Source organism: Myzus persicae, unplaced genomic scaffold, assembly GCF_001856785.1.
Source record: "Myzus persicae strain clone G006 unplaced genomic scaffold, MPER_G0061.0, whole genome shotgun sequence".
NCBI lineage: Eukaryota > Metazoa > Arthropoda > Insecta > Hemiptera > Aphididae > Myzus > Myzus persicae.
The window spans coordinates 581-144759 of record NW_019103873.1 but is presented as its reverse complement, the minus strand read 5'-3'; the positions used below and the strand labels follow the sequence as shown (position 1 = coordinate 144759).

The window sequence follows — 144179 nt, the reverse complement described above, 5'->3', positions numbered from 1 at the left end:
TGAAATTTAGTTTTGTACAATTTCACATAACGATTTTCAACGACTTCGGTGTTTTGAAAGAGGTAAATCACATAAATAAATGTGAAGGATTAACGTAGGTAATCTAATATAACTAATGACATGTTCTTAATTAGATATTTTTGTTTTTATGAATTTAAATAATATGAAAGAATAACCTTTTAAATTTAATTTCCCTGATCTACAAATGTTTAATTGCATAAAGACAACAACATTTTAACTTGTATTTATATTATTGCACATTCGTTTGATCGCAATCAATGTAGTTTTTAAATTAACTAAAATTATAAAACCTTTTAATCTAGGTGCATACAAAATGTATTATAAATAGGATTTTGCATAAAAAATTGTACCTCTCCATTCTCCAACGTGCAACATATTATTATGTACAAACAAATCTTACTTTATATTTTCAATAATATACAGTAGGGCTTTATTGAAAAATCAAAAATAATAAGTAATAAATTTAACAATTTTTCTGCATAAATACCACTGCTATGAAAATAATGAACATATATTTTTCTTAAATGTTTTTTGGCGAGACTGAGGATTAGGGAAACACTGTAGCACTATTTTAATATTAATAATAATTTAGAATACAAATACACAGTGTAAATATAAATTATTTTAAATTAAACATCTCAAGACAAAAATTTAAAGTAAAAATGATTTATAGTAAGTAGGTTTATGACTTTTTGGTATAGACGTAAGACTTATAAAACTAATTATAATTAAAAATGAATAGATATGTGTATCAATTATTCGATTTATTTATATAAAAATACATAATTTCTTATAGTCCATCTAACCAGGAACAATACATAATAAATAAATGACTTATATTCATGTATTTAACAAAACAAAGTTGTTAATAATATGCTAAGTATAGTGTCAATTAACAAAAGAAACATGAAATAGTGATATTAAAACATATTTTCATTTTGTTTAGTGATATAGTTAATAATTGTAAAATTGTTTCTACGGTGCAGTGATAGGAATTATATTAGAAAACGTGTTAATATTATAAATACTGCATGATACATTTTGAGTTCTTTTTCTTACCTCCAGAATAAAAATCGAAATCTTCAGCATTCATTAGCTGGTTCTGATGACCTGTTGGTACACCAAAATTTTAATTCTTTTAAACTTTTAGGTTTATCATTTTTTATTACATTTAACTATTTTATTTTTAAATATTTATGTAAACTTTGCATAGGAAAATACATTTTGGCTATTTTAAGTGTTCCTTATATCACAGACAAATGAAAATAAACACTTATTATTACTCACAAAATGAAGAAAGGATAAAAGTTGAAAATTTTTTAATACTTTTAATTTATAAAATTATTGTAAACGTTTGTCAACATAAAAAATATTTAAAAATTACGATGTACACTTACATGATACAAAAAATAAATATAAAATGGAAATGTGTTGTTGCTAAAAATAATATATATTGTAGTTTCTCTATGAACAAACTTAGACGATTTTTAAATGTTCAGTCTGAAAGTTTATTAAAATTTAATGCTCTAATCTATTTTGCCACAGTGGGACTCGTATGTTTTAATTATGGCTGTCGACAAAGTCCCTTAAGACTATGCAGTGTACGTTTATAATTTATTGTTATTATTTCTAGTTTTTTTTTGTTCATAACTTAATAACTATAGTAAGTAAAGAAATTAGAATATTATATTTAAAATATTGATAGTTAATTATAATGTAATAAATTAACTTAAAAAAACAAATCATAGATACACAATCTTAATTTGACATTATTATTTTGGCCAAAGAGAAATAGCCAAAAGGATTTTAGATTGTTTGAATATAATAAATGTAAAATAAGGACACATATACGAATAGATTTCTATGAAAAAAAGAGGGATGTGTATAATAGAAGAGTAAGATTGGAGGTCTTAGATGATTTGCCATTGACCTGTTGTTTATGTAGAATGGCGAGTTAAAGGAAATACAGTATATAGGGACGATCGGGACGTATGCTGTAATTTGGGAAGATATTTATAGTTTCTACCATATTTTTATCAGTTGGTCGAATAAATAGCTAATGTATACCAACATATATTTGATGGCCTATACGTTCATTAAATATATCATGACCTATGATTTTGCTGATAAAATGATTCTTATGTCATGTCAGCGATTTATAAGAGGATGATGTAATGAGACAATAATTGGTTTATCAGGTGTTCTCTACAAATTCACGATGAATTAAAAGGAGTTCAGAAGTTGAGAATTTAAAAGTTGAAATCGTATACAAAATTTGGCTGATTACGAAAGCGATCCGGAGTTTCATAATTACTATTGCGATCGTTTGCATGACGATATGACTGAGAACCCCTAACCACACATATTATTTTTAAAAAAGTAAATAAATAAATACACGGTGGTAACCGCTCGGGGTGAAATAAGTTTTTTGTGATTTTGCGAGTGCCATGCGTCATACACATTTTATTTAAGTAGACTGGAGGGTGGTACAGATGTTATATGTTAGGTTTGGTATTAGAAAATATGTTTATGGTTTAGAGAAGTCCGAATTAATGCTGATGCTAAACTTGTTCTAAATCTTACGAAATTTAAGTAAAAGTATTTGCATCTAAAGGTTAGATTAGGATAGGTCAGAGTTAAGTGCATCTGAGGTAAAAGTGGTTTGCAAATTATTCGAAATTAAATAATAGTTCAGACAGTCTCAGAATTATTGTTTAAAATTAATAATTGTTAAGTGGGTTGCCCAATATTTGCAAAGAAAAAAATACATTTTAATTGCTTTGTCTTAACGGAATATCATACTTTTATATACACTGAAATTACTTTGTCAACGTTAACATGCAAATATAGTAATTAGTAATCTAATATTAATATGTTCAAGTAAATTTGTATAGTTAAATTGTATAACTTAAAATATATTGTATTTATTACTCATATTTGAGATTAAATCGTTTTATAACAAACTAAGTATAATATCTATATACTATATATATTGAAGACCTCTTATTATTAACATTACCAACTTCGAATTCGATCAAATATTCTACCTATGAATAAAACATTATGTATAATATAATACATATGTATACCCCAATGCTATTTTGATAAATTTTCAAAATGATATACAAATATAATACCCAGTCCAATTAATTTATTAAAAAAATCTGTTCATATTATTATATCTTATAATATATTTGTTAGTGCTATTGTGACTAAACGACAATTATTCATTGGATTTTACTAGCGATGCTTAGTGGTTATGTATTAATTAACTATCACGAATGTTGAAAAGTTATTTAAACAACTTATACAAAATAGAAATAATGATAAAAATAATCAATCACTACACGATTGTAGTACAACAGTATTATTTATATAAACTACTTACCAACGTATTTTATTTAAATGAATATTTTTCAAAGATAATAACATATATATTATATATTATTAATATCATTGCCGTTTTTCTTTCAAAATGGACATTTTTTACTTCAGATACGACAGTTTATGTATTAAATAAATGAGCTTGTGTCTAAATTATTTTTGACTACGGCGGTTCATTCTTATAGCTCTCAAATGTATAATATAAATATTAATAGGTGTAACATATTATAAATATGTAACACTATCTTGTACTAAACACTGAAATGACTGAAGCTTTTCCGGTTTTTCATTCTTATTTTTATTTGTAGCATCTAATGGTTCTTTAGGTTTTTTTATTTGGCACCTGTCGTGGCCATCGGGAGGATACACTATGTATATTATATTTATTAATATTGGTATCATACAACAATCGATACTTAGTTAATAATTATTAATTTATATATACACGTATGATAAGATATAGGCACACGATTTAATGAATAGCTTAGAGACATAGCTTGTGTGCCTTGTTGAATAATAAATTGGTGGTAACGATGAATTTATTGATGACGGAGATAGAGAGTCAAGGACCAGGGTCCTGATTCTGTCAATATTATGATTCTATTAAATGAGTTAACAGTAGTATAACATCGATGTATCACAAAAGTTGATATTAGATGGTTTTATTTCATTATAAAAAATTAACTAATATACTAGTAGAGGGATGATATTTATTTGAGTTGTTAGTCTTAAATACTTGTTTATCCATTGTTTACACAATTATTGGATGCAAATAAAAACTTTTTAAAGCATTGATTAGACAGGCAACCTAGAGTCGAAGCTCGTCTGACTATAGAAGCTTTTGATTCTGGTTTACATAAATATTATGATAAATTACCTGTTCATTTAAATTCATAAAAATTAATTTAATAGATTTAATAATAGATCAATAATTAGTTTGCATTTCTAAAGAATACCTAAGTTGTATACCTACTTTGTTTTATATATAATACCAACGATAATCTATCTAATTATACTTTGGTTCAACCATTTTAATTGTGTACAACTACTGCACGTCAAAACTTTCAAACTCATTGTAAACTATACTATTTAGTATTTGGCCTTTTAAATTGCAACTGTTTTGGAATAGCCATACAGAATTTTGACGAACGTATTAACCCGGTATTCATGGAATGTTTTGGATTATATAGGGATTTGAACTTTGAAACAAAAAAATCTGTTATGTAACGCTTAAATGGTTAAAATATTCATTTTGAAAATAAAATAGTTTAAACTTGTAACTTTTACCATTTCACGAAACAAATTATTCACCACAATATATATTGTAAAAATGTCTGATTTTGGCTAATCCCAAATCCCCAAAGAGTAGTTATTGTTTGTAATTTTTATAATAATTAACATGTAGAAATAAAACATACTGTTAAAGTACCTTCATTTATTGTTTACTGATCTCATAAAAAATATATTATGTATTTAATCACGGTGTAATAATTAATTATTAATTATAACAAAATCAATTATTAAACACTAATCATCACTAATATCTGAGTATTTAACTTATACAAATAAGTGGCTATTGTTTTTTATTTAATTAAGTTATTATACAATTGTCAATGTAATAATAAGTCACAAACAGGAATTTTTTAACGTTCCCTGTAAAGATACTACTTTTTAGTTGTTGGGTATTTTTATTATTACACAATATTTCTGTGTTGAAAAAATAAGTATCGGTCGTCTTTTTAAGATTTTTAAGATTTAGTAATTGTAAAAATTATTATTTAGAAAATAAAAATAATTTTGTAATTTACAAAAACATTTATTTTTCATATACTATGATATTAAAAATATTTGGTATTACAATATTAGGTAAGTGTTGTACGCAGTATTTTATATTATATTTTCTGAAAAATTTAATCGATGTTTTTTATGATTAAATTTTTTAGAAGTTTCTGACATATTAATGGATTTTCGTTAATCAATCATACTATTACATTTTACAGTACATAAATCAAACAGGCAGGCGTTTAAATGTTTAAACTCATGTAATGGTTATAAGATACTTATTATTTGTCTACGATGGAAAATGTCTGGCAGTAATTTAATAAGATGGATATTTTGTTTCAGGTAGTTGTTGTTTTTTCAAATTGAACAAGTAGACACGAATTAAATTATGTACATTAATTGTTAAAAATAAAACTTAAACATAAGTAAATATTAGTTCAAACTTTACCCCGTATGTAATAATAATGTTTGGTATGAATATTTTTAATAATATTATAGTAGTTAGTAATGTTAGGTATACATATTGTGTACTTAAAAGTTAAACATATTGCCTGATTTAAGTCAGTATATAATACCATGTACTATTTTAATTATTTTATTTTTGTAAATATCGATTAAAATCGTGTTACGAATATTAAATAATTGTTTAGAAAAATGTATATAGTAGATGTCTAAATGTATTTATTTATGTATTAATTAGGTATTTTTTTACTATGAAAAACTTAGTTGCATGTAGGTATTCAACTTGTGAAATTTATTGAATGCATCATTTGAGTGATCAAAAAATTAATAAAAAATATGTTTTTATAGTCAGTTTACAAAAAAGTATCATATTAATTTTTAATATAGGTATTTCCTGAATCTCGGTTTTAACATAATATTTGGATTGCGTTACTCTAGATTTTCGATCTTAAGAATTAATATTTTTAAAAACAAAAAATAGTATACAATACTATCTATTAAAACAAGTTATTTAAATTTAAATTTAATTTTATAACTAAGGATTTTGATCCTCAGAAGTGTAATTGAATAAATGTAGATACATACATATTTAATAAAAATAATATTTAGTGTTTGGGGTATCGTGGTAGAATTATAAATTGTATTTAATATTTAATTAATTAACATTCTTGAACGTGTACAAACTAATTTATCGTAAAAACCGGTTATTTCATAATATTGCAACAAATACTTTAGCACGCCAAGTTACAAATGTTACAAATAAGTTACCTATGTCAATAGTTCAATTTAAGAAAATAAACTCTTATATTCTAAATAATAACTTTTATTGTTGCTTAATAATATAAATAATATATGTGAATTATTTCTGTATATTAATATAATATTAAATTTAATGATGATATTTTTGCTTCTAATTTTATGAAAAAAAATTAACTTCTTAAAAATTAGTTAATAAACACGTTTACCTCCTTGTTTGCAATCAGATTTTTCCACAGCCCAAATGATCAACACGAAAACATAAATTTGAACTAAAGACTTATGCATTTTATGTGCTTCGGTTTTGATGTATTTTCCTCACCTGTTGCTCATACGCGCTCTGGGAGGTAAGTTTACCTACGGCTGCCACACGTTAACTGAGGCAGTCAAAAGAGTTTACCCTGCATTTGTATCCCATTTTATACCAAAAAGGTGCATGGATGGTTAGGTGCCTATACATAAAAACATACTCCTACGCATTGATTGAGTAGGTATATTATGACGTCCGTGTTTGATATTTTTAGTAATTTTCAATCAAGATTTTATTCATAGTGATTTAGAATATAATTGTTTGTTTTCAGTATATGATAATTCTACTTTTTTTTTTACAAGTATGTTATTTAACATAATGTATAATCATTAGTTATATTGTTAAATATTAAAACGACCGACTGGAACATGAAATATTAAATCTTAAATACAAGTTAAAAAAAATATATTTCTATGAATTCAACATTTCAAAACGAACAATTTGAAATAAAACACAAAATATAAACTTATGCTTAAGTTTGTATTGTTTTATTATGCATTTAAACGTATATTATCAACATAATTTAAAATTGTAATAACTTACAATACTTAACAATTTAACACATTATTGTAAAATGTTAATGAAAAGTAAATAACACTTAAAAATTAGCTACTTAACTTTAATTTAAAAAATAGGATAACTCTATGTATATATTTTGTTGTGAATAATAAAACATATTATTTAGGAACCTACTTTATTCTAGCTAAGAACTTAAGATATATTTTAAGACAAAATAATATGTCTTAATCCTTTATACATATATATTTAGGGTATTCACCAAGTATACTTATATCTCTTTGGTAATGTTCGTATTCAAATTCTTCATAGGATTTTTAAATATACTTATAAAGACCATATTTTCAAATTTTTGAAATTTTTCACGCTATCTTAGGAGTGTTCTTTAGTGATACAAACTTCTGTTTTTCAAATTTGAACCACATTTTTTATTTTGAATTATTTAGAAGAACAAATTTTTGAAAACATTCATGTATATAATTCAAAGTTCGAACTCTTAGTTTATCAGTTATTAAAATGCTTATATTAAGAATAATAATCATAAGAAATGGTATTAAAAAATATAAAACACCCACAATAATATATTCTTTGGGAATTGGGAGGCCTTTTCACCTTTTTTATTTTCATGTCATTAATTATTATTTGTTTGTCAATAAGCTTACTGTTCCAATGTTCAGCTTTTTCTAAAATTGCCGAACAAAGAATTTCTTTGAAAAAAAAATACGTAGTATTTACTACATATATGTTCAAAAATTAATATTAATTTCTAAAATTTTCAAATCGCCATTTCATATCTCTCAAACCCATTATCATGGATTTATATGCATAATGTTAAATAATTTAAAACAATTTTCAGAAAAATTATCCGTTAAAATTATTTAGAGTGGAAAAGGAGGTTCTCATTTGAAGAACATACATTTGTATTTAAATAGGACACTCCTTCAGAGAACGCTACACTGGCATTAGTAATCTCCTTCTTACAAGTGCGTAACATAGAAAATGTAAGTTCAGCAAATTAAGTTTAGATTCATTTAATAATTAGTGTGATACTATATGAAAGTTGACGGCAAGAACATTATCTGTGTTTGTAGGTGGGTTTTTTACGATGATTCAATTTTTTAACAAGTTTAATATCGTAAATTAACAATGCTCATAACTCACTTGGAAACTGAATATCGTAGAAAAATCCACATGAAAACTCAGATAATGTTCTTACGATCAAGTTTTACAATAGGTCGATTCACTCTAATTTTTAAACTAAAGAAGTCGAATGTGATAATATGCTGAGCTTGAATTTGGTATATTACGCACTTGTAGACGGAGACAACTAATGTCCATGTAGTGCCCCCTTATGTATGCAGCATAAAAATCTCTAGAATTAAAAATATGGGCTGTACTCGCTTTACGTTTATTTGAAAACTTTAAAAATCAGTTTTTTTATAACAACATAATTGAAGAAAAAAATCGGTGAACATACTTGATCAATTATTACATTATATTTGATTATGTTCTTGTACATAAAAATTTCACATAAAAACAGAAATTATTACCAATAGTGACTTAAACGTTCTTTTTTTCATTAACAATTTAAATGATCGTTTCGTAGTTATAACACATTTAAAATGATCATCCGTCATATTATTTTATGTATTTTTTTTTGTGGTGACATAATAATTTGTAAGACCTTTTAATAATTAGAAAACATTTATACTATTAAACATTAATTATTTAAAATATTTAAAACAGAAACACTTTTATTTCTACCTGCATTCTTATTAAGAATAATTGATAAATTATTTATAAATGCAATATAAACCATTTGTAAGAATAATAAATTTATGGTTGAGATCAAAATATCTTTGTTTTTTATTAAATAATAGTTTACTAAGTTATTTAATTGAAATAATTTCGATTTATTCATATTTACGCTTAGTATTCTATACTACACATCACGAACTTTTAATATTTTATAGGTAGTTTACTTTCCGTAAACATTTATAAAATAATTTAATCTACAGAGTTAACATATCGAAAAAAGATTTCAAATTTACATTTTACATATAATGAAGCAATAAGCTATAGTCATAATGTTTACACAATGTGTATATACTTAAGTTTCATACACCTATAGGCTATACGTATAACTGTAGTGGGATGTATGTAAATGTAGTGTATTGAATTTTACACGTATCTACGCTCTCCATAAGCATATATTAATTAAATTATACAATATACTTATATAAGAATACATTTGAAACACAATTCAACAAAATGTCTTTATTAGATTTAATAAAATATAATTAACTGATTGGGTAGATTGTGTGTTCTGTAGAACACTGTTTGAGGTTTGAAATAAATATTTTATTATAAACATGTTTCCACTATGGTCACCAAATCGAGTTAAATTTTTTTGTCTATTAAAAAACTACGCAGAATACGGAAATATAACATAAATAATTTAACCAGGATGAATTAAGAAGCATAAATGTTTTGACAAATGCAGATCGACTAAAAGGCCTGCATTTTTCTTTAGAAAATGACATACTGGTCTGATGGTAGTTATTTAAATTAAGACTTTAGATTAGGGAGAAGTGGAGGGGGAAAGTGGGGTTGACCAGGTTATTATTTTTTTTTTGTGTTGAGCCAAAGTTAGCTTCTGTCGAACGTCAAACTCTAGTATTTGATTGATAGGATGGAGGGGGTCGAGTCATTAGTTTAAAGAATTATACAAGTTTATAAAGAACAGCTCTTCGTACTTTACTCTGTAATATTAATGTTAAATCGTTGGGTATTAAATCTTAATATGTACATATAGTACATCAATAATTCTAAAAGTGTTTCGTTTATATATTTTATTTGTGTAACTATTATAAATAATTCTGTTCCAATTTAATATAATATATCAAGCGTTAAAAAAAGATAATGATACATTTTATATCTGGATTTTTTCTTGACCGAAAATTTTTGTAAACACGCAATACAATTTTAAATGGGAAAACAGACATTGAGAAATAAAACGTGTCAATACTGGGTACATTACACTTACACATGAACGCTTAGATAAACATTCATTGTAATAATCAAAATAATACAGTATGACAAACAATAAAGTTTTTTGGAACTCAATGTTATGTTGTTATGAAATAAAAACTAAACAAAAACAACAACTATAAAAAAGTAAGTGTAGACGGGATACTGAAATTGGATGTTCAATAGTTACCTACTCGTTTCGCTTTGCTCACCCACACGGTGGTAGCCAGTGCATTGAATTATGTTATAAAAACATATTTTGATGTCGATGGTAATGTTTACGTTTCGATCATCTTGTCCAAAAAAACCCAATTTAAAACCAAGTATCGTACAAATAAAAAGACTGAAGATTTTGTTAAAATGTATCATTCATTTTCATGTACCTAACTAGAACAATAAATATGTTTAGTAAATTTAAATAACTAATTCGTGGAATATTTTTGATCCCGATCACCATTGATTAAAAATTTAAATCAAACAATCATTTGTTTTTATTTAAAAAAAACAAACGATGTATAAAATTTAAGTTTTTGAAGTTTCAATACACTGCCTGCTTAAATAGTTGTAATAATAGTGTTCTTATTTCGCATATTATATCAATTATATAGTGACCATAAGTACTTAAAGAACTATAAGCATAAGTCGTATATATGATTATCAGTGCCATTAGTTATTTGATAGGTAGGTTAGTTTTTACTTTTTGAAACCCTATACCGTATAGGGCTTTAATAAGTTAAGAGTAATAACATAAAAAAAAGTATTAATACCCATCATTTATAACATAATGATATTTTTTTATTACCTCTCTATTATTTGCACACAATTTTATTGTTATTTTTATTATCATTAATATTTTTCATGGTTTCGTTTTATTTTAATAACTAATTTTTCTTACTTATCTACTGTCGTTTAATTTTTTTAAATAACTGTATTTAAAATAAATATTTATATGTATATTACTATTAAAGTGTATACCTAACATAATTTACATAATTTAAATAGATTTGCACCAAACATTTACCTGAAAGTTTCTAGTGACTATCTGCAATATTTTTTCTATACAACTATCCAATTATCTTCAACATAAAAAAATCATCATGTTCAAATGCTGTAAATATATAAGCCACCTGAGACTTTCATAAATATTTGAAAATATTGTCAATGTTGCTTTCTCGTATTGATGAGACGAACGTCAGAATCTAGGCATATATACAAATATTCTGTCATAGTGTCGACATAGGTGATTTATTATTTTTGTTTATTATTATTATTTTTAATAATCAAAATAGTATCAAAATTATTTGATTTTCTGATATCAAAAATCTCGACGATTTTTCATAAATTGGTAAATGTGATTTTGACATGAATATAAACACTAGTGATAAAGATTTTTTTCAATAAAAATATTATTAATATTACTTAGATACTTATATTATATTTAAACCTATATTCAATTTAGTTGTTTAAATAAATATTTTTAAAAAATTGTCTGTAAAACAACGGATATGACTATTTGAGGTACCTAAAAATAAATTGCTAAAAAATATTCAAATAAAATAATTGATTATAATTTAGATTTTACCTATGTATAATCATATTATATTATTAAATTAAATTTTTTCTGTCATATTATATTGTTTTAACTGAAAAAAACTTAATAAACTATTAATGTTAAAATAGTTGAAGAGCTTTTATTAATCGTTTTCGTCTACAAAATATGTTTTTCCTTTTAAAAATAGCTAATTATTTTCTCCTTATAAAGCAAATTTAATAATAATAAAAAACCAGTTAGATTGGAGAACGCTTATGTATTACGGTATATATCTCGTTTCTCTAAAAATCAAAAGCTGTTGTTGTTTGTAATATAAATTTAGTCTGTGCTTATCATGGTTTTCAATCTTTTTTTTTACATAGGTGCCTAGACAGAGTACATACTATAGTTCTATTAGAATTTGGTTTAGTGACGTTTATGTTTAATTAATTATTATTTATGCGTATGTTAGAATTTATATTGGTTTTATAATATTATATTAATAGGTAGAAGTACCTCCATTATAGATCGAGAGGTTAGGTTATGAATTCCCCTCAAAGTCCGGTTTACCTACATGATTTAGTTCACCTACATGGCGATAGTTACACGATGATATTATTAAATGACGTAAGTAACCTACCTATAAATAATATTTTGTCGTGAAGATATTAAATTATCGAAAAATCTATTGTCCATGGCGATGATCTAAAGTCATAAACAAAGTACGGTATTTAATTACACTTCAGAGTAAAATCTTTTAATATACATAGGTTATGAATTTTATAAAGTGTTATTATTTATTATTTTCTCATTTAGTTTTAGATTAATATATAAAACTGGCCTGAAAGAGGATTTATTTCTAAAACTTTTTTCTGATAATAAAATATAATAATCTTGAAATGCATTATTTTACATTTAATTATTAAATTAATTTTTTTTTTTTTGTAACCCACAATAATTTGTTGATTATGTTGTATTGTTTATATTTCACTGAATTGGAAAGAAAATATAACACTGGACTTCACTGCGATTATTTTTAGACGTGAAACAAACTATAATTTGATCAATCATACGTTATCAATTATTCATTAAATAGTTAGGTACCTACCTATATTACTACCTATACTGTGTGGCTGTGTAGCATGATGGCGCCATAAGAAACTAATAATTATCTCATATCAGTTTTAAATCTGTATTATTGTAGTGTAACATTTTCAAGGTCTTTATTGAACGAAGATTAATTAATCATATTCATTTGTGAATTTGTGATATTGCAAATATTCTATCAAAAGGTTAATAAAACCCAATTGAGTATGGTTATGTCGTTTTTAGCAAATTAGTGGTGTATCAAAAGGAAACTAAAATAATGTGAAAAAAAATGCGGTTAAGTATAAAAAGTAGCGTATCGCTATCAAATTAGGTATTCTCATTTAACAGTAAAAATAACAAAATAAATTTATACAAATATTATAAAATGTATAGGTTCAAATATGTTATATATATAAAAAAATAACATCAATTAAATACTTTTAAATGGTATTAATATAATATATTATATATTTATTTTTTATTTCAATTTCAATAAATATATCTATTTATTTTGACAATATGTTATTGGATACGCACAGAGAAGATAATTAACACTATTCATTAAAATAGATCTAAATAGATCTAGATAGAAAAATTGATTGAATTAATGAAGGAAAGCACTGATATGATGATGAGCTGTTTAGCAGTCTCGTATTTAAGTAAAAGTATTTAAATACTTTTTAAGTACCTTCTAAAATACGCATTTTAAATACTATCCATAGTTGAAAGTATCTGTATTTGAAATCAAATACTAATTTTCAGATACTTATTTTTTTTTGTGTATATATTTCCCATTTTAATTCTGATCACATTATATATAATAATTTATTTTTAGCTTGAATTATACTCAACCGAATATTAAAATACTACAACAAAGAAAACAGATGAGTATCTTAAAGTTCCACCAAATGATACCGTGTAAATTTCTCCATAATATTAAAGTAAAACATGAAAATCAGTAAGATTTATAAGGTAAAAAAAAACATTTTATTAAAAATTTGAAAGTACCTAAATATATTTTTTTTACACCAAGTATTCAAATACGTATTTTAATTACTTTTAAAAATAAGTATCTGTATCTGTATTTGGATATTTTTGAAAAGTAGGACTAATCAAATTATGGTTGAAATGGAAGTAAATTCAGTAACGGGCTTGATCGAAAACGGGACACCAAAGGAGGTATGTGAAATCACATGTACTTATAATTTTACATAGAGCAACTGTGCGGATGGGAATTAATTAATTTATTATACAAATTGTAAAGTTATTTGGGTCATTTCTTTATTCCTGACTAAACGTTTTTGTTACTTCTATACATACTCGTTAATCTATAATAACGTAGTAAAAAAGGAATGTTTCCAATTTTTCTGCTGAAATCAACCTTCCTTAGATAATTATAGATAGGTACCATAAGCTTTGTAATAAAATCATCGACTAATGAAAGCAGGATTGCAGTTCAGTATCTGTGGTTACTGATTACTGATCATAATATAGCGTTAGAATAATAATTTAGGCATAAATCAAATATTTAGTATTAATTTGAAATAAAAAGTATAATGTACATAATTAAAATCGATTATACATTTTTTTTAAAGTGATTGTGAATAATTATAAACCTAATAACAAGTAAGCTGATCACTTTATTTATTAGTACTTATTAAAATTTAAAGGTACCTAAACCTAATATAACGTAATATTTACTCACGTCCTTTAATAAACAATAATATTATTCCGAGAACTTTAAAGTAACCATTGGTATTGGATATGAAAATAGAGTAAATATTTATAGTTTAAAATATGTACAATGTAAACAAATATTTTGATATTAACATCTTTTCAACGAAGTTAAATTTTTCTCAAAATAATATTGAATTAAATCATTTAATTTCTGTCTATACACACAATTTTGTTTGCTAAAAAAAAGAAGTGTAAATATTAATAATATTATGACGTATAAGTATTACATTGTATCTACACCTACATAATGTATTAAACAATACTAAATATAATATTTTCAACTTGATATTTTTGGAACAAAGTTCTTTATTTTACATTAAACATTTCTAAAATTATTAAGAGTAAAAATCTATATTTTATTTTGTACTTAGTTAACATTTATTTACATACCTTTTATACATCATCATTATTATTATTATAGTTTGTACCCTACGCTCGTTGCAACGATTCTATTTGAAATTTAATTTAAAGAAAACTCGTTATAACAATATTTAATTTGTTTTTGATAATTTTCTTGAGTATTTTTGTTCATTTTTTTTGTGCTTTGTTGATGGTTATTGTTAAGTCAAGTCACTCCGGAAAGTACAAAGTTTGAATTCGAATGGCATATCATCATTAGGATGCTTGGCAACAGTAGATTTACTTTAAATTTTCTTTGAAATTGTAGCTCCAATGATATTGTTGTCCATCATATTTACCACACAAAGTTCAGCATCGCTGGAAAGTCATATTGGATCGGTGTTTCAAAAAAGAATGATAGACACGTCAATTTTCAAAGTTGAAACTTATTAATACGGTTAGTGGCATATATAGGATAATAATTTTTTTTTGTGGGGAGGGGGGAGTTTGAACACCCTAAACATCCTCTATATACGCAACTGATCATGGTATACTTGGAAATGCTAGCAACTTCAAGAATTTAGAATTCAATTGGACAATTGATAATTTCGTCTTGACTCATTGCAGTGTCGGTTGATTTGTACGTTGACACATTGACGCTTCGCCTGGTATTTTGTTTTTAATGCTGAAATTGGTGACATTGGTATGGTCGCAATATACAGTTTTGGGCTGCTAATGTGTCTAATAGATCTACTGATCTGTGAGATATTTTTTTGAAACTTTGTGAATTAATTTGTCTGTGGTTTTTGTGACTTAACATATTTTTGTTGGCAATGTGATACATGTCATACAATGTGTTTTTGGACTTATCGATTGTCATTTTCCCATCCCCAATATCCATCAACCATCAAGTGTTCAGTGGATGTGCATCGTGTTGTATTTGTAGTTTGTACACTCACATTGGTCGTCAAAGTTACAAAGTCATTTATGTACGTGTCACCATAAAACTGATGATCTGAAACATGCATTAAGTTCATCAGCAGCTGTTAAACGTGGTATAACTGGTAGCATGTCGAAAATCGCCAGATAATTAAATTTCAGTGCTGAATATGCACTGTTCAGCCATCGTGGAAAATAGTTCCCACAATTTCAGGAGATTTGATTGCCAATGCCATATAATTAGTTTGTATGGTGCCAAAAAATAAAAAAAATAAATGAGAAAAGTTTTTCCTGTGCCTCCGGGTACTCCTAAGAAATACACTCCATTCTACGTCGCTTCGACCTGTAAATTGTATGCATAAATTTGTCATATTCGATGTGCGTTGTTCTGAAACCAATTTCAGAAAATTGGTTTAATCAAATGTATCCAATTTTTCAACAACAATGTGTGTTTTTCGTTGGAAATCACGATCGAAAAGGTCATTTGCGGATCGATTCGGTGCAGCCGATCCCAATATTGTACCAGTGCTTTGTTAGCAATTGCAAAATATAGATATGTCTTCAATGGAAACTAATGTCTCATTTTACACGTTTGGTGTGAGTTGAATTCCTGGATTATGATGTACCTTTTATCATTAGTACACAAAGTAAAGTGTAGCTTAAAAAACTACTTGTTCGAATTTAGATTTTGACAGGTACGTTAACATTTACTAAATCATTTACTAAATAATTTTCTGAAGAAAAGGGAGTTCTGATTAAGTAAACAAACAATTGTTATTCTCTTTACAGGACACTCTTTATTAAATTTTAAAAATTTAAAAATTATAAATTCAAATTTGAATAATTGCATTATTGAAGATAAAATGTAGTGAGCATGTTTGATGAATCATTCTGTAAACCTATCTTTTAAAGTTGAAAATCAAATAATTATAATTGTATACTAAGTCTAATAATTTGTTGATTATATTAGTATATAACTAATTAGTAGATTAAAAAAAATGTATTTTAACTTTTAAGTTATTGTTATTATGAAATTATTATTTAATTCATTTATATAATACAATTTTTTAAGTATGAAATTACTATAAAATAATGTATACACCTATTGTTTCTTAAATAAACATTAAATTTAAAATCTAATAAATTTGTTTTGATATCTTTTATTCAAGCTACTTTGGTTAAACGACAGTGGCAGAGTCATCTACTGCTGTTTTTGTTATACTTATCTCCTTGTCTATCCACCGCAAGATTTTGTCACTAGATAGTGCTGACATTCACGTTTTTCGTTTTATTTAATTTTCATATTTCCGATTAAAGTAAGTTGTAAATCATTATGCGTTTCCCATTTACCATTAAATCATTTTGAAACTTCGTAATATGAGATACACGATGACCATATCTGTATTCAACTACTTCATATAGTATACAACTGAAGCATCAAAATATTAATTTTGGGTTTTATACATTATTTTGTATAGAATATCTAAATATTGTGTACTACAAAAACTGTATTTAGATCTATTTACGCTTATATAGTTGTATTGGTATATATAATATTACGTATTTTGGCGTGTTTTAGACTAGTTTTTTTATTTATCAAATGCAAATTACTAATTAATAATTATGTAAATTACCTTAATAGCTTTAAATGTATGATCACAGCCACTTACAAGCATATTTGGATAACCCATTTTACAATAATCAGTTTTTAGAATGTTCATATAACTGGTTATAACAAATAATTCATAGGGAGCAACTAAAAACACTAAAAACCATTTTTAAAGAAGACACAAGAATTACAGCCATTGATATCATTAATTGTTCGTATTATGTGGTATTTATTGTGATGCGTTTTTTAAAAGATGCTGCATCAACATTGAGTATATTTAATGTAAGAATATTGATCGTAAAAGTAGGATTAGGAATTTACTTTGTCCAACAATTACCGTAATGCGGAAGCAAGGTTTTAAGACTCTAGAAATATAGAGGTATTGTACATAATTATTAATTAGTCATAACATTAGATAAATACAAAAATGAGTCTGAAATATTTTAGAATACAATATAATATTAAAAAACAATAAAATGTTATGCTTCAAAAGTAACACTTTCAAATATGTCATGCCGAAGAAAAAGAAATTATTTGATATCATTGTTATTTAAGTAGATGTATAAATAATAAATGTAATTTTTTTTATATATTCTATATCTTTACAAGTATTCAGTCTTAAAAAAAATATTTTGTAAAAATCGTAAAAAATACCAAAAATTATTTGTGAATGTTTGGTGGTATTTTGAAGTTGATCGGACAAAGTTGAGGTGCTTACTTCATGTACATGGTCAAAATGCTGACTTTTATAAATTTGCTAGGTAAATTAAACAATATTCATGTTCTTTAACTTAAAACTAAAAAAGATTAAGAAAATATTAATTTCTTTTCAAAAGATTATTATACTACCATGTGTTACCTATGTTATTTATCTGAAGGCACTTCTTAAAAAATGGAAAGAGTATTTGAAAAGTGTTTCAATTTATCGTTTGGATATCAGACACAAAACCTTATTGTCACTGTATGATCCTCTTTAGAATTGCTCAGTTTAAACTGTTTTAAAGTTATGTTGCTCATATATAATATATAATGTAGACAGATTAAGTGTGGACAAAAAACCATTTTTACCTTCTTCTTATTAACATGAGTCATTACTGGCGGGACATCACTTCACTTTTAGTTAAGTGTATACAGTATACGTAATATCTCTGTATACTTTAAGCAACTAGCTGGACACTATAAATACATATATTGATATATTATATAATCTAACATCATTGTTAGTGATGCACTTTAATTTTTTAGAATTCCACAGTTCGCATGGTACTAGCCGGCGAACTTAAGGGAATTATATTTTGTGAGAAATGCAACATATTGGCGTATGGAATAAATGAATACGTTAGGGCAGCCATATAAACACCATTTCGCGAAATGAATACGAAATTATCGCAATCAGCGGTGCGCATTGCTCAGTATATATTACTGCTGCTGTTATGATTGAATTGTGTATAACACAGCTTTGTGCATATACTATTGTTTGACCATATCATTTTGAAAACGGATCTTGTGTTTGATTCTCCATGTTACTATCTCAGAAGCGATTCGCCGTTCTTTTGATGATAACCAGTGCAAAATTTGTAGATGAAGAAATAGGCTTTTGTTTTTCGTATCTACCAATGGCTGAACTGATTTATTGCCTTTTCAATTTCGCATCATTACATCGTTGCCAATACAACCTGACCTAACTTATGTCGATACAATGACACTTTGGTCGAACATTCTAGGTGATTGCCTGATTGGTAGGCAATTACACTGGTAGACATATTATTGTTGGATATACTAATGTAGGTATTATATAAATATATATTTATTTACAAAAGTTGTCGATTGTACAGAGAGTTTTAAATTTGATAAACGACTTTAACACTATCGTGAACTTGGCTCCAAATTAGTTTTTCAACGCGATGTGGTTTATCAAACCATAATTTAAGACACTGTTTCGTGCAAGACGTATTATCAACACTGCCAAGTCTCAGAATTTTGTTATAGCTTATTTGTATATTAGTATGAACAGTATGTAAATTATATACAGTTCATACTATTGTATTTGTGTATTAATTAAAGTAGATACCTACGGAGAAGTTTAAAAAAATATTGAAACAGTTCTTGGTTTGAAAAAACATTTGTTTTATGAACATTAATGTTAAGGAAATAAATTATTACAATATTATAGTATTAAAATTAAAACGACTGTATTCGATTTTTATTGTATAGTTATACGATCGTGTCATATTTTTGAATATAGAGGGACATATTTTAAATATAAATTTGATGTTTTTTTTGAATAACATTACTTATGTCATCTGTAATCTATTCTGTTTTAATTATTTTACGGCTTGTGGTTTGTGCATTAACAGTAAGTTGACATTATAACAATATCTGTAAAGAAGCAACCACATTGGTTAATAGTTGTGTATAAATGCATATAATATAAATCGAGTAGGTTTAATCAAATAATCAAATTATTTTGTTGATTACTTAGAAAACTTTTTTAAAGGAAAAATCTTAAATTATATTTATTATGATTTTTTTTATCAACCATACAATTAATTCTGGTGTTTTATTTTTTATGCAAATTATAATTTATTCATAAATATTCAATAGCCAATATGTACATAATAATATATCAATTCAAACACATTAATTGATTGAATTAATGCATGATATATTATAGTTATTACTATATTATGCTAATGGTATTCGCTAATAGTTCTTTGTATTACACTCGTACGACGTAAATCAATAATCTCCAAATATCAACCATTAGGACGGCAATATATATATAGGAGTGTATGTACGAATACTATTGTAGATAATGGACTGCTGGAAGGATCAATTACAGAACCCGGTAACTCAAAAATCGACAAGGGATAAAATGGTTATTTTTGTCATTTATCTGAAGGATAAACATATTTATATTGATTTCTTTTAGTACAATCACAAGCTCAACATTACATTTCTTCTAAATATTTTTTCATGCATAAATAATAATTTTTATTTTTTAATAAATTAAAGTAGCACAGATTAGGGATCTGGAATGTACAGCCTAGAGACTACTGTAGTGCCACAAGACACGTCACTTCACTATCAGTTCTTTCTTAATAAAATTATAACAGTTAAGCGTAGAAGGTGATTCTTTTTAAGAATAAAAATTTTTTTCTCTACAACTTTAAAGTTGATAAAAGGAGTGGTTATAAAACAAAATTTTTGAAAAAAAATATTTTTTTAATTTATTACTTTTTAAGTAGGTAGAGAAAATTTTTTATTTTACATATTCTCAATCAAAATATTTTTCTGAGAATTTCAATGCCTATATATCAAATTTTAAACTATTAGTGAATTAGTTAACTGTTATAAGACTCATATGAAAGATTATCTTTGAATGAACTATTCTGTATTGTTAAAAGCTTCATCACATGTATGTACCCATTTTGCCTGAACATTGCGCCGTGTTACATTTTATTTTATTTTTATCAATGATTATCCCCAACAACAACTTAAAAGTAATATACATTTATGAAAATAATTAACTAAATTGTTTTAGTTTTATATTTAAAATTATATAAATATCTAGAAACGAGCTAAGATAGTTACTAGGTATAATAATCTATAAAATATAACTGTTAAAAATGTTTTTACCTCACAATGCTATTAAAATACCGATGAAAAACGTTAAGGGAACTCAAATTCCACTTCTTTACATAAACACGATAATATTTAAATTAACTTTTCATTTAAAATATTACAGGTTTGTGTCGATTATATTGAACGTAAAATGTATTATGCTTTAAGTATATGATACATGATGGAGACGACGAATGAGTATCAAGTTTCATTTGCAGTTTAATGATTTTGTTTTTTAATTAACACAGAAGTACGTTCCATAAGGGTATTATACGAATCGTTGTAACTGGTAAATTTGGATGAAACCACCCTTCATGTAATCATTTATTTTCTAATACTGCTGTGTATAATCAATAATATTTGCGTCCGATGAGCTTGCACAATGCATACAGGGGTAAGAATAAAATACATTCAAATAATGAAATAGTATATTATGATTTAGTTTGTGAATTTAAAAATAGATAATTTTATATTTTATTAGTTTGATGATATTAACCGGCGATACAACATGGCACCTTTAATGGAGGAGTGAAGTGAAGTGGAAATCTGGGTTTTTTTGGTAATCGTCTAGATTAAGTTAACTTTGAAAATAGTATATTATACTGCAAATATGAAATTTAAAATATAGGTTGCCGTTTAAAAAAAATTACCTCTGATAAGGTACCTCTTTAAAATTCAAAGTAACATTTTGATGACATTTTAAGAAAAAGTTACTCGAAAATGTCTGAGCAGGTACTTTTTCTACTTCACATACCTTGCTATATAATGTTATATACATGACTAAAAAAAAATAGTTATTTAAATAAACGAATAATGTAATATTATACTTTGTTTGTTTCAGCGTATAGTGATCTAAATTATAACAATATTATTATAGTTAAGACATGTAAACACTTTATACTTTACACTATACAGAACATTAACTCTCAAACCTCACGCACAAATTAAATCATTGATAAAAAAATCTTATGTGTATTATATAATTAGTGTCCAAGAGAGACTCCTGCATGTGTAAATAAAATAGATTGTATTGTGTTCTAACTTGTTTTTACTTTCTTTCTTTATTTAAAAAATAATATAATGAATATTATTGTTTTTATTCAACGAAATTACATGATTTATGAGGTTATAATTCTATTATTTATTCACACCTATTTATAATGCTTCTTTTATCTTAGAATAATTTAAACAAAGAACAAAAGGATTTCAGATTTTTTTAATTGGGGCACAAGAATATTATATTTAAGCACGTTTTTCGGAAAATTATGGCTGACAAGGAGTGGTTATATAATAATATAATACTGACCATGCTAGCTTGGACATTAAACCTTTTAACGAATATTCTACTAGTGATTACTTACATTAAATATATACGCAGGATGATTTATTTAACAGTAATACTTATTATCTTGAAATTTATAAATGATTTTGGAAACATAATATATTTGTATATTTTTTGTATGATTTAAAGTCATAACAAAGAACATTTTTAAACAAGAATTATATTCTTATCATAATTTATCGTTATAACTTTTTCCGTTTTTGAAAGAGTACACACATTTTTGATTTTATATACCAAAGCAAAATATTTTCATAGAATTTTAAATGTTAATGTACTTATAAAAATTAATTTCTAACTTATAGTTAATTAGTTATAGGTTATAACTTATGTTTAGATTTTATTACTCCGCTCACTTTTAACTTGTTATAAGTAATCATTCAAATTTCGATTTTTTTTTGTATTTAATAATATTCTCTCTAGTCTCTTATCAGTCTTCAATGCAATTACGGCTAATATCAGTATTCCATAACCTTTATCGACAAAAATATTCTCATTAACAAATTCATGCACGATTATGTACAGTTATCATATATTAATATATCTATATCTAGTCTTTTTACCTCATAATATTATTTAAAACTATCTATACTTAACCAATTACGACTTATCACAACTAACACAACATTGTATATTTGTTTAAATGCATAATATCATGTGAAATGCTGACACATTTAAATATATTAAATAAAAAATAATAATATTTTGCTTCAAAATAAAAAAACTGAAGATAGGACAGAGATAGGTAAATGGTAAAAATAGAATTTTTATAAAAATTATGCTTTGTGATGATTTTGAAAAACGTTTATAGTTTTTGAAATATTGGTATCACCTTGTATTCAATTCATGCATGGTGTCTTGTAGTGTTTATGATGCATGTTTTACTAATTTATATTTTGGGATATATACTTTTTGAAAATCATTACCTAATAATCGTTATTTCACAAAAAATAAATCATATGTAACCATATCATCTCATAATGAAATAAGTGCTATTGAACTACCTGAACAATATCACATATTATTTTTAATAATTATAATAATATTCCTAATAATTTAAAAATTCAAAAATCGAGTTTCAGTTGGCATTTGTAATTTTTAAAAACAAATAAAAATGTATATGAGTTCTATTACCATAATTAATTATAGTAAATCTAATCAAAAAAACATATACCTAACCATTTAGATCAAATTTTAAATTTTAAAAGTCACTAAATCTATCATATTGTATTTTTTTTTCTTAGAAACGTTATTATATAGCTTAAAAATTAAAAAGAAAAACCCCATCATCATTATAGTACTGATATATTCTTTGCTGTACTCAATAAAAAAATTAAATATTAAAATGGTTTGATAATAAAAATGCAATAGTATAGCTTTTTATCCGTTTGAAAGTTAAAATGAATACAAAATATTTAAATTGTTAGTAAACTATCGAGAACAAATACAATTAATATCTAAAAAGTAAAAAGTGATTTAAAAATTACAAAAGTTAAAGTTTCTTTAAAGTTGTAGTACTATTTCAATAAAAGTATTCGGTAGTATCATGTTTAAAGTAGTTGTTAAAAAAAGAGACAAAATCAGGCTGACGGCGATTTTTAAGGAAGTACATTTTTAAGGAAGATGCGATACATTAAATTTTTAAATTACAACAATTCTTCAACTATTATCAGAAGATACTGAAAATATATTGATAAATAATTGTTAGATAAAGTCTCTTTAATATTTGTTATTATTGCTTCTTAAATAATCCAAAATTATAATTTTACTATAGAAGGTTGGATATATAATATATGTAGAACAACACTTCAAAAGAATATACTACAATCTAATTATATTTGAATATTTAGTATGAAAATGAACATATTTTAAACGATTTATATCATCTCGATAACAGTATAATAAGTAAATAAATTACCAGTTTGGCTAAGTAGCTCTAGGGTTAGTATTTTTTTCAGTTAAAATAAAATATAGAAAATCGATAAATTGTTTTTCTTTTTTTTTTAATTTGTTGGTAACATTTTATATTTATGTTATTGTTAAAGAAACTATTCTGTTAATAAAAAGAAATATTTTGAAATGTTCAAGTTTAGGATATAATTCTACAGGTAAACGTGAAATTTTTAGAACGGGTACTTTCTTACCTTCAAGTGTGGTTACAAAATAATATTATATAATATCATAAAAACGAGATATTTAAAAATAGTTTTAAGTGAACCAATTATTATTAATATTATTATTATTATTTATGATAATTGGTTTGTTTTTGTGACGATTATTTTTTAAAAATTAAATTTAAAGTCGGTTTTAAAATAGAAAATAATGTACCGAAAATGTGTGATGATTTAGTGTATAGTTGTTGTTATATTGCTGTGTTATAATTGATTATTTCACATTCTAATTTAAATCTACTAATGTTCGGTATGATAATATAGCAATTATAATAGCTGTATAGTATTAAAATATCGGTTTACAATAATTGAACAATACGGTATAACATTGGAAATAATTATTTTTATGTGTCAATAAAAATTTAAATATTCATTCTGAAAATACTCGAGCCTATATTGTATGGTGAAATGTGTTGCCAAGAGTAATTTGTACGGGAAACGTTGAGTTAAATGAAATACTAAGATAATCAATAGCCGTACAACAGTTCGGTATAACTTGTATATAACGTCGCGCGTCGTTACGCCGGACACGTTGCAGGTCAACCTAATAACAGTATTATAATATATTATTTACTAACTATACGCAAACAACAAATAGAATTTATCGTTTATATTATTATTTATTTTTATGCTCGATTTCTCATATTTAGACACAGTCATAATAATAACTATAATAATATGACATTTTAAGTGTACGTTAAGAAAAATAATATTAATCAATTAAAACTGAAATTACTAGAATTAAATTAGAATGAGTATACGAGTGGGTATACCTGTATTATGATAGGTATTAGATAAGTGTGCACTTAAATTATTTAACTTACACATTTTTAACAAATCGTTTAGTTTTCTGAATAGTCTAATAAATTCATTTTTTTGTAATTTTGATAAAATCGTATTTAAACAATAGTAATAAGTTATAACTAACAAGCAGTTTCAAAAGTGCAAATGATTTTGGTTAGGCATATAATATAGCAGCCACACAGGTGACATGTATTTTTTAGATTCAATAAGGCATATTTATTACAATCTGTAATCTTATTTTTGTACGATAAGCACATTTTTATATGCTTATAATGTATTTGGTACATATTTAATTGAATTGTTTATGAATATTTGAAAACGCCGATCAGCGTTTCCGATACTCATACAAATGATCACATGCAATTTATTACTTTATGAATCATTCAAAATACATAAATAATAATACAGTATTTTTAAAAGGAATTTTTATTTTCTTATTATTTTGCAATAATTTAACATATTAAGTGATACTTCAAATTATTAATAAAGTGTTCACAATTTAATTTCAATAGTAATAATCGAATCACTTTCAAATTAATAATTTGTAATATAAAAATTACGGCAATCAGTGCGTAGATACAATATAGCAGTAATAACAATACAATACAGGTACTAGTTTGTACTTATTTGAATCGAAAATGTTTTAATACAATTAATCATAAATTATTACGAATCAGAAATGTCTATTCCAATGGAAACCAACGTTTATTTTTAATGCATGGTGGATTTTTAACGAATTCGGTTTCCAAACGTAAATTAGAGATACGGAGAGAGTTTGGAACTTGTTATTTGACCTTTGGCATTCCGCGTGGATAATTTATAACGGATTTCACTGTGCCGATAATGTCAATATATTTGTATGCACTAATACTCCTCTATGATTCCGTTTAAGGTAATCTCATTTAAATGGTATAATAGTGTTCAATATTTCGTTAGCATAGAATTACATGGTTGATTCATTAAGCTTATCGGCTGTATGTCATTATACGCGAGATTTAACAAAATATTAGGATAAGCTGAAGATAGCGCACTGTTTGTTTTCAGCGTTAGGTCATATGCAAATTTTAAAAGCCAATGAGAGGATATCATTTTTCTTCAACAATAAGAATTCTATGACAAGATAAGAAATATGTACCTACCTACTTTAAATAGCATGGATGATAAGATAAAACAATGTATTTGCATATATTATCATTAAAGTATTAAATTAATTTTGTTTAACATTAAAAATCTTGGAAGACATCATGCTATTTTCATCTTCGTGGAAATATTTACATCTTTTTATTTTAATATGCGTAACATATTTCGACGTTGTTATAAATTTAATATTTGATTTGAGTAGGTCCTCTGGGTATAATAAATATTTAGCATGGTTAAAGTTAAATGCTATTAAATAGATATTATTTTGTTTTTGATATTCCTATATTATAATGTGGTGTATTTCCAATTAAAATAGTTTTCTTTTATAAATGTATTTTTATTTCAAAAATGTGTCAATTTATTGTATTGTTATATAATTTGATAGTCTTAGTACATATACATACAGGGTGACTTACAAACGCATGCTGTTCCTCCTTTTTTTCAATAACACAGTTATTAAAAATCTGATTTTTGGAATTTTCAAATTTGCTTACTTATATACCATATTTTCAAACTCTTGAGGTTTGTTGTACTACTCGAGGAGTGTCCTCCTTACTTATCTTTTGCATACACAAATTTCTTTTTTTCCAAATGAGGTCACCTTTTTCAACTGAAAATTATTTAGTGGACAATTTTTCTAAAAATTCTAATGAGTCGTTATTGAGTTGTTTCAATAAAACTAAGAATAATTATAGGCCCATGGTAATGAGCTTAGAAAATATTGGGGCTATGGTGATTTTTAAAAAACATTTTAATAACTGAGAAACTAATCGTTTGAATTTTGAACTAAGTACCTCAAAATTATCCAATTATTAATCGACATTAAAAAAAACGACGGCTCTCATTGATAAAGAGAAGATTCCATCTTCTCTGGACACTTTTTAAGTTGTATACAAATCTTAAGAATTTATAAATGGTCTTTAAGTATATTACTTAAAAATTCCATTAATCAGAATTTGAGTAGGTACCTAAACTCATTATGAAAAAAAAATAATTGTGAGCATGTGAATCATCCTGTATATACAATTAACGATTTTAGAAAATATATATTCTAGCCGGTGATAGTAAATATTGGATTAAATATAATATATAAGATAAAGACTGTGCACAAGACGTCTTACTCGTCGTCTTAAGATTTATCAGGGAAAATAAAAATAAAACGTAAGTAACGTAGGTAAGTATGGATGTGATAACTAACCTTGGCGTCTGATACGCATAATACACAGCGCATTTTATGTAGCTATGACAACAGAATATTATCTTTAATGTAAAGTTGTATGTGTCTTCGAAGATTGAAGTTGCTAATATTACACTGTACAAATGTTTTATTATGAAAATAATAAAACATTTTTCGAGTCCAAAAAAAAGAGCTTCCTTGTTGGCTATAGGCACGTAAATAGAATAATTTTGTTAAAATTAAACTACTTATACGATTTGGGTAAGTTGTTGGATCTGGGCCGATAACTTGCATGGGGTACATTTTTGATGGGTAGGTGATTTGACTATTTAATACCCTATTGCTTATTTCTTAAATGTGTAGTTAGTTTATTGAAATTATATATTATTATTAGAACTTATAACGTTCCGACAGTTCGGTCAATATAGCATTATAGCAATATATGGTGTATAGACTGTACAATCGATTTAAATAAATGAAGGTTGCTTTTAAAAGTTTAACCATATTTTAAATTATAACATGATGTAAAATAAGAATTAAGTTTTAGGTATTAATGGTGTCTTCCGCATTCTTCCGATAGGTATATTCAAAAGCGCATTGACATGAACTTATTTACCTACGTACATATAAAAATGATTTATTTTCGATAGTTGTGAAAGTATTTATTCCACAAATTTAAATCACTGTTAAACATAAATATTATTAGTAATATAAATGATATTTTTTAAATTCATAAGTTATTCACAATTAAACGAGTTAAAAGTCACTAATTAGAGACACTTTCAATGAAGGAAATTGTAAAAACTCAGTACAATAATATGATTATATGAAACAGACGAACAGAAAATCATTCAGTTACTTAACCTTAGAATAACTAGTTTACCTAACTTTTTATCATAATAAGTCAACCAATCATTATTATTTTTTCAATCGATGGTAGTTAATTATTTTAATGGAATGTGAAAAATAATTGTTATGAATAATAGAGCTTGTGTGGGTTGATCATTTAGAGTGGAATCTTTTATAGTTATTTTTCGGAAGCTCGTTGGCTGTCGGTAATTTTTAGATAGCAGCTGTAGACTGTGGAGGGCAACATTTGTCATGTAACAAAGGACGGCTGGCTGTAAGTTACGTTCCATTCGTCTCAATATATCTGGACACCTTGTTGACATATACGTTGTTTCACTAGTATTTTTATTATGTAAGTAAACTGTGACCAACAAATGTAATAAAAATGTTTGAGTTTTCAATGATGGATATAATGGTATTTTCATTGTTATTTTTTTCAAACATGGGTCTGTGAATATTTTAATGTTATAATATTGATTTTGGTATGGCTTACATATTCATTTTTTTTTTATTAAATCAACTTAAATTAATGTAATTATTATACTTATATATTATTATATGAGTAAAGTAACATTTTGTTGTATAGTAATTGTATACTGAAATGGATAAAAAAAGGTAAAACTTAGTTGCTAGTTGCTACACTGCAAATTCAAATTGAATTATTTTGTTGATTCCTAATTCTTCCATTTGAAGAATCCATTTTTTTTTCTATTGTTTTTTTGACCTCAAACTTTATAAAAGTTTCAAATTGTATTGTAAAATTTGATTAAATTTCTTTGATATAACAGTGCAATGCTTAAGTAATGTACTGAATACTAAATGAATCTAAAATAAAACCAATGTACAAAAATGGGCACTATTTAGTACACACTAATGCATTGAACTATTTTTGATTAAAGTTTTAAAATAAATTTATTAGATATTAGATGAAATTTTATTTATTTTTCGTTAAATTCATGTTATATTATAATTTAGGATCACAATTAACCTTAATTAAAAAGTCATGTATTTTTATATTATTACAATAAGTTAACAAGACGTCACGACTTTGGTTAGAGACATAATATTCTCTGTAATGCTGTTACGAATATAAATTAAGTAACTAGACAATAATATACTATTATAATTCACCAGAGTTATAAACAATTAATTATTATTAATTAGTTTGATTGATTTTAAGTGTAGTTATATATATTTTTAAATTCAATATGTAACTACATTTTACCTCGTATATGCGGGAGTAAAATTATAAAATATGTATTGAAATATTTCTAGTATAATAAATAGGTATTAATAGGTTTACATTTGTAAACATTCTTGAAAAAAACAGTCAGAAAAAAAGGAGGATATATTATTACTTTTATACAAATGTACATTTAAATATATTCTATAATCTTTAGAAATAATATTGTATACATTACGTTGTGTGAGTGCTGTGTAATACGTCATATATCGTACATTATGTGTAACAGCCAATGAAAAAATATTTATATAGTTAATTATATTAAAATATTATTTTTATTTTCATAATAATTTTTATTATATTAATATTGAAATTTAATTACATGAATGTTTGATTAATATATTCTACATTTATATTAAAAGTGTTAAATCTGTATACTACGAAAATTAGCCAAATCACGAATTATAGTATAAAACATATTACCTGAGAATATTTTGAATAAGTTAAATAATTATTGTTTTTTTAATCATGACGTTATTTAATTGAAAGAACAGACAAATTTAGTTAGTTTCAGCAAGTTTTTTTTTAAAGTATGTCCTGTTAATTGTTAGTATATGCAGTATGAAATTAATATATAATGTAGTGATCACATAGAGCTTTTAGAGTAGAGTACTACTCGAAAACGTGATGACGAACAAAGAAATTATACATTGAACTACCAATAAATTCTGTGCTCTTCTCATCATATAATCTATAATGTAAAATTTACTTTTAATTATATGCAGAGCTAATACAATGAAAACTCTGATTTATATTATTAAGAATTTCAGTGTTTAGTATTGGTTTAATGAAACTTAGAAAATACTATACTCCACTTTCGAAACACCTTAAAAACTAATGTTTAATTATTAATCAAAGGTGGAAAGGAAATCGATTAAACTTTTTAATTACGATTTTTATAAACTTGTTTTTCAAAGCTTAAGAGAGTAGGGCCGGTAGAACCCAATTAGTCGAATGCCCAGTCAGCAATCCCGGCCAACTCGCCGACATGGCGGTAGGTCGCCCTTGATAATATATTATATTTTTCACTCTAATCTATCATCGAACACAACTTAATTTATAATATTTAGACCAGTGGTTCTAAGCCAAGGTGACATGTCAGCCAAGAGTGATATGGACCCTGCAGTATAGAGGTGGCATAAAATATCCACAAGAGAATGAAAAAAATAAGAGATATTTTTTTTCGAATAAAACCGTATTATTGCTGCCTCCATCGTGTAGATAATCTCCGTCAACGTCGGGGGAATAATAAATATAATGATATAAACATAATACTCTATAGTAAATATTAAAATGTATTATTATTTTTCAATAGAATTTTTTTTAACATATGTATGTTTTTGGGCGGATACACGATAAAACGTTACTGACCGCTTTTTCGTAAGCTTTTGGTTTTCATTGCTACGTATCGACAAAAACATATTCATGATTTATAGATTTCCTTTGTAGAGGAAAAATATCGGTAGTCTATACTCTATACTATAGTCTTATTATCCAGGCGTATTTGTGTATTTATTTTAGTATTTGAGAATTTGGTACTTACGCATTTATGTTGTTATTTATACTGATGTGTACCTACTGTTGATCTAGATTTAAAAGAAAATAAATTGCACTTAAAGAATATACCTTAGGTTATAACTTATTGGACATAAATCACGATTAACGCATGACAATTATTATTTTTTACCATGGTTTTATGAAAAAATAACTTATTTTTATTCTTTTATTTTATTAGACATAATGAAAACATTTAGTCTCAACAATTATAAACGTTATGGTATCGTTAATATTTTAGGTAAGCACCTATAAAAAAAAAACAAAATGAGTCAGTTGATTGGATTTCATAGAACTCTATCATTTCGTATAAAATAAAAACCATATAAGAATATTATAAATAAAATAAATTTATAGAAAAATGTTTCTCTCAAGTAAACGGAATCACAAATCATATTAATATAAAATGTTCAATATAATATAATGCGTTGAATTAAGAGCTTGAATTATCGTAGACTTTCAAGTGGTAAGATTATTATTAAAAAGTTATTGGTAATCGTGAACAGTAATTTATTATGAAAATGTGTAAGTTAAATAACCAAAACTACCTTTTCGATATGTTTCCTCTACAAGAAAAATTTATGAAGCATAAATATGTTTTTGTTAATAAGTAACCATGACAGTAAAAACCTTACGAAAAATTGGTCAAAAAACAAAAGATCTTATACCCTGCCCAAAAACATAATTATATTAATATTTTAAATACCCAATATATATGTTATTTGTTATAAATTATACAATTAATACGATTAATAATACAATAAATATGTCAGTGGCAGCATAGATTGAGTGAAATAAAAATTAGATAATCTGTTTAAATGTATTATTACATTATACTAATACATTTAAAAGGATACCATATAAAATCATTTATTTCTTATGAAGTTAATTTTCAATTTTTTTTTAACAGGTTTGTAGTAGTTGGGACAAGTTCAATGAAATAAAGAAGTTGGTCACCGGGGACTTAGGATTACCTACAAACATACAACTCCTGCAAAATATAATTCTGAGACGATTGAAATAAAAACCCATTAGATAATGTGTATGAAATATTGGGAAGTAAATATAATAATATGGCGAATAAGTACTTACCCCTCACTTATATAGTATATTTTTTTAACTCCACACTTTTGTGTCAGTAATAAACTAATAATAATGTTATTGTTCAAAAAATAATGATTTATTGTATTATTTTAGTGTGGTTGAATTAAACAACGACGACGAAATTCGAAGTACAACGATAACTTTATACCAGTGTGCGTTTTTTGGGGGATTACACTTTCGCTTTAATCCGAACGGTGCGAGTAAATTATGTTAATAATATTTAGGCGAATAAGCGCCTACGTGATTCTGACATTGGCCTCATTCACGAGAGAACTATAAACGTAGAGGTGCCTCGATACACGTGCACTCAACCATTGCTATAACATAATTAATACTAACAAACGTGCCCTGTAAAAAAGATTCACCAGTCCGCCAGTGAGGAGGTCGAACAATTTTGGCACTGTGCATATAACCTGCTTATACCAGGTATATGCGGTAGGTACCTATTTAAATTTTTGTGTGTATCGTGCAGCCGGTATAATATACGGATCCTACATAAAACAACCATGCGGTAGTCCTGTGGTACTCACTATATTATAAGGCCTAAATTCTGCAGATTGTGTAATTCAATAAAGTTTTTATTTCTCAACGAATACTCAACAACTCCATCGAAATTCTACATAATTTACCCTAACTTAAAGGTTCCTATAATATTGAGACATCTGGAAAATCCGTTACTCTGTTGGGTTAAATAAAAAATCAGCAGAATCGAAGATTTCGTTGTTTTTAAAACATTCACCATTATTTTTTGCAGAGATGGTCAGCTAAATGGATATTAATATTTTTTATTGCCTGCAGATGTTTTCTATTTTGCTTATTCATAGAAACAATAATAAAAGTAATAATGATAATAATATATGTGTGGTAGAGTATTATCGCGTACACTGCAGTGCACGGGCGTATGACGTCGCTATGATAATATTCGGATTCGATCGTTTCGTCATTACGTGTTATTATTATTTTGATACAAAATCGAATCGGATCCAAATACGATTTCTAATAGTCGTCCGGGATATAATTATACCAACATCAAATAAACGAGCCAACGGCCGACCGGTAAATGTCCAAAGTCGAGTCACGCGGACGTAGCGAGACATCTCTCCTGTAATAATATAGTGCTGGGGTCACCAATTATTAATCTCGGAGGGTCACATTAGGAATTCGGAACGTTTTCACGGACCATTAAAACTCAATTTATACAAATACAATTTAGGCAAAATCAAAAAATACCTACGTTATTTAATAAACCAAAATAACCAAAAAAAAAAAATTCTTTATGTGTGAAACAATAATTAAAATAAATATCAAACATCAAAAACTATATAAAAAAATTAAAAAATGACAGGTCCTACTCTCAACCAGCTGTTTGAAGTTTGAAGTATGATTAGTGCACGATATTTTCATTATCATTTTCAGGTGTTTGTTGGTGAGTTTGAATTTGTTTTTATATAGGTACTTATTTCATTTTTTAAAAACCAGACACACAGGAGTATTTGGAGCCAAAAATCGTACACATTTTCACTACCAATAATTGCAATGCCCATTTTTTTTTTTCTGATAATTATTTTAACCAAAATATTCTTCATAGTTGGGAAAATTGGGGTTTTGAATACTTTTCAGTTTGACAATGCATTTATGTTTTTTATTTTGAGAGGAAGGGGGGGGGGGTTGGCTTTGGCAAATTGTTTTGAATTTATATCAAAGTTACTGGCTAGTGATATCCAACGGTGCAGTAATTTGCGAAATGACACTCACAGTGTACCAGTGGTGGCGCAAACTATCAAACCATTTGGCCACAGTATTTTTACTGATATCCACCTCATGACCATGATATAGAGATATTTGATTAGTAAATATACAAAACCACTGAGTTGTATTTGACAATACAGGGGTATCTAAATAAAGAGAATTCAAACATGAACTTTAATTTTGCATATTGCGAAGGTTTTTAAGAATACATTTTCAAAATAAATTTAACTTTTATGTGTATTATTTATGCAACACAATTGAACATGTGTATAGTTGGAAGGACAAAATATAATCATCGTATATTGCAGGTTTTATTTTTGTTTATACCGCGTGTTATGTACCTATTATATATATATATATATCATCGGTGCTGCAGCCGGGTACGCTGAGAGTCAGGGACGGGTGATTATAGAGCCGGGATGGCCCAGAGACCAAAAGTTCGAAAGTCCGTCATCGCGGGGTGTGCAGCTTAAAACGCCGTCAAAAGGACAATTGATGGTGGTGGTGGGGGAGAAAAATAATTAGCGTAAAATAAATATCATCGCGCGAGCCGGGTTTAGCCGCAGCGGTGTCACTCGGCTCCCCGGACGACCATGATGATAGTAATAATATAGTGCGCGTTAACAGGTTATCCGCAGTCCGGCCGAGTAGGCATAGGTGCAAACCTATGTAGAAAAAAAATAGTACGCGTCCAATGCGGTGGTGGCTGCGGAGTCGAGTTCTACTTTCTAGGGTCGGCACCAGATGTCGCCCCGTAAGCCGTCATACCGCGAAACGTTGCGGGTGGGGGGTGAGGTGGCTCTGGAGCAAGCCTTGGGTGAGGGGCAAGGGTGGCGGGGAGTCGGTCGGAGGTGTAGCAGGCATTTAGACGGCGGACGGGGGATGAGAGACAGTTGGGGTGCAGGTGCGTGCGGGTGAGGCGGGGTGCGTCCGCGAGACCCCCCGATACTTTTGCCCGGTGCTTGACGGTTGCTCGGGCGGCGACTTTGGCGCGCGCACACACACACACACACACACACACACACATACACGCGCGCGCACACATACCCGGACCCGTACACGTACCCGCACACCCACACGCACACGAATACACAGGCGCGCGCGCGACGTTACGACACCGGATCACCGCAGCGCACCAAGCAGCAGCGTCAACTGCGTTTCCGGACATCGGCGGCGACCGTACACTTTACAGCGACAGTAACGTACGACAACCGACGGCGGAAGAAGCACCAGCCAGAACAAGCTCAGCGCAACAGTTATCACTGCCACCGCCACCACCCTCGCCGGCCCCGCGCACAGGTAACGTCTATTTCCCGCCGCCACCGCCATCGTCACCTGTCTAACGCGCGCGCTCCGTTTTTTTCAAAAATAAATAACCAACAAATAATAATACGCGCTACACTGTGTTTATATTATTGTATTGACACTTGCTATATTATATTATATTTGTTATTAAATATATATTATATTTTTTTAGTAATATAACATGTACAGTAAAACCTCCCTATATAACATAACGGAATCGTTTGGTATTAAATTATTTTTTCGTTATAAAGAAAACAAATGTTACAAATTAACGTTAGGTTAAGGGACGGTTTCTGTTATTTTCCGCTGTGAGGAAATCTCCGTCTCACAGGGGGTTCTTTATAAAGAGGTTTTACTGTATATTATTATGATAGATTGAAATATGTCTCATGTTTATCATCAAATAATATTATATTTTATTCATTATGATACACTGACTGACGATTGATGTCGCGGTGGAAAATCGAACATTTAATAGTTTTACGAGCGTCTCGCGATATTAAAAAAGAGTTAGAACAATGTAAACCGTTGAAATTTGCTCAATTTTGCACCTCTACAATTATGTAGGTATGGGTTAAGTTATAAATTTATAATATTAAGTATTATAATTTATAATATATATTTTTATGTGTAACGTCACATTGTATTTTCTAACGGTTATTTTACCACCACCTCACGAATACGTTTGTGAAACGAGATTGGAACCAAACAAATTGACTGCGAAAATCTTTAGGTGGAGGGGTGAAGCAGCAACACCAGCATTGTATAATACATTAATAAATTGTTGTACAAATATGAATGAAAATCCATTTCTAGATGTCGATGGTTTATTTTTTATTTGTTTATTTTTTACGGTCTGCAACTGTCGCATGGCTTATATAATCTGATTCCACCAAACCAAAGGGCGGTGACTTGAATTTTACAAATTTCACTTTTTGATATGCGTAGTTGCACTATGATGACATTTTTCTCGTTATACAGAAAATAGTTGTAAAGAAAATATATATTATAATCATACAAATTAACTAGTACTATACTTCTAATATCGGTAATATACATAATATTATATTATATTATGGCCGAATGCAGTTTTCCTATTTATTTTCGTTTAATATTTGTATTGCTATAATAATACGAAAAATACGGTTATTATGTTCGTCATATGGAAATTTTTTTTTTAAAGTTTGAGAAAATCATAACAAAATAGTATTATATTATATTCAAACTATATTAATATATAGAACAAAGAATACTTTATTTGTTCAGGGTAATTCATATAATATGTACACAGTAGTTATATATTGTAACAACTTGTTATATTGTATTGTTAAAATGATTAAATTAATAAATCCGTATTCGATCAATATATTATCCATGAATAATATGCATTTTTATAACCTTATTTAGACATGCACATAGAACTAATTAACAAAAAATAATTAATCTATATATTATATAAAAAATATATCATATAATCTAAAAATTAATTTTGAATAATTTAAAAACGAAGGATTTTAATGGAAAATAAATATAAATAACTTACTGAGAAATTGAAAAATGTATTAAAATGAATTTATAAGGAGAAATTGATTAAGAAAGTGGTTGTTGTCTTTGTTAACTTAGTAATTAGCCGACAACCATTCTTGCTTGTTCCATCACAGTTTTGTCAACACTACTTTTTGATTGTTATTTCCTTATCCAATTTAATATGTAAAACAAGTATAATAAATTACTATGGTATAAACGTATCGCGTTTTCAGTAGTTAGACTCAAAAACTTAAATATTGTCATTTTTATGAATCACTTATTATTTTAAAATGTAATATTCAATTATTATCTATTATTGTTCATTTTACGTTTTATTTATTTTTCTGATTAAACAGCGTACTCAAAATTGTATAATTTGTTTTCTATCAAACAAATCATTTGTTAATATAATACAATGAATTTTAAAACTGACTTTTAGGAAAAAGGAATTACAATTTGAAAAAGGTTCTCTTGGTGCTATCAATCTAAATCTGGTATGTAGAGCACTATAAAATATATCAATGGTATTACATACATGTTTAGATGGTGTTTTAATATCAAGTGTATAGAACTTTATTGGCCGTCACTTGGAATTTTTTTTTAACGTCAAATATTTTCCTTGGAAAATCAAATACAAAACAGTTTTGTGAAACATCCTTTACATTTTCACAAGTGAGGCAGATGATTGACCAGAAGTTGTTTTTAATACGGGATGGTCACTTCACTGGTGTTGACCTTTTCACCTTTTGTGTTGTCAAGAATGTAGTTGTACCATAGATTTGTAAAATGTTCTTTTAAAACTTTGCGTTTGTTACAAATTAGATAAACCTGATTATGGGAAATGTTTCTAAAATATTGGCGTATTTTTTTTTCAAACATATTTGATTTGAAAATCAATATTTCTATTGAATATTAAAAAAATATTGTGATATGCTTCTTTGGTTTTTATTTTGGTAGGGTATGAAACGAAGTTCCCCAAAGTCGATTTAACAATAATACCACGTAATTTTATTTAGTTAGTTCTCAACTAAGCTGGAACTCTGAACTTTTCATTTTATACTTTCTCAGTTCATTTATATATTATTCTCTATTTATTGTTGTCGTTTATTTTGGAGACGTACTGCTGCAATAGTTATTACAATTAATTCACAAATAACTATACAGAAAATTGATATCGTAGCAATATTGTTCTTGAAAAAAATTACTAAGTAATACGGTACCTATTATAACAACAGTGTATTTCTGGATAAAATATTGACTTTTAAATAACAACAAACATTTTTGAGTCCCCCAGATGTACCTACTTGAAAGAAACGGTTCTAATTATTCTGTAAAGCATGGATAATCTGCATATTATAACATGTGTCTTGGATTGAATGTTTTATGCGCGAAACATAAAATTATATATACATTCGAGCGTGTGTATGTATTTAGCGAATTTATATTGAAAGAAAGAACGAGTGACGATAACGTTAGTCGTCAAGAGTCTATAGATTATGATTTATGAGTAATAGTGTGATAAAAGTAATGAATGAATTATTTTTATACTGACTGTCAGAAAAAAGGATTTTTTTACATTATTTAACACAATGCGTGTAATATTGTATTAAATAGTTCACAGTAATTAAAGTTCGTCTTTAAAGTAGGTAATTATAAATTGTCATACCACGGAAAAATATTTTTAAGTATAAAATTAAGTATTTGGTGCAACAATTTTTAACTGTCAAATATTTACATACATAGTATGATAATATAAGTACATGGTATGTACTTAAATAATCATGACAGTCAAATGGTAATATCACATATTTTTAAATAATATACTAATATTATTGAAACTCAATTTATTATTATTATTTTTTATACGAATACATTTAAAAATAATGTTTTACGTATATAATACTGCAATACGATTACATTATCCGATTTTAATTTACTGTTATGAATTTCCTTCAAAACCGAATCCGTATATCGGACAAAACTATTATTTCTACTACTATTTTGATCAACCGTCTAATTTACAATTTATTCAACTATAACTATTTTAATTTAATTACTATTTTATTATGATCCATTTAAGATCAGAATTCCTTTTTAGGTTAATTTAAATTTAAATTATTGCACATTACAAAAGTCACAGTAGCAGTTATCTAAAATATAATTTAAGAGAACCGTTAAATAAGTCGTGTCAGTTTCTCAAAAGGAGTATTTTGAATAAAACTCAAGTATCAGTATTTTCAATATGGAATTATTTCCAAGTTGGTTATAATACGTTACTAATGTTAAATCTTTTCAAACAGCCAAGTTAAATAAAATAATAGCTTAAATCTTATAAATTGCTCTCTCCGTTCAGAATCTATAATCGTTATACTCGTACATTATATCATAAACATTTTTAGTCTAAAAATTAAATTTTTTCCAGGTATAAGTTCTTAGTTACAATAACTATAATTTTTTTTCATAATGCATTTAAGATAAAAGATAAAAAAATATTAATTGTGATCGCTTAAAATGTTTACACTACATAAAAATGAATGTACATAATATTATTAATTAATCACGTTATTGGTCGTTTAAGCTAACGGGCAACAAGGGATGGAAAAAGTCATAGCATTGAAATTACGATTACAGAATAGCTTTGGAAAAGTGGTTAGATCAAGCATTACGTACTGTGGAGGTTTCATAAAAGGATCTCCCTCTTTAACTGTAAAAAAAATTCACTTAACACTAAATGCGTTTTCATTGAATTAAAATATAGAAGCTAAAGCTATATTTAATTGAAATATAATTACAGAGTATTTTTAAAGAATTTAAGGAAGTTTCACCAAAAGTTTCCTACACTTTCAACGAGGTATTAAAATGTATTTATTGATTCCATTTTATGTATCCCCTTAATTTATCAAAATCATTGTAAATCATGAAAATTGAATAAACCATCCAATATTGAACGCACATATTGTAGGTACACACATTGAATAAAACACCTATTATAGACGTGAATCGATTCAGCTGGGGAACAAAGACACTAAAAAAGTTCTTTTGAACTACCTACTTAACATAAACTTAAATTGTACATGCTTAGGAGTGCAGACGAATCACAATAATTTGATTACATTTAAACATATTTACTATGCAAATGTCGTTGGAGTGAAAACTGAGAATGGTGAGATGGTTTTTTACAGTGCGCTGTTTATTGAAACATCCTCGCCAGACATAATTTTTTTCTGAATAATATGGCGTGGATTGTATAACATATAATTATTAACTAAAATAAAAAAAGAACTGAAAAGATTTTTAAATACGGCAATAAATTATATATGTCTATGACAATTTTATAAACAATAAACAATATGCATGTATACTGATTTATTTAACAAGCCGTTGTTTATTTTAAACATGTCAAAATGAAACCAAATTAGCTTGTTATATATTACTTAGAACATACATTACAGTATTTTAAAACCGTTTAGCGATGTGCGTTGTTAGTCATACGCAAATACTATTTTGACTTTTAAGTATTTTTCTATAAAAAATATGAAATATTATAATACTGATGGAAGATCTACATGTAAAATACAATTTCTTATTTTATGATTGTTATTTTTAATTTAATTATTTTTCAGTAATATAATACAAAATGTTTTATTCGAAAGTATTATTGTAATTTCTGAAAACTTTAAGACACATTTATCAAACGGGCCACCAAAACACATAGCAAGAAAATATTATAACAAAACTATATTAGTTCAAGAATGATTTCATATTTAAAATTGTATTATTTCCTCATTACTACCGAACAATGAGTTGTCTTTTGAATTTACATGTAACAGCTGCTGATGTGTTCTGAATGATAGAATTTGGTTTCGAATTACAATTTATATTCACTCGTATTTACATCGATTATTATAACATTTAAGACATGCGTACAATTAATAATTGGCAATCAATAGAATAAATAAATTATGCATGCAATATCAATAATACATTTATATTGGAAATTGCTTTCCGTTTCTGTGGTGGAAAAGTAGGTATAAAGCTAAAACCGATAACTCGTAATAATATACTGAATACTAAATAATAATATTATACAAATTTAAACCGATTACCGTTAACACTTGTTGATGATTAGCCGTGCACTTGATATTGAATGACATGTATTGTCAAAATAACAATAGTTCAATATTTACCTTTATTATAACATTCATGAAAACCCCTCATGATCTATACGTACGTTTATGCCCGGTACAATAACAAGGGCTGTAACTATAAATAAAAACAAACACTAATTTAAAATCGCTAGAATGATGACTATTATTTTATAATAACGGGTGTATTAAAATTAATAACATATATATTATACAGTGTTATAATATATATATATAGAATATATACGTGTAGGTATAATTGAAATATGTGTTTACACAGTATATAGAAAACATATTGACGAATTGAAGTGACTGAAATATAGACTGAACATTTAAACAAATTAATTTTTTTTTTACAGTTTATCAATTTAAATATTACGATTTAAGTAGGTGTCTATATTGGATTATTCAGGTATCATTAAATATCGACAATTTTGTATTGTATAGTTGTTGTTTTATTTTAAGCAAAAATTAAAACCCTTTTCAATAATTTTAAACGTTAACACGACTAAACGTGGATCTATAATGAGGTAATTTTGTATAGGTATTTATTTAATATTCACTAATAATAATAAAAATTAATATGATCATTACTTTTACTATGTGTATTGTTTTAAGACACTATTTACGTTTTTTAAAGTAAGGCGATATTAAAATATAAAATTCATGATATAATACATAATCGTAAACTAAAATATATTTTTGAGCTATAATTATTTTATTCCGATAAACTTCCGTGGTAAAATATAAAGCGCGAATACTTTTGATCGTTTCGTTGCCCTCTGGATGTCGCATTATGTTTTTTTATTTAATCTTTGTATTGCATGTATGGGTTTTAGAAATAAAAATATTAAATTGAAATGTACAAAACAACATTAATTTGGAAAATATAAATGATATGCAAAACAAAGTTGCATATTAACAAAAATTAAATTGTATATAGACTGAATGTCTATGTTCAAAGAATATTATAATATATGGAACATGATACTTTTTTGTTGGTTGCAGAATATATTTTAGATATTTAAGGTATGGAGATTTAAAAAATGACAATAGTGCACGGCAGTGATAATTTGAAAGATGAGATGTGTTATTATGTCACAGATGGCTGGGTTGTTGAGGATACACGAGAACTGGGATGATATGTTATGGAGTGTACTGAATGGAAATTGTTCGACGAGAGCTTGAAAGTTAAAGGAATGATATGAATGTCATTATGTTATTTCTACTTATAGAATTCCTTAAAATACGTCTATAATATGAAACGTTATTCAATACGAATAGTTTAAAATACAAGATATTGCATCAAGGACACTTCAGTTAATTATATTTCGTTTGTAATAAATAATATGATTTATTTTAATCCGTTTATTATGAGCTAGGGTTCCAAAACTATAAATAATATCAAATGTTTAATATTTAATTTTTTTTCAATGATTCGAATTTGTTTTATGAAATTATAACGTTCATGTAAGCTAGATTAATGAGTACATTGATTAAAAATCTAATCATATAAGTTAACCTACCTTTAAAAACTTAATAAACGACAACTTAAATAAATTTGTTTGGATTCAATTGAAAATAACACATTATTCTGTCTTAACGAGATATCGTGGTTCAAAACAATCCAAAATCATGCAACATGATAATGAACAATTTTTTTATGACACTTTTTTAGAAGAATTAAAAGATACTATCTAAATCACGAAATGTCATAAATGTTTTTAATTTTTCTATATAATGTTTAATGTCTATATTCTTTCATCTTTGTAATAATTGTTAAACTTGTAGAACCAATATGCAGTTATACTTGCCAAATTTACATTTCTGGCTGTGTGTTATTTCTTGGATATCATTTTTTTATATTACATTTATGCCAGCATAACTATAGGCATGCGTTATTTTAATACCTCATTTATTCGCTGTTGTCATCATTATTAATATATAGACATTCGATCCAACAAAAAAATGTATCGGTTTTCTCGTTACGCCCCGGCAATCATTCGAATATTTAATGTGGTGTATATATGTTAATTTTATGGTCGTATACCATAATAGAGTTTGGTTCACAACACTATAATTATCTATAATGACCGTACACTAATATCGATTAGGGAGTAATACGATAAAAAAAAGAAGGTTGTATAGGTAGTCTCAGAAACGCGCATTGAATAACCTCGTCGAGCTCACAACAGGTCGCGGGTGTTTGACCCGCAGGATTTGATTAATTTAATTCCGTCGGGCCACGTATTTAACGGCGGCAAACCTAAAGCGGCCAAGAGCTTTCGCCCTCTCCCCTAGATCACCCTCATTCTCTTATCGTCGCTCTTTCCCGCTCACCCCTATCACTCTGTCACTCACACCCACTACGTCTACACCTACCTACCCGTTTGGCGGCAACAGGTAAAAGTTTTAATGTTTAGACCGCTGATGGCAACGGCTATATTATAAAAGCACAACAATGCAAATTTCACTAACAGAGCAGCCGCGCATTAAGCACCGCAGTATATTATAATTTATAATTTATAACATAATGTGGAGTTTTGTATTATCATCAACTGTCAAGTGACACGAATCGCCCTGTACAATCAATTATTAAAGTCACTGGATTCACTCCGATGATGTGCCGGTCGATATTGGGATACGAGAGACGGTTTGTGAATGTAATAAATTATAATATTATTACCGACTGACGTGTCCGCGCGACATCCACATCATATGTCATCAGTTGACTAGAAACTCCCCCTCTCCCCTCCCCCCCCAAAAAATCCCAGAGGCTAGATATCCCGTTCTCAACGACTTACCGAGAAAATTGTTCACTACCCAAATGTCCGCTTTGCAGTCTGTCGACCAAAACTGCTGCGAATAACAATAATAATAATGGTATATTGGTATTTGGTGGGTAGTGATAGTCATCTAAAGGGATGTGGAATGTGTCACCCTCGTAACCGTGATTTTTATCCGATTTCTTTGGCTCACATATATCCTTCACCTATACATTAATAATTATAATAGAAAAAATATCGGACTCGATTTTTCACAAAAAAATTGCCATTGCATACAGATATGATAAGGTATACTCACGACTTTCTGAAGAAAGATTTTACACATAATTATATATTATAGGTATTGTCTTCTTAATAGAATTGTGTATATGAAACATGTAACAACTATAGTACATTAATACTTACAATTAAAAATCTTTATTACAAATAAATATATTAAGAGCGAACTGAATAATATAGGTAATTACTTATTTTATTAGAATTAAATATTTTTATCATTGAATAATATTAAATCACAAAAGAAAAAGCGAACGGGCTTGTGTTCAAATATTTAAAATAAGTATATCTACTTATTTTTCTTGCTTTTCATGACATTGTGAAATCGTTTATCATTAATTTTCATAAAATGTTGACTATTGCAGCGCTCTAATATTTTTATCTGACCCACGAGATTTCATCGGAAATCCGTACTTTTTTTTAAAAATCATGTGAGTATACATATAAGTACATAATATACACGCTCGGGGTCTTTTTTCAAAAACAATCGTCGAGACCTTCCCGTAATTTGTATTGTATAAGCGGCACGCGTGACAAAATTGATGTCTCCACTTCCGCGCCTTTTTCGAATCCATTGCCAGAACTATATCCCGACTTCGAGCAGGTATAATATATATGTTCGAAATCAGCAATTTCCACGCCGACGTGGACATATTCTACGCGTATTATTTCGACAGTCATGACTTTTTACGTTTCGCGCCCGCTCTATTATTTATTCGGCCCGTCGCGTGCACGCTGCTCGCCGAGGCAATCAATTATGATGTTTAACATGCGCACATGACGCGGCCGAATGGGCTGACGTGCCAGTTCTCTATAATGTTGTCCGCCGTCTATATTACTGCTACTACTATACCACTTCCGACGGTGGCCGGAAGTGGTGGTGGATAGGGTGGTGGATAGGGTGGTGGGGGGGGGGCGGGGGTCAGGCCTAGCCAAATAGTTATTGTGTCAAGCGATTTATGAACTTCGGCTTTTAACGGCAACAGCTGGAGATTTATGTCGTCGCCGCCCGTCACTCTCGCCGTCACGTCAGCGGTATTACACTCGCACGCCGAAAGCGGTTTCACGGTGGTAGCGATAATAATAATTTAGATACCGCTCGTACATCGTATTTTTTTATTTTATCGAAAACGGCATTGACGTACCCACATGATAATAATATGATATGCAGCGTACATCTGCACTGTGTAAGACGTAGGTATATACAGTAATATCTGCCGCAGAGCTATTATTTTGTGATAATTAATATTGATCTAGAGAAGTATATACGAAGTCATCTCTTAGACCGAAATAAATAAATTAAGAATAATGATACCGTTAGATTGGTATTTATTTTAGTTTCGATTTTTAATTTTAATTGGATGTACGCGCGTACAACTTACTGACTAAACCCACTACAACTTACGCATAAAAACCCCGTAGTTCGATTTTAATTAATCATCAAAATTAATTTATTTTGAATCGACGCTGCATATACATAGGTAGTGTATTATAAATATATAATTTATATATATTTTTTATTATATTTATTGATTATTTAAATCCGCCAGCATCGTAATATTACATATTTTTTTATATTGGCTGTATCAGTGGATAATATTAAGTACATAATTGAATTAGTTTACACGAAAATACTTGTTTATTTTAAAGATATTATATTTGATAACTTTTATACGTTTAAAATATGAAGGGTTCATTATTGCTATGGATTATAGTTAAATATATCGTACTCATTATAATACAGCAATCGAAAGATGTCGATATATGTATACCTAGATCTCCTAAGTTCACTGTTTTAATTGTATTTTATATAAAAAAAAAAGAAAATGAAAAGACAATCTTGGTGGTCTATATAGGATAGAGAAATCGTAATTAAAAAAAAATGAAAAAGCTTCGTCAAAGACTTTTCAGAAAATGTATGTGTTATAAATCTTTGAACGTTTTACTTAATTCATTTTCATTTGACCAACTTGATTGCTCTTTTTTTCGAGACATTGAGTAATTTAACTAAACATTTAATACCAACTAGACTCAACATTTATCACCACCTGACACCATGGAGCCCATTCTGTAAAATGCTGTGGTTTACATATTATTATTCGATTTATTTCCATAGTTTATTACTGTCGCTAAACTTAAACTTATTTAAATAAACATCATCTTTTCAATTTTTTTAAGCTTTTAATTGGTACGTTAACGATTTTTAAACAATGTAAAAGCAGATTAAAATGTTTATATCTCGTGTTAAATTTGATATAAAATGAGTATTTCATATTTTAATTAAAAAAACTAGTCTCAATTTCATTAAGTTATGCAAAAACAGCTTTTTATGATTTCTGTATAGGTCAATTAAGTTGTAGTAAATAAAACAGTTTATCTGGTCACAAAAATCTTTTCATCACGAATTAAAAATTATTTAAGTGTTTATATTTTTATAACATTATGTATTAATGACTTGTTAAATCGTATAACACCATAATAAAACACCTGTTTCATTAAGTTAAACACTAAACTATTATTTTATTATACATACCATCATGAATAAAATATAGGTACGTATAACTTTATAATATAAAATATCAAGAACCGTTTTTTTAATATAATATAATATATTATCATACAATATGTAAAGGGCATGAGATCCATTGAATTTACCTCAAGTATTTTTTTTAAACTTTTAATTCATTTTTTTTTTCATAACATGCCTGGGTAGTTTTGCACAAGAGATCGGTACCCTATAAACAGCCGGACACTCGGTATTGTAAGTCATTTTTTTTTTGTACTCAGAAATTCAATTCAAAAACCATTCGGCTGCTTATCCTCCTCTTGCTATGTGCATTATATTCGTCGGCAGGGAATGCACATTTTCAAAGGTTTACAGAAAGGCTGAGAATTCCGGTACTGCAACGAGAAACATTTGGGTTAATTTAAAGGTTCGCGCGCCTTCGTGAAATAAGCAATCCGAGCACATGTAATAACGTAAACACTCAGAGCTAAAATTTCAAAGATCGGGTTTTATTTTTATGAGATATTAAGTAGGTACACAGCTATTAATACAACGCGTGGTGCATTTGCGTCTACTGACCTGTAAAACCTTACGCGAATGAGGCGTCTTTTTAAATTTGTATAGAAGACGGAAAGCTAGAATTTGTTGAATAAAAAAATAATGAATTACTTCTTGAATAGAATAAATACTGAAAGTCAACATTACTTCTTTAGATAAATAAAGGATTAAGAACGTAATATTGTTTATGTGTTAACTTATATAAAATAAACAAAAGTATTACATTATTTTTATTTAAAAACTTAACAGAAACAATACAATTTTTCTGACTTAACTTCATTACATTAAACATATTTTATTATAGTTAGTTAGTAATTGGAAAACTAAAAGATATTGTAAAATAATATTTAAAACTACCGTATATCTTATGTTAGTATCTTTCCTACTCGTATATAGTAAATATTTTAAGTTATAAGTATAATACTTAAGGTAATCAAAATTAAAATCAATATCTAGCAAGATAAAATTAAGTTTTAAGTTATTAGATAATTATCGAGTTATTTATGTTTATCGACCTCGCGTTCAAAAAATTTGGTTTCTGTGGATTTTTTAAATGACTCCACAACATATTATCATTCTTTGTTAAATCATTTTTTTTTAACTTTTACAAAATGAATATTATAAATTATAATATTTATAAAAACATTTGTGCTACAAGTATTTTATCTTATTTTTTTATCATGTTTATAGACTACCAAGAATTTTACTGAGCTCTTTTAATAATGAATTTATTCAAATTCTTATTCTTAGAAATGTTTTGAATGTCGATGTATCTAAATTGAAACTCGAATGAATAGTATTTGAGATATTTAATTTGTGTACTAAGAAGAATAAGTATATAATAATGAGTTTGGAAGATACGAGGGTTATGATGATTTTCAAAATAAGTACCTATGTCATGAATATTTATCTATTTAAAGTCTGTAAAAATGTCCGATTATAATAAATAATATATTCAATATTACATCTGATTTAACATAACGGTTTTTAAAGACTACTTTTCTTAAAAAATATATATTTATAAATATATACTCTATACAGTATACCTTGACTATTATTATTATTACTCTTAGTTTACATTGGGAAATTTTTATATACCAAACATGAACCAACTTCTATTTTTGATTACAATTTAATTTATTTTCTTCAAATTACATACATATAGGTAATGTGAATGAAAAATATTTATTCTTACAACAGGTGTATTATCTGTGGAGTGTGGACAGTAATACTCGAAAATTAATGCAACAATAAGTCGATAAATATTAGAGAATGAAAAAAGACCAAATAATCAAAAAACACAAAATAGTTAATTAATTGTAATACACTCTAATATTAAATCTAAAAATACATAGTTAGAAAAAGATGATTTGTTTTTTTCCTTAGAATATTAGTTTAAGTCAAATGTAATTGATTAGTTGATAAAAGAATAAATTAATAATTCACAGGATGGATATAGTTTTAGCCTTATGAACTCAGAATATTGTATAATGTTGTGATTTCACTAAAATCTAACGTTTTATTTTATTTAAACTTAGTATGCCTATGTGTATGAGATAAACAACGTATTCAACTTCAAATGAATAATAATGTAATTTTTTTTGAATTTTTTTTTTTGTAAATAGTAAATATTTTCTAATTAATTTTCTTCATTACTTCAGTTTTTAATTTTGAAATGTACTGTTGAAAAAGAAGTGCTTATTATAAACATTTTTATTTAATTACATTTTTCAAGAACAATGAGTGTTGAGAAGTTCAAACAAAATTACATATAATTTCAAGTGTCTTTATAAAAAAAATTTAGGTAATTACATTTATTATGAATTTATGAGCCATAAAGTAATTATAATTTTGATCTGGTATAGTCACATATAAAATATAGATATAATAAAAAATAACACAATAGTAGTCAGAAAAATCAGAATTTTAGAAATTATATTTTACTGAAGAGTATTTTTTACAAGGTTCAATAAATCCAGAACATTATTATTTAGTATTTACCCTAATCACGAGGGTCATAAGATATCAAGAGTAAAAGTTGTCTTAAAAATATGACAACGAAAAATTAATTGAAAATCATCAATATATTTCAGTACTCGTTTCGCATTCCTCTCTTGATGAAATATATTTTAAATTATGAAGCAAAAAATATAGGCTATTGGGTACATTTAAAAAACAATTTTTCTTGGCATTGATCATAAATTTGTTCGTAACAAGTAAAATACCTAAACAATAATTTAGTTTTGAAATTCAAAAAACCACTTGTTTCAGAGAAATCTGTGGTACTTATTTATTTTACATTTCATAACAATCTAACATTTAAGTTTCTTTGCAATTTCGAAAAAGTATTTCCATGAAGCATTTGTTTTTTCAACAATGAATAATGATGCATTATTGAATGGTATAAAACGGATTCATTCATTTTTAATTTAAAATTGTCTCCTACTTAAACGTTTTTACTATACTTTTATCCAACGGTCGTATATTTTATAACTTATATAATATTATTGTCACTAAAAATAAAATAATCATATTTATAGAAAAAATGAGATTTTTTCCTTTTTTTTCTACGAAACAAAATGATTACATTTTCAAAAATACCAATATTACCATTATAGGTAAAATATCCATACCATTTGCAATTTATAACATTTAAAAAGGCTATACACGTTAATTATGAACAACTACAGTTCATGCATGTCAGAGCTCGTAAAGTCTCTTCTAAAATAATATTGAGTCTAAATTCTATGTTTAAATTCATCGAATCTAGTTGGATAAGCGAACCAACGTTTCAATGTAACATTTAATATTAAAAAATAATATGTCTTATAGTCTTATACTACTAACACTATACTGTTGCTTACAATTTAAACTTTAAGTGTTTCTTAAAATTAAAATACTGATTTTTTTTTCAAATCCTCGAAGAGTTATATTATACGCTCATAAAAATAATGAAAATAATGAAAAAAAGATATCAGTTTTCCGCTTTCGGGATAGTTTGTTGCGTTGCAGTTGGAGGAAATATATAGTGATAAATCATACGGCCTCGGGATGGGGAAGGAAATTAAAAAAAGGATATATTTCTAATTGTTTTTTTCTGCTCGTCTTCCTCTTTCCAACCCTAACCACTGCTTGCGGCTTTACGAAATGAGACGCACTAATTACAGGGAATGCCAGTTTGCATGTCGCTATATATTTCAGCCAGTCTGTGGATAAGGTTCAATCGGAAGGAAAAACTGTTTTATTTGGCAAATGAACGCAGACGGTTGTTGTTTAAATAATTTGATCACGGACGGTACTACCCTATCCCTTTTAAATGAACGCTTGGTAAAATTTATTTTCGATTCGTTGGTGTTTTCTATAATTTTTTTAAATTAAATCTCTGCTCGTGTCCTTGTGACTAATGGCCCGTAAAATATGCGTCAGCCAGAAAATTATTAATCATTTTATTCGTTTGTATAGAATTTTCAAGTGGGGTACAAAAACCGTCAATTATTTAACTGGTAAGGAAGGATAGGGTAACCCTTTACCCCAACACCTCCACCCTAGGATTCGTTGTCCAATTTGTGTAGAGATTTACAGCCGATAAAATTAAACGTATAAATATCCTTAGTAACGCTTTCAATAATTTAAAAATTCATATTTTTGTATATATTAAAAAACAATATCACTAAAAGTTGTCATACGGCTTTAAAAGTTTGTAATTAACGTTTTACCTCCAAGTGTTTTATTATTTTGACTTGAAAAACAGCAGTGCAAACATGAGGCAATTGATTTTAGTTCATGAATTTACCAACCACCGCCTACAACGTAACGTTGTTTGAAAATGGAAAATATCTACCTAGTGAAAGTAAATATTATAAACATTTTTAAAGCCTCACATAGCTACGTAGAAAACAGTGTTGTCACCAGATAATTGCCAGATATTTTTTTATATTAACGATAAACATATTTTTTTAATATTTTATACTCCGTAATTGGACATTGGTATTTGGTGTTTATAATGACAACAAAATTAAATATTATGGAATAAAATTAACTAATTTTCAAGTCTAACTGCCGTTAGCTTTATATCTACTATCTACTATCTACTATCTACTATCTACATATACCTACGTTATAAAACGTATGTTTATAAATAATAAGCTTAACTGTTTTGTTAATGCACTGAATTTTGATCTTCGTATTAATTAAACATATTATACCATTGTTATAAATATATTTGCTTATATATAATCTGATATTTGGTACTAAATGAAAAAAATGTTTAAAAAAATGTTAAATTAATCAACATTATTTAGTACATTGAATCAAATAGTTAGTTTATTTATATGCATATTATATTTACTGTGTTATAAAAATAAAATATTTTGATGGTAACCTTTTACATTGTACGTATGCATCTTTTGATCCCGATTTTTTTTTAAAAAACCATTTTTGTGTTATTCAAAAGTTGATAAATGTACAATTTTGAATTAATGTCACCGAAGTAAAAAATTAAATGCATTAAGATTCTGTAATATTAATTTTAATGTTTTTGTGCGGTGCTCCAATAATGTAGATATTTAAGTGCAAATATTCGCACACAACGGCATCGGACTGATTGAAAACTAAACTGTCATAGTAATCAAAAAAAAAAATTATAGAAAAAAATAAAACTATTTTATGTAAATACGTCTACCTCTCTACCTTCATTTTAAGATACTCTAACTAAAAAAATCTATAGTACCTCATTAAAATAACAAGCAATCTTGCAAGACTGAGTATCATAAACTACACTCAGAATTAAATTTGTGCATAAAGTGCACTACATGTTAAAAATACTGATTTTCAAGTAACGTTTATTTTTTTTTAGTAAAAAACTCTTATATTTCAACTCAATTTAAATAAAATATTATTAGGTATTTGAACACAAAATATTACCAAGTACCTATATAGAAATTGTATTTTAATATTTCGCAAGTTTTGACACTTGGTATATTATCTAACTTTTTTTTTAATGTGTATTTTAACTCTGACACATTTTTTTATTGCAGTAAATTTAAGTCAACATTTTGTAATCTGAGATCAGACATGTTTATTCAAATGTTATACTTACAAAATGTACAGCATAATATATTATATTGTGTTATATTTTTTGAACACGTATGGTACAATTTAATATTATACATTTTATACTAACCCATCTTAGTTGAGTTTTATAATTAAACTTAAACATATTAGTCTGTAATTCAGATTTAATTCCGTTTTCAAAACTAGAATACCCTAATACCCTAATACCCTATGTATATAATAGCGTTTTTAATTATTAAAATAAAAATAATAAAATTAAGAAACTTTTTTAGTTTTTGTTTGGCCCATATTATTCTTTTTTATTTTCTAGTATAATAATCTATCTTTGCTATTTGTTTGATTACCAATATTGTTATACACGAGTTTTTGTACACATTTTATATCTAAAAAATATTAATCTTAAAAATGTACTCATTTTATATTATTGATTGATTGAACTGCAAAACTTTGGTTATGATTGTTTAGAAATTCTTTATAATTTATACTAATATTATGAATAGAGATAGTTTGTTGACGAACTAAATAACACACAACAATTTTCTAAAAACTTCAAAATATGTTCTTGTATAAGTGAAAAAAATTTAATTTAAAATATAATAATGGTTATTAAAGATGTGGGTGTTAATTAAAAATATGAATTGTGAGATTAATAGACGGTAGTTTAATAAATTACCTAACAAAAAAATTTGAAATATTAAAAATATATTTTAAAAAAATATATAAATAAAAAAAATATATATTGAAAATATTCGAATTGGTTTTCATTGTTTTCCGAATGGAAATCACTGAAAATAAACGATTAAACGATAAAAAAAATTTTAAATTTGACAAAAATACCATTGTACCAAAACTTCGAATCATAGATACAAATGCTTATAAAAATGCAAAAAAAAAATACTTAGTTAAATTAGTATATTCTGAATCAAGGGATCATGAAACGAGTTTTTAGTTTAGATATTATTTTATAGGATCAAAGGGGAAAAAATGCAAAAGTCATCAACATCCTATCTTTAACAATGAATAAATGAATAATATTTTTCGGTTGTTATTTAGTTTGAGTAAACACTATAAATTATCATTATATTTGCCTTAAAATATCATACGGTTCAATACACACATACCCGTACAGCATTAAACGTTGAATTTTCGTATACGGTAAAACAGACCGACATATTGGTACCTACCAACAATTGGCAAGTCAAATATCATACATATAACGTTATCGGATTGCACCCGTTTTACGTGACTTTTCGGTAGTTGTAGCCGCTGTGTGTGCTGCGTGATTTCGTCCGTAGACCACAATGATGGTACATATTATGTACACGTGGTGTAGGTACTCTCGTATTATGCTGAGCATGAACTATACCCGGTATTGTGATATTCATTTTTTTTCGTCGACGATTTTTTTTTTTAGCGACAACGTCGTGCGTACGACGCGACTACGCCGTATAGAATACAAATAACAATAATAGTAAAATAAATATGAAAAAAAAAAAAAAAAAGTAAAAATCCCCGAGCATTATAAAATATGCGTATTATTGGTAGGTGGTAGTTCATATTATCGTAATATCTAATATATTATTACGTAATATTATGTATATGGTCTGGTATATGGAAAACACGTGTATATATACATGCACATACACGATACACATGCGTTTACAATATACACGCGATGCCATGCATATTGCACACTTCTCGATTCCCGGACTGGCACATCGCAACACACAATTCGACGTGCTCATATACTTTAACCAGCTGCCAGTGTGTGCTTCCGTCTTGGATGGCATCGCGGCGGTAATAAAATCGCATTCCGTTCGGTCGTAGAACGCACGAGTGTAGTTGTAGCTGTCGTCGATTCTTGCATTCAAATATTTATTAAAAAGGCACATTTTTATGCGTCACGCGTGTCGTTTTACACGGATGATAAAGTACGCGGCGCGATAATGTTTTATTATTATTATTATTATTATTATTATTATTTTTTTTTTTCTTCTTAAGTTGCACTACGACGAATCCAACGGAATAATGTGTGGCGATAAATTCGCACGTACCTATAGGTGTACAGAGGTAGATAGGTAGGTAGGCGATTATATATGATATCTCGCTGTGGCGGTTTGTATTTCATCTTTTATTTATAGTTCTTTTTTATTGAAGAGCTAGTTTTTTATAGACGCCAGCCGGACATAATATATCGTGTCTCCTGCTCTCTTCGGGGCGAGAATAAAATGCCGATTCAGATTTAATGCGAACAACATTTGACATATACGGGATTTAGATTTCAAGCACGTTTTATGCACAATTTATACAGAGTGGTCGGTGGTTGTATACACGTCTTGTACCTACTTGTACAGGTCTGACATGCGTAACGTCGGCATGGTGTTATGGGATTTTCATTTCAGCTTTGGTACCTCTACCTAAGTGGCCTGGAGATAGTGTAGAACTTAATACCGTAGTGAATTTTATCGCAACTTTATTTGTTTCCTCTATGACGTGTATACGATACAATAATACAGTGTTATCTTGTTGGTATGGAACTCTGTGAAACATTTACACATTTTAAATCGTTTTTTTTTTTTTCATTTCATTTGAATACTTTTTTTATTCGAGTACTTATAAAGGTGCGTTGCAGTTTAATATGGTCGATTGAGAGTGGCTGAATAATTACACTTTTCAAGTTACGAGAAAAATAAATAATAATACTACTTAAAAAGAAGAATGATAGAACCTCGTGATGAAGTCACAATGACGGATCACATATTACATTATGTGAAATATAATTTTTTTTTTTAATAAATGCTGAAACAAAAGATAGGATATACCTACCTATAATGAGCGAATAAAAATTTTACAATCAAGATAATATTTTTAGATGCAATCTCGTATACCGTCCATAAAATGTATACGACTAGATTCCATACGATTGTCGTTGTTGAAGTTTACACATTCTGGAATTTAATTTGGGTCCGTTACTCAAGAATGCAATTTAATCTCGAGAAACCATAATGCTATTTTTCGTCTTAAAGTATTTCCTGACAACATTATATTGTTTAAAATAACTCCACGCGCATTAATAAAATATAATATTACACTGTAACTATTTCATAGATCAATGATCGCATATTTTTTATTTTTTTTTTATTCACTCGCTCTTAATGATATTTGTTGACGACGATATCGTCTTCATCGTATGACGTATGAAACACCTTTGTATTTTTTTTTCTAAAACTCTTCTTGTCAAATACAATATAATTCCGAGTGGTCGATAGTGCTTTTTACACTCCACGTATTATAAAGGAATTAAGTAAGTAGCGTACGTTTTTTTTTTATTCTGCATTATTATACCTTCATGGAGTTTTTTGTAACCAGCAGTACACGTGATATTTAGGTTATCCATGTGTGACAATTCTTAATCATGTTACGTAATCATGTTCGTTACGATAATCGTATTGTGTAATCATTTTTCATAATATTTTGTTGACACTAAACTTCATTATATAACTACATGATTTACTAACGGAAATCGCGTTGCTGAAAAAATAAAGCAATAATGATACAAAAATCCCACACAAATATAATTTGTATTATAGTTGATATCGGGTAGATTTAATGTGAGTAACTATTAATAAAAAAAAGGTACGGTGAATCTTCTATATAACTTAGAACTACAAAAATACATACGAATAAAAACACATTGGATGCGTTTAAGAGTCTAATGAATTGTTATTTGTGTTTTATAATCCTCACTAAAGTCTTAGTTACTGCAATGCAGTTGTTTTACACCAGAAAATTAGTTATACTACTATTTTTTATCCGAATATGTTCGCGATAAAAGTCAACTAAGCAATTTGGAGTTTTGTACTATTCGTCATAAATATTTTATGAAATTTTGTTTTAAATTTAATTTATAGTAAAATCATTATTAAATTACGTTTATTTATAACATAAAATATTTTTTTTTTAACAAGTCTAGGTGTATTTGAGTCCTATCCATATATATTTGTACGCATAAGGTCATATAATATTATACATTTTAGTATATAAGATTAATTAAAACAGATCATTGTTTATTTGAATAAGAATATTCATTAAATTAATCCGTCAGTAGAATTTTGTACCTTGACATTTTATATACATTTTAGATAATTTAATTATATATACAGTATGCTACTATATAAAAGCATGCTCACCCCCGTGATTTCCTTTAATGAATTTTGGATAAACTTTAAGACCGTATTTTGTAATTCTTGAGATTTGTTGTACTGTTTAAAGAGTGTCCTTTACATATTAATAACTGAGGAACTAATAGTTACAATTTTGAATTAAGTACCTACATAAAAGTGTTCAGATAAATTATTTATGATAAAAATCATTTGAAAAACGGAAGTTTATAACCATTTATAATGCCATTATATCACTACAGGACACTTCTTAAGTAGTACAACAAATCTAAGAATTTAAAAATATGGTCTTAATAGGTATATATTTTGAAAAATCAGAATTTGAATTAATCAATTATCAAAGAAAACATGAGGGTGAGCAATCTTGTGTAATGTACCTATATTATAATTAAATTATCTAAAAATTATAAATTACATTCTTGTTATAACTTTGGTAATGGTCAATTTTAATTTTATACTCAGTGTTTGAAATTCTACCATATAGATACAATATGACTATAGATTAAATTAGTTATGCAAATCGCGGAATGATTTAAAATACTAAATACAAAATTGGATTTTTCAAGTGTTTTTAAAACTTTTACTAAGAAATAGCGAATAATTAAAATCTGTATGAGTATAGTTGACACAATAAATAATGTATATAAAATAATGTTAGTACAGGACGGCTTGAGTTTAGGGTGACCATTGACACTAAATGCAATTTTTCATGTCATAGTTATTTGTATGTTTTAACATGTAGATTGTGGATAATGGGTATAGATTATTTTTCAATTTATATAAGTCACAAGAACTGAAATCAGGTTATAACTTACCCTTAGCAACATTAACCGTACAATTTATAACAAGTATAGATTGCGTACAATTAATTCAAGAAAACTTTTAATTGTAGATGTAAGATATTAATTACAACAATACATCATAACGAGATTCTTGTTGTAAGTATACTTGCATCGTAATAGGTACGATTTGTTAAAATATTAGTTGGTAAAATGATTATTACACAATATAATGGAAACAAATATAAGGAAAAATAATTTATACCAAAAGGAGAACCATATTATTATACAATACAACTAATACAACTTGTAGCTAAACAACGTATTTAGGCAAGTGGAAAATAAACAACTCTCGCTGTAGTTCATTTACAGTCTTTATGGACAATTTCACCAATAAATCTCTATTTTTTGGGTAAAAAAATGTAAAAGTGCTGTCGACCTATAAAAATGAAAATATAAATGTTGATTTATTAAAAAATATGGTATGTGATCACCAAGTGGAAATGTAGAACTTATTAAATTTACCACATAAAGTCATGCCATATAAATTATATAACCCAACCCATTAGTTTTTATTACTAAAATTATTTTAAGTAATAAAACAAAATATAGTGTAAATAATCAGCATGCATCTCTATTTAAAAAAAAGTTATTCTAGAAACGTACGATATTTGTTGTATATGACCTTAAGTTTGAATAGGATCGTGCTTAGAATTTCACTGAGGGGTGTTTTTGAATACAAAAAAATACAAATATTTATATTTGATGACATTAGTAATATCTATATAACTCTAAAATATCAAAAGCAATTTTAGGATATTTAATGTATTGTAGCTGAAAAATATTAATTCTAATCCTAATTTTTAAGTAATAATACTTTCTTCATCAGAGTAATAAAATAAATTCTACTGTTTGGATCGCCTAATGTCCAAATCGTTTGCTATATATTCTCGAGAATAACTATCTACTAAAATAATTTCTTTGAAATGAATTGCGTTTTAAAAGAATTGATGATCCTCTAAAGTTTGAACCTTTATCCCGAGGTTAAACGATATACTTTTAAATGTATTATGTTTATCCCACTATATTATAATAAACATTATTTATATTAAACATTTGTTATATGTATATAACTTAATAATGTGTTCATAATCGTATACGCTCTGAATAACGTAAAAACTATATAACTGTGTTTTGTATCGAATTTGGATTTCTTATTTTATCAAATGAACGAATATATGAATTTCGATGTTCAGAAACCATTTTAATAAAAGTTTATTCATTGAAAATTGTGATGAAAACTTTTAAATGCTTTTAGTAGCATGTAAATAATATACAGTTGTAATTTGAATACTTTTGTAGGTACATTATTTTATTTGATATCCTTTTTAGTTTGATCACCGAGCCGTTGAATAAAACTATTCATTAACTGAACTGTTGTCTTCCATCCGCTTCAGTATTTCAATCCAATTTACATTCTCTCTGGGTCACGGCTTTGGCCTTTATGTCAGCACGTCCTAAATAGTAAAACTATGTCAATGGAAAAAAAAAATACAAATTTAAAACGTTTCAATATTATAATATATGTGTCACGCACGGCAACACCATAATATATTATATTATAATATACAATCGATACTCTAAACGTGTTCAGTAATGTATATATATATATATGTGTGTGTGTGTTTAAGTTTTTTTTTCTTTCCAAAAAAGTGACCAACATAATAATAATAATAATATATAATTAGTTAGCAAAAATACTGCCTAGAACACTGAGAAAGCGACTCGTATATTGGAAAATAATTTGTTTTTGGCAAGCATATCCTCGGGGAAAACAATGTTTTCCCTGGCGAACACAAACTCTCCTACAGATGGGAGCGAGAAGAAGAGCTTGAAAAGTTTTTACTGCCATCGTATGTTTACACGGGATATATTCTTAAAACCCATGTTTATTAGTGCACCAGCGGTGAGCACGCAGAGGGAAATTCTATCTCGTAAAATACAAGCACCTATAATAATAATAACGTTCTCAGAAAGCTCTTCCAGACCGCACACGCACATGATACAAGTCGAGACAAATAAATAGCCACTTTTAGGATTGCAAAATGTATACGTCGCGTATTGTATATTAAAATAATATAGCCATATAGATATACCTAACCTAATATAAAATATGTAACGCTGCAAAAATGTTTTTTTTTTTTATTATTGTTATTATTATTTCATATTTTAACGCCTACTACTTTTTTACATCTCTAACACCGTGTGTGTGTCTGTGGGCGCGTTTTACGTCTCGATAAAAAAACATTATGGAAGAAAATCTCTATACCTATACATACACTCGTTCAGTCTTTGTGTATACCCAACACGCTATGTATAGTGAATATTATAGTCCTGTGTCGGTGCCGTAATGTAACACAAAACTCGGTCTACTTGGTTTTTTTACCTAACCGTTTCGCCGAAGCAAATTTTGAAAACACGATACCCACACACGCCGGAGGGTTCCGCTCCCCTTTGATGATTAGTGTACATATTATTAAATATAACCTACATTTCTATCCGTCTATATCACTATATTGTTGTAAATATAATATTGTGATGATGAAATTTTATTGACATTTTATCATTCGATTTATTGTGCAAATGTTATCACAAGTTTTCTAGTAGATAATTTATTTAGTTTTGATTTAATTATACACTTTCTTTTCTGTTCATCTGATAGTATATATAATACTATATTATTAATTATTATATTGTATTACCTATCGTACGTATTGTGTTCATAATTTTATACTATCAACATTTTTGCGCTCAAATTATTATTGCTCACGTTATTATTACATTATGATGGAACTATCACGAAGCTCAGTGCATTATTTGAAATATGGTTTTTGTAAAATATTAATATATTGTACCTATTAATTGTTGTCTGTAATACAATTTTAGTACTTCCGGTTTTCTATTAGCAATCTAAAAATCTGAAAAAAATATGAACACGGAAATGCAATAAAAATCAGGGTCGAATATTTTTTTTTTATTATTATTAATACATCTGAATTCCGAATACGTCAATTAATTTCATGCTCGAATACATCAAAATGACAGTCTTTAATTTTTATTTCAACCCTAGTTTTAAAATATATATATATTCTTTTCAAAACGATTTTCAAACCTTTTAGTCATGTATGTTTAATTATATGTCCAGCCTTAGATATGTGTGTATAGCAATTAAAAATATATTTTCAACAAATTCGTGTAATTAAAAAAAATCCGTTTATATTTTTATAGGCTAAACACTTCTTACGGAAAATTAGAAATAAACTATATTATACAATTGAATTAACATATATCATAGTATAATATAGTATTAGGGTTAAAGATGTTATTATATTATACCTATTATTAAAATATTAGAAGATTGAATATAGAACAATAATTTATTCTAAAAATGTTCAATAATATGCTGTTATATCATGTTTTTATGTGTATTCATGGTTGTAATTCACATAGTAATAAAAAAATGACTTTACCTATAATTTATTTGTTTAATTATTGCACTTTATTTATTATCATCAATAGAACGATGTTCATTTTATACATTACCATTTCGACACTAGCTATAATGTACGTATAAATACATCTTATTATATTAATTATAAACTATATTTATTCGTTACATAAATAGGGCATGCTATGATACATAGTTAATTGTTATTTTTTTATCGAAAATTAAAAAATATAATTTTGTAGTACAGTATTAGAACGGAAATCGAATGTTTGAAAATAATGATCGATGAACCGACGGTTGATGACTGAAAAAATAACAAGCTATTTGCTGTTGTATGTAACTTGTTACGCTTTCCAGTATTCGTCTCGTATAAAATTTGAATGACATTTAATTTTAATAAATTACTACTTTAAAGTCACATGATTAAAAATACAAGGTAGGCCACGTCATCGAAGTGTATCGTTTTCTAAAGTAAGCCATATGGAAAATAAAAAGGACTTCAATATATTTCTAACACGGCGTATTGAATAGGCAAAATAGGTCCATAACTGAGTAGGAGTGTGCCGAGTTTAGTCACAAACCTTGAGTACAATAAGAGTCAGGTAAAATCTAAGGTCTAAAACCATGGCTGAACCAAGAGGTGTTTGGGGAAATTAACGTAAAAATAGATGCAGGAATTTTGCTCATTTAACTAGTATAGGTTATGAAAAAATTATTAGTGAAAAAAAATCAGATTTAAATTAAATAATTCGAAAAGTATTACTCATATTTTTAAAATAAGCACTTAAAATGATAAAAACTTAATAACCTTTACAACTTCTACCATATAATAAGCTTACAACTTTCCACACAACTGTTTTTTTTTGTAAGATTTTAAACTTTTGTCTTGTATTTTAATATGAAAATAAAAGTTGTGAAAGTAGGTGGCTGCATAGTAATGAATTAATTATATTATGCACACAGTTTGTGTCTTCTTTTATATAATATAATATTTTAAAATGTTTAATGGGTAAAAATAAGTTCGTACAATAAGTTATAATCAGTAATCATAAATAAAATCATAATCATTTAAAAATATTTTGGTATTTCGTGCTTCAAAGTAATATATTGGTATTTTACTCAGAAAAATAAGAAAATTATAAATATATGCTGTCATTAAAAATATAAAAAATTCATTAATAATAAAAATGGTTGGAAATGTCGTTATGTGACAATGATATTCTTAAATATAATCAAGTGGTTATATTGTTAAAAGAAACACACCAGTACCTATAATTAAAATTTACCTTTAAAAGTTTTTCTTATTAAAGAAAATTAATGAAACAGTTTCGACTTAGTACTTGTAATTCTCATTTAACTTACGCTATCATAGATACTGCGATTTAAAGAGTTTGTATTTTATACTTTTGCATTTGCCACAGAGAATATATTGTGTTAACCAACGTTTGGTCATGGTCCGCAAAAACTTTAGATTTGCAAAAGTTTTACCACTTTATACTAACGGACTTAAAACAAAATGATAGAACAGGACAAGTTTAAAAAATATCCTACACATAAGGTTTATCAAAAGTACGAAATGCTTATTTAATTCTGATTGAATGTGTTTAAAAGTTCCGCTTAAAGCGCAAGACACTTATTTTAATATTATAATGGTCTGTATCAACCTATATTGTTACATTTAAAAATTGGAACATCGTAATTCATAGACTACTGTACAGACTATAATTTGTATTATTTTATTATTTTGTATTCTGATTGATAAAGACCTTTTTTTGAAATCTCATAATTTTTTTGAAAGCGAAACATTTTCTAATATTGTTTGTTTAAAATACTATTACATCATTTTTGACAAATAGCCAAAGTATACACAATATTTTTCTCACTCAGCTCAGAAACCATAACTTTGTTGGTCCCAATTATCCCCTCGAACGTTTTTATAAGATAAGTATATATTTACTGTGGCTTGTAAAAATATTGACGTTTTCCTCTGCCGAATTTATTATCAAATAATAATTGATTTAACACTTTATGTTTCTATTCTTTTATATCCTACACACATCTTCGATAATAAGGCGAGCAAACGAAAATTTCGACGTCACGTCTCCGGGGGATTTGCTAGTATATAGAGTATAGACGAAGCCGCACAGTGTCGCAGTTATTTACGAGTTCAAGAGCATGAGTCAAAGAATACCGCATTGGTTACCGATTGTAAGGCCACCCTGAATGTAGGGCAACCATTTTATCAACTCACCTTGCTGTTTTTATTATTGTAATCGTCATCAGAGCTCAGGAATCAATCCACTAAAAAAATGTATAAATGTATGTATACATGAAATGAAAAAATCTGAATTATATGTCGTTGATAAAAGTATTAGAGCTATGTTAAATATATTTATCAATAATTCTAGTTGAAAAAAACGTTAAAATATGTTTTTTTACTCAAACTTAATAAAATTAATGTTCTTTTAGTTGGAACTATTATATTTAAGTGTCTAAGAATTGATATTTTTACATAGTGCAAAAAAAAATTGTTATGTATTAATCTTATAAAAACTTTTTTTCATTTTTTTATAAATGCTATGCTTTGAAATACTTATTTTCACAGAAAAAAATATACATTACTAGAAAAAATTTAATTTTTATCGTGGACATCTTGAAACACTTTTGTATCTAATATTTGATCTCGCTATATTTACTTTCTAAACAAATATCACAAAGTCCCAAACCTTGATCATCATCATAATCATCATCATAATCATTTGGAGCCTCAGCTGTCTGATGTTTCCGACACTGCACCTGCCTCGCACACGGCACACCCATTTCCACCACATACCCACCGATACAATCATTCCAATGCGGCATTTACAACAGTCGCAATACGCTTACAAAGATGCCCCCTTCCTCACTTACCATAATGGTAGTAAATGTTCTGCGGTAGCTACTCAACTATTACTGCACCGCCAACACATTTGGTCCATTTTATGGCCATTGATCGGATAGCCTCCACCGTAAATCACGCACGAGATAAAAAAATAACTTAAAGTGCACACCTGAAGCACACGTTTTCTTTATGCATGCGCTTCTAAAATTATTACGATTTTTCGGAAAAACGACTTTTTGTGGCTTTTAAAACATCCATAAGTATAGCTGAAGTACAAGTGTGTATAACGAGTCGCGAATAACAAAATCAAACCAAATACTATAGAGGATTCGATGAACTCTCATTTTTCTTTCCTTTTTTGACGAGTAATATTATATTATATTCTATACTCAAAGGTACAATAATACTAAGAGATACTGGCGTTGGGCAACAAGGTACATTTACAGTTTACACCTATATATAAATACATAATAACATACAAAGTAGTGGACAAACTTTAGAACAGACACCGTCCGACACTAGCAGATAGATTACATTTTGTAATTTGTGATTATTTGGTATTATAATATTATGCAGCTAATCGGTGGTCTACCTAATTAACATCATCATGTCACCAAATAGAATAATATCCTTCATATCTTACAACAAAAAGTATGATAAACAGAGCGGAATATATTAGAATTTACCCCTGAATTTACATTTTTTTTTTGTGACGAAATGTATAGGGAAGAAACAAAAAAGGGTTAATACATTTTAAATTAAATGATAACTCATATTTGATGTATATATATTCAGGATTTTATTTCTGGTGATAAAATATAGAATGTTTTATGAAAAAAATACCATTTATTTTAATTACCTATTAAAAATGTGTGTTCTTAGTTCTATAAATTAATCTGAATGTTTATTACACATTCAAAATAAACCCTTACTGCGATCATATAATATATACATTTATATTATTTTTTGTGAACAAAAGTTAAATACATTTTGTTGTAAAAAAGTGTACTAATTTTAGTTATGACCATTTTTATTCCGTTATGGCATCATAATAAATCAAGAAAAATATTAAATTATTATACCTACTTCAGTAGGTACTATTTATTTGGGCTGGAAAATGCAAAGTGTGTAAAATAAAAATAAAAATAAATATATAATTTATTTAAAGAATATTCGAATTAAACACTAATGTACCTAGTATGACTTTTTTTTCTCAATTCATTCATTAACTTTATAAAATTTTAAGTGTCAAGAAGTTTAAACAATAATTACAATTGGTAAAACTTTATCTGGGATCTAAAAAAAGGAAAAGAAAAAAACCATTAAATTATTAAAATATTAATGCGTCTGAACTCCCTTGAGTAGTTATATGATTGAATGCCATTTCAATCGAATGATTTTAAATTTGTTAGTTCTTCTGTCATACGTTATATCATAAATTTAATCACATTTTCCTAATTAGGTATCTTATATAGTATATTACCTGGGTTACCTTAGGTAAATGTATGGTCTGCAAATTAATTTTAAATCATTCTAATCATATTACGCTCAACTTAAATTGTATCTTTCTCTTTTGATGAAGTTGTCTCTGTTATACTTTTATAAAATATTGCACTATAAGTGCAGCTAAAGCCATTTTTCTTTTTATCAATTTATTTCTCACCAGTTTTAGACTTTGAGAAAATCGTGTAATATACTTTAATTATTTATTACATTTTTCGGTGAACACGTTTTCGGGTATAAAATATTAAAAAGCTCAAAACAATTTATGTATCACATTTAAAGATAAGACATCTATTCTCTATATAACTTTAAAGAGGTAATTTATCGACTTTCTTAAAATAGTTTGTCTAAGTGCAAAGAGACTAACGACAACTGTTAAACATTTTTGAAGAAAGGTTAGTAATAGCGGTTTTTACCATCGTGAGTTCAAAATCGTTTTTTTGAATGTGACGATTTATTGTTCTTTTAAATTTAATATTAAGATACACCACTATATTATACTGTGCTGAAGTTTTCTTGTATAGATTTTTTATTTCTTTTTACACAATTATTGTACTTGCCTATGAAAAATATCTGTTAAAATATACTTTTACAATTTTTCAATTAGGTATAAATAAACCACAATGAGAAATAATATATAGCTATAATGGTATACAGCTGTAGTTTAACTGATTTGTGTCTTAAGTTTTTTTCTTGAAGTTCAATGTTTGACGATTTCCAATTGTATTATTATTTAACTTACTTCCACATGGTTTTCATTTTTTATCGATAAGCGTTATATTTATACTCACACCGAAAAATATATGAATAAAATACACTTTATAATTCGACATTCTGTGCCATAAATTTTCCGATACGTACCTCGCAAACATTGATTAATAATAATAACTAGTAAGTACCGATATAGGTTAACTATTCAGTCTCTTGCATATAATATTACGACATAATGATACCACGATCATGACTATTTTGATCTGGTATATTATTCACGTTATATTTTGCGGCCATTCGCCTCTCGTTATCCCTCTCCATTAACGACTTCCATCCACTCGTGTGGTATTCGCTTTAAACCCCAACACGTACAGTGTTCATTACCCGATCCGTCATATCCAGCCAGCTGGAAGATAAATATGGAAAACACTTGCTATACGGCGGCAAGACACGTTTTGACAGGTTGCGAAATTACATTAAATGAAAACCTCTATGCTAAGAGACAAGACAAAGTACCGCCAGTGTAGGTGTGCAAGTATAAACGTACAGGTATTACACAGTGTGCGATCAATTCATTTGCTCTATCATTTTATGCACAGGTAAGTCTGAATAAATGTGAGAGCGAGTGTGTGTGTGAGTGTGTTAGTGTGAATGTTTATAGTATGCGTATTGGTGTGTGTGTGTGTGTGTGTGTGTGTGTGTGTGTGTGTGTGTGTGTGTGTGCAAGTGCGTGTGTGAACACATTTAGATGTGCTTAAGAATTCATCAGAGACGAAAACGAGGACGTTTAAATTTTTTTAAATATAATATGGTTCAGTGAAATATATCTTGTGGTAATAAAATAAAATTTACAACACACCTTGTTCTGAATTTATGTAAAAATCGCATAAATATGTTACTCTGTAGGTTATAACTTATACGGTATGTATTAATAATATGCACGTTTAAAAGTTTATTAGCCAATAATATAAATTAAGCCCAAACTACCTACAAGGTCCTGATTTAATACTAGGTAACAAATTTATGATATTCAACTACATTTTTACACTTAGGTACACGAGAATAATAGTGTTATACACAAAGACCTTGTCAAATCTAATAAACATTTTTAATAATAAATATTTTTAAAAATGGATGTCAATAAAGAACATTATTATAGGTATAAGGAATATAAGAAATATTTCATTCTAATTTAGAAATTATTCTAAAATGTATGAATAATGTGTGAAAGAACTATATACACTATATTATTATTACATAATAGTATGAAGACTATTTGAGTAGGTACGTTTTATTGAGTAAATTGTATTTTAGTTACCTACACAATTGGTTATAAGTTAAAGTTATATTACTTGTATAAGGCATAGGGTAAAAACCGTAAAACGATCGTATTAATTATTATTATTTGAATTGAATATTTTTACATATGTTTGTCGATAGCCTTTTTTCTTTTAAATTGAAATCGTAACGTTTTTAATTTATTGACTCTTGGAAAGTGGGTAAATAAAAACGTTTCCAACTGTTTTAATTATAATATCTCACGAGCAGAAATCAACATATTCCTATCAGAATACTGTGTCAAAACACATGATTGGAAATGAAATATCGAAACTGACATTGACGAAGTAACGCAACACTGGTGTGAATATCGTGGGACACGGAGTTATGATGGATCGAGATGATAATATATGTACATACGACAACGCACGTTTCCAATTGCCCCGGATAAACCGGAGCTTTAATATATGTGTGAAACCATTTGTGTGTTGATGATGTCTTTGTGTTGACGATGTTCACATAAAGGTGACAGCATAACCGGATGGGGGTAATTTCGTCTGAAACACCATTTACATGTTGGTATACCTATACCTACTTTTATATTATAAATGGTATACCAGTGTATTGATAACATAATTTTTTGTTCGGCGTTTTAAATTGTGACTACGTAATATTTTCCATCACTAAATATGTGCTTCATAAATATTATTAATGCCGATAACAGATTGTCTGCCATTTTTTTTTGTTTAAATTAAATTTCTCAACATATTGCGCGTATACGTATTTATATTTTATAACTTGATTATTTTTGAATAAAGGAGTGGTAAAATCAAATTATGTCATGTATTTTGACATTCGAAAAAGTAAAAGGAAATATCTGATTAAACCGAGTTTACTTAAATTATTAAAACTATTAGAATTACTTATGTGATATAAAATATATGAGTAATCTAGTATAAGATTTTGTTTTTATATTTTTGATCAATCTTTTACTTACACTTAATAATAGGTAGATAATTTAATAAATGCAGCACTTATGTACCCTGAAGGATCAGTGATATGCATAGGGTATAATACTATAATATGATATGATTATATTTATAAAAAAAAAAAGAATTGTATTAATAAACTGCCTAAATAAATAGTATAATAATATGAATATGTTATTTTAAAAATATTTTTCGGAATTATCAAAATGAAGAAATTATAACTCGTCCAGTTCATCTTGGCCATCGGCGACAGTTCCGCTTTCACAAAATGATGGGTCCTAAAACTGTATTGTTAGGGTATAGACACTATATGTGTTAGAAAAATCTGGTGACTGTGGCCTTGCACACGGTCTCCTAGGTGTGTGGTGTACGTTGTTATGCAATATATCATATCAATATTTTAAATTATTTGAAAAATTTAAAATAACAGTATTATAACTATAATACTTATATAATTAGTATAATACTATAGTATTTAGTTCATGGCAATATGCATACAATACTGAAACTGACAATATACCTTTATAACTATAAAAAACTTTGAATAAGTAAAAAACGGCCGTCATCCATGGTCAATTGATTGTTTTCCGTTTTTAAAATTTAAAATAAATTTAAAGGGATACACCTTTCCAGCGTGCTGCTATCAAATAGCGGATACGATTTCAACTTTCAGAGTCCAATGCTTCTATAGGAATACAGTGGCCCGATCAAATGATCAAGTGTCGCATCTGTATTTTTCTGTGATTGTACCTATTGAAAAAACGATCTTAATCTGTAATGTAACACCAACTTAAATGTTATTTCCAAGTTGGAAAATATTTATTTATTATTTAATAATTATTAAGTATTTTTTTTTTCATTTATTTAATAGAAAATGTATAATCTGTATTTCAATTATTAGGCATAACATCTTATAAGGTCTATGGGTATTAACGACTAAAAATAGGTTATTTTCATATTATATTATTGCGATTGGATACACTGATTTTTAAATGTATTTTGGTAGGTAGTTAACCAGTCACCTATGACGCCAGCTATGAGGGGCCAAGATGAACTGGACGAGTTAATTTTTTTAACAACAATACACAATTACAAATCACAATATATTCGATTGTAAAAAAATATTGAATATAAGTAGTGCAATTAACTTTAAGAATTTAAATATGCGAAACGATTAATGTTACAGCTTTATAATTTATTTTTCATTGATTGTTTCTAAATTTTTTTCCTAAAGCGAAAAAGAAAATATTTTTAATCACATTACACAACTCGACGAAATTTTCGAAACTAAGGTTTCTTACTAATTATATAAACACGATTTAAAACTTTACTTCAATACAAATTACAAAATATCAATTCTGATTTTCGTTAGGAAACATAATATTATGTTATCATAGAACAATAATGTTATAAAATCATTTTGAATAATATTATAATATTGTGTTTATTATCAATTCATATTCTAATAATATAATACTTAACATCATATTTTCAAAATATATGCTGTAAAAATAGTCACCTGTAATATAACTGCAATGATATGGACTGTGTTAATTTATCATTAAATTTTTAAACTCAGTAGACGGTACTTACGAGCTTCATAAAGCTATCTAGATGAAAAATATATGACATCAAAATAAATGTTGAACTTTTAACACTCTAACACTAATACAGTTGTTATGAAAGTCCGAACATTTAGAGAGAGTGACGGATATAAATGTTAACATCCTATATTATAGTTATTTAAATTATATATAATTTTAGCACAATCTACAATAGTAACATTCCCCAAGTTCTATGATATAATAATAATTAATGCTCGTATACATAACTTTTGAAACTTAGCTCTTTGTAAATTGTACAACAACAACTCACTTGGAATGAAATGAACCACGAAATGTCCATGTTCTCGTTAGTAGACGAGCATTGTTGCGGTAATTTAGTCATTGGGAACATTTAAGGATACCTAAACGTTGGTAGTAACTAGTAAATTACAAAAGCTTTATAAAACTAAATAGGTAGAATTGTTAATGTAGAACAATACATCGAATACTTCTATTAAACACCCAATATTGTATTGCCCATACTATAGACTCTATAGATCATATGAAAGTGATTTAAACATGTTCAACACGTTCGCCGTACTAATGCATTTTAATATTTTCTTTTTAAATTAAAATTGTTCCTGTTTTTATTTATTAATATTAATTAAATGCTATTTTATTTATTATTTAAGTTACTTTCACAGGTTTATAATAAAACATTTTTTCTAGTTTATTTTAAGACTTTCAATAAAACTACATAGAAAACAATGAATGATAAGTGATAAGTTTTAAACAAACGCAATAGTGGTGGTTAATACAGAAAATATCCTCGTTTATGAATGTATTTTAAAGTTTAACACAAGATCTTCCTATCATCATTGTAGTAACTAATAATAGTATAGGCAAGTTTTATAAAATAATAATGATGCAGAGCTTTATAGGAATAGGTTATTAAAGTGAAAACACACTATATACATTATTGTAGGGAATATACCGGAAAAGCGTGTAGGAAATTGTGTTATAGGATCAAGTTAAACCGTGACCCAAAATATCCCTTTTCCCAAAATGCACTATTTTTCCTAGCCAATCGAATTACAGTTTCAGAGAACATACATATCATATTATATACATTATATAAGCACAATGCACAATTCTTTCACTATTCTTCAAAATATAATAATAAATTATGTGAATAAAACAAAATTGTAATATAATATTTAATGAAAAATATTATGATAGTTTGAAGGAAACATTTGAAAGAAGGCATACAAAATAACAATTGGATTGTCCAGGTTCTATTTCGTATTATTATGTAGAAACATAAGTTGGAGTATGTAATTTATGGACGATATTCTACTCAATTTCTATATATTGTATGACATTTACATTTTTTGGTTTGGACATGCATCAAAGTATTTTATTGATATTTTTCTATTGGTCATTTTTAATGAATATTATTTTCCAAAACTATTTTTTGATGAGACAACTTGATCAGATTATCGTTATTCATCGTAAACTATATCAACTATCTATTTTACATTCTAACATAAGATTCTAAGCTATTTATGGCATGAACCTACTTTTTTATGTTGAATATTTCTGTTATTATAGTTTTAATAGAATACTTAGAAGGTTAGAACAATTAAACAACAATCTGTATTTATTAGTTGCTTTTCTATTTTACATAAAACTTAAAATAATGATTGTCATATTTTGTACATCCTCTTTACAATAATGTTTATTCTACAACATGACGTTAATATTTTACATTATTTAATGGTTCTTTAGTTCTTTTGTTAGCTTACACGTGTATGAATAAATCATTATTAATTTATAGATGATAATGTAAGAAGTAATGTTACAGATGATTTTATAGATAGCTGTTATAGTTTACTATGAATAACAATGATTTGTTCAAGTTGTCTTATAAAAAAATGGTATTTGTAAAATAATATTCATTAAAAATTACCAATAGAAAAAAAACAATAAAATATTTTGAGAAATGTCTAAATCAAAAAATGTTAAAAAAATATATCATACAATAAATAGAAATTGAATATAATATTGTCCATAAATTACATAGCTACTCTAACTTTACATTACATTAGTTGGTACATACGATAAATTACACGTTGAGCACTTTTGAAAATATGAATTTATTGATAAATACATTATTTATCATTATTAAATTACTTATTAGTTATTGGGTTCTAAACAAATAATTTCTTAAAATATTGAACCTTAAACATAACCCTAACTTTCAACATTATTTTTAATAATGATAAATGATAATATTATTATTTAGTTAAAATATTTTAATGCAGCCTATAATCCAATTGTAAAATGATACCAAACTATCCTTTAAAGTTAAGTAGACGATACTAGTTGATATAATAATATACGTATACATAATTTATTCATGAATCAAAAAAAAATATTCAAGGCAAAGGAAAAAACAATAATATAATATTATGTTTTATTTTAAACTGAAACTGTGTCACGCTTCCAGTAATTTGAGTTAGTTGACAAATCATGTACCTATACATATTATGCATAATCCAACATGATTAATTTAGATTTACTCAGGGAAATTGTATTAATAAATAATTAAAAATATTGTTTCGATGGATAATCAATTGGTTATGATTCATAACTTATGATTATTTTTAGGTTATGTTGGTGTGTCAAACAATTTTTTACTCATAAACATTTTCCTAAATGTACAACAAAAATATTTTTGGAAAAATAAAAATGATTTTCAATGTATCCGATGAACCTAGACTAAATAACGTCTATTTTAAATTTACCTCAATCATTTATTCTTAAAAATATACTCGACTATGTTTGTATAGTTTTCCTGGATCAATTAAATACTTTCAATTGTTATTAATATAATCCAAAATTATGACGCTTAACGTTATTATACTGATTGGTTTATTTTATTTTATTTTTATCAACATAAGTATTAAATAATTACCCTTAAATACTTTGAAAACTATTATGTTTTTAGTAATTACGTATGTTTCAAACTTGTATAGAAAAATATTATTCTCTTTACGTATATTTTATGTGTTACGTATTTTTAAATTAATTTTATTTTAATGTACACCAAAAAATTATATTATTGATCAAATATTTTCATATTTTTAATGGAAAACATCGGTGAAACGATGACTCAATGTTTTTAAAAATTCTTAAACTTTATAAGTTCGTACATTTTGAAAATCGGTTAGAGTAATAAAAGTTTTATGGGTTTTTCATTAATGTTTTTGTAACAAGTTTTAAGCATTATATATTTGGTTACGTACACGGTGCTTGTAAAAACAAAAAGAACGTTTTCTTATTCTCCAACTTAAGTCGTATCTTTTAGGTTTTCGTTTCTGAATAAAACCTATGATGTGCACAAAGGAGAACTGCAGGCATTGTAAAGGTATAACAATACACAATAAAATAAATAAATCAAATCGATGATGGATTCTATATAAAATTATTTAATTGTATGTACCTATAGACTTTATTATGGCTGGAAACCTAACTTGTACCAACAAATATTGTAATTTTCAAATCATTATCATAATAAAATTATTTGTTTGGTGAGTCTATAATAATATCGAATTAAAACAAAATAATTTTGTACACATCGTGGGGCTCTAACGTATGTTTCGACATACATTTAGAGCTCGGAGTTATATGCACCTAAACTGTACAAAATATTCTCTTAAATTATCATTAAATTTATATGTGTAAAAATATGAAACATGTTGAAGTGAACTACTTCATATACCATTTACTAGTATAAAACTATTTCCATTTGTTTTTTTATCGATACAGTAAAGTACCGATTGATTATATTTGTTTTATTCAATGAGCTTCGTTAAATGTAGTGTTGGTGTTGTAGATACAAGATATTATTTTGAAGTTATCATTTATTTTATTTTTATTGAAACAGAAAAATGTACAATATGTGTATTTACAGGAGTATACAATAAAAAATCTACTGAATTTATACTATTTGTAAATACCTACCTCGGTAGTTTTTGCCAAGCCTGTATTTTATTAGCAAATAAAGAAATAAATATACAGTTAAAAAATATGATGAACGTATTAAGTGGAAGCGTAGTGGAGTAAAGGAAATTTAAGTGACATTAATTCTCTGGTTATAAGTTAGGTTATTACTTATTAGGCGGTAATTTATTTTTAAGACAATGAAAAATGTTAGTCTGTTTGCTATATCACAAAAGTTAATTGCCATTTATCATTAAAGGACGAATCAATTGTTCATAAATTAGAATGTTCCTTCCCAGGGAGATTCTCGGACAAAGAAGTTGCCTTCGATTGAGAAGTCTAAGATTTTAAGATTTTCTTTCATATTTAATGTGAGTCATCCAGGTTAATTTTTTATCAAAATGGTTATCTAGAAATTTTACAGATATGCTCACTTGAATTGTTTTATTAACTAAATTTACAGCATGATTTAATCATTTCTAAGGCTTTTAATATTCCGATGGTTTTTGGGGCATTTAAATCACTGCACTCTCGCAGTGTCTGCCACGGCGCCACGCATGGGTTCCTAATAATATGGTTCGACCTCCTACACAATTATACCAATTTTTCCTTTGAACTAAAATGTATGACAACAATTTATTGACATCCTGTTTTACACAGATATTGCGTATTTAATACATGCATACAATGTATATAGATTATTATTAGTACACAAATAAAGGGAACTCTGTATGCATAATAGACACGCTGTGTGCGCAATAATACGGACGACAATAGCCACAGTAAGGCCTACCTACCGTCGACGATAAAGGCTAATACGATGCAATATATTATTATAATGTAGGTACTATATACATATATTGTGCATTAATCCCGAGTAATCGATGAATATTTCGTCGGTGCCGCGAACGTGACGATATTCGGCCGTATCGGCACAATAAACGGGTCCCGGAGCACGTTTACCTACCTATACGTATATATATATTATGTACTAATATAATATTATGTTGTACACAGAAAACACGCCGTGTGGCGAGCATATCATATATAAATATATATCTATATGCCAATACCTGTATCTACACACACACATACACAAATACCTATAAATATATATCATATATTATATGTATGTATTATACGTCAGGGCAGTCAGCGAAATTGTTTAAAGACAAAAGACCACCGCCACCGCAATGGCCCGGGCACGTATATAACCGTGTATATATAATATAAACACGTCATTATTAGAGGGTGTGGGTGGGACACCTCGACTGCGGATTGGGCTGGTCAGAGGAGGAGGAGGAGGAGGAGGAGGGGGCGAGCCAGCGGCGGCGATCGCGTCGATAAATATTCCCCGAGCGACTTGTTCCGGCCGATGACACATAACAAGTGTGCGCCCGTTAAAAACGATCATCCTTCAATACGCGAACACAACACAATATATACATTATATTCGTGTATATAGGTGGCGGCTCGTTAATCACGGGCTCTCGTCTGTTTTTAATTTTCTCCAACTTGGCCCGGCTGTCACGGTTTGGCCGGCGGCGGCCTTTGCAATAACCGCGAGCGTATTGTACTATAGCTATATATATGTAGCTAGGTCCCGGTCGAGCCACACACCGAAAATTGTTTGTTAAAAACCGTCGGGGAATGAATCACTCAGGTCGTTGTAGTCCTACATTATATTACTACAAGGGTATAGTTGAAAGACAACTGCATTTTCACCGCCATGTAGGAAGAGAAGAACTACCTACACACGGCTACACCATTTTTAAATGATGTACAATAATATAGTTTTACATTTCTATGATTTTTTCTTTCTGATGTAACGAAAATATAATTAGGGACTTATTATACTGTTCTTTTGTTATATTATAAACATGTTCTGAAAACTATAGAATGGCTTTTTTCGTAAACGTAATACCGAAAAAATAAAAAAAAGATATCCTACAGTGAATGTTCCCTTCGTTACACGCGCGATCAACATTTTGTTTCTATAACTGTTGCTTTCTGTGTTTTCTGTGGCACGAAACCGTTATTATATTTTATTTTTATGTAGTTTTGTTATTACCCTATGTAACTACCTCCTAACAACGGTACTGTGTCGTAGGACCGTCTACAAAAGTTATTTTGAATGCGTATATTAGAATATTGATGGGTAACATTTAAATTTTAAATTTTCTTAAATTTTCACTAAAATTGCCTGTATCAAATCTCTTAAGTGTACGCATATAGATATTATGTTGTGTGGCATTACGTAGTACGCGTATTCGTCGTTGATGTAAATTATTAAAAACAATAAATAAAATCAAAACCTATCTACTACCCAACTGCACTGCTGCTTGATCATTTCACGGATTTTGTAGCGGAGAAAATATTGAGTTTTATTAAATTAATAATATATCCTATATCAGGGGTCACCAATTAATACTTCCAGTAGGCCACGTTAAAAATTCTGAAAATTCTCGTGGGCCATAAAAATGCAAAGTACATAATATTTATTATAATATGCCACGGCCGATTGGCCAAAACTAATGTACAAAGATATGAAATTATCGGCTTCTTTTCTCCTTGTCTGCGGGCCGGTAAAAAATTCATCCACTGGCCGGATGTGGCCCACGGGCCGTCATTTGGTGATCCCTGTCATATATTATTAGAATGTGTGATTTAAAAAGCATTTCAAAATTAATAGGATTATAATACTTATAAATCTGTTGAATGAACAGCTGTTGTTCTCGAACAGCGAACATCAAGCTGGTACTTAAACTAACTCGCACAATATTGTTTAAAATTATTATAGTTTAATGTATGCGATAGAACTCGAAATCATATGCCCGTTGTATAATTGTCGTTATGGACTTTTGATATTAAAATAGTTTGAATTTATTGATTTAGAAAAAAAAAGTACACTCAATCACATTTTATCGTCGGACTAATACGTCTTTTAAAATTAAAATAATTTATTAAGCTTATGATGATTGAACTCCAAAGCCAGTTTAAAATATATTATCTTTTACAGTACCAAGTCTAAAATACTTTAGATATGTATAAACTTGCGGTATAATTTTCTAATTAGAATGCTAAAATATTCTGTATACGCTCATTCCACTGATTCCACCTGAAGTTTAAATAATCTACATTTATATCCCGACGCATTTGTTTCTACACCCACATTTGATGTTGCAGACGTTTTTAATCCCTAATGCATAATGATATAATAAGAATTAAAATTTAAAATATATTTTATAATAAATAATGTTTTTTAATTGGTATATGCTTATCATATCTTATTTTATTATTGCATTGTATTAAATATTTTATGAAGCCCAATACTTACATCATATTATTATATAATAATGAAAATACTTTTTGAATTGTGTTCGCAAAACTTTTAGAATGCGGTATAAATATTTTAGAAACCTCAAAGTGTATATTCCAGTCTTTCGAAAATACATATATATACACGGCCATGTCTGATATTCGAAAGCGTCTTTTGTGCGTTACTTCATAATTCCTGAATAAAATATAATATTTCAACGTATTAACCAAAAAACTATTTTCACGGGTTTTTTTCTTTTTCTTGTTAGACTTTATGGTCAAGTATTATATTATATGATTTTGTATGGTCTGAAATAAATTGATGGATGTTCTTATTTGTACATCTTATATTATATTTGATTTTATTCAAAACTTCTTTCGATTTATCTTCAGAAAATCTGCTCGTTAGTGTTCGAGTAAAATCATATATTTTTTTATAAAAACCTAAATTCACTTTTGGTATTTGATTTGGATGACGACTGATGAAAATGCTTTACGATTTTATTTCAAAATGTGGGAATAATACTACATTTCTACATCAGTTTACAACACATTCTGTTTTCCTGAAATTTGATTATAAAATATATATTACAGCTGGGAAAAGACAGTATTATCATATTACCTATTTAAACCAATTATTTAAATTCAGCGAAAGTAAAAATGTCTGGATGACTGGTAGATTATTTCATATTTACCATTTAGAAATATTATATGAAGTTTAAAATAGTTATAAGATGGATGGTAACGTTTAAAATGTATTCAATTATTTTTATACCGATTTTAAGATTTAACTAGGTATGAAGTATTTTGTTTTAAAAGGCTGTGTATGCATTTACTTTAAAATTAAAATATTAAATCATTTGTTTTTTGGTATAGTTTTCCAAAAATGAATACCAAACTTAACGTTCGTAGGGAATAACTCGCGACGAGTGTATTATTTGGGTTCAATATTTCCATTCTATGAGTAGCTATAATATGAAACTTTTAGTACTCGAGTATAGCGTATTGTCTTTTATGATATTTATATCCTATAACTTACCGTGTCATTCAAATTATGGCATTATAGTTTTATTTTATTTTTACAATCAAATAATGTTAACATAATAGGTATGGTTTACATGTTTATATAATAATAGTCAATAGATACAACATACATTGAAGTTTTTGTATAATATTCATAAATAAATTGTAAACAAATATCTGAAATATACCATATACGTCATAGGTATTCTGGTATAAAATATGTAAGTAGGTGCCTTTTCTATATTGTGTGTAAGTAATTACACTTGGTAGTTAGTATCTTATTTTCATACAAAATTGCTTAAAATTTAACTTTAGTAAAATTTAACTATTATATAGCTAATAGTAGTACAATATTAATATGTACCTACCTCTGTCTACATGTTGTAAATTATAAACATCGTTTATAATCAATAGATAGATTACATAAAACGTTGTTCAAATGGTCATTATTTTCACATGTATGAATTCGCGTTTATGTGTACTGAAATGTGTGTGGGTGCGTGTGAGGTTGTGTGTGTGTGTTTTTTTTTTTTTTTGATACCGATACGATAATATATTTAATTTTGTAAATCAACATACAAAACGTGTTTCAAATATTTCCCTACTAAAATATATATTCCAAAAATGTTTTATACACCCAAACACACACGCGTATGTATTATATATAAAAGGTTAACGGGGTTATTGAATTTGTACAAAAACAAGGAATTACGTGACGAGCTCAATGATATTCGGTAGGGCAAAAAACCCTCGATTACTCATTATTTATTCAGACCTTACTCAAAAAATGTACAGGGTGTTACTGACGCAAAGAATGGACGAGATACAAGTGAGAGGGGGGGGGGGAGAATTGAATAGTGACACGGAAAATGAACGTTACCCGGACGTTTTGTACATCCGTTTTGGATGTACTTTATTTTAGAGTTTGGACAGTTATTGTGCCGAAGCCGCAATATAAGATAGGGTTACGGCGATAGGGTGGAAGATGATCAAAATTTCCTCAGGCGGTAAATTATATCCGAGATAGCAATATTCTTGACCGTGATGTATACAATCTTAGACATAAGACCCATAAATTTGAACTTTACAAATATATTATTATTAACCCGGCAAAGTAGAAATATATAGTCTATTATGTCGCTTATATACAATTATATTTTCATAATACATTATTTTAACATCATATAACTTACAAAAGAACTCGTTTCTTTCATTTTTATATTTCAATTAATTTAAAAATAATTTATTACTATGAATGATTTATGTTCAATAGAATCATAATTATAGAAATATTGTAATGGATATGAAATTTTTTTTCAAAATTATATTTTTACTCGATCCTGAAACTGATTTATATGTATAGGTACAATAGGTACATATTTAAATAAAACAAATAAAAAGTTTATAATTCGATTAATTAAAACTTTTAACAATTTATGCTCGGAATATAATATTTTACGGTGACTATGGTATTAAAAATTATTTTCAGTACCTAATTAATTTTCTTTGAAATAAAGTGATGTCAATAACATGCTCAGGAGTTTTTCACAAATTGTCCGAATAGTTTAAAGATCTTATCAAAGTAAAAGTACTTTTGTACGATAACTGTTTAAATAAGATAAATATAATATATAACATATTGTTATTATTTAAGTCAAGACAAAATCCGAAAAAATATTTTAAATAAAATCATTTAATTTAATCATGAATATATTTATGTATATACTATGTATAGGCAAATATAATATTATATTAAAATGTTGGTATTACTCAACAAATTCGTTCTAACACAGGTTATGTTTTATCTTAACCATTTTAATTTTTCGCACTGTTTGTGTTAATTATTTAAAGTCTCCCCTCCAATTTTATCAAAAAATGCATATTTTATTGTTTTTTTTTCAATATTCAGACCAATATATTTGATGACAAAAGCTTGTTATTAATAAAATGTACTATAAGCACTTTATACTGAACAGCGTTCCAAAAAAACTATTTCCAGAAAATCTGACGACAAGAATTAATTACTATTATTTCACTAACATTTACCATATTATGAATAAATTTAATGTTTTGTACTATTATAATTTATAAGTTAAAATTATTTTGAATATGATCTGGCTTATAAGTTGATTGTACAGTGTACACACGCCATATTATTGATGACCCATTCTATAGAACTTGTGAAATTGTGAAATTTATTTTTGTGTACACTTATTTTAACCTTGCCATTGAATACCAGAATACTATAGACATGAATATTATCTTTTTGTACCCCCTTGCGGACGACCCTGTTCTCTAAATTATATTATTTCGGTGTATTGTGTTTTCTGTTTACAATTCTAATCGATAAACAGGAATAAAATCAGCTGAAAATTTATCCATCATTTTATATCGATAACTTTTTATAACTCAAGTATTCTACTGACACCGTAAACTTATCAAATATTTTAATAATATTTCGTTTTTCTTTTCGTCGCCCGACAGCGTTATAAAAGTCACTAAATCTTTTATAAATGCTAATATTATCATGAAGCCTTTCGACATGCTATTTTTCAAAACCGTACTGCCAGAAGAGAATAAAAAACCACAATGAATCTATCAAACGGCGTGAAGGGTGCATTTTATAAATTTTTATTAATATATATTGCCTAGGTACCGAAATACACGATGACATTTTTGTTACACTGGAGGTCGAAAGATTGTTTTCCGACGAATTTTGCATACCGGATGTCCAAACACTCACCCGAGGGCTAAACGGAATTCGGAAGCTTCGCAGTCTGCATCCGGCTGTTGGGAAATTTAAAATTCAAAAACACTACCTCTTTTGAAAACTTTTTTTGTGTTTAGATGACAAAGTACTATTAATGAATTTTGCATTAGCCGCCAAAAGTTTTGACCGTGTGTGGTATGAAATACAAAATGAACTATTTGCACCATTGTCGCCAGAAATCTTCCCACTGTTGACATTTTTAAAATGGATTAGTAAATTATTATGTTTCCAGTGACATACAAGAATGATATATTAAACTTTTTATACACTATAGCTAATTCTGTTAATACACCGATGTTCAATGTGTTTATTGTTACACTATAATTACGTTTGCTTATGAGTGGTTACTTATGTCTATGTGCTTATGTTCAAAAATTATTTGATAATTCATTTTAAATAAAACAATTTAAACCTTATTTATAAAATTTTATAGCACGGAAATTCATGTATATAAAAAGTAAAAATTAAAATTACATTTTAAATCGGAAAGCTAATTTTGACGTATTAGAGGCATATATGTAAAGGTGTAATTGGAATGAAGTCGAATGAAATGATTTAGGAAAAAGTTTTAACCGAAGCGTAAACAGGATAAGTCTACTACCTACGAGGTTCGTGGATATTTTCAGTTCTCAGAAGTCATGTATGGGAAGTAATTGTGGGCGATACGCTTCTATACCCTAAGGTGAATTTTGGCAGTGATATAGCCCATTTGGCTTGGCAGGCGTTTCATATGATTTTGTGGAAAATTGGAACGAGGTCTGTAAAAGGTATACCAAGAACGAATAACTATATAAAATATTTTGAAAAAATGAACGATTGGATCGCATTGTGATCGTTTTTTCATTGGGAAAAAATCAAAGTGATTTAGAACCAAAACAAAATTCAAACTTTAATTTTTATAATAATATAACTGTATTTTCTTGTACAGTATGACAAACGTCAGTCTGTAAATAGTAATAATAGTCATCAGTTAACTTTAGAAGAAATACATACGAATAAACAATACAAACTAATGATGTGGTTGTCAATCACATTAATAATAAGTTCATAGAAATTAAAGACTCTTTAAATCATGTAAAGACGTATAGTACACATTTTCTAATGGAGTGTGTAGAACGATTTATAAAGTACTAAAAAAGTAGGATTTTACGATTCTGTGGGTATCTTATAACTGAAATAGTAATTCAACATTCAAAGAATAATATTTATTATATATTGATTTGGTACACTGAAAATGTTTATATTTTCTACAAGAAAAAAAAACTTCAACAGCTTCCTCCTTCCTTCCTATTACTCTCTACATGGTAGTACTACAGTGAACACTGGTTTTTATACTTGACAATTTTAATGGATGTACCAAATAATGTATCTTTTTAAATTTGTTGTAAAGATTCTGTTCTCTAATACTATGTTTTTTATTATTTTAGATAAAAACCCAAGAAAAACTCCAGAAAGCAAATAATAATGTCTTCAATTTCACAATTCAGAAAGAACAAGCTCATGTACGTCTTCAATGTCTTCTTCGGTAAATATATTTATTGTATTTTTTTAACTATTATAAACGTGATATGCTAACCATTGTTTTTTAATAATATACTACTTAAAATCGAGTAAAAAAGCTTATTTTCCAAAACATACATTATGTGCTTACTAAAAACATGAAATAAAAAATAATAATTTATTTTTCTAGTGAGCTATATGTAATACCTGTAAAACCTTGAATTGAAAATAATAAAACATTATTATTACATATATTTTTGCCTAATAATTTATTTTGAAAATAGCAGTCTTAAAAAAAACAAAATCCAATATTTTCATTAAACTAGTTATATTTAATCAAAAAACATTTTGATAAAATCTAACCATACAATCAACATATATAATCTTCATGCAAAATCTATGTTTGAAATGTTTAAATATATCCATATATGGTAAGCATCTAAATGTTTTTGACGAAAATAGATAAGCAAATTATTGCAAAAATATCTAATAAACCATATTGTTAGAAGGATATTATGATAATTTTACATTTATAAATCGTAATTTGTTAATGCATCGAACCATAAATCTACTATTTTCAATAGTATTTCGGAGAATAAACATTTTATTTGCAGTGGTAATCACTTATTACTTTGAGTTTGACAACATAGATTCTAGAACTACTCAACTACCTATATTAATGTTTAATTGGGAACTGTATCCGTCTTAATTAAATATTATTTAATGTTGATGAATATTCCAACTTAAGAATTCTAGTGTCTCTTTCAAAAACTTTTCTGAGAATTCATAATTGCATATTCTTGTGACATAACGAGTTAAAGTGGGGTACCTACCTACTCATAATATGAATTTTTAATATTATAAGCTAATTGTGAAATTATCATTATTTATAACTTTTTTTTAAGGTTATATAATTATATCTAAATTCTGTTGAATTCCAGCAAGACGAACATTTTCCTTTCTTTATAATACATATTATAAACAAATCTAAGTTTTTCTCAACACCCAAGCATGGGTAGTAAATAATAATATTTTTCTACTCATCAAACTAGGTATCCTACATTCATATTTTCAACCAATAATCTATAATATAAATAAGATGGTAATAACTAATAATTATGGTTAGTGTCTTACCTAGCCATTTCTAACTAAAGAGAATATGCTGTACAGGTCTGTACTATATATGAATAATATAGTTTATAATTTATGTGATATTGTGATGTGTATTAACTATTGTTTTACTCTATTTAATGGCTTACGATGTCCGAATCCTTCTGAAATTCTGAGCTCAACAGAATATAAAGCTTCTAAATTCACTGTTCAGTGTTTATTCTATTTTTATAACCAATGAATAAATATTTTCCCTATTCATATACAAGCCACTTTTAATCTGTCATAGTAAAAAATATCCAACACAAACCTTTTGACTAGTCTAGATTATAATTACTCGATTTCATGTTCAATTCGATTGGATGATGGATGCCTAGTATCCACAAATATTTTATTTTCTTAACATATTAAATTTGAGTTTTTTGGGCTGTTCATCTTCTAATATTTTATAATATGCAGGTTTTTATTAATACATTAAATTATTCTCCGATGAAAAATTGAAAATAATAAGTTATAGTCTAGTCAAAAAATATTGTTTAATCTTTAAAAGTCTCACTGGTTCAATAATTTGGTTTTTGATAGAACAAACGTTGCTTAGTGTCTAGAAAATATTTTCATATTTAAATAAATAATAAAGTTAACATCAATTATTAGGTTACATATTATCATATAAAAATAAACCTTCTTTCACCTTAATAATATGTCAAGGCAATAAGATGTATAGAGTATTGAATTTAATATTACTTTTGGGGAGAGTGAAAAAGTGTATATCTACTATAGTAATAACTAATAAAATTATATTTTGTGTAGATGCACTAAAGAAATTGAAACCTAATTTATGTTCTATCTGGTTTATTACAAAGAGAATTGATGAAAATGTACTTCAAAATTATTATAATGATTTATTTAATAAAAATATGCAGCGATTATTCAAAGTTGTAAAAACAAGTTTTTACTGTATAAAGTATCCAATTTACTTACCAAATAAAATATAAATAATATTTGCAGATATAAAACTGTTTTCTACTTTTATGTATTCACTTGAAGCAATATTGCATTTCATTTTTTGTATGTATGTGTGTTTATAATATAATTTCTTAACTAACTTCATGGAACTCAGTTTAGGTAAAAAGTAAGTAGATATATAAATACGTAAATATCGGTTCAATGAAGTACCTACCAATATATTTTCATAAAGAAATGTTCACTCGAAAAGCCGAAACAACTGTTATACAGAGACTTAGTGAACAGAAAACTATAAATATAATTTATTCAAAATATTGTAAGAGACAACACCTTCAATACAGAAATACTATACTACATATATCATAAAAATATAATACAAGACATATGTGCAACTAGTAACTATACGTGTCTGCTTTTAAAATTAAATTACATTAGATTCTTTTGAATTCTAGATTTAAAATTAAGAAATTAAAATATATATTGTATGGACGCGAAACAAGTTAATTACTAATTTAGGGTAGGTACAAGGCCTAGGAATAAAAATATATATATATACATTAATAGTTAAAAATAATGTCAGTCACATACAAGATTTTAATTTGTATGGAATTTGTATAATATGTATATTTTAATTTGTATAAGTGTAACTCTACTTGCATCTACCTAGGTGTAACCCAACTTTACCCGGGAAAAGCGGATAAACCTAAAATATAGCTCTATATCGGTGAATTTTGGTTTTAGTATACCTCGGTAGTCAATTCACGCGGCAAATCCGGATCGGTGTACTTTTGTAAACTAATTCGACTGAGATGGGCAATCCGCCCGAGTGTGGTGGATTTCATATAGCATTTTGTATATTTTCGAACGTGGTTAAAACTATACTATTTAAACTTTCCTGATATCTCTAAAACCGATTTATGAAATTTTTCTATTAAAGTTTGTTAAGAGTATAAAAGTTGTTTTTGAATCTACTATGAGCTACAAGCTATGGACGTGGCATTTTTTGAATACATTTGAATAACACACAATTATTAAATTATTATTATTTTCTTTTATTTCAAAAGTCCTTCAAAAGTCCTATAGCAACGCATGATTGGTATGAGCTAGGCTATAATAAATGTATATTTTCATTTTTTATTTCTGTAACTAACAATAACCCTGTAACCTATAATGTATATAAACATTATAAACAAAAAAATTATTTGATATTCGCGTGTGAGCCAAAACGAAATTCATGTAAGGCTTGAGCCTCTAACCATCCATATGAGTTGAGACTCGAAGCAAAGAACGCTTGCCGAGTCTCAGAGAATATTTGTGCAAATTCTGATTCCAATTGGTTCAGTAGTTTTCAAGTCCATAAGCCCCACACATACATCGTTCATTTTTACTACAAAGATTGCAATATAATATACAATCATTACAATCTATATCAAACTGAATGTATAAGCGTATAATATGCTACACATTATAATATATAATATTCTATAAGGTAGTAAAAAAGAAAATTAGTAAAAATTGAAAAAAGTTATGCTTACATATAAATTATATATTTTTTGAATAAAATAACATAAATTATAAAAATGATAGATAGAGGAATATTCTATAGAATGTACGGACAATTAAGAAATCAATATTCAAATAGTAGGTATTTATAATGACTGTTCGTTTTATTTAAGTTTTATTAATAAGTTTACCAAATAATTTTAGTATACCAAACCACAAGACACCTTACAAAATATTTATTCTCCATAAAACTCTAAAATAATTTTAAAATTTTAAAATTTAAGATTGCGTCACAATATATTAATTCTGAGCCAATATTCCTCCATGACAAATGCTCCAAAAGTTATTCTACTTGTTTATTTTGAAATTTATTAGAAGAATAAATAAAAAAAATAAAACATAAATAAAACATAAAAATAGTTTTCTGCTCCTAAATAATTATTGATTTATTTATCTAACATATCTAAAAATAATACGGAAAACGGTCTTATTGAATATACAACTTAGATATACATTTAAGTCTTAACTTATAAATATTATGTTTAAATTTAGCTTAAAACCAAGGGAAATTAATCCAAACATTGTTATAAACTTTACAAGACTATTCAAATACTAAATGCGGTGTAGGTTCAAAAGTGTTTACGAAACTTGAAAAATAAAGGCTGGTCTATATTTAATAATATGCTCCTATTATTATCTTATCCAACTAACATGCAGGCACTAACAGTTTCGAACTAACATATAATTATAATGGTGTAATAGTTTCAACTTTTAATAATACATACTTAATAAAGTGCAAACATCAACTCCGTCGTGCGTATATAAAGTACATATAATATAATAGTATAATTAGTACTCTATAAGTGAATGACTATTGCGAAAAATAAGCATTCAAATATTAACAGGTAACCTATAATTAGCTTAAAGATGTGAAAATTCCTGTAGAAACTTTTCAAATAGTATATTATCATTTAATAAACATATATTCGTTCCGTTCTATAGGTGCTCTCTTATACGGTGGTGTAATATATGATAATCTAATAGGTACCTAGTCATAACACCATTTATCCAAAGATTTATGTGACCGATTTTCTCCCAACAGTATAATAATATAAAATTGTACTGAATATCTGTATTTTGTTTGTGTGTTAAAATACATTATTTTTTAAATAATTTTGATATTATTCGTTTTTATATTTATCGATTTTTTTATTTCTCCTATGTAAGTACAATTTGCTTTGTTTAATTGTAAATTATTAAAATAACAATTAGGTGTTTATTTCTTAAATGCTCCTTTTTAAACCCAACAATGATGTCTATAAACCGATTTCCGAATCACTTAAATTATGATTGTTAAAACACTTATCATTTATCATGTAGGTATTGTGATATTATGTATATAAATATATGCCAAAATATTTCCATCGAAAAAAACTTTTACGGTAATGCTAAATATATTTAACGTTAAACAGAAAACAACAAAAAAAAACCCATAAAGTCAACTTGTGTAAACCAAATGCTATAATTTATGTATAAATACTAAAGCGTTAGCTTAAGATTTATAAAATTGAAACTTTCCCTAGAGATTTATTTATCTGCCTGTTTACTTGCAGTATTTGTTATTAGCAAAAGTTATACTGCCAATATAATCCACATTCCCAAGTGTAAGTACATAAAACTATGGAGTTTTCGCTGAATAATTTCGAAATGCTTCAAATGATTTTTTTTTCATTTTTTTTCAAAACTTATAAGATATTTAACATAATAATAACATAAAAACGTAATATTTGATAACAGCTATTTATAAGTAACCAATGTAGTGTGTATGAAAGCACAAACTTTTTAATTTATTGCTGGATAAGCATTCATCATTTAAATTTTTTTATAACTTTTTATACAATGATTTCATACATATATATAATATATATTATTTATGAACTTTATGAACACTATACAAACGAGAAAATCAAAGTTACGAAGTATTTAAAAAAAGGTATGAAGTCACCTAATCATCCAAAACTAAAATAATTCACGTATTATAGTCTCAGCGTGGCTTACGATGTTGATAAATTCAACTGAGATTAGTGCTCGCTCAGAGTTCTATACGATCACAGCACAGATTGTATAATGTGGTCAATGTCTGAAAGAATCCTTCCTAGTCCTTTAAAGTTTAAACGGTCATATCTGAAATTCTGAACTTACTGAGGAATACATAGGTGCACATTGAGTCTTAAACTCGGGAGTGCTAAAATATTTCACCCTAAAGTGACCCGAGGGGGCTTCGCCCCTAGCCTCCTATAAGGCTATTCAGTCATACACACCAGGCATAAATTAATTTCGTTTCAAATAAAATTATAAATTACTACTTTAAAACAAATCGAAATTGAAATGAACCTGATTTTCAATAGAGAATATTTTTTTGTTCGGTATATTACAACCGATAATTATTACAACGACTATTACATCCTTCAATGAACAAGGGATGCGATCAGGATCATGCACATTTTCACTACTTTCATCATTTTTGTTTTTACATTTGTTTCATTCAATTTAAATATACTAAACATATTTAAACAGGAAATTTATGTCCATGGCATCAGCGCATTACCAATACAAACTGGAATAAACTCATTCTTATAAACTCAAAACTACACTTTAGACAATATTTTTAACTCCAAATAATCGGGGGGTGCTAGTTAAGGACCTGTATACCTAACCTAAGAAAGCGTCAGGGCAGGACACCATATTTTGGAGTCACCGTGGTCCAGTCACGTACGATCTCTGTGACGTGATCCTTCACTGATCGAGAGTGCAATTTCCGGGCGACCAGTGATCAAGAACGCCTTATGAACACTCTGAGATTATTCGGTCAAGGATAGGCTGTTTCGACGTTGGACATTCAAAATTTACGGGAAATACATCGGGGACGAACGTCGGTTAGCTATAGCCCAATTTTCCGAAGTGTCTCTTGGGAGCTAGCATTGAAAAGTATAATTTTGAATACCGCTACCTGCAATATTTACATAATAATAATATGTAGGTACTCTTGTACTCGGTTACTTTTTTAAGCCCTTTTATTCCCATACGTGTTTAATATTTATTTTAAATACAAAATGTTGGTAGCAACGTTTAAGAATGTTAATGCATATTGAATCGGTAGTTTTTTTTTTTAGGAATTCAACAACATATATTTTAGTTTTATACAAACAACTTCGTTTAAAGATACAAAAATAAACAATGCATTAAAGATAATATCGAATCGTTATCCAAAGGGCTGTTATTTACCTATATCCATGATACAATAATTGTTTACATTCATGACACGAATATTTTCTTAGTCTAATCTAAATGGGCCGCACTATGATTGTGTGTAAGTCATTAATATTACTGGAAATTAAACAAATTTTAGAGCTTCAGAGAACATCTCGGGAGAAAACTAATTACACTAAAAATAAACTTAGTCCTATACCACAAACTCTTGCCTCTCCTAAATGAGACTATCTATGTTTAAACTTAATAAAGAAAACTCAAAACCATTGCTTATTTTAGCTGGAAAAACCATCGAGTATGAAGGTGACAACTTTTTTTTAATATGTGAAAGCATTTTAATATGTACCCTGTTCTAAAGAATTCTAGTTGCATTTTAAATACTTTTTTTAAAAATATTTATTGCCCACTTAATGAAACACTTTTTAAAAGTACTTTTTTTAAAAACAGATGGTCGTTGTACTAGCAGGCCACTTCTGCCTAGAATACAGTTTGGTTATATCATTACTTTTGTAGTTCTGTCGTCCGTTATTTGCAGTAGTCTGAACACTTTGTGGTTTTTATCGGTACCTATATACTCAACGTTGAGTAGAGATGCCGACTTCCGAATGTCGTCTCTCCGGTTCATTTCACAACCTAATATTATATTATAGTTACAACAAAAGGCTAAATTTTGGGATAGCGCTCAAGAGAGCTGGCCGACGAAAATCCAACAAAAGAGATTAATGGACCAAGTTAACAGATTTATCGTTATCAGTAGCTAAACAGCTTTTACTGAAGAAAAGGTCAATATTTACAAACATTTTTATAGCGTATGCTATTTGATATCTCCCGATTAAATTATGTTAATTTTAAAATAAATGTACCCTATTATCTTAACTAATTTATTATAGCATCTAAGAGAGAACACAGTAGCCCGATAACAATTTTGTACGAAAATTATGTCAAGGGAGGAATAAATAAAAATAAAGAAAGACCCGGCTAGCCTGCTTTTTTCGGATACATTAAAAATAATAATAATACATAGAAACTGTTTGGTATCAGAATATATAGTAAAAAATAATATATCAATTCAGCAAACACAGCACTTTCAATGTTTATTCGATCAATCATATTCAATAATGGAGTATAAATATTTAAAAAGTTTTATCATAATACTATCTTTTTTTTTTATGTATAAGTACCTAATATATATATATACATTCAAAAATCATAAACAAAACCGTTCATAAAAAAAAAACATTTTCCGTTAATGTATTACTACACTTCTTTTAAATTATCAGATAGATTAATGCTGATATTATTATATTATCATCTATAGAGTATTTTTTTATTAGGTAGGTACGAAAAGTAAATTAATTTCAACATTATTGTATGAATATATTTAGTATACGCTCATAATTAATGCAAATTGACAGAATAAAATAAAGTTAAAAACACCATAAAATACCATAATATAGAAGTTTGCTTCTCAAACTTTATTACTTTTTGTAGAATTGTTATAAGGATTGCAAACCATACAAAAAGTTATAATATTTAAACAACAAAGTTCAGCACTTAGTTTATTAACTAGTAGTGCATAGTGTACACTGTACATTATACACATTATTATTTTCTTAAAATCTATTAATGTATTATGCAAAGTAATTTATGCATGAAAGCAATAAAACTAATGCATTTATACATGAACGAACATGATTCAGTAAAGATATTCAATAGGCCGTGCAGTATTGTGTATTAAAATATACAAAAGTGATAATTTAACAATGATTTCAAAGACGAGGTTGGTTAGATTTATTTTTTTTACAGGACGGTCTTTACCTTTTCAATGCTACCTAGTAAAAACAAAAGGTTGGTGATTAATATTTTCGACTTTTACAGTGCCTATTATAAATGTATCATATACACATTACAATACTAAATACTCGATCACCATACATTCATATCTAATAATTTATTTAGATGTTTTACATATTTTCATTATGAATTATGTAGGTACCTATATTACCAATTGTGCGTTATTTAGTCTTTAAAATAAAAAAAAACTGTATATTTTATCATAAAAACAGAATTTAAAATGAAACTTGCATTGTTCAACTCATACTTACTAAAATAACTACAAAAATACATAATATTTAGTACACACTTTATAAAATACTCCATACATGTAAGTATATTATTATTTGGAGTATACGTTTGCAGCAACTTCTAACCTGTAGTAGGTACTAATTATTATAGTAATAATAATAATTAATAACTAATAAATAAACATGCCTCTCATTTCAAATTTTCTACATAAACTCTAAATTGGCAAAAAGTAATTATTTCATACATCACGTTATATCATGGTAATTTAATATAATTATTAGATATGGTTATTTACGTGTATCAATTTATTGTCAAACTCAATTAGATTGAATTATTAAACTTACAACAAGACTATGATTCAAATTGCACTTTAAATGTTGGGAATACTTTTTGAACAATAGATATGATATTATAATACAATATAATACACATCAATCTATAGACAAAATCATTGATATATTATGTTTCTTATTGTATTGGAAAATATTTTTGAAAGAGTTTAAAAAAATACTTCAATTTAGTTTCGTATGGTTTTCCCCTAAAAATTGATCTAAAAGCTAAGACATAATATTGAGTATTTTAGTTTGAAGTGAGTTAAACATACAATAATTGTTCAATAGTTTCAGAAATCAATGCTTGGTATTAACATTCAGTATTCTCACTATAAAATCTGACGAACTTAAACAACAATTTATCCCACACTGTGTGTACTATAAAATATACATTGGTAATTTATTATATTAACATATTTGTCGTTTAGTAGGTTCTATAATATTATTACCTATGTAATATGTATAGTCTGTATAGAAAACCTTTTATATACCTACCTGTTGTGTTTGTCCGTCGCTACTTTCAATGCCATGGTTACCAATAACCATTATTGATTTTATACAACAAAACTATAAAAATTATATTTTCAAGTCTGCCTATAATTGTTGCTTTTAGGAATTACTTCTTTCGTAAAATCGTTTAATTTATGTCGAATTAATTAATGTTTCCACTGACATTTTGTTTATCAGACACTATTTTATCACATGTTATTAATACATTATGATTATGTATTACTTATCTATTTATTTTATTTACCGTAATAGCTGTAGTATTAAATTTAATCAAACTAACATAAGTTATTGATAATATTTAATTTCAACCTCATACATTTCGTATTATAGTTACTAAGTAACGAGCCTACCCATGTAGTATAATATATGCCAGTTTATTACTTGGAAGTTGTCTAAATAGGGAATCATGAATTCGACATGCCTACATCCGATCTCACTATTAGTAATTAAATATTTCCTGCAGAGTATATATTATATAATATCATAAAACATTGGAAATTAAAAATGTTAAATCACAAAAAAGTAGATATCGTTTTTCTATAATGTCGATGGTCATTTTTTCCAAGCTGCACTCTCGTGTCGTCCAACTGTTCCCAAATGCGATGCCCATCATTGAAAATCTTTCTCCGTCGTCATCTTTCATTATGACGTCTATGGGCTATCGTATAACTGTCAAACACTTTCCCGATGTAATTGGACGATTATTAACCGTTATTTTTGGTGTGTTTCAGACGTCAACTCCAGCGGCACTATCGACAAGAAAGATTTTGAGATCGCCATCGAAGTGAGTGATTACTGTTCAATTTTTCAATGATAATTTATATAATAATTTATGCCATTCACCAATAATATAGTATCATCACGTATGATGATTGATATGACTTTCATAAAACTGTGAATTATTAACACGAAGGTAAAAAAATAGTAACATCGTCTATTGCAGTATAGGTATAATATTTATGTTACGATTAATGTATACCATGAACTTTTTTTTAAAACCTAATATCATTTTTTATTTTTATTACAATTAAGAAATATATTAATAATAATAATGATAACTGTTATATAATATTAATAGAATGACAAACAAATCAACTAATATCTTTATGTTATTTTTAAGATAAATTAAATTATTAAATCTTATCAAATCAAATTATATAGTGCGGTATTTATTTAATTAAATAAATCACAAGTACGTTCAGGATGCATATTGGTACACTTAAGATTAGTCGTTAAGCACTGCACTTCATTAATTAACCGTTGGAAATGTCAATTTTGTATTTATTTTATATTTTTATCGTATATTTTTAATAAAAAAAAAATATTGCCAGAGCTTACTTCACTAAAACCTTTGCACATTTCAATAGCGATTAGGTGCATTAATAAACTGTTTATCGAAATGTTTAAAAATGTAAAATAAAGTAATCCGATAATATGATTTAATGCAACAATATATTGATAATTCAAATGTCTTTGAAATTAATATGTTACATAATATTAAAGTCAGTAAAATACTGAAATACAAAAAATACCTTAAGCTTTGAACATTCCATATAGAATATAAAATACTCAATATAATACTATAATAAAAACTATATTTTATCCATAAATAATTCTGTGGTAAAAATATAAAATATCCATCATGAATCTAGGAACACCTTAGCAAATAACGTGCATCGGTGGTTTTACGGTAGTTTTTCGTAGTTTCCTGATAAACCACAAGAAAATTACAAAAATTACCTCTTTAAAGTACTATTTGTGTAGAATTTCCAATCAATATAGAACTATATATTATGAAACTTTAGAAATGCTCTTTCTACTTGAAAAGTTTTAACAAACATACTAAAAAAACCCATTATTGTAAAATCAATTAAATTTATTGAACCACACTGAAATTATTAATTTTAGTAAGTATACGCACTATATTTACACAATAAATTAAAAATATTAAACGAAATGACAGCATACGAAATAATATAGTAAAATAGTTTTTATATAATATATATTATGTATTTAGAAGAAGGAATTTTGATTAAATAAATAAAATAAAATGTGTTATTTGATTACCTATACTTAAAAAAATATTATAATTTATTATTCCCACCAAGCTATTTTTACTATTGCATAACTAAATTTATTTAAAAACGTTTAAACATTTTAATATTTAATCTGTTGTGCTTCATATTGTGTAAATCGTTGACGTACTGTTAGAATTTAAAAAAAAAACCAAATTTGTTTCTTGATGAGAATAAAGGTCATTATGGTTGAATATAATATATTAGGTAATAAAACAAACCTTTGATATAATATAGATAAAGTTAACCTATTATTCTTACGACAAATCTATTTTGGTTACATACATATTTGTTCTGTCAGCTCGATTTAGCTTGCTGAAAGTGATATGGCTATTGTGACACACTAACAAGGTCTTAATATTTTCACTTAAGTGGTTCACGACCAACAAATTAATTTAAATTGCAAAATATTTTAATTTTAGATAACTTTAAAAAAAACGGTACCTAGATTCTCGACTGAAAGTTTATATTTCTATCCATATAATATCTCTCCCAAACTTTAAGTATGGGATACTATTGGAATAAAATGTATTTATATTATAGTTTCACGCATTCCTATTATTTATTGTATTATTTATTGTACATTTATATTTTATACTATCCACCATATGCGGCATCCCTAACATTTCACATTTACGTATTGCGGACATTCTCCTGATATACCCTGCGGCCAGTCGAAGTGGCACGTCCCAAGATTTCATCTTAAATTTAACCCTGCAGGCATATATAGAGTGGCCATATTTGTATTGAAAATATAATAATAATAATGCACTAAAGTTTTGAAAATTGAAGTTTGACTTTGAGAACGCATGTCGCATTATATCACTTTGAATCGAATTTTTTTATTTTTCGGATCATGGAAAATCACGTTTGTCGCATGTGTGCTCTGCTAGACCAACTTCGTTACATAGTTTCGAATGTTACTAACATTTTCCAACCAATTCATCGCAATAAATAATAAACTTGGTATATTTCCAACAAGTCGTACGTAATCAGACCCTGCACACACCTTCACCTCCGTTCAATTACGTGATGTACGAACATATTTTGTGTTTTCTCGCTAATTGTTAATGCGTATAGTGTTAGCAAAACACCTTTGAGTGTAAAATCCAGTTATCCTTTAAATTGAAAAAGTAATCTTAATCAAAAACCAACAACAGTTGAATTGTTTTAGAGTCTATAAGTGGAGTGCGGAATGTTTATTGGTTTTACAATAGTGTGTGTGTGTGTGTGTGTGTGTGTGTGTGTGTGTGTGTGTGTGTGTGTGTGTGTGTGCCTATATAGGCATAAGAAAAATGTATTATAGTATTTTAGGTTCGAAGAGGAGAGAGAAATACATTGGTTGTTCAATGATGTTTGTGTGTGTGTGTTGTTTTTTTTTTTATATGTTGTTCAAGTCATCATGTCTCGGAGTAGAATATTTGCATCAACCTTAAACTTTGACTGTAGTTTCTTGATGCAAATGTGTACTAGTTGGTGTTTTAGGGAAAAATAGGAAAATGTATTCTTATATATTATTATGTTTCTAAATAATTTAGGAAAACTTTTTAAAAAAGAGCAAGAAACAGCAAGATAGAAACAAATCATTCTTTTCAGCTTTTTTTTTAATTGTAATTCCAATGCCACTCTAATTTATTTAAAAAAAATAAAACTAAAAAGCGATATAAAGTGATATTCACTGTGTAGTGTATAGCGTATGCTACAAGGTTATAAATGTATTCCTTTAATCGTTATATGGAGTTATCCAATTTTTTTCGTTCGCCAACTTTACTCTTTCCGTAAGCCTACATAGCTTTATACACCTATTCTATATTGTTTATTTTACTTATACATTTATTCTTTTCAAAATAATCCTCTTTCGTCAAACCACATCACCATCACTTATCTAACTTTTCCACACATTCACATTACTGTCCTTATATATTTTTCTTTGCAAACAACTATCTTAAGCCTCTTTCTACCTGTACGCTACGTAATAATAAATAGCAATCCTGAGCTATATAATATACATTTCGGTATTCCACACTATTTTCTTATTAACGTATTTATTTATAAGTTCTATACCTAGTTATCATTATTTTAGTACATTTGAAATGTGAAAGTTTAAACTTATTTTTAACAGTATGTATTCAATTTGAGAAGCAAATAGCCCAAAAATCGCTCATAACACGGATACAATTTTTAAGAACTAATTTTAAAAATCTTGTTGAAATAGATAAATAATGAATTTGAATTTTTTTTTTTTAATTCAAGTAATTTTGCAATCTTTAAAGGAATATTTTTTATAATAAGCACAAGTGATGTTATGGATTTGTAAAAAAAAGTATTAGAAAAAATTAAAAGAAATAAAATAAAATAAACTTTACAACAATTTAGACAGGGGGTTGTGTGAAGTGGCCATCCTTTGATTAAACTTGTAAAAGTGAGGGTTAGTCAGTTAGTAGATTACGACACCACGTTCGTTTTCAGCGTCTTCTAAGGTCACTAGTTCTGAGATCAAGGGGTTCCGATGGTTGTGGATATTGGAGTTCATGCGTAAAGTTGAATATAAACCTTAATTATGATCTCAAGTTATATATTGACATCATAATTTGCATAAAACACTGTAAGAAAATACTAAATCCTTAAAAGCAATGATAATTGATTGTACTATGAAATTCTTAATCTTACAAATAACAAGTCAATTTTTTTATGTATGAAGATTTAATCTAAGATAAACGGTTTTTTCGTACTAAAATGTAATATCTTTAATTTTTTTGAAACACTTAAAAAAACATATAGCAAGTAACGCAAAGTATTAAATTTAATCATATAGAGGTAATAATTATATTATATTTGAATTCAGAACACTGCAGATTAGTGTTAATAAAAATAAAATACAAAATTTAATAAAACCTTAGATTGTAGTTGTAAAACAATTTGTTTTTAAAATAAATATGCTTGCCTCATCAAAAACACGTTTCGTTGTAATTATCTACCCGTATTATTTTGTACACTCAATAAACAGTTATATAATGAAACTATTAAATACTTAATACTTAATACATATTATATATTTTTTTTGCTTCTGGGAGTAACTATGGTCACGAAGAGTAAACCAGTGTATTATAATGTAATGCCTAATAAAATAGTATTTTGTAGACGTATCGGGAAACTCAGGTACCGTCGGACAGTAACAAATAGATAATAACCGAATAGGTTTAGGCGCAAATCAGACCAATGTTGTACGACCGCGAGGACACATCAATTATTGATGGTTTGGATAAATACTAAATAGCGCTGTGAAAAGTATAATATAATTCAGAACAGTTAGAGAGATAAGTAGCTGATACATATATATAGTATGCATACATTTATATATGCTTATATATTTATACAACGTAGGTATATTTAAAATGTATTCTCTGGGGTCCGAGATCTAATTTAAGAGTTTTTGATCGAAATAAAGTTTTAGTTCAATATTTGTTTGTAATTTGTGTACCTTCGTAACATTACAGTACCTCAAAGGCATACAACAGGAATTCGAATAGTGATTTTGTCTCGAAGCAGTCGTTTCGCGCAATAATAATAAATGTCCTGTTGGTGTGGAAACCCTACACTGCTTTTTGGCGGTAGACAGTTGTAGCAGTCCAGGAGATAGTATGATTGTTACAAAAATATACAATCATTATATTTTATGGTTTTTTTGTTAATAACGTACATATTTGCATAATATATAACGTGGAAATGAATAAAGCTGCAGTCGTGGCTACCCGCGGAAATAAACGGTATACGGCTGATAGATTATACCGGATGATGTGGGTTTCAGTGGTTTAAGAGTCTCGACTTCGTGAAATTATGGATAACGTCGAGCCGGTCCTTTTCACAGGCGAGTTTCAATTTACATAATATTATTGCAATTCGTCCGCGTCGATAGCGTTGCGCTGCCTAAAAGCTAACCACGTGTCTTTAAATTTACGAATTGAAAACAATATTTTATAATGCAACTCACGAGTCACGAGTGACCTTACGACGAATTATTTGGTACGAAAAAAAAAATCGATTTACAACAGGCACATTTTAATTTATAAATTGTATATACATTTATTATAAGTAGTTGTTAAAAGTCTTTGATGTGCTTGTTTATTTTCATTTAATATTTATGAAAGCTGTTCCTTAATGTCCTGATTATAATACTATTATAGGTACTTGCCAATAAACGGTTTTCTTTTCGGATGGATTTTAATGCCTGAAATCAAAATATTCATAAATCTTTTCGAGCTAATAAACCGGCTATTATAGCGGAGCTCGAGGATTAAACATAATATAAGTATAAACAATTATACGGTATACGCACTATTACTGTATACGTTACAAACAATGAGATTAATTTCGTTACTTTGCACAATACCCATCATGTACCCTTTTTTAAACGTTCCCGTATATGCATTCAATTATAATATGAAATATAAAGGTTCCATATAATAGTGATTATTTGTCGAATAAATATTAGATTATTATTTAAATATTATGTATATATAGTTACTATAATTATTATTGTTTTTATTTACAATTACAATAGGTTACCGTTTATTTTTTAAACCATTTATTTCACTAATAATGTAGAAGGTACAATGTTCTTAAATCTTGCCAAAAGCCCGTGTTTGAGACACAGAACATATTATGTAGAACTTGGCACTTGTAGGCACAGCCATTATATTATGATCAATGTCAAACCACTTAAAGTTTAGTAGTAGTGTTTCCATGGTCCATGATACATAACTATCATAAATAATAAATATACAAAACAATAGAGTAGGTAGGAAGATAGTCTTATCTGTATTGTAGAGCGTATTGTAGGGTTAGCGACTAAGCGTCAAAGCTAATAGAGAATAATAACTGTAACAATAAAATACTGGGAGAGTCCCTCTGCTGTATTCTAGACATCAAGTGTACCTCTTTATTGAGAAGGTCAAATTCAAAGCGTTTTTTACTTTGACCCCTTGAACTTCTAAGTACAAACTATGTACAATTATTTACTAGAAACCACCCTCTAAGTTTAGATTTGAAGATATTTTACTGCTCATTAAGCCTCAGGGTAAAGTCAGGCACATAGAACAATTTTTTTTTTTAAACACAATGTCAAATCCAATACATTCATTGCAGCGGTTTTCAACCATGATACCTACCTATTATTTTCAGGAAATATATAAGTAAGTATAATAATATATTTCATTGAATCTTTATTAATACATATTCTGTGATTCATTAAATCTAAAATCGTATTGAAAAATATTGACATGTAGGTAACAGAAAAAAATACATTTTTAACAAACTAAGTGTGATATTTATACTTAAATTCAAGTTTTAACTTATAACTTACAATATCACATTTTTCAAATAGTTTTATATTATACGATATTACTAGAAAAATTAAAAACATAAAAATATTGTAAATCTAAATAAAAAAAAAGCTTAAAGATAGTGATTGCTATGTTTGGATTTTTAATTATATCGTAGTAATGCCTAAAGTATTTTAATACCGCTCAAGGAATAACATTATAAAAAAAAAATATATGCTTTAGGACATAAAAGACAATATTAAAATAAAAACCCTTCCATCTCTAGCTGTATCATAATAACCAGAAAAATGTTTGTCGTTTATATTTATTTTTAACGTACTTTTGTTTTTTTTATCATCTCTCTCTTAGCATTTAATCTCTGAGACATCTTGTAGATTTTTATTTCCTTTCATTTTCGCCCTTTAGCCTCCACCACAAACATGACTGTTTCACTGAAACTGTCTGTCACGCAAAGTAAACAACGTTGAACGTTTACTCCGACGCATTTATAGTCTTTAACGATTTTTCGGATGTCTAAAAAAAGAGAAAATTCAATCATTCTGAAATTTTTAAATACATTTCCAACATGCTCAAGGTAAAAATAATATATAAACAGTCAAGCAGAATGGGAAAAAATCTCTATTCAGGAAAAGTATTAAATTTAAGTATAAAAAAAGCCAGTTGTAATAAGAAAAATATAAATCATAGAGTTGTTTGATTTTTATTGGTACCTAAACACAAATCGTAATTATTGATTTCATTCACTATTATTTGACATAATACTTTATTATAACATAAATGGGTTTTCAATTTTTACTAACAACTACGATAAAATCCATTAGAAATACTTCAAATAGTGTTGATGATTCAAAAATAATGTATATTCGTTTTGAACTCATCACATTTTATTCAAGCTTTAATTGTTGAAGGAAAATTATTTGTTTTGGAATTTATTATTTGGAACATTATAATTATATTTTATCATCAATTTATATTTATTTTATTACTTGTTCAACTCAATCTGAATCTGGAAATATTATCCTTTCAGCTAACTAGTTCCAATATTTTCTTTTAGTATCTCTATTTTATTAATTGTTACTAAATACCCATACTACGTAAACCTATAATATGCACCAACTAGTAATAAAACTAATCAAATTAATTTTAATCATTGTATGTGTCTCGGAGCTATATATTATGAAAACCAACAACATAAGATTGGACTTCATAAAGGGAAAATAATACGATGTTTTTATTTGATCTTATTCTTTAAATGTTTTTAACAGTGGTAAATATACTGGTGGACTTTGTTTGATGTTCTGTGGAGTAGATAATTATATAAGTAGATAATAATTTTCACATTATTTAATTTGATTCAATCGCTTTTAATCCTGAAATTTGTAAACGGTTGTTATAAATATAAATTATTGTAACATAATAATAAATTATTCTCAACTCTTGTTGTTACAACTTAGCGTGAAAATAATAGATCATTAATTTACAAAGATCGATTGTGAATTCTGCCTTGATATTGTAAATAATTTTTTTAATATTATAACTAATTTGTATTTTTGAAGAATGTTATCCTAACTATAAACATTTTAAAAACGGAGAAACTACTTGTTTGAATTTCGGAACAGGTAAATTAAAATGTTCAGAAAAAAATGCTATTAATAATTTATAGTTGAAAAGGAAAATGTTCCCATTTGAAAAATATTAAATAAAAGTTCATATCACCATTGTACACTCCTTAAGTAGTAAAAAAAATCTCAATAGTATGAAAACATTGTATTTAAGTAGATTTATTTGAAAATTGAAAATTCTAAAAACAGGATTTGAATGAAATTTATTGTCGAAGGAAAAATTGTTTCGCAGGATGACCAAGATGGAGTACAAGATAACGGATCCACAAATGTTTTTCAAGAAGAAGAAGAAGGCAGCCAAGAGGGCCCGCGGCAAANGGGGGGGGGGGAGTGATGGTAATAACATGATCTTGGTAAATTACCCTGTATATAAGTAATAAAAAAAACTAGTCTATTTTCACATCCGAATGTCCATCATTTTAACAACATACAAAATTGACCTTCTAATATTTACCTACATTATGTGAGCACTCCACACACGGACTTCTATGAACAAACCACGAATTGTCGTGCTTTAACGTAAGCACACACGAACATGCGATAAAGGCAACAATAAAATTGGTAGTAAATAAACAATTTATCCTCGTATGTAGTTGTACTGTTAAGCTGTACCGCCCCATGGCTGGTAGGTATACTGTTGCACAATACTGACGTGAATAGTATTACACTCCGGTACGCTTTGAGCGAGTTTCGCTTGTATCGAAAACCAATTCCGATGAATGAGTATTATTGTCGGAAAAAAAGTCCGCCGGGAAATGTTCTGCAGATGTATGGCAACGCGGATTTCATTCTTTACGATTTCGTTTACTGCAGTCGTGAATGCGTCGATAAACAATACTTATTTTTTACATTTTTCCGGCAAGATCGAGAATGGCAAAAAATACTACGTAGCAGCATGATTTATAAATCAACGATAAAAGAAAAAAATAACAGTTTATCATCATTATTACTATTATTATTATTAATAATATTATTTTTTTTTTTTTTTTCTATAAGTATATTTTTTGATCATTTAGTTACGATTACCGAGAGGCACAAACGCTGAACTCGACGAAATAGAACAAAAATAAAATGAAAATAAAAGAACCGACTCGTTAAAAGCATTTACACGCCCTATTCAACGTCGGCAAATAATTGTATGTGAAAAAAAAAACAACAACAAATGAAAAAGCGTACAGTAATGTTCAATGATTTGTCACCATCTGCAGCCAGCGTATATTATATTGCGGTGTTGCGAATATTTTTATAGGATTTTCGGTATATTACAACGCAGACGAAATTATTTCGTCGAGAGGGTATATTATTTATTATTGTTATCATAACAATAAATCGGCATCTTAAATCGGCCGCCGGTGGTTAACGTCATTTATTTCCGAGGGACGGGGCGTCGGCACCGCGCATTAGGGGGGGGGGCGAAACCTCTTTTCTGTGCAGAATACGTGTAAATTCGACTGCAGAGGCCCGCCCTTAATACTGGGTCGGCTGTCAGTATTCAAAACAAGATTAATGAGCTGAACAAGCAAAACTGCGCTGCAAAAACGTCTGTGCGAATGTATAATGTACGTGAGCTACAGTTGGTGCACTCTCAATCTCTCTTCGCGACTACTCCGTAATTGCTGTAAACACTTGTGGATTTCAGTGACAATGGCCCGATCGACTGAAAGGATATCGACGAATCATTCAAATGTATATTATATATACATGTATAATACAATGAATGTCCCATACTTATATGTATATGTATATATGCGTGTGCGTGTGCGTGTGCTTCGATGCCTCGTGATAAATTGGTTTTTAATGGATTCGTAAAGCCGTGACGAGAACGTAAGCTAAATGTATTATAATAAAGCAGATTTAGGGTTTTAATAAAATTGTTTCGTCCGAGTCAATATAACAAGTACACGCTTTAAAAAAAAATTATTGATTATTTACCAAAAAAAAAACATCTCATAAAAAATTAATTCTCTCTTAACATTTCGGAGGGGGGGGGTAATCCTATATAATAGGATCTACTGCCATTCTGTATTAAATAACTACGTGGTTATATCGTGTTCGATTCTGTTAGTATATGAACGCAAGTCAAAAGTTTCTATTTCCTGTGAAATATAACTTAGAAAACTTATATTTATACAGGTCCAACCACTCTGTTCTACCTATTCGTGTAGGGGGAACCGGTAACTAACCATTCCTCAACTGGTTAGGGATTAGGTATAAATGTAGACAGCCATTTCATTTGAAAGATCAAAACAGGTGTAGAGCAGTACCTAAATCCTAATTGATAGTTCAACCAAATACTTGAATTAGCATATTTTATACATGATAACATTTTTGAATATTATGTTTGACTCTCTGGGCTATTTATAGCAATTTGTAATTTAAGATTTTTTTTTTTGTAGATGAAGTATTGATTTCTAAATAATATAACTTGAAAATGTAATATTTGTGCATTGATCTCTATATTTTTTTTATACAGGAATTTAAAAATATCAAAAATAAAATTAGGAAACAGTTTTTTGTCTATAAACATTCGAAGTTAAAATGTTTATCGAATTGCATATTTAAACAAAAAATAACAATTTTTCTTCTAAATATACTTATAAATATTATGCTTTATTTTATCAGCATTTACAATATATTTATATTTCATACTTTTTTATTTTCAATAGTTTATGTGTTCACCTAAATTATCTATATTATAAATAATATATATAAATGTGTATCTTAACATACATACTACCATTGGGCATTGAATGAAATTAAGTGTTTATTGTACTCAATGATAATACATAACTAGTATATAATAAACTAAAAACTTAAAAACAATGTGTCCAATTATAAACATTCTAACTACATTGCAATAATCATCTGCGTAGATACTTAAAGGATATTGAACGGCTTAAAGTCATCATTGTTAAACTTACTAACTAACAGAATTTTTGTTTTTTAACGAGTTTAATATTATAATATGTTCAAATAATATTACGATGGCTATCAAAAATGTTTTTCTGTAACACATTATTCGCTTAATTGTTATCTTCTATTCATACATTTTACTGACATATCATGTTAGAATAAAATATATATATTTATCAACAATGGTAATTTAAACGGGGCTAAACCCTTGTCAGTAACCGGTGTCCGCAATCATTAGATAAATCTAAGAGCTGAATTATAATTTAATTTAATTCACAGTAGTAGGTAGAGAAACTTAAAACTTTGAAGTGAACAGGGTTAAAGTCTTCAATTAGCTTTGAAACTAAAATGTATACAATACTCCGAAATAAAACATTATCAAACTATTGTCTGAATTAAAAATGTTAGATATATATAAACGTTACACAAAAGTAAAATCCTTATTACATTATAAGTGTATAGTTTTACAAAGTGTTCCATTTTTAATTATCGATGATGTATCTATTATATACCTATTATAATTCCATAAGTTTCGTATCTATAGATCATAGAATACACACACATTATATATTTAAGAAGAAATTTCTTGGATTGCTTAATGCTTACACATTTAGAGACTAACAAGTAGAATAGTTGTATAGTATTATATAGTGATTGGAAATTTCATCTTATAGATATGTTTTTTGAGATCTTTTCAATAATTCAATAATTTCCTTAATGTTAAAGACAGAATAATAAATCATATTATGTTGCAAAAATGTAAAGATATTATATTTATTTTTCGAGTATTGAAAATTTAAAAATAAATATTATCGTATTTTTAAAACACCATTACATTTTTTTTACTCTAGTGGTATTTTATCAAAGCTAGGTTCAAATTTTTAATATGTAAGATATTTTATTCCCGAAAATATTTTTTTGTAATTGAATTTAAAATTGGGTATGTAGGTATTTACATTTATTTTAACTACATTTCTGTAGGTATTCGGTTTTTGATCGAAAATTCCCCATAATTATAAAAAAAAAAACCTTAAATAGTTGCCGTGGTTCACGTGGTTGTACATTGTTGTTTTAATAATATAATATACATCGCACAATTTTTCAATTATTTTCAAAATCAGCTAAATATCGTTTTTGCTATTAAAAATGTTCTAAGGCTTCTTTTTTTATATGAACAGAAGTCTTTATTAACTTTATTAATTCAATACGTCAATACATAATGGACCGTGATAATCAATAAATAAAATATTATCTCATTCAAAATCTGGTGTCCATAATATCATAAAAATCAAAAACTATCGTTTTATTAAAAACGCCTTAGTGCTTGAAAGCGTGTGTGATGTAGACTGTTGCAATTTCCTGTACTCACATCTAAAGACACCATGTCGACAGGACTATATTCCTTTACGTTAGTTATTAAATTTCAGTAATCTGTCGACATCAGTTCAATCGTTATATTTCCAAATTTCAAGCTGATAAAAAGAATTTCACACTTATGTGGACGTGCTGAGACCCTTATCGTAAGACAATAATTATCGGTGTCTTACTTTAAATGGGTCATTCTTTATAGTATATACGAGATGATTCAACACGCATGTTTATTGTTCTCGCTCTTTTTTTCATTGGTATTACATTTATTTTAAGTGTAAAATAAATACTTTATATGCACTAGGTAAGTTGCTTAGCTCTAGAGTACTTTAAAAAGAGGTTAAAATTCAGTTGTACCTAACAATTATACTACCGATAGTCATGTATGGACGTATGGTTCACAATGTTAGCAATTCTAAAAACAGAGGAAGATTAGCTTAATGTATTTGATAGGAAGGATTAGGTGCTCCGCAAGATATATGGACCTATATTATGTGATCAAGATATTCAAAAATGTAGGAAAAGACACAATCAAGAATTGGTGGAAATGTTCAATAGACCAATTATTGTGGACGAGATCAAGAGTAAGTTAAAATGAGATGGCCCCGGGTGTAAAAAACAAAACTCAATGGTACAAAGAGTGCTCCAGGAAAACCCAAGAAGTAAAAGATCGCTGGGTAAACCAAGGCTAAGTTGGGAGGATGAAATCAGAAAAGATTTCCTAAATGTCAGAGGAGAAAATTATAGACATGGAAAGGAGACAGCAGAGAATAAAAAAGAATGGAAGAGGTTTTGTAATAGAACAAGATGGTCTTAAAGACCTTTAAAAAAAACATTTATTCGAGTCCTGAATTGTTCTGATTGTTAAGCAGATGATTTTTATGATTAAGTCGATGCGTCTTAATTGAAATTCGAACGAGTTGTTTTCTAGTTTCTAAACATAACCTACCAAGGATAATAGTACTATAATAATACTAGATTAAAATTTATTGGAAGTAATGATGATTTAAAAATTATTATGCTGGGTCTATGTTCGAAAATGTGTAAATTTTGTCCGAGTATATAATACCTTAACACCAAAGTAAATATAATACCTTATTTATATTTTACATAAAACTATTATTACCTACTAATAATTAATATTTATAATTTTTAAGACTATTATTCTGTATGTAAGGTTAAATAACTCTGAAATAACTCGTTACAATCTCGATTTAGATACAGTTAAACAAAAGCAATTTCTAAAAAATCATCAACTTTGTCATCCATTCAACAAAAAAACATTGTAGGCTATGGTAGAAAAAATTTGTTAAAAGTATTGTCTTCAATCGCTCTATTCAGTAGACTTTTGGTAACTTTAATCTTTCTCAATATCTTGGATATATAATTGTCTTTCAAACGCTTGTTGATAACACAAAATCGGCTTTTCACATCGTCGACATTCTTAATACCACGAATTGTTTTCTACTTAGGCTTGAGTTCTTGAGAAACAACTATATTAAATACCAATTAATATTATATTGTGATTTACTCAATTTATAAATAAATAAATATTAATATGTTTATATAATTGAAATAAATCCAAACTGATGTAATATATGTATGTAGGTAATATGTTTCGTTAAAATAATATTTGGTTAGTTTTTTTATAAAAGTAAAACATGACTGCATTCGTTAATTTATTTTTTATGTCATAAATGATTTAAATTTAAAACCTTTAAGTTTAGTGATTCCACCCTAAACGACTGAATTAAACGAGATAAGATTCTACAATGGAATGACGAAATAAAGAAATACGAAGACTTTGATTTCAGATACTCAACCATTTTAGAGAACCATTCACACAGCTTGACGCTTGTGTTCAAAATGAATACTTGTACTTAATAAAGACTATGCAATATATACCGGTTTAATACACTTAAAATGCAATGTAAAAACTAAAACAAATTACTACTATAGAACTGATTTTAACTTATTTTTGTCACAATGCGTTATTAATTATAATAATATAAAAAACAAATAACTCTTTGAAATTATCTAACAGCACGTTAATTAATTTAAATGTTTTGAATAAACTCATTGAGGAAAATAAAGTTTGTAAATTAGTACAAAAATAAAATAGAACAAAAAACTTTCTTAATATTTACTAATATCAAATTATAAAACTCGTTCATTTAATATTTAAACACGAAAACTATTTTTCTACGTGTATTTATTTTTATTTTTAGAATACTCGGAACAATTGTTAGATTAGTAATAGACAATAATATTTGTGTTTCATATTTTATTTTCATTGTTGAACAGATGCACAAAAAACATAATTATTGTGAATTGTATGAAAACAAAAATGTTAAGCATTTTCTTATACTAAAATCCTAGAACTTTTACCAAATATAATACAGGTGTGTAAGAATATATGTAATTTAGTCCTTATAAAAATACCTATTTCATCAATGTCATCAATGATTATTTGAATCAGAATAAATTATTATTTTTTGTAGTTTTTATAATACAATATTTAAAATTGTATAACCAAGTCCTTTGAGTGAAAACATTTTTTTAAATAAAATAAATTAATATTCAATTACATTTCTGTCTGATTTTATTTTTTATGTTTTCTTCTGGAAAATATATGAAAATAAAAAATTATTATCAATACCCAAAACTTACGCTTTTTTTATTACATTCGAATGTATTTTTTTTTTATATATACATTTCTGCTGAATATGAAAATATAAATATTACTGCGAAATATTAGGTAGTTACACATACTGTGTAAATCATATTATTTGATTTCTTAAGAACTACCTATTATTTTAATCAGAACTTATCGTGCATATAATAGGCATATAAATGAATATATAAATTAAATGAGACCAATAAAGAAGCTTATCGGTACCTAGACAGGTTTATATAGTTATATATACCTATATAGTTATATACCTATACACACTAAAGAAATGTTTCGTGCAGAATATATCGAGAACGAATAATATTATGATACAATAAATCAATGAGACGATTGACGATTATTATTCGTCTTTATTAGTATTCAAACATCAATATTTTGTATTTATTACATTTTTCATCAAATATTTATTTTATTTATTTTATAATATTTATATTATTTTATAAGACATTAATCTCAAATAATTAATTAAACAAAAGATTACACTTACGTCTAAGGTGAAAAACGCGAAAAAGCAATAAAAAAAACTAAAATAAGACAATAAAATCATTTAAAGTTAAATTGAAAAACCATAAAACAAAATCTATTATTGAGCAGTTCCAAGGAAGGTGGCGAAACAACAGATTCGTATAGTAGGTACTTTATACTTGATATAGATAATATTGTTATAACTTATGTTTTAAAACGTCAAAGTTTAAGCTTAAATACTTTATGTGCTTAAGTGATATTTGAAGTTATATTTCATTGAATCGTCTTTGAAATGAAGATAAAAAAAAACATCAGTTTAATACCTTATGGCCCAGAAGTTTTGGGTTCACGCTTTGTATTTCGTTCATTGTAACTTTTATTATAATTATTACTATAATGATTAATTATTATTATGTACATTATTACTAGTATTATCATAATTATATAATAATTAAAAAACCAATATTTTAATAATTGTGTTTATAGTTTTTACTGTGTTGGAATCGTTGTTCTTTTGGCGATATCGGTTGGAAATTGGTTAATTGTTTATATTATTTGTATAAACTATTCTTTACATTAATCTAATTGTTGTATTCTAATCAAATAATTTATTTTTTAATTAACTTCAGTTTGATGGATTAGAATTGTTGGTTGTTTAGTAAAAACCAAACCACATTATTGTTATTATTATCTATAAGACTATATGAAGTCTGTTTCATTTGTCTCGTCTCAAGACTATTTTATCTGAAATAAATATTTTCTGTACCCTTATAATATTTATAAGAAAAAATATTAATACTATTTGTACAACTTTGATTTTTTTTTTCAGAGATTTTGTAATTTGAGAGGTTGGAGCGGTGACTCGGAAAAAGTAGAGAAGACCCGATCATGTCTGCTCAAGGTTTGGGATGGCTTACAGTCTGGTGCTGACAAAGATCAGGATGGTCAGGTTAGAAAAATACTTCAATACAATTTCTAGCTAACATCACAAAAAAAATTGAAGATATTTATAGTTGTTACAGTACTGAGTACGTTTTATATTTTATAAATAACTACAAAAAATAAAGTATGTAGTCTATAATATAAAAAACGTATAATAACAAATTATTGAAAGAATTTAATATTAAATTAATAACTTATTAATGAAGCATACGAAAAATTTTAATATAATCTCATGATTTAATTTTAATGACAAAAAACCATTTTCATTAGATTTCATTGATTACTTTTGTCTTTTACAGCATAATAGAGAATAGGTACCTAATGAAGAACATTATGATTGTATAACCTATATTAATGATTTTAAATAATTGAATGTTGTTTTAAAAATAATAAAACTTTCTTAATAACTGTAAATACTTTTGAGTAGGTACTATATAGGTATATTTTTCCCTTTATAATAACCTTAAAAGCGACGATTAGGTTATTTGGTACCTACCTACATAGATATTTTTAAAAGTATCAAGCCATCTAAGTTAGATTTTAACTACTTAATAGATTATATTGATAATTGATTACAATATAATATAATAATTTATTATACTAATTGTCTAAACTATTTATGAATTAGTCACTATTTCATGATGTTTAGCTTTAATCTATCCGTTTTACTATAATGTTTTTAATACCTAATTAGTCGAACTAAATGTATAATGAAAAAATGAATAACTAATGTATAATGGATTGACAAATAACTTAAATTTAATTGTTAAGCTCTGAATATTAACTTTAAGAAAAATAATTTAATCATTTTAGCTATGTTGATTCATACTTTATAAAATGAAATACTTTTTAATGCAATTTTTTTAATGCATTTTAAAATGTACACGTATTGCTTACACATTAGCTTATTACACTTCATGTATATGAATGTATAAGGAGACAAGTGATAATACAAATATTTTATATTGTTTTGAAACTTGTCCTCAACTTATTACTTGAGTGTTTTTTATTTGTATTTTGTTATGAATTTGACATTTATTTCTGTTGATAAAAACAATATAACGATACAAATATTTTTCATTAGTTTGAAAAATAAGAACAGATACAAAGGACAAGTATCGACCGTTAATTTCAATTTCTTTCCGTTAGTATGGAGGTTGTGCTATAATTTTAAATTTTTCAATTAAAAGTAATGATAAGCTATAACTCATAATAATTGACATACAACAATAACTTTATAATATATATATCTATATATAATATACATTGTAAAATGTGATTCACCAAGCTCTTCCTCACCCCTGTTTTCCCTTTGCTAATGAATTTATTCAATTTATGATTTTTTGAACTTTATATACTTGTACATCAAAAAACGTTCAACATCTCACACACTTTGATTTTTTTTCTTTTAAAGATTGTTCGGTGTAATAAAAAATATTTTTTTATTAGTACTTACCCTATTTGACGGTAAATTATCAAGTTTTCTTTGAAATGTTAATGTATGTAAACTGAAATTTAAATGATTAGTTTCAGAATTATTAAACTTTATGTACTAAGGAGTCCATGATGATAGGTTTAAAAATATTGTGATGTGATTATTTGAAAGTTCAAAGCTATAATAATTAATATTAATATTTTTAACATTTTCTGTTTGCCAAAATATTATTAACTAATAATAAGTATTTTAAGTAGGTATTACATTTGTTTTATATTTAATTTTAAACCATTATAACCATTATAAAGAATTATTGTCCTTACAAGGTAGGTACAAAAAATTATTTATCGCAAACTTCTTAAATATACCCAGTATCAAAATATAAATATTTTAAACTACGGTCTTTAAAGTTTAAGTATATTCAAAATTTTTAACAATGTATTACCGAAGGAGGGGAAGATGCTTTGTCAATCAATTTGTGTAGTGTTTATATTAATTTATACGACGCTTTTAACATTTTAATTCTATAAGATAGTAATAATTTAATAATTTAATTTGGTAGGTAATTTATTAACTAATGAATATGATTATAATGGGTAAAATTGTATCAAATCTTAAATCAGTTATTAACATCGTTTAGATTTTAACTGCTTTAAGTAAGTACTTTCTACCAAAAGCACGTCAACAAAAATAAATCAATTATAAAACACAGTGCTCCATAAATATCACAATAACCTTGATAATAATTTGTAGGTACGTTTTTTCGTCACATGCTCATGGTAGTGAAAAAATAATTTTGCACTCTCAAAAAAATAAAATGTATACTAACAATATAAAATACATACGAATAAAATGGTAATTCGAGCAAGTATGTACTCAATGTATATTTCTCCAATACCATTCACAAAGTTGTCGATTGAATAATATGACTTTAAATATTTGATCAGTACGTGCAAATACAAGTAGGTAACTACATCAATTCCAAAATCAGAGAAGCCCGAAAATCTCATGGGAAGTAAATGGATATCAAGTTATCTTCACAATAAATCGTGTTTTCAGTTTTCCCCAGGTGCTCAATCGCAATAAACGAAAGAACAATCAGCAGTAAAAATACATATACATACAAATGCAAAATCACTCCATTTGTTTGCTCGCATTCGTTTCATTGGACATAAACATAGCTTTTATATGCATCCATTTTGTTTTATTTTCTAATTTTTTTTCCACATATAGGTGACACAAGATGAATGGTGCGCAATGTGGGACGAATTTTCTAAAAACCCAAGTGCACCTCAAGAATGGCAAACACATTATATGAATTTCATGTTTGATCTGGTCGACACTTCAGGTAACAATTATTTGTAATAGTTGTAGTCACTTGTCATCACAAACATTAAATTGATTAGTTTTAATATTTTATTGAACCGTCGATTTGATTAATTCGTGGAATTTAAATAATTGTTGCTAAGCCTCTTAAACAAACATTGGACACTGTACCCAATGTTTAAATTATTATGTATTATTATTTTGTACATAGACTAACAACTCATGTTGTTGAAGCCTGCGATTAAAACAATAAAATAATTAAATGTTTGAATATAGTAACTGACCACTATTTGCTCTTTATCCTAAAGCAGAATATTATTTGCTTTCATTTTACTCGAGTAATTTTTAAACTGTTGACAAGTCATTTATTTTTTTTTTTATTCAAACATTTTAATTTGAGAAGAGCAATAAAATGAGAACTAACAGTATTACGCCGTTACATCTTTTTACTCTCGGAAACCATATAACACTCTATTATACATTCTAGAATTGCAATTTATAACTTTTTTTCATTACAATTTAACTGCAATTTGAAAATCAAAAGTTTATTCAGTAAAATTACAATAAAAATATAAACGCAGAAACACAACTGCGATCAATTAAAGAATGTATGAGATTTAATATTTACAAAAACATGTTTCAATATTTAAGTTTGTAAAAATCAAAAAACGTGTATCATTTATTATTTGTAGGTACCTAATTAATGATTACACTAATTAGTAATTTAACATGGACATTTATCACCTGGTATGGTGGCGGCCTGGTCAGGTCGACAAGACGGTAATCGCCGACTAAGGCCCTCTTCAAATTTATTAAAAAATTATGTTCAAGACCTCGTGTATTAATAATTATGCCTAAATGGAGGTCCCATTTTTATTTAGGTGACCAAGTAATGTGTGCCCAAGACACAATGACCTGGTACCTAAATAACATGTTGAAAATGTCCGAATTAATTTTCATACAATGACGGTGTTGAAAATATTTATTTTAACGTTGTAAAGTCGTCAGAGAAAAAAAATTTTTAATCAAGGTATAGAACAAGTTTTTTCGTTGTCTCACACGTTTCTTTTGGGAGGATCGATGATGTTGCTGTCGTTTTGTATGCCTTTTGAACTGTGAATTATCGCGTTATTTAAACTTGAAACAACAAAAATACAGACATAATAACAATGTAAAATGTAAATTGAAACATTTGACCTTTGTTTGAGAAGGGAAGGGATTTAAAAATATACAACTTTAAGTATAGGGTGACAGCTGATGTTGACAGAAGAAAAATTATGTTACACAAACATTAATTTATGCATAATAACTTTTTGTCAAATTCGCGTGAATTTATGCAATTCAGTGCAAACACATCCAGTCCGTTTGGATTTTCATTTTGTTAACACAAACAAATAAACTTTTAAATTATTAATATTACTCTCGTACTATAAACTAACAGTAAAAATATTTTTATTTTGCTTTTTTCACGACACTCATTATTGTATGGTGTATGAATGCACTAGCATATGACTACTACGACAGCATTGGGTTCCTTAAAATTATTGATAGGTTAGTTATAATTTTCAAGATCATTTCTTAATATACCATAAAATATGTTATGGAATAAATATGAAAAAATAGAAGTATGTTTCTGAAAGTGTCACTATAAAAAAAAAAATTTTAGCAGTGAGTTATAGAGGGAGCTTCTATACATGATATTGTTACACTTCTTTTTTTACCAAACTGACAACCACTGTTATATTTTATTACAATTTATTATGAACAATATAATATAATAATATACAAATTATGTACACTAGTCTCGGTGTGATAAATTATAGTTTGATCTCTATTTTTCATGTTCATAGTTTTAAGGTATATTCTTTGAACAGTATACCTCTAACATAATTTTATATTCTAAAGCAGCATTTTTTGAAAAATAGTTTTCGTTCTAAAAATATTAAATATTGAATATTGACCCAATATAATATAGTTTATTATTTATAAATTATAAGAATTTAAAGTTATGAGAGCAGGAATAGTGTATGGAAAATATGATATTTCCTACTAACTCGCCTCTCTACTAAATGTCTCTAATATACTTTAAAAGCTCATAAATAATAAGCTAGGTATTGGTTTAAATATTCAATGTATATTAAATGCATACATATTTTCAGAAAATATTTTTATTCGTTGCCATATAAAAATAATACAGTCCCTGCATAACTACTGAGTAAGTATAATATGTAAAAATAAAAATATCACAAATTGATCGAGAGGATAATCGTAGATTCGTAGATCATTATTCATTACAAATAAACATTACAATGAATATTATGTATTCGTATTAGATTTTTGGGTACATTGAATTAAAATTAAATGTTATACAAGGAATAAGTTAATTAAATTCGTTCATAGCATACATGTTTTAGTTCTTTCACGATTCTGTCGAATTAAATTAAATTAATTTGTCATTCATTTTAAAACTTTTTACAACCAATGATTATTTAGAAATACTGTGTATATATATTTGTGCGTACGACATGGGCGCTTTGAACGCTTTAAGCTCTAGTTAACGATCGTCTTGGTGTAACCTGACCAAATGGGCTGAATAGCTCATATCCATAATAGGTACTAATCAAAATAATAATAGATTTCAGATTTTCCATTTTAATTTAATACTTAATAACTAAACATTTTAATATAACACTGTATTTTTAACACCCTTTTTAAATTAACTCTAAAAATGAAGTGTGCCCTTGTAGAAAAAAATACCATATATTTTTATTGAAACAAATAATATTGGTCTTTTCAAAAACACAATCCATCATTTTTATTCACCTAAATCAAATAATCTATACATACATGTACCTATCTAATATAATACATCTTATCAAACAAAACCTTATGACTTCGAACGTTTGAGTCGTCTGACGTTCTCCAAGTTGTCTATAGTATATGATAGCTGCTAGGTTTGCATGCCATCCCAGTTTTATTTTGATACCTACATGTAATTTGAATAAATATAAATTAAATAATATAATATAACTTAAATTAATAAATAGGATCACAAAAATTTACTAAAATAATGTAATAAATATTCTAATTTTATACTTTTAGTTTAACTACTAGTAACTACACATATTTTATATAAAACAATGTTTTTGAATGTACGTACGAGACAAAAATATTTAATGATAAAATAAAAATTAGAATTTAATATACCTATTAAAATATTTAAATTACAGAACTTCACGCCATCGCCATCCGCAAATGACTTTTTAATCGAAATAATGTTAACATTTTATTTAAATATTTTCCTCTACACTTTTACGAATTCAGATTGTTGTTGACATATAAAGGGTTATGTACGCTTCGGAGAGTACCAAACCTCTTTTCCATATCACTGCACTTATTGTCAACCTGAACGAAAAAATCATTCTTTACATTTATTGTAAACTAAAGTGTTCACTGCTCACGCCATTTTCATTATGATAAATTATTTAATTCATCGTGTATACATTTTTCGATGTATGTGCGTCATTTGTTATTTGTGTTGAAAATTGGTACTCAATTTAATGAAATATGTTCTTAATACATATCCGTATTTTATTATTAGACTAATTTTTTTAATACATAATTTGTGTGATACATCATTATGTACTAACATTTGTGGGGTAAAAAAATAATACTAAAATATCGAAAATCATCAATACGTTGGTCATGTTTTTGTAAATGAACATGAATATATATATATATATATATATATATAGGTTTCTTTAAGACAATTTGACAAAGATTAATTATTTTTGTAAAACTAATATAGTAATAGTCCAGTCTTATTTCGGTAATTTAAAATTATAATTTAATTTTCTTTTTACAAAAAATAATAGTTTACTGATTTCAATGATAGGTACGTATTTATTTTAGGTATGTTTAATGATGTAGGTACCTACGTATTTTAATTATTTACTCGTTAAATGTACAATACTTCTGGCGTTTACTGCCTAACTGTTTCCCCAAAAAGCATTTTGTAATTGAAGATAAGAAGCTTTCATAAAATTTGTCAAAAGGGTTTTAAATAATGTTTTATTTCTATTTTACAGGCGACGGTTCCATCGACGAGGCGGAATTTTGCGAAGTTTGCCAAAACAACGGAGTGCCTGCTGCGGAAGCTGCGGACGCGTATAAACGATTCTCAAAGGTTAGCCTACCCCCTTTAACGATTTAATCACCAACTTTGTAGTAAACCTTACGCCGGTTGTAATCGCACCGGAAAGCCGGATGGAAATTGATGTGACCGGAAGCTCGTATCGCACTATCTATACTGGGATGTCACAATATTCGGATAATTTTCCATCTGGTTTCCATGACATATTAACTATTTACACTCTCGAACAAGAACAAAATGTATTTGAGCACAGAACATTAGTCAAATAGGTATATTTAATTACACGAATTAAACTTTAATAGGTTACATCGCATATAATAATAATAATACAATGATATCACTTGCGTGTATAAAAATAACCATCAAAATTAAAATATTAAAACGCATTAATTGTATGTTCGTTTTACAGAGTTTGATATTATTATGCCCGAACAAAACTGTTCCATAAAATTAAAGTTGTTATTTGCAAACCAATAAAAATTTAAAATAAATTATAGAATGGCCACCTATATTCCTACTTAGTATATTTTCTTAATACATCAAGATTAAAATACACTTATATTTGTAGCTACTTTGTTTTCAATTTTATAGCATATATTGACACTTATTGTAAATATAGCACGATTTAAATATTATCATTAATCACAAAGTATGTACATAGATTACCGTAACAGGTTAATCGCCCTCTGTGCAAGAAAAAAATAATATCCGTGCGTAGGTTGTAGGCATTAAAATATTTAAGTATGGTTTAAAACTTTAAACTTTAATCAAACGCAATACGAAATCCGTTTCGTCCCTACATTTATTTGGGTATCACCTTTTCCATTTTCCATCACTCATATAATAATCAATATTCAGAAAGCACCTCATGTTTTTACCACTGTATCTTAAAGGTTTAAAAGAAACATCATTAATTAATCGTCGTGCAATCAGGTAACCAACATTATGTAACCACTACTCTGAGAGGAATTATAAGTCAAATGTTAATTAAAGTAATAGATATCTTTCTGTAAATGTTGGTATTTTTACTACCTAATATTTATTTTAACCCCTATAGCTGTTATAGCTGAAAACTTTGGTGAAGTACATAAATACATTAATTATGTTTTCATTAATTTATATTAGAATTATTTTTCTTCTATCTGAGTAGGTACATAGGTGGTAGTATTGTAATACTATGTTTTTATTTTGTGGATACAATATATATATGTTACATGTATACTAAGTTTCAAAAATCTATGATCATTATTTGAAAATATTCTTTTTACACAATTTAACGTCATTGTATAACAATATTTCTCACAATTTTTACCATTACCGTTTTTAGAGTTCTTCTTACTATTTTGAATCAAAATATTTATTAGAATTTCGAGTCTGTAGTTAATTAGTTTTAAACTTAGTCGACGTTTAAATGGATAGGGTATAGTGAACAGGAGTACGAAAAAAAATATTAGTCTAGAGGTCTACTACTTTTCTCATCTATATTTTCAATACTTCTATGTTTTAATTCATTATAACTTATAAGACATTTGATTTCTATACTTCGAAATAATCTGGAAAAATATTCTTCTATGAAATATAAATTTAAAAATATTAGTTGTGATTAACAACATAAAAATCATAAAAATGATAACAATAAAATAATTGCAAAGCATAATATTATAATCTTTTTTCAATGACACAAGACTACATAAAAATAATATTTTCAAAAAAGTTAAACTTTTTTAAAGTAATGACTAATGAGTCTAGACACTTAAATGGGTTACTTTGTGTATATATATATATATAAACATATATAATACCTAACCTAAAATAGTTTGTAGTTATTTTAATCATATCAACTGAAAGACAAAATACTGCGACATTGTCCCTACTACACATAATAATATGCGGTTATTTAAAACAATTGTAACTGCGCATGAATGTACAATTTAACTACTAACTGCGTTTTAAAATAATATGCCAGCTTATAGGTTTTTATTTTACATTGTAGTGCTCACATACATTATTTTTATCAGACTTCAATTCTCCTCCTGTAAATAAACAAATATACTTTTTTTAAATTCGTTTCACGGAAAACCAAACAACACTTTTAATTGTAATTAAATCCCTATAACTAATTATTAATTAAATGTGTTTTATTTTATTCTGTACATAGGGTGGAACAGTACAAGTCTCTCACGACGAATTCGCTAAATACTGGGTGGAATTTTTCGCCTCCGAAGATCAAGCCGCTTTGGGCAACTTCATTTTTGGCAAAACATCGTTCAACTAAATTACAAAAAATTCGTAACACGCGTCGTCTTTTTTGTTTTATTTTTTTCTTTATATTCTAATACTTACAACTGTGGTAAAAAAAATCACATACATAAAGGATATTCAAAACGATATAAATCTTCATTAGATATCATATAATATATCATATTATTCTATTTAAAAAAAGTAGACTTATAAGCGTAGCAATTACATTTTATCTAGTATTTAAATATACTATCTTAGTCAATTCTTCGTACGTATTTCGTTTAACTATTGTGATAAGGTAATATATGATTTTCAATATATTATTTATAATATAATTGATAATTTTCGATAATTCATATTACAAATAATATTAAACGACAATTATTATTATTGATCTAGATAAAAAGAATATTTGCATTCTGTTCGTGACTTATTCACATAAAAATAAAATCATGTAATATCATGCGTATTCATATTTAATATTAATAATTAAAATAATAATAACTAGCATATCGTACGATGAACACATTTTTTTAAACTTTTAAGCTTGTACACATTTATAAACATGTTTTTATAACACGCAATTGGGGATTAATTATTACGTCAATAGTGAAAATTAAAAAAACAAAAAATAAGAGTACCACAAACTTCAGCAAAGTTGACTACTTAAAGTCGCTAAAGAAACAATAGCAATTTTATTCTAAAATGATCTCGTTGCCAAAATATAACATTATACTATCTTAATATAGTATATACTCAGGGTAACGATTTAATAATATATAAATCAATACAATATATTTATATAAAATCACAAATCTCATAAAATCACACGTAAATTAAACAACAATAATATTATAGCATCATATACATAGTTATTATAACAAAATATCATTACTAAACTATTGAATGGAAATATAAATAATACGAAATCGAAAACAATAATAAACTAATATTACTCCATTATATATTATGTATGGCCTATATAGTGGCACTGTAGAAAGTTAATAATAGTATTGAATTTTGTGAAACAGTAAAATAGTAGAACATGTTTGTGCGTAATCATTATTATTATTTTTTTGTAATAATATTCTTTGTATTTCTCGGAAATGTAATACGTTTTAAAATGTATTGGCCGTCATTTCTGTAGTTTTTGATTCAAAAAATATACATACATTAATGTAACATTTCAATCATGTGGTTTTTACTTTTTTCATATTATACATTTTCAGGTGTCTCATCGGGTAGAGGAGTAGTATTTGATGTTGTCTGCCGATCAATGGATCTAGCTACTTGTCTAGCATGTACCTCGTCCAGTCGACCAGATATCATATCACTCCTGGCATTTGTCTCACTTACCTAAAAACAAATGATTTTATCAAAAATAATTAATATCAATATCATACTTTATAAACCGGATGAGTTCAATCAATGGTAAACAAAATTAAACAATGTTAATAAATAGTGTAATAAACCATTACATTCAATGCCCAGAATCTAGATGGTGAAAAAATATTCTCATACTTCATTTTACTTTCTTATTCGTCGAAGTGAAAAAATAACCATAAAACAATATATTTTAATATAATAGTGAACAATTAAATTTCAGTGAATAGAATCTGATGAAATCTAACATGGTTATGCCCTCATAGGTATGAGCCGTTATTTACATATTCACATACCTACAATTAAACCTTAATTAGAGTAGATCTTCCATCATATATTTAGTCTCTTTTCACATCTAAAATTAAGTTGAAAACATGTCACAACTAGTCATACAACGTACCTACGACGAAAAAAAATCTTTTGTTTAAATAGATATAAGATCAATTTAAAATCTAATTCAATTTAAAAATAACTAAAATGGCAGGTATATAAAGCCTGAATTGGGTTTTTGAATAAGCAAATAAATTTATTTTTATGTGGCTATTTGTTTTGTATTAATTCTTTATATCCTTACTGCTTAGTAAAATATATTCAGATATATTTTTTCATTCTATACCTAATGCATTGTTAAGGTTTTTGATTAAAATATCTTAAAAACCAAAAATGAATGATTCTAATTTTGTATCTATTCTAATGTCACATTAATTTTATTTTACTTACTTGTCTGAATAATCCCAAACATTGTTCCTCCAGTCTTTTTAATCTAGCAGCTCTTCGTTGAAGTCTCTCCTCCTCGTCAGGCCGTAATATAGCTGCATCTTGTTGCAGTCTTTCTTCTTCAGTTCTTACAACTGTTTCATCAGTTTGTATTATATTTTTTTCTTCGTCTGGTTGTAAAGTCACCGGCGTTGAAGTACTGGTTCCTGGTATTTCAACTAAAACTTCCGAAGAATCTTCACTCTCAGATGTGGTCGGTCGTCCAGACCGTCCGTATTGTCTTTGTAATTCTTCTAGCCGCTCACTTATAGAGTCACTAGTTCGAGAAGTACGTACCATTTGATTGAGCAACGATCTACTCTGTTTCTCTAATCTTTTGATCCCAGTTGTTTCAGTTTCTGACTGGGGTTCGTCTACTGTTTCTGTTTCTGAGGTGTCCAAAGATAAGGTTTTTAACCAGTTCTCATCGTCATCGCTACAAGCTCCACTATCAGCAATGGCCACTCGGCTTTCATCGTCTTCGAACCCACTCTCTACTGATGTACTACATTTTCTCCGAGCAAATTCTTCTCGTAATGACTGCCAGTCTTCCTGAGATTGAGTATTCTTCAATCGAGCTTGATCCCATTTCTCTCGACAATACTCTAGTTCCTGTTTAAGTTCAGTTAATACAGTTCTCTTATGTTGTAATTCGTACCTTAGAATCTTTTCATGAGTATGAAGTTTTCTATGTTGAGCATTAAGCTTGGCTACAGCGCTCCAGGCCTTACACAATTCTGCGGATACAGTTGAAAGCCTTTGTTGCTGATGGTCAAGTCGAGATTCCAAATGATCATTGAGAGTCTTCAGTCTACCGATATCTTTCACCAAAGAATTTTTTTCAAGGATAAGATCCTTAAGCTTCAAAAATGTTCTGCTCACTGAAGCAACCCTAGATTCATTTGGATCGTCTGGCTTAGACTCATTTTCCGTTTTATTGTCATAATGACCCAACAATTCAACGAGTATTCTCCAAACTTTTGGTAGATTTGAAGCAATTTTTTCCCTGTTTGAAGTACATTCTACTTCTTCAGAACGCTCTAATGTATCACCAGCAATATCCATTAACACAGAAGCCGTTTCATTTATGTCCCCGTTGAACGTCAAGTCGGATATCAACTCTCTATTTTCCTCTAGCATCCGAGCAAATCTATCAAAGTCTGGTCCTTCGTCGCCAGATAATAAAGTAGAGAATAAATTATTCACTAAAGCCATTTGTGATGCAAGACTCATCCTGTCTGCTGATGTAGTCATGTATTTTGCTTTCATCTGTTCATATTCAATTTGCTTGCCTTGAACATCTGTTTCTAGTTTTGCTATAAAGTCATTCATACCTTGCTTACTGTTAAGTTCTTCTGCCAATTTTGCTTCTAGCAAAGAGTTTTTAGCTCTCTCTTTATTAATTTCCCTTTCATGGCCCATAGCTGCTGCTTCTGCCCTTTCTTCGTAAAGCCGACGTAAATTCCTGATATTGTCGATTTGCTTTTGGTACTCCACTCGCAAGTCAGCTAAACATTCATCTGCATGTGATTCCATTTCTTGCAATCGCTTTTTTAAGTCATTCACCTATTATAGACGTAGGTATCAAAGAATGTTTAACACATTAGGGTATCCCATATAAATACAATGAATAAATCACCTGTGCTTCTCTGATTTTCAACATATCATTGCTGATGTTCGCTACTTGTTTTAGGGCTTTGACCTGTTGTTCTAATCCGTCTTTTTCTTTTCTCACCATTTCCAGTTCTTCTTTATACTCTCTCAATCGATTCATCTCAGTTTTAATCGATGCAAGAGCATCATGCCGCCGTTCGCGTATACTGGCCAAATATCTGTCGAACTCATCTGGGTCTTTGGCATCAACAACAGTATTTTCAAAGGGCTCGTCAACTATATCCTAATAATAATAATAATAATAAAATACAATTCATATAATAATTGTATGCATGAATAGTATATTAGTATAAATAATTACCGGTGCTGTTAAAGCTGGCATATCTGCCGGACGACTCCATATTGCGCCCATCTGAGATAATTACACTGCAATAATAAATAAATAATAACTTATATAATGAACATATGCAATTATTGAGTTTTAAATTTATTCGAATTTGATAGGTCATTAAGAAACCATAGTTCAAATCTATTTTTATTTTTGACCTATATAAAGCAAATGTTTATAATAGGCATCTAGTCCAACTACACTGCAGTTTACTTTCGATTAAATGTTATACCTAGTAACTTATATTTTGAATAATATAATTTAAATGATTTATAAATATTTATATATTTATATAACAAACACTGACTATGTAGATTGTTGAAGAGTAATCATCAGTCTACATCCTACAGTTGAACCGGCAACTACTAACGATTGAAACTAAGAATCACGTTGATTTTTTAGCTAAACGATAGTTTTAGCAAAATACAATTACTGAGTAACCATTAACCAAGTACAACCGTGGAAGTCGAGGTATAATATTCAATGTAGGTATATTATATATTGTATTACTGCGCCGAGAAATTAATATTGTCAAATAATAATACTATAATAGAATAATACGATAATGGTGGATCTACTATAATAGTCGATACAGCGGATCCGAAACCGATCGCATTGCCAGCAAAACATTGACGATATGCACGTTTTCACGAAATACGAGTGTTAAATTTCTTTTTTCCATAATTTCTCGAGACGCAAAAAGCGCCACACCGCACACGTCATGATAGTACGATACACACATCACGTGCTGCGATGTGCAAAAGTACCGACTGTAATATCATAACTCATTAGTTATAATACACCTTATCTGCACAAGCACAATAATTATAATAATAGTGGTTATCGATTTATCGTAGAACATAAACCTATGCCTACATAAATATGAAGGAAAAAAATGTCACGTTACCTGGTCGGACAGCGGGATTTTCGTCCAGTCGTGTTCAGGCGGTGCTGTACTATGTCCGGACGTGATGTGTGAAGTCGTGTGGTGTGGCGCGCACACGGTCTATAATTATATGAGTATAATATCGGCCGCGGTTAGGTACTCAACCCGTGTCGGACGGACGCGTGCGCAAGTCGGACGACCGGCTGCTAATCATAGCCAGAAGTCTATTTTTACGGCCAAGACGCAATTCTCCGGCCAAAATAAATCGCATTTCGGTCGGCGTGCGCCTTTTCCCGAAACGCACGCTAGAGACCGTCCGTCCGGGGGCGATACCGGTAAGCCCGCTGCAGTCGGCTAGACGATCACAAAGAAAATAATATTATGTAGAAACAACAAATAGAAACGTTTTTTACATAAACAACAGCCTTCGCGACAAACCGAACCGGACCGACGGCCGATAAAAATTGGCCAAAAGTTGTAAGTCCATTTTTTTCCATCCAAAATTGTTTCGAAACCGAGTGGATTTTATCATATTTTATCGTTCTTTCAAAATGACGTATAAAATATTATGTACATGTTAGGACCCGGAAACCACTATTTCAATGTTTATTTAGTGATTTATGAGCTACTTATAAAGCGCACTAAGTCATGAGACAATTATAGAAGTGTGTATTATATTATGGTAGAACAATATTATTTTAACACGATACCAATATGATACCTAATAATTGATTAAATTGAAAAACTTATAAAAGTTATTTGGTTAAATGTTGGCGTTTAAGATTATAACTTGGCTTTATTATATAATTACACATGTGCCTAATGTAATTTAATTTGTACTCTTCTATTATTATAACTGTTGAGCTTTATTAGTTGTTACTTAAAGCTATATTAATAAAAAAAAAAGATTATAACTTGGGTAAACCATTAATATACCATGTAAATTCATAACATAATATATAACTTGTAACATCTCGTTACAACGGAATGTCACACAACAAAAAAATAAAAAGAATAGTATGTGTATAAATATTAGAGAACCTCATCATCGAGTACGTCACTTAAATGGATGTGTGGAAGTTTTAATTCAATGTCGACGGAAAAAAACGATTCTGAGAAGAGACGATGTGTCAGCCTCTATATTTCTAAAAAGTAATTTAGACGGGGGTATTTATATGACTATTAGTAATTTACATTTGTGTTAGAATCTGTACCTACCTATTACCTAAATAATCTAATACGCTATAAATTGGAAGTTTAACTCATTTTTATTAGTTTATTTATTTATATTTTATTTTTTTAAATTAGGGGAAAACCATATTTTCTTTTAAGATATTTAATTAGTCATACTTCGAACTTCAAATATTTATAAAAATAATTATGTTTACCTATGTATCCTCGATATTAAAAATATAATAAACTAAATTTTGTTTTTAAAACCATTTTGCGCTTTTATCCCTGTTTTTACTTTTTGTTTGCTAAAAGCATAATGTAGAAATGTAGAATAATCATATGTTATACATGGACTGCTTGTCCCGCATAAGCTTCTCTCTCTCGCTAATCGCTATTAATGAGTACAGGCAGATGGAAAAATAGTTGTACGCCAATACCTGCTATCAGTTCATTTCTTTATAGGTATATGGTTCGAACCAATACATTCCTCGCCCTTACCAGAATTAAAAATAGATTTGAACCACGATTATAAAGAACTATAAAATCTGTAAATAGACATTTAGCTGATACACTTGTGTAATTCGTCAAGATTTATTTAATTAACGAAGAAATTACAATTTATTTTTTTTTTTTAAGCTTTGGCAACTGAGGCCATTAGCTGTAGGTTGTGGTACTGTAGGGTTATGGAACACGTGTGTGTAATTCCCATTTAGTAGGTAAGTAAATATTATAATATCAACATTCAACACCCATTTATATAAGTAACTTACCATATTATTGTATTATTCAATAACTGCCTACTCTGTAACTAAGTAATATAAAATTAATAGTATTATTTGTTTTATTGGGACCAAAAAAAAGTTCATTTTACGAGGATTCCAACTAGGTACCTAGTACCTACTACTGAGTACCTACTTTTTAACGATTGAGTTTTCACAGTATTACGCGTATAATATAATATTATGTCACGTTATTATATTGGCACGCTGCCCATCCGTTGTTCTCTTCCGGGAAAACGCAATATTATTATTATTACTTATTAGTGTACTCGACTACGACTATAATATGGTCTTTTCTTCTTTTATTTATGATATTGGTACCAATACGGCTATACGAGGCTACGTAGTACGTATGACATAAAACTATATACGCTCGATCGTTCGAAGGTATAAATGGTGTGATATATAATATAATGTATTATTTATTTTAATATTGTCATGGGTATTTCGGAAATTCATGACCTATTTTTATAATGAAATAATCTGCTCATAACAACTAAACTTGAGATGAGTAGTTAATTGATTTCCGATTTTAATGATGACCAATTTCTCTGGTTGGCTTTCCTCGATATACATTGTACAGATAATTAAAACGCATTGTTGGGCAAAAAAATGCTATGACTAACCGATGATTAAAGCTTATAAGGATTTACATAAAGCTAAAAATGTATGAATTTCATTTAATATACAACATTCATTGAATTTGTTATAATGGATTAAGATTTTCAGAATTAGGATTAGACATGTAATATCAGTGTAAAATAATTACAATTGAACAGGTATTGGTGAAATTAATAATACACTATCATTAAAAATTCAAATAATTCATATTTTTCACAGTCAAATTTTATATATTTTAACATAAGTATTATATAATTTTAATCAGTGGAGTGTGGACTATATTACTATAATATACCTGTGTTAAATATTATAACTTATAACTTATGAGTATTGAAAAAAATGTCTAATGAACTTCATGAATTTTGGATTTTAGATAAACTACGTAAAGCTTTAATCATTGGTTAATCATATAATTGTTTTGCCCAACGCTGTTAAAAACTCGGGAAACTCAATCTGCTGTATAGTTATTCGTTGTATGGGTCGAATGTAGGTAGGCACCTCTTAATGAAGTACTATACTCTAGATCAGGGATTCAGAAACACTGAGTGCCCAAAATTAGTAATAACCTTTTTTTTTTTATAGCGTGCCATGAAAAAAATATTAAAAATATTATAATTTGTTATACTATAATTTGATTGTATAATTAATGTATTACTATAAAAAGGTTAGTTTATAGGTTATTATAGCCTATAGGTCCCATAATATTCGCGGAAGCTATGCGAAAGCAGTTCCCACGGCGTCGTCGATTCCTAAATTTTCGCGTGCCCACAAAATCTTTGCCAACGCGTACCATTGATTTGCCATCCCTGCTCTAGTGCTCTAGATAATATATATGTGTTGTAATTTTAATTCATTGATGAATCAAACTAAAAACGATTCTTAGCGGAGACAGCCTGTCAGCCTATGTTGGTAAGGATAATCTATAACGTATTTATATTTATAATAATAGGTAATTTATTCGTAAGAAAATCTGAATATTTTGAAGTATTATTGTTTATATAGTAAATAATAATATACGTTGTGTCGAAATGTTTCAAGTCCCTATAAATAATACATTTTAAATAACAACTAAGTAGCGATAACCATTGTTTTTTGTTTAAGTATTCAATTTAATAAAAATTGGACATCGAAATGTATACAAATACATTTTGCTTATATGTATTTCATATATTTTTGAGATTTTTAGGTCGCTTTAAGGAAAAACGTATCGATTTACCAGTTTTTAAAATTAAAAATTGTATGAATTTGCAATTTAAAAATAATTTTCATATTGTGATTTTGACAAACTTGGTCGAATTTTGGAATTCAAACACTTAAAAAAATATGTGACCATTCATTTTCTATATTTTTGAATTGCTAAAATAACAACTTAGGTGGATTTTTTTTAAATCATCTAGATTTTTGGCAGTCTAAAAATTGTTATCAACACTGGAAACTGGAATTAGGTAATTATGTGCCTTTGTTTAGAAAATGATGATTATAGTAACAATGGATTATTCAAATATTTGTCTTAAATTTCTACGATTAATATTTTTGAATTACAACAAAACATCAAAAATTGTCTGAAAAGAAATCCCTATTTTACGTGTGAAATCCAATGTCATCAAAATTTGTAATTTAATAGCTATCATAAAAAAATTACATGGATTATAGTTTATTCTAAACTTTTTTGTTTGATTCTACTAAAATTATTTCAAAGACACCAAAGATTTGTACATAAATATGTATACTTATGTATTAATACATAAATTAAAATTTTTAAGAATTCTTAACAACAAAATAATTTACAAATTGTTGTGATTTTAACGAATTTTGTAATACTTAATTTTAATAAAAAAAAATGTTTCCACAAATATTCGTATAAGTGATCGGTACAATAAATTTAACCCCACTGAAAAATAACAAAAAATACTTTCCACGCCTAAAAATGTCGCACGGAGCAATAGCCATATAAAATAAGGTCAATGAAGTTCACATATACAATTATGCTATTTATATTTATCACTGTTCCGTTCTTTCTTTTCTTTGACGCTCGTGCTTACTACTTTGTAATATTATTATACATATAATAATATATATTTTTAATATAATATTTCCAATACAGGTATAATTTATCTTAAAAATACGTATATGCTGGTCCGGGACCAACATTTTTATTATTTTTTTTAAAGTATATATTTATGTAAATCGGAGACTATTAGATAGTGTATTATATTATTTTATATTTATACTATACCTATCTCTGGTGGTGGTGGTATCAGATTGGTCTGCATTGCGTTATTCTGTTACCGCCTTGCCACCTTGGCAGTCGGCCATATTATTATCCTACATTTGTACGCATAATATTGTAAACGCGCTTTTTTCATTTAAATGTAGCAAAATTAATTCTAAAAAACAATAATAGATTCGTCCTTGAGACTTGACATTTAGAATGCGCAGAAACCTTGCTCTTGAACAAGACTCTTATATATAACTTAACATTTTTTCGTATTCTTTTAAATTTAAAGTTGTACCCATAACAAGCAGACAAATTCGTATATTAGGTATTCATTTGATATTTGAAAACTATCTTACAATATTTCAAATACAGCATACTAGTTTTACCAAGGAACGTGGTAAATCCCAAGATTTAAAGTGATCGCATTGACCTTCATTACCATAAAGACCCTACCGACCCGAATGAACCATTTCTTTCCTAACATTTATAGACTATAATTATGTCCAAACGATTTTGTACGCTTTTGTTTCATAAGGTTGACTTAGTAAGCTCCAAATGAATAAATGAATACTTATTGTATTAATAGTAGGTAGGTATATATAGGTATATCATACCTACTAAAACTCATTTAAGTTCATTTTTATGAGCTGTTTTCAAACCTGCTTACACAATAGTAATACAATTATTATACAAATAATGTGAAGTTTTAATTTATATTTTTAAACAATTTCCAAATATTCATATTTACCTCTTTTCGTTAAAAATGTTACAATAAATAATTACACCTATTATTTTTTTTATATAATTTTCCCTTTGTTTTTAACAGCGCAAATTTACGAGTATATAATATACTAGCATTTATTACAATTTAATAAGTTTGTGAGATTATATTTACTGAAACAATAGTAAAAATAATAGGTTATATATTTTAAGATCTTATTCTTAATGAGTCGTATTTCAGCATTTCCACTGCGCCAAAAAGGGTTTCTATTTTTAACCAATCCTGAGATAAATAAAACAAATGATTAATAACGTAATATACATATTATAAACGCATACTAATGTATAAATTATTTATTTGTACCTATTTTCAAGCGAAAAATCATTCAAATGATAATTCGTACACCTTAACAACGCTTTAATCTCCAAATTCTAACTTCCAAAATATTATGTAGTTATGCATTATATACAAATATATACATAGTTATTAAATTATTATCGCTCTTACCTGCAGAGATTTCAAATCTAAAATTATTCTAGTGATGTTTCATTTTACTTTTTCCACATTTTCGTAGACGGCGGTACCTATGTTATAACATACTCTTATGTTAGGTACTTAAAATAATAATTTCTGGATACCGCTGACAATTCAGCGGCTATCAAGCGGACCCGAAGAATAATGATCGAATGTTTAACAGTATATAGTCGACGTTCCTATACCTATCTATGTGTGAACATCAACTACAGTGACGCATTTCGTATACAGGCCACTCACTACGATTTGGTAAAACATATATATGTATGTATATAATATAGGTGGGTACATAACAATATATTATGTATGCATTTACCAATTCGTTTGGCCGCTCAACCTCAAGTTGAATAATGTCTCCATGTATATAAAGCGGTGACGATTCCGACAGTGTTTTATACGCACGTGTCAAATATACAAATGCATTCAAATTTGTATGTATCTATACCTACAATTTATATATACATGGTAATAAATAAGCCTACCTACAATTACTATATTGTGCAATAGATTTATTTGTAGGTATATAGACGTATCGATTGACGTTTATTTTGGACTTTTCAAGTGTCACTGTAACATCGTTTTTCCAACATGCCTATACTATATCCAAATGACTGTATTATACAATATAATAGTAAGTAAAATTTGCATTGCACCGGTTCATTTAAGGCGGTTCAATTACGTATTCGACGTATATTCTGAAGTGATCAAAACGATTTTAGAATAGCATTCGGCTGCATGAAATCAAATTTAAATATATCTTTATACATATAATTCTACTGTACGTGTGTATGACACTGGACTCCTCCTAAACGGCTAGACCAGTCATGCCCAACCCGCGGCCCGCGGGCCACGTGTGGCCTGCCAAGGTATTCCATGTGGCCCGTTACAAATTATTAAAATAAAACAAAATATTCCAAAAAAAGTAAAATTATTACAAAATACGATTTTAATTAATTTATAAATAAAAAATACAAAAATAAAAATAAAAAGTATATAAAAATGTTTTTATATTGCAACCTACTATGTGTACCTAACTAAATTGTATTAAGATTGAGATTATGAGTACTTTTATATTTGGTGGCCCGCTCGATTAAAAATGTTTACCAAAGTGGCCCGCCGAGGAAAAAAGGTTGGGCATCACTGGGCTAGACGAAGGAAATATTTGTTTATATACGGTTGCTATTGGTTGTAGGAGAAATATATTTATATTTCCATATACTAATATATTTATTAGAAATTGGTTTTTTTTTTTGTTTATTGGTTGTCTGCAGTTCAGAGTAGATCAGGTATAAGCATGCATACGATTGAATTTTGTACATTACCTACTAAGGGGACTGAGTTGCACTTACAAGTTTCAAGTTTGAGTTCAGAGCGAAACTAAGACCAATGAAGATTAACCGAATTTGGTATCGAAAATACCGATTGCCATTTTAAAAAATGCTATAAATTGTCCGAAAATTATATTCAAAAATTTGTTTTTAAATATTAATTAGTATGATAATTATTTCATCTGTCAGGTCTTTCTATTACACCTTGTATTTTATTTTTTTAATGCATTTTGGTAATAAAATTGTGGTCACAAGGCGTTAAGAATAGGCAATTTAGGTACGACTCTTTTCCTATAATTCAAGACTTAATAGTTAATACAATTACATTCCAACCTCGAAATATTTTATGGAACAATGACATTTTCATCCAAAAATGTTTCTAATTAACAAATTAATTTTGGGTTACTTTTCTTTAACAAATGTAAAAACTTCTGTCATTTATTAAGTATACACTAGTCAAGAGTAGAGATCGTATGTTGTAATACCTCTCGAAATTTTATTACCCTAGATTATTGCTATCAATGTTGATACACAAGAGATGATCTATTATAAAACCTACTATAAAATCAAATATCGCCAACTAGTCATCACTGTTAGTAGGTTAAGTTAGGTTTCTTTTTAACAAAATTTCTATTTAACCAAATGACACCCGTGTGGCCAAAAAAAAAAAATGCTTTGTAACCATCTAATAATAATATTAATAAATAAAAATGTTAATAAAACAATATATTATTCTGAATAAATATATAAGGATAATAAAATGTACAATATTATTCTTATGCAGTACGGATGTGTATATGATGCAATTTTGATCTGAACATAATTTTAATTTCCTTCAATAGGGTTTTTATTTTTTCTTAATAGATGGTAACTTGGTAACAATTTGATCAAAAATTCACGATGACCTCCAGGAACCTAAAATATATGACAAATTATTATTCAACGAAACAAATATTAAATTAAAAATAAGTTGAAATTTTTTTTACTTACTGATGGTTTACAAAAAGCTTTTTGTCGAGTACAATTTTTACCATACACACAAGTGCCATCTTCAATAGGTGAGGTAGACGTCAAGTGACAACCTGCTCCAATAATACAGTCATTGCCTATTGATAAATTTCGACCAACAAAACCTTAATATTTTTGAAATCATAAGTTAATAATTTTTAAAAAAAAATTTATATTAACTCCATCTACATTAAGAAGGAACATCAGCAGCTGACTTGTGCACAGGGGCACCTTTGCTACATAATAAGAGTATAGATAGTTAACTTGGTGGAGATGATAGAAGGGTGCGTAACAATGTCATGACCACTGCCCGACAAAAATAGGCTGCCACTGAGGTGCCTTTTTAACGTAAATGGACTAGGTTAGGTTATTTTCATACTTTTTGATTCAAATATGTTATTGTCTCCAATAGATCTGACTCCATCAATGGTTGAATATACTTCAAATACATTATTAGAACCAATTTTGAGTGTCACAGGCTCAGATTGTTCATCTCCAGGTAAAAATCTATTTGAAAATAAAATTTATTAAATCAATACCTACCACATAAGTAACTATTAAATTATAATTCTGTATCATTGCATATCATACATTAGTTTATTGTGTCTTCATAAAGTTTAAAAGATATAAATAATAAAACAATATTAACTAATATTAATAGTTAAGTATGATTCAAATAGTAAGAATAGGTATAATATTTGGTATTTGGACATTCCCCCCCCCCCTGCGAATTTGAGCAGTATTGGACATTTTCCCCCTGAATCAATAAAAAAATTGTTCAAACATAAACATTGGTTTTTGGTTTTACCTGAAATACATAATCATTGCGACTACCATTATTCACATTAAAGATTAATTACCCAATTTAATAAATTGATAAACCAAACTTCACAGTTATTAAAATTTGACTTATATTTACATATTAATTTAACAATTTGTACATTTATTGATTTGCATTGCATATTATTATAATATTTTTACTTTTAATGTATTGTCAAAACATTAAAATGTCCATATGAATCAAGGAAGAAAATGAACAAGGAGAAAAGTTCTAGATTTTAATATTTATAACGGTATTTCATAATTTTAACATTAATGAGAACTGCCAACAATTTAGGTTTAATAATTGTTGAGGCAAAAAGTTTAATCATAAAATCTTTAGTTTCTATAAACGAAATACCTTTATATTTTAGTGTTAGGGATATACTTTTAAGAAGGCATTCTTACCACAAATTTAAACTTTTTTGATAACAAGTTTGACAGGTATCTATTATAATGGTCTAAATATCAGTTTCACTGTAATTCCGATTCTTATTCATTAATGATACTCACTTGTGAATAATATTGACATATTCTTCAATGATATTATTTTCCCCTATTTCAATGGGTCCAGCTTCAGCTATTAAGGTAACACCAGGATGAATTATTGTAGATGCGCCAAAACTTACTTGACCCTTAACTTTTATTTCTTTACAAACCATAGCTCCTTGGCCAATTTTAACCCTAAAAAGATAAATTATTATTTTGTGCAGAGTTTAAAAGACATTTTTAATTCCTACAGAAAATAATACTTTTAATAACATTTAATATTTACATTTACTCACTTTGATGACATTTTGAAACAAAATCAAAGAATTGAAACCGATGCAAACCTAGTATGTAAGTATGTTTAGGCTGTTACAATTGAATGCAATATTTTCTTAGATTAAAAGAATAAGTTTAAAATTTTAATTATAGGCACATTAATATTATAGGGATCATTTATTATTTATTTCAGTGCTTATAAAAAAACAAACTGATTACTAGTTTTATAGATAACAAAACAAAATAAATATTTATCAAAAATTGATAAGTGATAAAATTTAAATGATAATTTCGCACGTTTTCGGTAAAACATAAAAAAATAGTAATATTTCGTATTTTTAATTTTGTATTGAACGTTTTAATTAGGTACTAAGATCAAAAATCTTATAACCATCAAAATGGTAATACTTAAGTCAACTGTCTAAGTCAAAATCAATCATATACTTCTATTTAAACAAGTTATCTAGTATGATGCTTATTTTAAAATTATTTCGTAGCAAACATCTTAAAAAATACAAAAGAATTGGTTGTTCCTATTATTCTATAGACTTTAAACATGGTAAACTAATTTAACTTAATACCATTTTTTACATTTTCATTTGAAGTGTATTGTAAGAACTACCTATATACCTATTTTTAATGTTTTCAGGAGAAAATCAAATATTACCCAAGAAGTATGAACCTAAAATAGTTGAAAAGTCCAAAAATACTGTATTGCCCGATTTGAATAGTCTAAATCATAATACTGACAATCAAAAAACTTTTTCCATCATATTGCCTCCACCAAACATCACTGGATCTTTGCATTTGGGCCATGCCCTTACAGCCACTATACAGGATATTATTGTTCGATGGTTCGTAATTTAAATTGTATTTTGAATAATCTATTTATCAATTTTTTTTAATTAGGCACAGAATGAGAGGTGTTGATGTAGTATGGATACCAGGTACTGACCATGCTGGTATTGCTACCCAAGTAGTTGTAGAAAAAAAGTTATTTGCTGAAAAAAATATCAGTAGACACAATATTGGTAGGAAAGCTTTTAACCAAGAAGTGATCAAATGGAAAGAGAGCAAAATTTCAATTATTAGAAATCAATTAAAAAATCTTGGCGTAACATTAGATTGGAACAGAGAGACTTTCACAATGGATGAAGTAATTACTTTTTATGGGGAATTTTATTTGTTTACCTCTTGAAACTATTTAAACCTTAAAATACATTTTCAGAAACAAAACAGAGCTGTCAATGAAGCTATTATACGATTATTTGATAGTAAACTCCTATACCGAAAATATTCATTAGTTAATTGGTGTTGTTCTTTACAATCTACAGTTTCTGATATTGAAATAGATCATAAAGACATTTTGGGAAGAACTTATGTTAGCTTACCAGGAAATAGTAAACCTGCTGAGTTTGGTATTCTCACTGACATAGCTTATAAATTTCACAATTCTGGTTTGTATTTACATAACAAATATATTAAATTATTAGTAATATAATATAAAATACATCATTAACTGATATCATTAGATCAAGAAATTGTTGTATCAACAACTAGACCAGAGACTTTACTTGGAGATGTAGCAGTTGCTGTAAACCCTGATGATGTTAGGTATAAAGGACTTAATGGTGTTAAATTATGGCATCCTTTTAGAAAATGTACTATACCTATAATTTATGATCATTCTGTTGACAAAAATTTTGGAACAGGTATTTTTATCCATAACATTTTGAGTATTTAATATTTGGGTTTTATACATTTTTTTTTTTTAGGGGCAGTTAAGTTGACTCCTGCTCATGATATTTTTGATTTTGAATTAGCTACCAAATATGATCTTCCCATTATCAATGTTATTGACGAATCTGGAATTATTAACTGTGAATGTGATGAATTTAATGTAAATTATGATAAATAATAATCAATAAATAAAATAGTTATAATAATAATATAATAAAATTAATAAGTCTAACATATAATTGTATGTTTTTAAATATTTAATTTAAGGGTTTACCAAGATATGAAGCTAGAACTGCTATAGTTCAAAAATTAAAACAAATTAACTTATTAAGAGACTCAAAAGAACACAAAATGTCAATACCTATATGTAGCCGCACTGGTGATATAATAGAACATCTACCAAAACTTCAATGGTATTTTAACTTTCATAGTTTCATATATATTTATTTTCGTTTTCACTTATAATTTATATTAACTTCTAAAACTGTTTTTTTTTTAAGGTTTATTAATTGTAAAGAAATGGCTCAAAAAGCATCAGAATCATTAAGAAATGGTACATTAACTATTGAACCTACTCATTATCATAATCAATGGTTTTTATGGCTTGATAATTCTAAGTATATAATTTAAATGAAATATGAATGTTATGTATTTTGTAATATTAAATATTATTAATATATATTTAGAGATTGGTGTGTATCTAGACAACTTTGGTGGGGTCATAGATTGCCATTATTTGAATCTAAATATGGTTGGATTTCTGCACATAATGCTGATGAAGCTATTAAAAAAATTGGAGCTAAAATGAAATTATCAGAAAAAGAAATGGCCACTTTGGATATTCGACAAGAAGAAGATGTATTAGATACTTGGTTTTCCTCAGCATTGTTACCATTTTCTTCATTCGATTGGCCTGATAAGGTTAATATTGAACATCGCTATTAAATGTTAAAAAAAAAAAGTTCTAACACTACTTTATCTTAGACCAAAGATTTAAAGAAATATTACCCTTTAAGTGTTATGGAAACTGGACATGATATTCTTACATTTTGGATTGCCAGAATGGTAATGCTAGGAACATTTTTAACAGGATCACTTCCTTTCAAGGTAATTTATATTGAATTAAATATAATTATCATTTAAGAATTTTTATATAATGTTTATTTGTTTAGAAAGTGATTTTACATGGTATGATATGTGATAGTCATGGTAGAAAAATGTCCAAAAGTCTAGGAAATGTTGTAGATCCTGAAGATATCATTACAGGAATTTCATTGGAGGTAATTTCCAAAATTATTATTTTATTCTTAACTTATTTGTTGTATACATTAGGATTTACAAAACAAAGTTAAAGCCAATGCTAAATCTGGTACTATATCATATGATGAATTAGAAAAGGCCTTGGTGAGACAAAAAAAACTATTTCCAGATGGTATTAAAGAGTGTGGTACAGATGCCCTAAGACTAACTCTTGTTTCTCAAAACATCAAAAGTAAGTTAAAATTGGTTTTTAAGCACAAAATATGATAAGTTTAAATTAGTTTTGTAAACCATTGCAGATCAAGTAATTCACTTTGATGTGAATGAATGTTATCATAATCGCATGTTTTGTAATAAAGTATGGCAAGCTACAAGATTTGTTTTAATGTGGGCGAATGAAAAAAAAGTTCAAGAATATAAATCACCAACTCCAAGTAATATGATCCAATTTTGGATATTGAGTCGTTTGGGAGATTGTGTTCATACAATAAATAACTCATTCCAAGATTATGATATTTACATTGCTACAACTAAATTGAGACAATTTTTTTACAATGAGTTCTGTGATGTTTTTTTGGTACATATTATTTTAGCATACATTGTCAAATTACCTAATGATAAATTAAATAATTTATTAAATTATAACTTTTTAGGAAACATGTAAACCTGTATTTGAACATGGTACTAACGAAGAGATTCAAACAACTTGCAAGGTGCTATTATATGTTCTGGATACATCTCTTAGACTCATGAACCCACTTATGCCTTTTTTATCAGAAACCCTTTATTATGCCTTACCTGGAAATGATAAAACACCAATAGCACATTCTAAGTTTCCAGAACCAATTGAAGTATATTTATCATAATATATTGTATGCTATGTAACACATCAGTATTTAATTAAGGATATGTATTTTTTAGTATATGGGATGGCTTAATGAACAGTTAGATGCCGATATGAGAACAGTGAGAGATATAGTTACAGCAATACGTAGAATTCGATCAATAAATAATTTTAGCAAAGATCAATCTGAAAGTAACACAAATTAATATTCCATTTTTAATTTCGAAGTATCTAATAAACTTATTTTTAGTTATACTACATTCAAAATGCCATAAATTATTACATAAATATGAAGATATTATTCAACAATTATCAGGATCAACTTTGTGTTTTGTAGAAGAAAATTCTAACTTAAAATTGCATTCTATATCTGATGTAGTTGGTGATCATACTGAAATTCATCTTCTTCTAAAAGTATTATATCAGTACTTAGCAATATTTTGTTTATTATTAATTAATTATGTATTAATAAACAATAAACATTTTTATGAAGATTATTACCTATCCGTAAAAATTTTAAAAATTAATAAAAATATTTTTACTAGGGTGGAAGTTTAGAATACAAGAAATATTATGGTATTTTAAATTCAAGACGTCAACGTTTACAAAAGCAAGTAATGAAAATCGAAAAATCATTAAGTAAAACATTTCAAAATAGTAATGACAATTTAAAATTAACACGAGAAGATAAGGTATATAATTGTATCCAAGATTTGGTATATTTATTTAATTAACCACATTCAATTCATTTTTTATAATTTTTAGATGCATTCATTGATGGAAGAAATAAATAGAATCAGCATGTACATGAAAACTATCAAGGACAAAGAAGTAGTGACTGATTGAACAGTTTTAATAATGAATAACATGACAGAGTTCAATAAAATAATGTATGGTCCTTGTACAATGAGTAGACTGAATAGATTTTATCTAAAATTATGCCAGAACGGAAAACTGAAAAACTGATGTATTTAAAATATGTAATAAAGTTATCTGACTAAATCAAAAATCATTCTACAAAATTTAAGTGAGCATTTATTTGCACAATCTGCCCACACAGACCGATCAAATACTTAGAAAAACAATTTATACCTAATCAAATATTTAAATTGAATAAACTGGTAATAAGTTTTGTCTGTCCCAAAATTGACACCATTGTACTTTATAATAAAATATTCATGTTTAAAACGGTTTTAAAATAGTAAAATCTGGTATTTATTAACTAAACAACGGTTAAAATATACTTAAATTAAGCCATAAACAATAATGCAATATCTATTTATCACTCGCTGTCTTGTATATAAGACCGAGATGTCACCTGACACTAAATAAAATGTTATAGAAATGTGTTGGTCCAAACCGGTGTAAGATTATCAAGATATGTACCATGTCAATGATATGATGCAAACATCCTGGATGCTGCATTCTGGCGCAATTTTTTTCACACCAAAGCGAACAAATGTCTAGATAGCAAACTACTTGTAAGAGTATTTTAACAGTATAATTGCCAAAGATTCTTTAAATAAAGAAATATCTTACTTAGATACATTTATTTTAAGTTAAATGTATTTTTTAGGGGCTAGTTAACATGTTTAGAGAACATCTCTGATAAAAAGAAGAATCTTTATGTGGACAGCGATGTATTATTATAATCAAAAACAAATGGTTTTCTAAGCTTGATTAAATATTTAAATCATATCTGCTCAAGTTAGTTTCATTACTAGGGCGAGTTCTGAGAAAATAAAACAACAGATCTCTCTAAAAACTTTAAAATTCTAACTTGAATACTTGCATTTAACTTTTTGGGCAATATGCATTCGTTTTACCCAAAAAGAATAGTAGTTTACACAAAAGGATAAAAATATACAGCTAAAAGAAATAAATTGAATATTAACATATTAAACTTTGCATTTTGCTATGAAATTTAGTAATGGACAACTATTAAATATAACTATGGAGAAAGTATACTAATGACAAAGTTTAAATCACTGTGATATGCTTCATATTTAAATAATAAACGGAAATTGAACAACTAAGATTGAGTCACATATTCTATAAATTATTAATATTTCACTTTTATTGCATGCATAAATTAATTTTTAGTTATAAAATTAAAACTGATACACAATTTAAATATTTTAATCCAGTCTTCAGCATTTACATTACATTTAAAAACAAATTTATACTTTATTATTGATTAAATGTTTACCTAAAATGTATTTGTCTTATCCATCCTACTTAGTACTTTGACAATATTAAAGTTAATATTAATGCTAATACAATAATAACTATTACAGTTATAGTTTGCATTCTTAATAAGACATTTGTTAGTTATTTGAATTTTTTGTGATCAATTTAAAAAATATGAGAATTTTCAATACACATGTTTAATGCGATTTTACATTTTTGAATTTAAATATACATATTCACATATTGTATAAGTATAACCTGTGAAAGACATAATTTATTTTCCTCTAAACTTATTTGGGCCACCTCTCTGTTGTTGTGGTCCAGTACCTCGGTTGTTACCACCACCTCCTCTTCCACTGAATCCTAAGACAGAAAGCAAATTTTACAAACATTTTATATAGAATTAACACTGAATTAATTATTTCAGTGATAATTAATAAATTAACAAGACATTTTAGTTTAAAAACAGCGTATTAAATTACCACATGGTATAACAAGTAATAAAGATTGAAAATTAAAATAATATGTTATCATCCAGAAATATTTAACTTTGAATTGTAATTTAAAGAATATTAATATGAATGGATTATACCTTGTCTAGCTCCTCTAGGAGCACGATTTTTCTGGTTATCTGTTCGACCACGAGCCTTATTTACAACAATATCTTCTTTCACCATATCAAATATTTCATCTGGTATTCTCAAGTATTTAATCATACTGCCTCTAATATAACATTCTGGAAGTCTCCAAAATCTATCTCCATCCTAAAATTAAATTTAAAAAAAATTTACCTCATATTTCAATATTATATTAAATGATTTAGTTCTTAGTTCTATGGATTAGACAGGTCAATTGATACACATGATACTAGGTCAATTCACTCTAATATTTAAGCTAATAATACTGCTGCAACTGCCAGATGTACATTTTGATATATTATGTGTTAATAATATAGAGGGATACAATATGCATGTGGGTACGGAGTCCTCTTAAGGCCAAATAATTAAATGAACAAAAATGAAAAGACATTTTATTAGTACCTAAAGTAATAAATGAAAAAAACTAAAATTCAACTATTATCTAGATTCTAGATTAACATAAAGTTGTTAGTTATTTTACCAAGTGAAAATAGTATTACAGTATTATTTTCAGAATAAATATGATACATACTTTAGATGTGCAGATCACTTCTCGTAAATTGATATTCATCCAACTATCACATGTCACTAAATGTCCATTGTATGTTTCACCATTTTTTAATTCCACCAGCTATAAACAAATTTTAATTTTGAAACATATTAACTAGTTCAAATTCAAGCAGATATAACTGTCTGATTTTTCATATTAAGTGTGTTAGGTACACAAGCAATTCAGAAAAAAAGTTATTTACCTATCAAAAATACCAGTAACTTAAAACATTCAAAATCATATCAAATATTACAATACATTTTAATCATTGACTTTATATAAATATATTTAGTATTTTTTTAATGATATATTATTAGGTATAACATTTTTAAATCTATCTTTTGATGTAAATATCAAAAAAAAATTTTTTAAAGCCATTGATACTTGAAATTGAACATCATATGACTTCATTTTTGGCTGTAAAGGTTTTAGTCTATAATTTAACCTCAATAAGTCAATATCAAAATCTTAAATAGTTTATTACCAAACATGAGGGTCAGAAGTCAGAAATTAAAATTATTTTTATTTGTTTGTAAAGTGCAAGTGCTTACCATTGGGTGATTCTGAGCAGTTTTTAGTAATGAAAGAGGTAACTGTAACAAAATATAACGAACATTAATTCAATTAGGGATATTTTATAATATAATATATTATTAAATAACTTGAAATAAATGATAAAATATAAAGGAAATATCGTTACCATTTTAAGCGTGCAGTGACTATTTACAAGTCTAACGTGATAGTGTGAAACTAAATATTTTCAAATCTCCTTTCAGCTGCCTTTAAAATAAACGTACAACTAACGAGGAACGAATTACAATTTTACGAATATGAAACCTGAATACAAATCATAAATTGAAAATTGAAATACCGGAACCGGATAAATTGATAAAATGCAATGAACAACAAGTCAACAACGTCTACTATGAAGTTTAAACTGATAAAGGTTATCAAAAGATTCATTTAAATTTCCAGTGTTTCATCCGTGAAGACTGAAGACTAAAAAAAAAAAAAACGTTCCGAAAGAAAATGGTTTTTAGTTTTTTTACCACAGACATTGATTAAATAATAAATATACATGACATATAATTAAATGTATATTTAATCAATGTCATAGAGAAGGAATGAGTGTATGAAAAGCCGAAAACATAAAGATTAGAATGAGGAAACCAAACTCGTACAGCTGCCGCCCTCATGAAAAAACGTACCAAAATGAGTCGCACGATTAAACAGCCACAGTCTGCTCTGCGTACGCTAGGGTTGATAGATTGATACTTTAACAAGCGTAGTAAATGGATTACTCATGTTTTTTTAATGTTTTGGAAAATTTATGCATTATTTTGAACCATAGACCTTTTTAGATTTTATAGAATGTACTATTACGCATTTATACATGTGCATATATCTATATTTCATTAACATTTTTGTTATTATCATATAAATGTTTTGAATTTAATTCAATTTGATTTTTTTAATATTCATTTTTAAATTTTGATAACCAGCTGGTGTCCTCCAACTGGTCAGTTTGTAATGAACTAATTAATTTTTATGGCATTTTCCAGTTCATTTTTCTTGTCTGTTTGGTGTGGCCTAATGTATACATTTTTGATTCTTAAAATGCATTTGACTTTGGGTCCTCATGCTGCCCTTTAAATTTTTTTTCTATGCTTTAACTCTAGTTCATTTTTAAATAAAAATTGAATTTATATTTTGATAGCTCTTGTAAAAATTGTTTGGAATTTTTGTTTTGATTCTTAATATGCAACTTGCCTGCATTCGCCCATGCACCACTTAACATTTTAATGTTTTAGATTCTGAGGGGAGCGATGAGTGTATTGATTTTACAATGATTTTTACATATTTTTTTAACATTTTTTTTTTTTAGGCCTGTCATCACGGTTTGGGGCAGTTCAAGTGCTTCGATTTTCTTCAACAGCAACTTCTCTGATAGGACAGTGAATTTAGTTGGTGCATTCGGAAAATCGAAATCTAAAATTCCCAATTTTTACGACATTGGTTATTCACTTGATTTCTCTTTAAGTGATTATCTTATTTTGTTGTAATTCAAAAACAAATTACTGTAGACACTTGAAATTGTCATCATATGATTGTTTCATCAATAATTGATAAATTTTTCAAAATATTTTGACTCGTTTTAAGCTGTTAACGGACATTTTCAATTTTCTCTTTTCTTCTATAAATGTGAATCAAATTTTATTGGTTGAGACAAAAAGCATGAAAATTTAATACTAGACTCTTGATATATTGTTACAATAGCAGTTGAAAAATATTAAAAATAAACAGGAATAATTATTTTTTATAATCATTTAAAATTAAAATTTTGACAATATTTAACAAATTGAATATAATGATTTGGTAGTTAAAAATTTCTAAAATTTTCAATTTTTATAGTTTAGGATTGACAATTTAAAACGAGGTTTCTTTTAAGCGGTTTTTTCCGTGACTAAAATATCTAAAACAAATGTAAAAATACAGTTACTTTTTACTGACATTTTAAATTCAAATATGGACAAAATTGCATATCAACACAAAATATAATGTTTATCATTTTGTTAAAATTCAGGGTACCAAAATAGCCAAATTTACATAATTCTATTTATTATTTTTCCAGCATCACTGATAATTTAACAATAATATTAATTCAACTTACCGACTACCATATTATTAATAAGTAACAAAAATTTAAAATATCCTAGACTGACAGAAAGCAGACCGTCTTCGCTCAGAATCATTTTCCGTACATGATATAATATCTTTGAATTCAAATTTAATACCATCCATTACAGCGACCTCCTAGACACCTAATGTACAACAAAGTGACATCCACTTAACCGCTTTCTTTATTGTACACTACGCACAATGTTTCTAATTCCACAGTACACACTCAAACTGTATAGAAAAAAACTGCGCAGAAAAATCACGCACAAATTAATATTATTAATCAAACAAAAAAATCAACTAGGATTCAATTTCAAAAATAAAAATGAGAAGGCCAACATAGACGCCCACTGGTATATGCATTTTGAGAATCCAAAAAAAAAATCAAAAAATCAAATAATTCACTTTTAAAAATGTATATTAAAAACAAATATTAAAGACTGCAGTCCACTATATCACTATGCCTAAACTCATAGCTTTATTTTCAATAATTAGATACTGAAACAATGA

The 144179-nt window shown here is 27.4% G+C and overlaps 6 protein-coding genes across 10 annotated transcripts in view; 2 read left to right on the top strand and 4 right to left on the bottom strand.

Moving 5' to 3' along the window:
• LOC111035727 (neuropeptide CCHamide-1) overlaps positions 1–6791 on the bottom strand; it is an 11916-nt gene extending 5125 nt beyond the window's left edge. For 2 of the 4 annotated variants that reach the window (XM_022317464.1, XM_022317465.1), the window contains exons 1-2: positions 6615–6791; positions 1081–1131 (exon numbers count right to left, since the gene is read on the bottom strand). In XM_022317464.1, coding sequence (XP_022173156.1) covers positions 1081–1131; positions 6615–6693 — 130 coding nt within the window. In that variant the 5' untranslated portion in view covers positions 6694–6791. The remainder of the gene's footprint in view (positions 1–1080; positions 1132–6614) is intronic. The other 2 variants (XM_022317466.1, XM_022317467.1) reach the window with 1 other exon arrangement.
• Positions 6792–35413: 28622 nt separating this feature from the next.
• LOC111035715 (calexcitin-2) lies at positions 35414–119965 on the top strand. Its single transcript, XM_022317445.1, has 7 exons — positions 35414–35558; positions 82353–82450; positions 92933–92985; positions 109508–109627; positions 112289–112403; positions 116470–116567; positions 118693–119965. Exons 2-7 carry the CDS (start codon positions 82390–82392, stop codon positions 118807–118809), a joined length of 564 nt encoding a protein of 187 aa, XP_022173137.1. The 5' UTR covers positions 35414–35558; positions 82353–82389; the 3' UTR covers positions 118810–119965.
• Positions 119296–123947, bottom strand: LOC111035714 (myosin-J heavy chain). Its single transcript, XM_022317444.1, has 5 exons — positions 123824–123947; positions 122890–122954; positions 122554–122811; positions 120879–122480; positions 119296–120131 (listed from the first exon to the last, which is right to left on the bottom strand). Exons 2-5 carry the CDS (start codon positions 122938–122940, stop codon positions 119991–119993), a joined length of 2052 nt encoding a protein of 683 aa, XP_022173136.1. The 5' UTR covers positions 122941–122954; positions 123824–123947; the 3' UTR covers positions 119296–119990.
• Positions 123948–131881: 7934 nt separating this feature from the next.
• Positions 131882–133981, bottom strand: LOC111035729 (dynactin subunit 6). Of its 2 annotated transcripts, none has more exons than XM_022317470.1 (5): positions 133779–133981; positions 133517–133687; positions 132564–132691; positions 132167–132309; positions 131882–132091 (listed from the first exon to the last, which is right to left on the bottom strand). In XM_022317470.1, coding segments are annotated over exons 1-5 (534 nt in total). In that variant the 5' UTR covers positions 133781–133981; the 3' UTR covers positions 131882–132001. The 2 variants fall into 2 exon arrangements, with proteins under 2 accessions (XP_022173162.1, XP_022173160.1); XM_022317468.1 differs by having other exon boundaries at positions 133789–133979.
• Positions 133982–134066: 85 nt separating this feature from the next.
• LOC111035718 (valine--tRNA ligase-like) lies at positions 134067–138800 on the top strand. Its single transcript, XM_022317451.1, has 18 exons — positions 134067–134327; positions 134418–134622; positions 134678–134924; positions 134997–135225; positions 135301–135480; positions 135544–135668; positions 135776–135921; positions 136009–136125; positions 136195–136429; positions 136493–136615; positions 136681–136788; positions 136841–137000; positions 137068–137345; positions 137422–137619; positions 137690–137804; positions 137863–138026; positions 138158–138304; positions 138378–138800. Exons 1-18 carry the CDS (start codon positions 134237–134239, stop codon positions 138456–138458), a joined length of 2949 nt encoding a protein of 982 aa, XP_022173143.1. The 5' UTR covers positions 134067–134236; the 3' UTR covers positions 138459–138800.
• A 935-nt stretch (positions 138801–139735) lies between these two features.
• Positions 139736–141922, bottom strand: LOC111035719 (U6 snRNA-associated Sm-like protein LSm4). The gene is made up of 5 exons (XM_022317452.1): positions 141691–141922; positions 141542–141583; positions 140973–141071; positions 140395–140566; positions 139736–140165 (listed from the first exon to the last, which is right to left on the bottom strand). The coding sequence occupies exons 1-5, from the start codon at positions 141691–141693 to the stop codon at positions 140077–140079; spliced, it is 405 nt and encodes a 134-aa protein (XP_022173144.1). The 5' UTR covers positions 141694–141922; the 3' UTR covers positions 139736–140076.
• Positions 141923–144179: the final 2257 nt, after the last annotated feature.

Coding starts and splice junctions, on each gene's coding strand:
- LOC111035715 (XM_022317445.1), top strand. CDS start 82,390: ATGTCTTCAATTTCACAATTCAGAAAGAACAAGCTCATGTACGTCTTC. Junction 109,628..112,288: donor ACAAAGATCAGGATGGTCAG/GTTAGAAAAATA, acceptor TTCCACATATAG/GTGACACAAGATGAATGGTG. Junction 112,404..116,469: donor TGATCTGGTCGACACTTCAG/GTAACAATTATT, acceptor TCTATTTTACAG/GCGACGGTTCCATCGACGAG.
- LOC111035714 (XM_022317444.1), bottom strand. CDS start 122,940: ATGGGCGCAATATGGAGTCGTCCGGCAGATATGCCAGCTTTAACAGCA. Junction 122,481..122,553: donor TGAAAATCAGAGAAGCACAG/GTGATTTATTCA, acceptor CGTCTATAATAG/GTGAATGACTTAAAAAAGCG. Junction 120,132..120,878: donor GTTTGGGATTATTCAGACAA/GTAAGTAAAATA, acceptor ATTTGTTTTTAG/GTAAGTGAGACAAATGCCAG.
- LOC111035729 (XM_022317468.1), bottom strand. Junction 132,310..132,563: donor TAACATATTTGAATCAAAAA/GTATGAAAATAA, acceptor AAAAATATTAAG/GTTTTGTTGGTCGAAATTTA. Junction 132,092..132,166: donor AAGCTTTTTGTAAACCATCA/GTAAGTAAAAAA, acceptor CATATATTTTAG/GTTCCTGGAGGTCATCGTGA.
- LOC111035718 (XM_022317451.1), top strand. CDS start 134,237: ATGATGCTTATTTTAAAATTATTTCGTAGCAAACATCTTAAAAAATAC. Junction 135,669..135,775: donor GTGAATGTGATGAATTTAAT/GTAAATTATGAT, acceptor ATTTAATTTAAG/GGTTTACCAAGATATGAAGC. Junction 137,346..137,421: donor AGTTCTGTGATGTTTTTTTG/GTACATATTATT, acceptor ATAACTTTTTAG/GAAACATGTAAACCTGTATT.
- LOC111035719 (XM_022317452.1), bottom strand. Junction 140,567..140,972: donor AAGTGATCTGCACATCTAAA/GTATGTATCATA, acceptor ATTTAATTTTAG/GATGGAGATAGATTTTGGAG. Junction 140,166..140,394: donor TCCTAGAGGAGCTAGACAAG/GTATAATCCATT, acceptor TTTCTGTCTTAG/GATTCAGTGGAAGAGGAGGT.